A 144,179-nucleotide genomic window follows, 5' to 3' on the forward strand; every position below is an offset into this window, starting at 1 on the left:
GTACTGTGTAAATTCAAGTAACCTAAAGAGCAATTTAATGTAAACAAGAATAGAAAAAATACATATCCGACTTAAGGTCAGATTTGCTCAGTCGCAGCTCAAATTTCTCAAAAATCAAGAAAATATCACATCGCGTCATTTGTAATACCCCATTTTGTTTTCCACATACCGGTTTTAAACAAAAAACTTATAAAAATGTATTTCATGCATGAAAACCTGCAAACTTAGACAAAATCCAGAAATATGTAAACTGAAAGTAGGATTTTCTACATTTTCAAGTGCATGTATACTTTTTACCCAAACTAAAGCAATTTCAGCAAATGAAATTATTAATCTAAATATTTATCAGATTTCTATGCCTACCAGCCATTCACTGTCAACATTTCAGCCATGTATATTGAAAAATAACATAACATAATATTGACAATTTACTTTCTGACATTTTCCATTATATCAGGCCTAATACACAGTTATTTTTACTATATGTTCTAATTTTGCATGCATTCCAACCCCATAAAAATACCTGAACTCAACAGAACTATTCAAGAGAAATAATTCAGCCATGGTAAACATTGGGTTGACCGCTCCTTTTTCACCATTTTGAACCAATATACATGCGTATGAAGAATACTCTCTAGATGGCGCAAACAGGTCAAAGCAGGCCCTATCAAAAAGTCATGTTATGCAAATTCTGACATTCTCATTCTGTCAAATTGTACATGTACCTACTATTTCATATCTCCTCTATTAAATCATGCCATTTATTGCAGGTCTTTCACTCAAAAATTCATCAATATTCGCCATCAAACAGAGGAACTCTTTTCCGCGTAACCACTTCCCAAGGGCAAATAACTGTGGTCTTGTGCCATTCATCATGAAATGTCATGCTGTGAAAGTCACTTGCTAAAACAACTTCCTGCTTTTTCAGCGAAAGTACACTACGTGTTTAGCTACATATGTGCTGAATATGAAGTACTTTAAACCCGAATACATTGATAAGTACTGTTAATACACATAACCACGTTGATTTTTTGTTTGCATAATATACGAGGGATGTTCGAAATGAATTGCTTATTTCTATCTAGAGACTTCAAATTTCAAGTTAGCCCAAAAGGGCTCATTTCATGCCCTCGAAGTACTCCCCGTGGCTAGAAATGCAAAGTTTCAGCCGATGTATCCACTTCTTGAAGGCGTCACGGTACGCTGATTTGGGCACAGTAATAAGGTACTGATGAATGGCAGATCCAAGTGCCTGTCGGGACTGTTATTTCCACCCAGCAAGGAATGATTTCCATTTCGGAAACAAAAAGAAATCACATGGGGCAAGGTCTGGGGAATACGGGGGTGAGGCAAAACAGTTACTTTTTCTTTCTTCAAAAACGCCGTAACTATTGCGGAGGTATGAGCGGGGGCATTGTTATGTAGAAGACGGACATGTTTAAAACCAGTGGCAGGGCGTCGTTTCTGATAATACTTTTTCAGTTTCTTCAGTACTACGTCTTTGTAGTACTTTTCGGTGATGCTTTTGCCCTTTTTCACCGGCACTTTTATTGCGACTCCTTCACCAGAGATGAAGATTGCATACAAAACCTTCTTTGCACTCAAAGAACGTTTGGTAATCATTGGGCGTTTGCTGTGTTTAGTGGCCCAGATCTTATTGCTAACCTTTCTGACGGGCTCAAAATAATGGACCCAGGTTTCATCACCTGTGACGACATTGGCAAACTGCTTTTTGTCATATTTTGGAAACATTTGAAGCAGCTTTTTGGCCACTTTAACCCGTTGCCTCTTTTGCTCATCAGTCAACAGATGTGGCACCCATCTAGCAGAAATCTTTCCGACTTTCAAATGCTTCTTCAAAATAAGGTGAACCGTTGATAGTGATATGCCTACCTTTCGTGCAATATCACGAACTGTAAATCTGGCATCTCCTTCAATGATTTCCTTTATTTTGGAAACGATTTCTTTACGAGATGCAGATTTTGGCCTACCTGATTTCGGTGCATTTTTGATGGACTCTACACCAGACTCAAGTCCTTTTTCCACCGCCGAACTGTGTCATAAGACACACAAGAAGGTCCATAAGCAGTAGAAAGTTCAGTCATCAGCTGCTTCAAAGAACAACCAAGTTTTGAGCGAGGTTTGATGTAAGCCCGTATTTCATCTTTCTTGTCGACGCTTCTACCAACCATTTTTACTACAGTGGTCAATGATTGCGTGTATTCAAATGGCAAATTTTATGTCTTACACTTAGTCTAACATGTACATTTATACACCGTTGTGTAGGTATTGAATAACCCTATACAGGTAGGTATTGGTTTTTATCGTGCCCCACGTGGATATCGAGCTAGAGGACATCGAACACTTCTCGTATATGTAGTAATTGCGCTTATTTTCATATATAGACAAAGGGCCTTGTTGTAAAACCAGATAGTAAGGAACTACAGACATCATACGGTATAGAGTTGAACAAAAAGTTTTTAAAAGTATTCATGAATTTTAAGCTAAGAACTACACGCATATTTTGACAATCTAATAAAAGTAAATATTAAAAGAAAGGGCACAGATCACAGCAAACATGGCCAGGCTTATGACAGATTTTTTTTTCTTAACCAAAGTACTCAGAGAGATTTTCGACGATGTTCGTGGCTTCGTTTTACAAAATCTGGACGCTGCTTTTGCACTTTAATGGTGATATATAACTGAGAGTGTGTAGACAGATCTTTCCAAAGTAAGTGTGCCGTAAGCCATCCCTTTTTAAGAAGTTTTTCCTGATTTATTTGTCCTAAAGTAGCGAAGTAGCGTAAACACCAGACGGAATTAAATTATCCGCTTGCGGTGCCAAGTAATTAATCGTTGGTGAAAAGTGGTCGGCAATGGCGAGTGTGTGGGTCACGCAGACGATTTCCCGATTGTTATCTATTTATGCCGTTGTAATTCTTTATTTACTTTTATAGCTCCACTCATTTTGAGATATTCACAAAATACGAAACTCGTTCACTTTTATCGGTAAATTGGAGTCATTCATAATATAGGCTCAATATAATTTCGGCATGCACATTTTCAATGGCCCTATTAAAAGTAATAAAATATTTCGAAAGAGGGTAAGTTTTACAAAGATAAATAATTAAATGAATATTTGCGTTTGTTTGACAAGTGTTTATAACAGGACCCAACTTTCATTTCAGAGATGCTTTCTGCATCAGACTTTAAGTGTACACATGTATAACAATCTGCTAGAAGTCTTAAATGAACGAAGTTTTATTACACGGACAAATAAGTGAGGGTACAAACTGTTCTTAAACAGTGTTAAATAATTTTACTTTTCGTTCAAGATTTGACCAAACCGATATATTACTGTACATTTTATGACTTGCTTCTGTGTTAAAATGAATTGTTTAAAAACGAAACATGTACATGTATGTGTTTTCTGTGAATTTTTAATAAAATAGGGAGCGATTGTAAAATGAATAAAATAATACAATTTTGAAAACAATGCATGTGCATGTATGTGTTTTGGTTTAATCATATTTTATTGCTTTCTTCTCATGGCAATACAAATCATACAAAAGGCGAACTAAATCTAAGAATTTCATAAATGCATGGCTATACAGATTATATATAAAAGCAAAAGCGTAGGGCCACAAGTTTTAACAGCATTATTATTATTATTATTATTATTATTTAATTATTATTATACCAGATTTATATAGCGCCCTTTTCATGATAAACACGTTCAAAGGCGCTTTACATATAGCAAACGTAGCCACACAGGGCGCGAAATTCATCCTGTATTAGTACAGACACAGAGCGATCTGACCAGAGGGACAGAGTGAGATAAAGCCCTCAGAACAGAGAGAGAGAGAGAGAGAGAGAGAGAGAGAGAGAGATCCTCTTTAAATACAGGCCTGTCCGGCTAACTTAGCCTTAGCCTAGCTCTTTGCGAATAAACAGTCTGGTTCTTTAACGTGCCCGGTGTATAGCACCGATACACGCGAAACCATCTTTCCTGGGAAGAACCAGTATAGGCCTCTTAGTTAGTTGGGAGACACTCAAGACCATCTCAGAAATTTCCAGTGTCTTGACCGAGATTCGAACCCCGGCCCACAAAGATTAGAGGGTTGGTCTTCCCAAGTGTCATACTGAGAGTCACAAAATGAGCACTATATTCTTTGCATTTTCGTAACATTTTGATAACATGAAAATAAGGAACATTTGTTATAATAATGAAGTTCGAAAATAGATAAGCGGGAAAAATTAAAAAAAAAATAGAGAATATTATAAAATGCAGAAGATATATTTGATTTTTTGAAAAAAGAGAAAAGGAAGAATAAAAGACTCTGTATGTATGTGTTTTCTGTGACTTTTTTAAATAGGGAGTGGTCGCTTAATGAATAAAATAACATAAAGGTTTAAATATATTTTACAAAAGTTTCTGTGTGACTGTTTAAACGATTTCAGAAATGAACTTTATGGAACATTTATGCTATTAGCAAAAGTCAAAGCGTCGTGAAGTGTGCAGTCTTACATTAATTTTGTGTACTTTATAGATTGCACATACGTAACATTTTAAGAACATAAAGCAATTTAGAGGCATTAAATACTGTCTTTAAAAGCAAAAAAAAAAAAAAATAAAATAAAAAATAAATCCGAAAATAACCTGCAATAGAGATTTTCGGCGTGTCGGGTTATTGACTTTTAATAAGAAACAGCCAAGGACAATATGTTCGAACATTACCATAAAATTACAATTCAAATGCTACTTTTTTCTAACGGGGCTTCGACTGCTCGACTTGATTACTTCTGTAGCATAGAAACCGTTGTTTTCCTGTCGCAAAGACTAATTTGAATATTCGTAATCTATTTTGAATACCGATAATGGCTATACATTAAGACTTAAGCGTGTGAAGGCTGAATTTGTATGTCTTAAAATAAAATTAGAATAGAGATAGCAGTGTTGTCGACAATTTGGTGGAAAATATCAATGTAGCAAATTGCATTGCAGTTATCCCCTAATTACATACATACCATTAACCGCTATCAAATGGACCGACGGAATTGTTATGTTTCAGATACCATTTCCTTTTAAGAGATGCTAAATGTCAGATAAAGAGATGGTAGATCATTAGTGTAGCTCGCAGTAGAGATGTTTTCTGTTTGCGCTTCATGTTTAAGACTAGCAGTTAATTCTAAATGACGTACTGTAAACCAGAAAAGTAATGTTTTATTCCTGAAGTACTGTGACATTTTATACTTTACTGCCGAGGAATTGCCACACGTTTGCCAAATAGTATATGTTATATTAGTTTCATTTTATTGCCGTAGTTCATAGATGTACATAATTAAATAGCAGGGTTAAAACATGGTGCATGACATGACAGTATGAAATACAAACATAAATACAAACGTTTGTTTCCATTCATGTGATGCACATTAAGTACCAACGGTAGAACAAACAGAAACATATCCCTTTCTGCACGACATAGTGTGTGTATTTTTAGTTGAATCATACTGGTGAATAAAATATGTCTGGTCAACAACAATACGAAATCGAAAATAGATAAGTAGAGCAGCTAAAATAAAAGTCAGATAGCTAAAATCATCAAGATCTGCATGTAATAATAGATACATGTCTTACGGCAGTTCTGCACGTTTGATAAACCGGAAATGATGGCGAACCGTCGTTTGTCCGGAAAACGTTAGAATAAAGCCTGGATTCGAAGTACGGAAATGAAAATCATTTTATGAATTAATGCAACCTGTGGGTGAATTTATTACAATGGCAGTGTTGATATTAAAACATCTGACACGACAAATAATTAAAAGTGCTGTCCAAAAGTTAGCAAGAAATGTGCGGTTCACTTTAATCATGTTCAAATATCTCAAAAATAAGCACACGGACCTATGCATTTTATTTCACCACATTATAGGCCATATATGTATTTACAACATCGCGAAAAAGTTATGAAAGTTATGATTTTTCCATAGACTCCCATTATGAAAAATTGCTTGAGATCCAGATTTTACAAATCAGTTCATATATATAATAAGATCAAAATATATTCCACTCATGAACACCATTTTTACATTTAAACACATATCGATCTGATGCTCATACGTGAAAGATATTTCCATCTTGCATAGAAACAAACAAACAATCCTCTCTCTATTAAACTACGTGAAGGATGTAATATAATTTCATTTCAATTAGCATTTTCAAAGTAATATGTTGACATGAGTTTTCAGTATGAAGACATTTAGTTTCGTTTGAAATGTGTGGATACCTATAATATTCACTGTCACATATAAATGGCCGTCAACAAGACATAAACCCGTAGCCTGCTGGTGACAAGTGATTCTGTCTTTGCGAACAGTGCAGACCAAGATCAGCCTGCACATCCGCGCAGTCTGATCATGGTCTGCACTGTTCGCGATTCAGTCAGTATCTTTTTGGTAAGCACCCCTTTTAACATTAATGGTACTGTACAACCTGAAAGGTAGAGAAGTTCATTATAGAAATTTAGCAGAGTAATGGTTAAGAAGAAAAGTAACCAGTTTAATATATAGAAGGGCATGTTTTTCTTCTAACCGATTTGTCTGAGAAATGACTGCAGTACATTGAATTCTTTACAAATGTACAACTCATATCCCGAGCCAATTTACCAAAGAAAGTTGGCCAAATAAACTGCACATGCTTTCACCTTCCATCAAGAACAAGAACATAAAAAAAACACGCGTAAAATTGGATCATGACTATCGCAAAACGTAATATGTAAATGAGTTTCTTTTGAGTTATATTTACACTACACTCGTTTGCGGTTCAAGAAATGATTGTTGAAAACGTTACTATATTAGAACTGGCCAAAGGACACGCACATTCCTTTGTTACTGACAATAATGCACAACCTATTCTGCTGTTTTTGTGGGGTTTTGTTTTTGGAACGCATGGAGCTGAGTAAATAAACGCATTATATCTTTTAACCGATAAAAAAGGACAAAAGATAATAACTTGATTGCGACGCCTATGGAGAGAAATATTTTGAATAAACAACAGATAGAAATAAGTAAGTAATTATTGGAGTGATTTAGCATAACGTTTTGCCTATTTAAGAAGTGCAAGTAGAGAGTGATCAACAAAGGGCAGTCTATGAAAGCACTACCATAAAAATTGATGGCATCTTGTTGTCTATTTGTCTGTTTAAAGAGGATTGCAGGAAACCAATCATAAAGCATTAAGAAGGATTATGTCTCGCGTTTGAAGCTTCAAGTAATTTTGAAATTTTACATAAAATCGCCTTAAAGAAAAATTTAAATGCTCTGTCAGAGTCTGATAAGGCTACAGTGTAGATCCAGCAACCTACAAAAGAAAAAAAGATAAATTATATGGGATGACGGAATAGATGGAAATGTTGGTACGTATATGAAAGTATACACAAACACAGAAAGTCGTCACATGCATATATTTACACGAATGAATGCAATTTAAAATACAAACAAGAGTAATGAACAGTTTCTAACATATATTAAGATAGGGAACACAACAGGACATCACCTTGGGACGGTCAGGTGCAAAACCACCGATGGGGAGGTTAAACTAGTTACTTGGCACAACCTGTCTAGCCCCTTCTGCATTCCTGTTACAGGCAGTAGAGCTATCTATTTACTCCAAACTAGGTGAATCCTTTACAGATGTAACAATAACTGTAGAGACACATTGTGAAGATCACATATCCTCAGGTCACGATACATAAATATAAAAATCCATCACACTAGTCACAGAAATATTCACGACATTTATGAGGGGTGTTCAATAAATATGTTTCCTGGCTCTACAACTTTGTATGCAATTTAGCATAAACTTATACCTTTAAAACTAGTAACATGTCCGCCATCAGTTGTACTTCCTATGACATTAAGACATACAGTATGAAACTAGAGGGTTTTAGTAACCATTGAAACGTGCAAGCAGTCTAGTCGACGGTGCTGGCCTTTTAAATGTAAAACCTAACAGAGTCAGTATAAATTTATAGAAAATCACTTTAATTCTGTCAATATATTTTATAACGTTTCCATGGCGTCTCCTTAATATTTCATATCAGTCGGGCATTCTAGTCAAAAAAAAAAAAAAAAAAAAAAAAGCAGTTCAAGGAAAGTGTCATGCATGGTATCACTTAAAATGACATCTAATCTGAGTTGTATAAACATACGGCAAACAGCTTAAAATAAAATTATTATTATCATTGTTGTTATAACGAACTCTTTTCACATACAAAATACGTTCAAAATTGCTTTACATAAAAGCATCTACGTCTAAAGTCCTCGGATCAATGCGTCAGTTAAAATACAAACTTTAATCAGATTTATTAATCTTATTTAAGGCTCCAAATAGAATATGCGTTAATTGTCTGGGATACGAAAAAGCCTCGCTGGATAAAATTCAATATGAAACTGCTAGACTAGTTACGGTTATTAAATGAAATCGGCTGGGTGTCACTTTCAGATCTAGAGATAGGCCCTATAATTTTCAATGATAGTATTACATTAAATAAAGTCTAGAAATTAATTTCCAAGTCCTTGAAATAACCAAAAATGATTTTCCAAATGTGAAGTTTATGATAGTTTTGTTAATATCAATAACAGAAGTTTTAATTTTTAATTTAAAGTTGTGATCCACAAAGAATGACAACTCTTGCCTTGGGCTAGTACTTATAAGTAGAGATCTATTAGTTTACTTCCCTTGCAATTACACAATTAAGTGGAAAATGAAAACTGTTTCAGACACAATATCATACTTTTTTGCACAACAAAATCATTAAGGATTTATTCATTTGTGTTTGATTTACCCCTCAAGACATGGTTCCTATGATTCTGTCAACTTACATATGGTAAAAAATTAACTTTTAACAAACCAATAATAAAACGAAGTACCAGTAGGTAAATAATAGTGCAGATAATACAGTTTTGCTTGTATCAAAATGTCACAATAGATCCACTTTTGTAATACAGAACACCTGGTAGGATTAGTAAAGGTGCAATTATATTGATCTCTATTTCCTATGCCTATCAGATTGCAGAAAAATACAAAAACCTACAATAAGTATAACTACGTTTTATTGACTAAATTTTTAAACGATCTTTTCCCCAATTCAGTTGGAGAGACTGCCCCTTATAACTTAAGAAACGACACTAATTTTGTAAGTCTGTCTATAGACGTACAGAAATGTACTCAAGATCTGTTATTTAATCATCTCTTGTGCTATAGAACGAACTTGAGAATAATATTCGCGGAATCATGGAATTTGATAAGGATGATTGCAACGATGAAATCTAGGTCAAGTTCGAATTTGGGTCATCTGGGGTCGAAATTCAGGTCACCTCATATGAAGTAGATGATCACTAATGCTTTTTAGGTCATATGTCAAGGTCACTCGGGTCTAAACATTGAAAACGATTCCCGTAGCATTTGTTGAGAAGCCTTTCACCTACACTCTCCAAACTTGGTAGGGTGATTGGCCACATAGAGAAGATAACCTCTATTGCTTTTAAAATCAGTAGGTTAAAGGTTAAGGCTGCAGCAGCCGAAATGACTCCTCTCTGTTTCGTCTTTTACAAAATACAGAAAAAATAGAGAACAGTTTCTTCGGTCACCCTTTCAACAAGATTTTTCCAGATAGTCCTCAGTTGAGCGACCTAGAACCATTTGGTTCTCTTGTTTATTGTTCTCATACTACCTTTGTTAACAAATTCAAAGATTAATGTCCCAATATTTGAAAATGATTATGTCAAAAGAAATAAGTGTCTCCTTATTTCAAACTTCCGATAATTCAATAATATTCAATTTGAAATCCAAAACATAGACACATAAAAATGATACTGTATAACTAAGCATTTAAATAAAATGTGAATATTGATGATTTGAGAGAGACACAGGATAATTATATATCATTTTGCTTATATTGAAGATATTTTGACATGCAATCAGAATAGTTTAAGGACTGCAATGATATTTACATGACGCGTTTTGATGATGCACTGATTTGAAGTAAGTGATATGTCTGGAACGTACAACTGCACCTCTTCCATGTATATTGAAATTAAGTGATGTATCAGGAACTAAAACTGCTCAACGTTTATACTTAATGTCTCTGCATTTTCTTCTCCCACACGTGGTTTCAAACCCACACTAACGAGATAATAACTTGAATGTGAAGTCCGACAGTAAATTTTGGCAACATAGTGAGAGCAAGCATTGAACTCACAATTACCACTAAGAGCGAACAGGGAAAAAAATTATAAGTTACAAGAATAAACTTGTCAAACTGCTGACGTTAGGGGCAACATTGACAGATAATTGTTAACCTCAACTATCTTAATATAATCAAACACAAAAGTTATTTCCCGAAGGCAAAGTTCCATTAGAGATCCTGACATATCACCCGTTATTGGCATTGAATTGGTTCACTTTATCGAGAAGAAACAACAGTCGTTTACAAAAAAAATCACTTTTAAAGTTACTCTTTCGTATCTTTAGACAATTTAATGGTTTCAGTAGCCAAATAGTAACGTCGCTGTCTTCGATTCACGTGCCCCTCACGCGGATACGAAACCCCTGATTGGTTGATGAATTCTTCGTATTGCATTCTATGCTTCCATATCAGTTTTCACAGATTTTATGCCGAATAAAAAACTCTCCAGTCTAGTTTACGACAGGTAGGTTTTCCTACCAAGGGGTGATGAAATAATGCTCAGATGCGCACCTGTGTTCTTCCCCAACTATGATCTAAACATAAATAATTACAATTTCATTTAGACGGTCAATAGTGATCGAGTTTATACATTTATGATATAAATCTAACAATACTCGATTTATTCTTCTAATAAACCCATTAAGACTGAATATGTGTGTTACTATACAACAAAATCACAGTTAATACGTCACATTATTACATAGCGTTTAACGTAGCAACGGTGTGCTGGAAAAGAAAACCACAAATTTTTCATTTATAGGTTATGAGGAACACCATATTATATATTTGTTAATTGTGAGAAAGAGAGCAAGAGAAAGTGGGTACTTTTTACACTGTCTTGTGATAAAAAGAACATCGCAGGGCTCGGAGTATTGTAGTTGGCCCTAATAGACAGGTTTTAATTCTCAATAGGTGGTTTAGCTACAAATCTATTTTGATCTTTTTACATGCATGTTCGCCAACGGTGTGATTTATGTTCAGCCAGTGATTACGTGTGTAAGCATATAGCTTCCATTCGGAGTGTTGTATGCGCGGTTGCGTTCTTTGAATATGGCTTCCCCTGCTGGACTTGTATTCTTATTTTTCTTAGATCCACAAATCACAGTAATTGAATGTTTCAAACGCGTAAAGACACTTAATACCAAGGTACTAATTAAGAAACGACGTAAGGTCGCTCACACTAAAAACTGTCAGTGTACCGTTCCGGATTGATGTATTCTTCATTTGTTACCATGGAAGTCAATAACTGTTTCGGCTTGATTTACAGAAATAAATATTTAGAATTGTCAGGGTTGCTATTCAGTAAGTCTACGGTCTGTAACACTATGACTGTACTGTAGTTATTTAGAAGAGATTTGATAAATTCACTTGACTGTAGTAAAGACGAGACTAACACTTAGGGGTCAGCAACTTTAGAAAAAGTATGAGAAAAGCCAAAGTTGTATCTATCTGGCGTACTGATAGTTATCATAATCATAGAATGTTACTGGATAGTTTTCCTTAATTATAATTTGTTAGAATATATCATATACTAATTTCACTAAAATGACACTAGAAATTGTATTCATACATCATACTTCACGGCTTTGCTATTATAACCCTGGTCATTCCTTCAGACTGCAGAGCGCACTGACTTGTACTTTATGTTTTTATGCATAAAATAAAATCAAATATATGATCAACTAATGAAGTTACAAACGGCTGGCAGGGGTACATGTCGCGGCTTACTTTGATACCAGGGGTCGTATTCATAAAGCATCTTAAGTATAAGTTTTGACTTAAGTTGAAGATTTTATTTAAGTTTGAGTAGTGATTTCAACTTAAGTCTAAGTAAAAACTTAAGTCCTATTTATAAAACAGCTTAAACTTAAGATACGTAAGAAATGACTTAAGTCAGAAAACAAAATGGTGTCGTGAGAATGATTAAAGTGTTGTTTTTCAGAAAAAAAGCACTTTAAACATAATTGTGCATGTTGTATCTGTCTGAAATTAATTTTGTTTTTTTAAGTTTTCGTCCACAATAAAAGCCAAGAATTACTTATTAAGTTGTTTTATGAATAACAAATATACTTAAGTAAAATCAATTTTTTACCTAAGTAATACTTAAGCATATAATCAATTTCTTATACTTATACTTAAGATGCTTTATGAATACGGCCCCAGGCCGTTAGCATGATAAGCAAAATATCAATCAACTATGATCGGACAGTAGTTGTAGTGGTTGGATGACAATATTGACATTAATGAATCTATCAATTAGTCTTAATTTTTAAGTCTTTTAGTCGTTTTAAAGCAGGAATCAGTCGATTTAGTTAAATCTGTTCAAACTGCATTTATGAAGGGGAAATGACAAAACACCACAACTGACACAGGGAAATAAACTCTTTCACAATTTTCAAAACAGGGGTCGGTTAAATTATTGTAATCTGTTTCATATTCTTTAAATGGATAAAAAATAAATTAAAAAACAACGATACATAAAAAAACTCAACAACTCTTTAAATTACCACGTAAATGCCATTGCCTTGTAGAAAATATACATCCCTTTACAAAACCCATTTTGTTCTCGCTTGACACGCCTGATCATATGATAAAAATGTTCAATGTCCGATATCACATTTTCACATGTTGGCTTACACTATGAAGCATCAGAATGCACATTTTGTGAAACATCTTACCGTTAAAGCAAACATAGCAGGTATTCTTTCTAGTGACTTTTTTTAAGAAATAATTTACAGCAAAACAGTGTTTTAACACTATACACGATTGGCGGTTATACGTCGAGCGTAATAATTTCACGAGGGCTTAACCACGTTACCACTCGAGGATCTGCACCTACGAACAGTGAAAAAATCTTATATTAATACTGTAACCTTGAATATTGATGATTTTTAATGAATAAAAATTTTAGTGTCTATTCTGTGCCCCAATATTCTGTAAGAAAAATGGTTATTGATTCCCGTTAACGAATCCGGAAATGACAGGTAATAAGTGAGTAGTGTGATCGTATAATATGCATCTTTGTGTACCAGAGTTAAGTTACACTTATTTAAATTTATTCATTAAGTAGTTACATTTACATGAACATGTCCTTCCAGTTATCTAATCCGTACTCCGTGGTCCGTTTTATCTTGTCTATACTCTGTGGGCAATCGGTTATATTGTACACCTTGCTTGTTTTATCACAGCCAGTCATAAATACAATGTAAAACCTGTTTTATGAGTTCTTCAGAAAGAGCAACATTTTATAGTTTAGTTCTGCTTTTAAAATGAAAAGATCTGCCCTGGGAGATCTTAAATTTTCACGGCACCTAATAGATTATTCTTTTCAGTTCATAGTGGACTCAAGTTATTCTATAAATTGTTTTTACCTTTGAACAACTTATTTCATTTATTTATTTCAATAGTGTTTATAGTATACAGTTGCCTGGTAAGATATTTTATTGTAGTGATTATCGCGAGAAGTGTGCCATTTAGTGAAATCTTTGTAGTGTTATATTGCCACTCATAATGTTTCATGATCCAAATTGAAATTGTACTTTTTTCTGTATTTGGCTTTTTCTTCGTACTACAGCAGTATGGTCCAACAAATCATGGTTAGTCTGAACTCCATACTAGACTTTCAATAACATTTATTTCAATATTCGATTAAAAGGTTTTTGGTTAGTGTACACGAGCTGATTGTTATAACATTACATGTTACAACATTAGAAAATGCGATTCATTTTACAGAATAATTTCAGTCAGTCCATGTCTTCAGGGAAAAAGAAAAAACAATCCCTATATTGAGTGGGTGTCCTGATGTATCAGTAACCTTTGTACTTTCTCACTTTTCCCCCCACAACTGTCAGAGTGTAATGAATGAGAATCAATCACATGAAAACTTAATTGTCCCGGTAAATCAACGAAAGTGCCCAGTAAGTTTTCGGTAAAATAATCAACAACGTAGCCTATTTTACGGCATGAAACTGTGAAAAGCGACTATGTTCGAGATGGTGTATATACACTTACGGTCGGTGAACGATAATAAAAAAGGCGCGAAAATGTCAGGCGAGTCTAAGACAGATAATTTAGGTTGGTCAGTTATCACGGTAAATTAGATAGGCATTCTCATGATACTTGTCAAATAAAAATTAACATTTACTTGAATGGCGAAATAGCTCAGGTGGCTAAGCTGTCGGTTTTCAAATGCAGTGCGAGAAATAGTACGAGTTCGAAACTCTCAAGAGGTTTAATTTCTAAGGAAATGCTTTATGTAGCCCTGCTTTATTTTTGTTTTATTTCAGCTTTTCATTTTTTAGTTCAGAGAAAAATTATCATCATTTCAAAATTACAATAAACCTTTAGAACTTGTCAAATGATCTTCCTAGAATCCTCAGAATAATGAAATCGCTCATTAGAATTATTCAACCGGTAAAATGGATCTTCACGAAAACCGTGTATGCTGTATGACCTTATTATTTTCAAAGCCAGTGGAAAAACCGTTATTGTATCGATGCTGAAAAAAAACTTTAAAAAGTAAAAAGCTTACATCAACCCAGTATCGAACTCCGGACTTCGGGTGTCATACCTAGCGGCCTAACACATTGCGCTTCGTTCGTCGAGTCTCAGTTTGAGATACTAATCCATATCGTCTATGCGTGATTTACCTAAACTGGTAAATAATACGGTCGACTGCGTTTGTTAACAAATGTCAAATTATCGTTCGATTACTGTATATCTACAATTTTTTTTTAATATTGTCCGTAAGTATTGACCTGGCACTCTTGAATATTTCGTATATTTCCGTAAATTAATGTTCGGTGTCCGAACATAAAGAGCGATATAACTACATGTATTACATAATTATATAATTCTTAACTGATATACTTAGCTGTGCGGACGAAGCGTTTAGCTGCCAATATCAGTGTTGTGGATTCGAGTCCTACGTCTGACCATATCTTTTTTCTCCAAAGGATGTTGTATGCAAATTTACCACTTATTTTATCAAACGTATCGTGATATTTATGGTTCAATTATTAAAAGTTATTATATTTACCCGTTTAAAAGAAGTAGAATAAAATTGTTTTAAAAGTATCTTAGATAAAAAGACAAATTACCTTTCGCCAGCGTTCCAGAAAATAAATACTAAAAGAGAATACAATTAACATTCATGAAATATGAAACATAAAATAATGTAAAATTGATACAGGTATCGATAATATTATATTATATTAAAAATGATCTAAGTGATTTCGAACCCGTGGTAACGTACTTATCAGTAAGCCACCGTGTCATTGTATAATTGTATATGTAACTTTAGTGATATAGATATTTTCAGGATACAAATATTGCGTAAATCAAGGAAAACGCCCGAAAATATTGGCGAATATTAATGAGTGCCAGGTCAATACTTACAGACAATACTATAGAGCGTTTTATTTGACCTGGCGGGGCGGAGTTAATCTCTGGCTTGCAAATAACGGTAATCTTAAACAACGAGCAAAAAAGGTAGAGCTACAGTGGTAACAGTGTAAGGTAACACGAATTCTTGATAATTCCAATAGATATAGAAGAAAATTAGTGCAAAAATCGACAGCCCTGCATTTTATGTAACTATTACCGTGAAATTATAAGTAGCACATGTTATCAGCAGACAATCAATATGCAGTTTAATTATTTCTTCCCCACTTGATACCTCGGCAAGTGTAAACTATTGCGCATGCGCAATGCTATCTTCATGCCCCGTTAAGGCAGAAAGTTGTTTTGTAAACACAAGCGAGGTATCATCATAAAACCTAACATTATACAGCCTTTTAATATAGTGGCTTGTCGTAGACATGGAGATCAAACATCTAAATGGTCTAGATGAAACAATTACGTGAATAACAACGGAATAAAGCGGATATTACATGTATCCGGAAATTGGTCCTGTCCGGAAACAATGTCCCAACCAGTATACTAAATATAACATTTTACATACCGATTGTGGATCGAATCAGCACACACACTGTCTTTACAACTGCTCTGTTGTCTGTCAAACACACTCTTTCGTGAAGGTTCTCTTTCGCTGCAAATTAGAGTAAATAACAAGTGCAACTAAGTACCATAGACTGTGATCCTTTATTGTTACTGTATAGGTATTAATTAGGTTTAAGAATAAGATTATAGAAAGTAAGAAAGTTAAAAATGCCACCATCTTGACAACTATATACATGTACAATTACATGTATTCCAAATATTTGATTACTTATAAACACCAGAAATAAGCTTGCAGTTTATATTTAAACAAATTATTCCTAACTTGCAACAATGACCATTACAGCACGAAACAATCAAACAGTGGAACCAATTCAACATGTCCGTCCTCTTCTACAGCTGACTAGGAACTGATCTCACGTGACGCTTACAACAATGATAAAAGGCGGGAGAATTGCCCATGATAGTCCAAGGGAGATAACTTGTACTGGATAAAGTAAATAATCCAACCTGGTTACACATATATGTCTTGTTTACGTTACATAACGATTTGATACACTTAATACCAGAACAAATTTGGTATGACAGATTACGTTCTGTTCATAATCAATAACACTATGTCAGTAAATTCTATCAAACAAGAGTAGTTCCACAAAAATTAGCCTCTTTCAACACTGCAGTGGAACATTCACAGTTACTAATATCATACACCGAATAAACATAATTTTAATTACTGAAATTCCAATTAATTAATCTGTCCGGAACTGTTCCACGCTCTCCTGTCAAAGGTCTATCTTATTTAGTCTCTCTAAATTCCTGAGCAAAGCACGCTTCTTTCTCGCTTTTTTAACATGAAAACTTAGTTATGATACTCATCCTGTAAAAGAGAGCTTAATCGATTATAAACATGTTTTGGTTAACAGAAACATACTGCAAGACATATTTGCTAACCTATTTGAAACAGGACACAATAGAAAATCATAATGAGTTGGAAATTGATCATTCATATTTGCAGCTCACGTGACCGCCGTACTCCGAAGCGTTCGTTTATTAATAAACCGGCGGGCCGCTCACGTGACTGGCATGTCTCAGGAAACGAACTGGCCCATTTTAGTGAGATCATAACTTACTCTTAATATGGAGAGCATGTGCGGGCAATGGACGGTCGGTATACACAAGTCCGAATTAATTTAACTTAAGGCATCTTTAGCTCGGACTGGACATCTATAACTTGGGTCATCTATAACTGCGGGCATCTGTAACCCTAAACCTATTGAGATATGCGACATTAACTGTAATTCACAAGAACGAGATAGATGAAATATGCCAGCTTAGTTTGAGGAATTTGCCGAATTAAAAAGTCAAACTTATCCAACTTCTACATGCCACAACCTTCAACGATCCTGCTATATTAATATTCATAGACATTTCTCCAATTCCACTCATTGAGTGCACTCAATTTAAATGCCTAACGGCCACGTCTTTGGGCCATATTTATAGTCGTCACTCAAACTCACACTTGACTCAAACTTGGGTAAGTATCACTCAAGTGAACCTGGAGTAGACCTTGCGGGAGTGTGAGTGGAGTTCGATAGTCATGTTCATAAATCCCACTCAATCTTAACTTTCGGAAGGACAGCTCGAGTAATGGTTTCATTGTACACAATGGATTTAGCGGATTATAACGGTTTATATGACAATAGCATCTAAGGTATGCAAAAGTGCTGATCATCATTTTTGTAATCGGAAGTTGTCATCTTATTGCTGGTCTGTATGTTTGTCCGTCTGCCCGTCTATTTGTTTTAAAATACGTCCTTCAGTCCGTTCGCTCGTCCGTTAGTCAGTCTACTCATCAGCATTATAGAATGAAATTTATACTTAAAGATACACGAGTTTAATTTTCGCTGAAATTGAAATTTATTTTAAAAACTGAATTTTAACTGCCATTAATTGTTGTGTTTCCCGAATGCCAGGCCGTAATAAAATAAATTTCAATTATTAAAAACATATTTTTTTTTATAAAATAAATGTTTTCATTGTCATTTAAACAATGAGATTTAATAAATATAGGTTTTCTTCATGGCATTAAATTTAAGGGAATGTATGAATTAACCAATATCTAGGTTTGTGAAATTTAAATATTTGTTACTACGATGTGTTTTTCTGGGAGTTACTGATGAGCCCCGTTAGATTAGGTTTCGTAAATGTTTATTTGATTTTCTATATCTATTTTAACCGTTTTTGCATCAATTTACACTCTTTAATTTGTTGGGTCTTTCTGCGTTTTTGTCGCCCTCAGCAACATGTATTAAAAAAGAACATAATATATTTTTCCAAAATAATAGCACAAATTTGAACTTTCGGTTTAAATACATACATGACACTGTTATCATCTTACCTTCTAATTAATTAAATATTGTAAAATGTATCATCTTAACTTACATTATGAGACCTTGAGAAACACTCAAGTGTCCCCAGGACCTCCCTCAACATTCACTCACTCTTGGGAGTTGACTCGACTGTCACTCACCTTTATGAATACAAATCGAATCTTTGCTGAGTAAAGACGTGACCGTTAGGCAATTTATTTGAGTGTACTCAATGAGTGGTGTTGGAGTATTGTCTATGAATATAGCCCTTTACTACGGAAAGCTTCGATTTGTATGCTCTCCACTATTGGAGGAAACAAAGAAATCTATTTATTCATAAGCGAGACGGACAGTAGAGTCAACTCCCAAGAGGTTGAGGGAGGTCCTGGGGACACATGAGTGTTTCTCAAATATCATGTATATTAATGAAAGTAGTCCGGCAACAAAGGTACATCTGCCTGCTCATATTTACTTGTGAAATACAAGCCGATTTTTTTACAGAATTTATATAGATATATAATGAAAAAATCTAACACGACCAGCAAATAACCTATATACACATAGGAGAAAATCAATCAACGGTTATTTTGCGATAACCCATGCACGTGCAAAGTAGTGACGTCATCCTCTGTGATCCAGTTGCGTAGCACGAAGTGTAGTTCATGTCGTTAAAAAGTAGTTACCATTTTTTTCTAACACTGTTGATACATATAATTTTCTTCGTTTAAGGAACGAATTAGAAGGAAATTATTTTCCCTTAAGTGTAAAGTAGTCACCGGTAGGTGACGTCGTGAAGCATGAAACGGTTTGCACGATATTTGCGGTGATTGTATTGTGTAAAGTCATTCAGCTTTGGGTAACCGACCGGTTAACATAGATAATTTTTACATTAAAAATGGAGAGTAAATAATACACAGTAGTATTCGTGTTTGATATAGCTGGTACATTGCGAAATCATGATTTTAAATGTATCAGGCTGATGATGTGAACCATGGTTATTAATTTCATGATGATAAATATTGATGTTTTACTTAACATGATTTTTCAGCCATGTGTATTCATACGGTAACCCAAGTGCTATACTTACAAATTACAAATTGAATTTGAAATGTGAGTTGTGTTGTGTTTTAATTGCATATAGTTAGGTGACGAAGTTGAATTAAGGGAACAGTACGTAGTTTTAGAATCGCAATACCAAGTTCCCAAGTGTGGTTTATCGTAGAATAACCGCGTTTTGAGTTCGGCCAGTATTAAATAATACAGTAATTCTGTGGCGCGTCTTAAAGCCCTGCTCCGCGGCTATTCAAAATCTATTGTGTGTATGCAACCCATGATTACAATAGGTAACTGTTAACGGCCACGCGCCACACTTTAGCACGTAAAACCACAGGTATTTTATATAGAATTTTATATAAGATAAACTCTATTTTGACAGGCGTCACTGTTCATAGTCAGGATTTTCATGCTTTTTCAGTGACAATTTAAGGTTAAAAGGTAGGACTGGCGCAGGTCTTTAACGACTCACCACGACCTAGTGACCTACGTTTTCCTCCCAAATGAACTTCGTGCAAATCATTCTGAAAATTCTGGTGTAAATACAGCTATTCTACAAGATGACAGGTGGACAATTTAGGCCCTCCCTGAATTAATGTGTTTTCACAACTACATCTGCAAACTGATTCAGTCATTCTCTTTTCAGTATAGTTTTATCAACATAGAATGATAATTGTCTTACACTGTAGAAACAAAGTGTGGTCTAAACTCGCTTTAATACATCAAGTACTGTGCATACTATTACATGAATTTGATAATATATTTAGATATCAAACACATTGTCTTGGCCTCATATATGCCCCTATTAACTTGTAACTAGACACTTGTTATTTCTCATTTTCTTCATGCAAAGCATGTATAATTACCATCTAGGAAATACAAAAGAATACAGTTATTTTGTGGCGCGTCTTTAATACTGTATACACTCATCCGCCCCGCCCGTGAATAACGTGCGCAATCATCCATCGCGACACATGAATATCGTGCAAAACCATCCGTCCCGCCCTAAGCATATTGTGCACATATTGGTGTTTTGACAACATTGAATAATCATTTCCTATAGTTTTCTTTCATTGTCGATTACACACTTAAAGAGGCACCACAAAATAACTGTATTCTTTTGTATTTCCATGATGGTAATTATACATGATTTGCATAAAAAAATGAGATATACAAGTATTTAGTTACAAATTGACAGTGATATATATTAGGCCAAGACAATGTGTTTTATGTCTTAATATTTCATTGCCTTAATGTAGCAATATGTACAGAAATCGGTGTATTTAGTTAAATTTCAATCACATTTGTTTCTACAGTGTAAGATAGTTATTCATCTATATTCTTAAAACCATGCTGAAAAGAGATTGACAGAAAAAAAATGCACATGAAGTTGTGAAAGCACATTTATTCAGGAAGGACCTAAATTGTCCACCTGAAAACTTGTAGTATAGCTGTATATTACCTGTATTATAAGAATGGTTGCTATGAAGTTTCTGTGGGTGAAAAAAGTAGGTCACGAACTCGTGACGGGTCTTTAAGCAATTATGGTTTCTTTCGCTCTTCATTTTTCATATATATTTTTAGTTTTTCTATATAGACTGAAAAAAAACCATTATATTTAAAAATGCATTGAAAGTTTAGCAGTGTGTCTTTTTTCGTTTAACACACAACCGAAAACAATCACTTTTCTCCGGCAACAATTGAGGTTTCTGCAAATTTATTTCGTTTAATATGTTCCTTATATTGATAGTTCTTATGTTCCTTATATTGATAGTTCTTCCTGTCTAACAGACTCTACTTCATGGCTTGTTGAATGCCACGGTATAATAGAGCTATTTACTAATGGAAATGGTTAAGATAGCTGCGTTTTATATTATCGATGTTGCTCAGTGCAGACCTGGAACGGTCTTCTGCGCACGTCCGGAAGTGATTATCAATTGGAGCGCACGGCGAAAACATGCTAATTATTGCATGTCCACACGCATATACTGTATAATATGTATAATATACTGACTAAAGGTAAGGGTTAGTATTACGGTAACCATGGTTACAAAATGTATACATTATAGAAACTTATCATTCAATTTGTTTGAATCCAGTATATACCGGAGTCTGTAATTTATAACAGGCGCTCCCTGAGTGGTCTGCAGTGAGTCACAGTCTTGTATTATAAAGATCTGATAAATGTAATTTGACATACAAGATAAAAGAAATTACAGAGTATTAGATATATATGATAAGAATTTGGGATTTTCAGTCACGAATGTAGACAACATTAGAAGATTTGGGTCAAAATACTTTGGACTACTTTCGCACAGAACTTAGACAAATATGAAAATTTAATTACGATTTTCATACTGATATTTAATTTTTGGCAAATGTCCACGTAAATAGTCATAAAGTCATTTTGATAAATTTGGAATGTGCAATAGAATCTATAAGAAGATCCGTTGGAAGCATAGAATGCAAATAATAACAGAATCAATTAGATCGAGGCTGTTCCTGAGAGAAAATGGAAAGTGCAACACCTCCCATATCCCTTAACACCAGCTTAATGAAGTGGAATTCTAGATATTGAATGGACACAAACTATAACAACACTGAAACTAGCATCGGCCTACAGATCCTCAAAAAGAGTCAATGCATTTAACGTTAGTTACGCATTTCGATAAGTATGCGGAAAATTATGCTTAACTAAAAATAACATAAAAACATAGTGGAGGTTGGTCCTTGAATAAAGAAACATAGTATGGGTCGGTCCTTGAATAAAGAAACATAGTGTAGGTCGGTCCTTGAATAAAGAAACATATTGTGGATCGGTCCATGAATAAAGAAACATAGTAAGGGTAGGTCCTTGAATAAAGAAACATGGCAGGGTTAGGTCCTTGAATAAAGAAACATGGTAAGGATAGGTCATTGAATAAAGAAACAAAGTGGGGGCCGGCCTTTGAATAAAGAAACATATTGGGTCGATCCTTGAATAAAGAAGCATAGTAGGAGTCCGTCCTTGAATACAGAAACATGTTGGGGTCGGTACTTAAATACAGGAACAGGTTGGGGTCGGTCCTTGAATAAGCAAACAAGACTCTGTAACAGAGTTACCAACGTCCCCCGCCTAGGGACATATTATACGAACATATTGCAACATACTAACAATGTAAGTAAATCATAACTATATATCATATAATTAATAAATTATGAAATTTTGAAAATCGTGCAGACTGATCATGATCTGCACTGTTAGCTCTTCAGTCAGTATCCTTTAGGTAAGCACCCCTTTTAACTGTTTATGGTACTGTCCAAATTGAAAGATGGACTAGTTCATCAAAGAAATTTAGCTGGGTAAGGATTAATGTCGGTTGTTGGTCTGGCCCCGTGTTCACAAAACAGTTTCAGTCTCGGCTGAGTTTGATAATGAAACTTTATTTGTCATTTATATCTAAATAGCATGTTTAAAACTAAATTTTAAGTTAATAACTCTTTTCAAGTGGCTTTCAGTATTGATGGCCAGTCTCAGTTGGAATTTAACCTTGAAGTTTTAAAAAAATTGATATTAAAATTTCCATCTTAAACTTAGCTGAGTCCGAAAAATGTTTTGTGAACACGGGGCTAGATTAGCCTTTGTGAGTCATACTATTACATAAAGTACACTTTTTTATGGCGCTCTGTTTTAGATAAACACGTACAAAGATGTTTTTATACAAGAATGCAGCCTCTCAGGTGCAAGATTCATCCTCTACCGGTACAAATAGAGGATGGCGTGACCTGAGGGTCAGAGCACCGAGAGAAAGCCCTAAGAACTGAGAGAGGGAGAAGTTATAGATACAAACATGTTCAACTAACATAGCCTAGCTCTTTTGAATAGACAGTCTGGGTTTTTAACAGGCCCGGTGTAGAGCACCGATACACAACCTTTTGGCCCTAAGTAGTTATAACCAGTAATGTATAAGTAGTAAGTGCGGAAATCTAGGTGTCATCGAACATGGGTCCTCTACTGACAGTCCAATTGTTTAGCACCTGTCCACATATGAGAATAATCTGAACGTAAAGAAGTTTTTTATACTGATTAATATACACCGTATAAGCTACTGTTTACGGAAAATGGGATGTCCCAAATGCGTATTGGTATGTAAAGGACAAATACTGTTATTACAAGAATTTTATTTTTTGTCGAAAATTTCATATTCGTGTTTTTTTACTGTTGATATGTAGTTTTCATAGGCGCCATTGTTGTTGTCATTTTCAGTGCAGTCACTAGGTTTTAATTAGTTTGTAGACATTTTAACTGAAGTTGCTGGAAAGGAAGCGGCTGTATTCATTGGTGTTGACGTCATCATTGTTTTCATTGGTGTTGACGTCATCATTGTTTTCATTAGTGTTGACGTCATCATCGTTGCCATTGGTGTTGACGTCATCACTGTTTTCACTGGTGTGGACGTCATCATTGTTTTCATTGGTGTTGACATCATCGTAGTTTTCATCGGTATTGACGTCATCATTGTTTTCATTAATGTTGACGTCATCATCGTCGCCATTGGTGTTGACGTCATCATTGTTTTCACTGGTGTGGACGTCATCATTGTTTTCACTGGTGTGGACGTCATCATTGTTTCTATTGGTGTTGACGTCATCATTGTTTTCATTGGTGTTGATGTCATCGCTGTTTCTACTGGTGTTGATGACATCATTGCTGTTGATAGTGTCATCGTTTCCTTTGTGTTCATAGTCGATGTTGCAGGGACTGTTGTTGGCATCATTGTCGATTGCATTTTTGTTGTCAGAGGAACTTCAGCTGCAGAAGAAGACATATTCTATAGCACACATCATACATATATTCAGAAAATATGCGAATGGAGATTTTGATTATCACTATAAGCAATCATGGCAAGTTACCACCGATTTTAAGCTTCTGCTTGATTGTAACTTTACTTTATGATATTGTCTTGGCCAGTTCATCCAGGAACTGAGTAAGCTATGTGAGTATTCTTGATATATTATAACAATCTGTCTTTTATTATATTTCGAGTATATATATATATATATATATATATATATATATATAATATATATATATATATATATATATATATATATATATATATATATTCTAGACTTTTCCGAGGTAAAAACAGACAATATGGAAGAAAAACGTTCGCACCTGGGCTTGCAACTCGTACTGTTCGCTTTGGTCTTGATCAATCTTCTTTGAATTCAACTACTTGTTGCTTTTGAACTTTTTAGTTTTTAATTTGGCCATGCATGTCTATATCGGATGACTTAACGAATAAAACATAATAATTTTAAATTTACCAAATTTGCAAACCCATCCGTGTCTTTGTTTAACAAACAAAATTCCTTCACATGGGTAGTCACCCCATTTCCCGTCACTGCTAGCTTCTAGTAGGGCGCAGTCCTCACTGCCACCAAATAAACCTGGCTGACCTTTATCCCAATTTCTAAAGTTCACATTGGTTCCTTAAACGATATTAGAGATTGCCCACGTTATAATATTCCCGTCGCTTAAAAATTGCTCACATATTTTTTTTTTTTTTTTTTTTTTTTTGGCTTAAAGAATGTTTACACATAAAATTCCAGCGCTAAATAGAGTTGTTACATATAATATTCCAGTGCCTAAAAATTATTCGCATATAATATCTAAGTGCATAAAAGATTGCAAACAAAATATAAGTGTCTTACAGATTGCTAGTATGAAATATTAAAGTGCCTTAAAGATTGCTCATAAGTAATATACCAGCGCCTCAAGTATTGCACACATAAAAATTCCAGTGCCCAAAATATTGCTCACATATGATTTTCAAGTGTTTTACACATTGCTCGCATTAGACATCCCAGTGCCTAAACAACTGCTTACATGACATATTCGAGTGCCAAAAAAAAAAATGCTAAGGTATAAAATTCCACTTCCTTAATGTTTGCTCACATATAAAATTCCATTGCCTTACATATTGCTCACATATAATAATCCGGTACATTAATGACTGCTAACATATATATTAAAGTGCCTTATAGACTGCTCGCATTTGACATTTAATGGCTTTATAGATTGATTGCATATGATAAGTAAGTGCGTTAAAGATTTCTCACAGATGATATTCCAGTTGATAAAAACATGCTCACATATAATATTTCAACACCTTAAAATTACTCAAAAATTATCTGAAATATCTGAGTGCCTTTATGATAGCACATATAGTATTGCAATGTTATAGAATTTGCTCGATTATAAAATTGGAATAAAGTTTTTCAAATATAATGTTCAAGTGCTTGAAATACTGCTCACGCAAGACTTCCAGTGCCTTTAAGACTTTTCTCATATCATTTTATTTCGTTGGTTTTAAGATTGCTGGCGAATTATATCCCAGTTCCTTAAAGAATGCTGACATATGATGTTCAAGTGCCTTACAGATTGTCAACCAATAAAATTTCTATGCCTTCAGTGCAAACCTTTACAGCTAGGCAGATTGCCAGTCCAGGTAAATAAATGATTTCAGAGTGGAAACTTCACAAATTAAACACAATCGAAATTTAATCAGAGGAAAGCATGTACAACATGTATAATTACTGCATTTGATTATACGGTCACAATACCTGTAGTTTAAGTCATATATTTTGAAACTGAAAGGAAAGACACGGAATCATTTGAAACTAGTAGCTTTTGCAAGTTATTTCTACAAAGAGTTATAATGAAAAGCAGTGGTATTATTATAAAGATAACAGTACTTACCTGAAGTCCATTTCCAAGTACCTTCCCTATCTTTATCTGTTAGTCCAATCCACACACCTTTGTCACCGTGTAAACCCAAAACCTGTAACGCCATATCTTTTAATCATTAAAAAAGAGAAATGACTAAAGAGAATATGTATAACATATCCGCTATTTATCTCATAAAAATGTTATCCATGGTATAGTTTGATTTTGACGTTTGAAAGTTCAATTTATAGATTTGTATAACATATCCACTATCTATCTCATAAAAATGTTATCCATGGTATAGTTTGATTTTGACGTTTGAAAGTTCAAGTTATAGACTTGTATAACATATCCACTATCTATCTCATAAAAATGGTATCCATGGTATAGTTTGATTTTGACGTTTGAAAGTTCAAGTTATAGACTTGTATAACATATCCACTATCTATCTCATAAAAATGTTATCCATGGTATAGTTTGATTTTGACGTTTGAAAGTTCAAGTTATAGACTTGTATAACATATCCACTATCTATCTCATAAAAATGTTATCCATGGTATAGTTTGATTTTGACGTTTGAAAGTTCAAGTTATAGACTTGTATAACATATCCACTATCTATCTCATAAAAATGGTATCCATGGTATAGTTTGATTTTGACGTTTGAAAGTTCAAGTTATAGACTTGTATAACATATCCACTATCTATCTCATAAAAATGTTATCCATGGTATAGTTTGATTTTGACGTTTGAAAGTTCAAGTTATAGACTTGTCTGTCGATTAGGGAAATCAGCATAATTTACCTTCCCTTATTTCCATAAGAACACCTTTCCTGCTGAATAATACTACCTAAATAACGGACCGTTCCATTATTAAAAGTAAAAAGACATTGCTGACCTCAAAACCGAACTATATGCATTGTGTTTTGGCTGGAGAATCGTTTGAATGAAATTGACTCGGAAGAAATACTAACACTACAATAAAGCAGCGCACAATTAACATAATACATAATGCATCATTCAATCAAATCAACTGACAATCCATTTACAGTCAAAAATCGTTTGCTCGAGCTCGGATTATTCAAACACCACCCTTCGCTCGAACTCATCGTCAGGTCCCGACAAAATCCCTATAGAGCATTTCATTTGATGGCTCGAACTAGCGATAAATCAAACAAATTTTGCTGCTGGTCCCGTCGAGATTGAGTGATTGTAAGCTAAATGCGCATCAATCAAGGAAAAATGAAGATCGAAACCTATATTATGCAATTTATTCAATTAATGTTCTGAAACGCATTGATTATAATCATATCTACGAACAAGGGCATAAATAAACAACTGTCTTAATTATTATAGAGATTGTCGTGTACATTCATTTATATTTCATATTCATCGTTTGCTAATCCATATTTTAAGATATGTAATGACTACCTGCAGACTGCTTTTATTAATGACTGTTCTAAAGATGAGTGATGCTTTCCTGCAGATTTCTTTATATACATACTAGTTCTAAAGGTAAATGATTTATACAACTGCAGACTGCTTTACATGAATGCCTGCTCTGAGGGATGATTTATATATACCTGCAGACAGCCTTATATAATTTTTTTGTTCTTTTTATGAGTTCACTATACATGCAAACTGTTATATATAAGTGTTTTTCCTAGAAGTAAGTAAATTGTACATGCAGAATGTAATGTATAAATGCTATTTCTGAACATAAGTGATATATACCTGTAGAATGTACTAGTATTACATAACATGTTTCGAGTATGAGTGATACATACATGCTTATTGTTTTATATTTAAATGGGTATTCTTAATACGAGTGATATATACCTGCAGACTGTTATATATAAATGCTTGCTCCGAAGTTGAATGTATATCCACGAGGTAACCTCCCTTTGCCCGGCAGTCAGAGTCTGCGTGGAACCAGTCCCCAGGATGGTTAAGGATAAACTCATAACAGTGTGTTCCAAAGTGACGTAAATACCGGCTACTCTTCAGGTTAGCAGGACACCCCAATGTCACTGCACTCGCAGATGTTACTAAAAATAAAAATTATCTTTTGAATGCATCCATGGTGATAATACGTAGATCTACACATAGTTTCTAAAAGTCATGAAACTAGATTGCTCAATAATAATAAAATAAAAACTTGTAACAACGATATCTGTTGATCGTATTTTATCTCTTACATATTATTTTTGTCGAAAACTGGCACACATCACTAGCGGATTCAGGTGGGCGCGGGCACCCCCTAAAATCGCCGGAGCATAGGTAGTTTGTGTTATGTTCTGGGTAAAATAAGTGCAAAATATACATATTTTCTCGCTCGCTACGATCGCGTACATAATTTGTCTTTTGTTCTGACTGAAGAATATAAAACATGCATTTTTTTTCTCGCTCGATACACTCGCATTGATAATTTGTCTTTTGCTCTGGGTGAAAAATATGCATTTTTTTTTTCACTCGCTACGCTCGAGTATGTAATTTGTCTTCTGTTCTGGGTGAAAAATATAAAATATGCATTTTTTTCTCTATCGCACATGTAATTTTACTTTTGTTTTCGGTGAAAAATATGCATTTTTTCCTCGCTCGCTATGCTCGCACATTTAAAATCTGACTAAGTTTGCATGAGCTCCTATAAAGCTCTTTACAATTGTTATCTGAAATAGTCCTAGGTAAATCCTCCCCATAAAACTCCTCAGAAATCGGGGTAAGAAATTCAGAGGCTACTTGCGCAAGAATAAGTCTGACAATTCATAAAAGGTGACTATAATTAGCGCGTTATTTGTGTTGATTTTGTCACAAAACCTGTCCTTTGTCAACAGCAAATAAAGTACCCCAGAACGCCCAGATTGCACCAGACGGATCCATTGTTTTTCAAAATTTTCAGGGGGAACATGCCGCCGGACCCCGCTACTTGCTCTACACTACAAATATTTTACGTCCCCTCTAACACCAAATCCTGTATCCGCCCCTGCACATTAGATTCATGTTCTGTACTTAACAATATGTGTTAGAATTGTTTGAGGTTTTAACGCAGGCAATTAGATGAACAATCAGGGTATAACTATTTACTTAAGTACAATGTTTAAAAGGTGGAAAAGAAACTCAAAAACAGGAATCGAAAAACATCAAACACTACCTGTGAGCAGAAGAAAAATAAACTTTAAAATAACAATCATCTTTGTTCCCTGTACAACTGTTTAATGGCCATCAAGTGTCGCAGAGTTCACTAGTCTTCTTATCGGTTATTAAAGTCTTGTAATCTTTAACCTTTTTGTGATATAACCGTATGTACTCTATCAGTGTATCAATAATTGACTTCCTTTTATTTCTGAATTTCTTTTTATACATATTTAGCTTTAAATCATCAAAAGTGGCATCTGAACTTCATCACATTGCAAGACTGCTATTGCAGCCCAGTAGGAATGTTACTGCAGCCAAGAATGCCAGTTATTGCCGCTCAGTATAAATGTTATAGCATCTCACTATGAATGCTATTACAGCCAAACAGGAATGCTATTGCAGCTCAGAATGAATGCTATTGCAGCTCAGAATGAATGCCTATTGCAGCCAAGTATGAGTATGAATGCTATTAATTCCTATTATGAACACTACTGCAGCTCAGTATGAATGCTATTGCAGCCAGATATAAACTCCATAGCAGTTCATAATGAATGATATAGTAGCCATGTATGAATGTTGTTGCAGCCAAGTATGAATGTTATCGCAGTCATGTATGAATGTTATCACAGCCCAGAATGAATACTATTGAGGCCCATTGTGAATGATATTGCAGCCTTAAATGAATGCTATTGTAGACAAGTATGAATGCTATTGCAGCCAAGTATGAATGTTATTGCAGCCAAGTATGAATGTTATTGCAGCCAAGTATGAATGCTATTGCAGTCAGGTATACATTCTATAGCAGCTCAAAATGAATGCTATAGTAGCCATGTATGAATGTTATTGCAGCCAAGTATGAAAGCTATTTCAGCCAAGAAGGAACGCTATTCGAGTCAAGAAGGAACATTATCGTTGCAAAGGAAAAATGCTTTGCAGCCCCGTATGAATGCTCTTACAGTATGGCATGAGTGATATTGCAGCTCAGTATAAATGCTTTTGCAGCCCTGTGTGAATGCAATTGCAGCCAGGTACTAATTCTTCAGCAGCCCAAAATGAATGCTACAGCAGCCCAGCAAGTTTGGAATACATGTTGTAGGTATTGTTAGATCGGGTTTTTGTGACGGGTGCATGGTGAGGTCATGGTTAAAATGGGTGAATGTGATGAAATCATGGTAAAGCCATGGTTAGAGCGTATGAATATGATGGGTTCATGTTGATGTTATGGTTAAAGAGGATGTATGTGGTGAGTGCACGTTGAAGGTATGATAAGAGCGGGTGTATGCCGTAGGAGCTTGGTGAGGTAACGGTTATAGCGGTTGTATGTGATCGGGTGTATGTGATAGGTGTAAAGCGAGGGCATGGTTAGAACGGGTGTATGTAGGGGTTGCATGATTAGGCTATGATGAGGGCTTGGTTAGAGCGCGTGTATGTGGTGAGTTCTTGGCGAGCGAACGGGAAGCTCAAATATATACCGTGGTAACAGGGTGATGGGGAGGGTTATGTTATTATGGGTCAGGATAGATGTGTAAAATATAACCATAAGAGCTGATTTGATTCTTTGATGGTTGTGATGTTTGAAACACTCACATTTAGGTATGACATAATGTTTGAAACACTCACATTAAAATAAATTACTGACATAATGTTTGAAACACTCACATTAATGTGAATTACTGACATAATGTTTGAAACACTGGCATTAAGGTAAACTACTGACATAATGTTTGAAACACTCACATTAAAATAAATTACTGACATAATGTTTGAAACATTCACAATAATCTGAATTACTGACATTATGTTTGAAACACTGACATTAAGGTAAATATTTGAAACACTGACATTAAGGTAAATTAGTGATGTTATGTTTTAAACACTGGCTTTAAGGTAAATAACTGACGTAATGTTTGAAACACTGGCATTAAGGTGAATAACTGACTTAATGTTTTTTTTAAACACACTCACATTAAGATAAATAACTTACAAAATGTTTGAAACACTGACCTTAAGGTAAATAACTTACAAAATGTTTGAAACACTCACATTAAGGTAAATAACTTACAAAATGTTTGAAACACTGACCTTAAGGTAAATAACTTACAAAATGTCTGAAACACTCACATAAAGATAAATAACTTACAAAATGCCTGAAACACTCACATAAGGTAAATAACTTACAAAATGTTTGAAACACTCACATTAAGGTAAATAACTTACAAAATGTTTGAAACACTCACATAAAGATAAATAACTTACAAAATGTTTGAAACACTCACATAAAGATAAATAACTTACAAAATGTTTGAAACACTGACATTAAGGTAAATAACTTACAAAATGTTTGAAACAATCACATTAAGGTAAATAACTTACAAAATGTTTGAAACAATCACATTAAGGTAAATAACTTACAAAATGTTTGAAACAATCACATTAATGTGAATAACTGTCTTTAAGCTTGAGACATTCACATTAAGGTGAATAACTGACATATATTCAAATCGAAACTTTTAATATTTAGAATATATTGCTACACGTTTATAACGTCAAAAGGGATACAATGTATTATCACCTCAGCGCTAAACTCGGCTAAATGTATTGACATGAAAAAAGCTAAAAGTATAATCTGAAGTTTTGAAAATATCCTAGTTTAATCAATTTCTATATAGAAGAATAGAAAAAATGATCCGAACATGTAGAACTATCTTAAGTAATGATATGTGGTAGCTGGTCTCGTAATGGAAAATTCATTTATGGAGTAAAAACACGGGGACAGGATTTGAGGCGGTCGTTTAATAATAAGGTCACTTAATACAGGCGGTCACTTAATACAGGCGGTCATATGTACAATGTAGACTCGATGTTTTTAATACAGTCATTATGAAAACCTTCCCGTCAAATGATGAAGGAAGCTGCATATGTGTCTTGCTTACACGGAAGATGTAAACCCTGGCAACAGTAAATAAGCAGAGGCGAATAGAATGTGTGAGCAAAATTAACTCCTCTCACACAGTGATTTCCTACTAGAAGTCATTTGGTTTATTCACTTTACCACGTTTACTATATTGTTCATTTTATACATTGCTTTGACACATACGATTAAAGATAAGGTTTCCATATCGGTAAGTTATGACCGCACGAGATTTTTCATTTATCTTGAAGGGCCTGTTTGAGTTTAAGCAGTTAAAGACTCTTCGGATTAATAGGCAATATGGAGTTATATGTATTATTTTTCACGTCAATGATTTCATATGGTGAGTCAGTGTTCAGTTCGGCGGACTTTGATTTAAATTATGGAACTTTTTTTGTTGTTCCTTCTCATCTATCTGATGATATTTATGTTTTTGTTGGTTTTAACGTAGCACCGACACAATTATAGGTCATATGGCGACTTGTCAGCTTTAATGGTGGAGGAAGACCCCAGTGCCCCTCCGTGCGTTATTTCATCACGGGCGGACACCTGGGTAAAACCACTGACCTTCCCTAAGCCAGCTGGATTGCTTCCTCACATGAAGCATTCAACGCCCCGTGAGGCTCGAACACACACCAGGGAAGGGCAAGTGATATGAAGTCAGATACCTTTACCACTTGGTCACATAGAGGCCCCTTGATATACAATATGTATGAAGACGTCAAGTATTTAAACAGATACAATGCATGCTTAATGGAATCAAGAGTGACTGAGAACAAAACGTATGTAACATAAGTATATCCATGAAACCAAAACTTAGTTCAGTATGTTTGATAGTTTTGAGAAACGGGTATCTTGTAAAAAGAGGAAATATATTCATATGCACTCTGTGTCTCAATAATAGTAATATCTGGTAGAACCTGTACCTAACTCGTTCGTATATGTAGGTGTTTGCTTTAACAGGTGCGGCGATAAACAGCAGGTGCCCTGCACATTTGCCAAAAAATGAGTTTTTACGGGAGTTTGGAAACAGTTGCTACGAGTTTATTCTTGATCACCCTGGGGACTGGCATCATGCTGACGCAGATTGTAGAATTAAGAATGGATACCTGCAGCCAATTGTATAAAACTTTTAACCGCGCGGTAACCACTAAGTGCCAGTAACCAACATGGTTACATCGTGGTAAGCGATTGTATAGATAACGTCATACGTGGTAACCGCGATATAACCACGGTTAGTTTTAACCTACCTACAGGAGCTTGGTAACCACAAAGTAACCACTCAAACATGGCCGCCATTCATTTTGTAAGACATAGACGACCTCGACAGTTTCGACGTATTGACAGACAATTGACGGACTTGACGGATGAAGAATTACGCCAAAGGTACAGGTTTTCAGCTGACAACATAGACAGACTTGTTGAACTTGTTGGACCAACTTTGGAGCGACGGACGCGACGTAACCAAGCCCTGACACCACGGCAACAAATTTTGATAACATTGAGATTTCTTGCTACAGGTAATTTCATGCAGGTTATCGGCGACACCTTTGGCGTAGACATTTCTACCGTCTCCCGGGTCGTGAGAGACGTTACCGACGTACTATTTGGACTGAAAGACCAATTTATCAAGTTTCCTGTGACGGACCACGACCGAAGACGGATCATGAGTGGATTTTACGCCATTCGTGGGTTCCCATCTGTAATTGGTTGTATTGACGGGACCCATGTTAAAATAATTTCGCCTGGTTATCCAGATGAGGCTGCATTTGTTAACAGAAAACACCAACACAGTATAAATGTCCAGGCGACCTGCGATCACAAAGGTATGTTTCCTTTGTTTGTAATTTAAGTATGGTATTGCACCCTTGTGCACTAGCTCTACATTTACATCGATATGTGAAATATAGAAGCAAACATCTTACTTGTTAACTTGATAATCCATATTCAGCAGTACATCTACAGAAGCTTCGCAGGCATTTCATGCAGCATTTCATTTTACAGACCTACTGTCACTTTAAACACAGGTAATTCCTAATTCCATATGTATACTTAAATTTACAGATTCTCAAGAGATAGTTAATACAATGTCTCGCCTTTACACTGTTTATTAACCTTGAAATTGGTAAACATAATATGTGTACACACAAGTGTATTGATGACATCACTTTACTGATGACATCATACAAGTACCTTGCTAAAGTAACTGTATGAAAGGCCGGTGTGGTGTTTTTACAGTATACATGCAGGGCAGAGCAAAGACAAATTCTCTGTAAGAAAAAAAAAGTTGGAAACCCATATTCACAGATTTCCTTTATACCGATTTTTCCTGAGGAGGATGCAAAATTCAGAAACTCCTGTTCAATATATGTCCCGGTTACCATAGAAACGAAGATGCATACATGGATTTTGTAAATTTTTTGTAAATTAACAAAATGACAGTCAGAGATTTTATGCTAAATAGGCATGTGAAGCTTGGATGTGTATCAATGAAAATAACAAGGACTGCTAAAATTAACTGCAGTCTGTGACTTAACTGCTTGATCCAGGTAGTTAAAGTGTTGACAAGATGACATTTTATCTCTAAGGTAGAGATGCAGTGTGTCACCGTGAAGGCAAAATGTTTAGAAATGGTGTTTTTGTTGTTGTTTTCCAAATAGAGAGGCTGAAAGTGGGGAATCAACAATCAGTGTTTTTATAATAAGTTATGGACATCTGAACAGTGAAGATCTGCCTTTATTTTTGATTGCCACAGACCAAAAGAGTGATTGGTGTCTTTGACAGTGAATAGAAGTACTAGCACTGGACACCCTCCTGAAAATAGAATTATGTTTTTTGCATGAATGTTTCTTTTTCAGATTTATGGAAAAAATTGAGAAAGTCATTTCTTAAAAAATTTCATAATGTTTTAACCAAAGACCCTTTAATGGAAAAATAACTCAATTCTTGACCTTGAATTAAATTTAAAAAATTCTATTATTGCTTGATTAATCTTGCATGTATAACATTAAAATTGTTATATCTAAATTTTAATAAAAATTAATGTATTTTGAAAAGATGCATTTTAACATATTTAAAAGAAAAAGACACATGACAGTCTTTAAATATTTGTAAAAAAAGAACATGTTTTGCAGTTCCCATTAGATTTGGTTACCAGTTTACAGCATAATTATACATGAAGTCTTATTACCCACAATCACAAACAGATCTAATTGGTTATTTTCTACCAAAGATAAACTTATTGTGGTTGGGTTTTTTCAATCTTTAAAAAATACTTAGAAAATATAGCAAAATAATGGTTGAATTAGTATACTTGATTTTGTGAGACTGTTATAACATTACAACTCTTTTTCACTCAAGACTGTATCATAAAATCATATTTTCTGAGGAAATTCATTTTTCAAAAATAAAAATTTAAGACCTCATTCATGTAACAATAATACTGTCATCTGTAAAACAGCATTCATTCTAAGATATACAATGTATATAACATTCTATTTTACCTGCATGTATTTATTTAAAAAAAAAATAAAGTAGATTTATTTGTGTATTTTGATTAATTTCAGAAAGAATTGGGAAATATGTCTGCAACTTCAGTTTGTATTTACTGAGTATTTACTGGCACTGGAATGTGCATGATCAGGGTTTTTTTTTTCTAAATAAACTAAGCCAAGTCTTAAATCTACATTAACTAAAGCTATCCTTGAAAAGTCTGGTCATTGTCTTGATAGTTTGAAAGAATTATATACATCTAAATTTGTATCTAGCAAAATAATAACTAAACTGTAATGTAGATCATCTAATTTACTTAATTTGATTGTTAAAATATCAATTTTTAAAATATTCACTAAAAACAATATGCTGGATGAAAATGGCTGGGATATTTGTATTTCAAATCCCAGAAATTAAGTTTGTTACATGCTTAAGTTAATGTAAATTGATAACAGAAACGTTCATTTTACCACTGAAAGTATTTATACCTTATAAGTAGAAGTGTTTTTTTTTTTATTTTATCAAAAAAAAATGTCATTTAATAAATATTACAGAGAATTGGTCTTAAGTTGTTAGAGCTTGTGGCTAGACCCCTTTGCTGATATGTCATTAATTCGGGCTATAACATGTGTTTAAAACTACAGTGTATGCGAAACACCGTTTGCTTAATACAATTTGCAAAATTGATACTGCTCATTATGCCAATTGTTATTTGTTTAAGTGAATGTCACACATACACATTATATACACAGGGATGTTCACAAGCATCAATGCCTGTTGGCCTGGAAGCTGCCATGACAGCCACATCTTACGAGTTTCTAATGTAGGCCGGTACCTTGAAGCTCATCACCAAGGTATGTTCCATTGATTGTAGTATCAAAGTGGTCATTCTTAAAGGTTAGTTGAAATAGTTAACAGTACAGTCAATATGTTGCATTTAATTTTAATATGCAGTTAATATAAAAAGGAATATGAATATGCCGTTTAATGCTAAAATCAAATCTACCACAGTTTTACTTTTCAATACTGTTACATTACTGGTATTTTACTTTATCACATTATAATTTCAGATCCAGAGCGCGGATATTTGTTGGGGGATAGTGGCTACCCTGTCGGCCATTTCTGCTAACACCTTTCTTGCAGCCTGGTATGTATTTGGCTTATTCTGTGTATTGAACAATTATGTTACAATATTGGGAGTTTTCACTGTACAAGTACTTTTGTTTTAATGGTATTGCACTTTAATCAACTGAAATGATTGATACTTGCGACAAATTAAATATCAAATTTATAATTGATGCAATTAATAAATAACTTTTTAGGGAATGAAACAGAGGAGAGGTACAACCGGGCGCACATCTCCACACGGAATTTGGTTGAAAGGACATTTGGTGTATGGAAGAGGACATTCCATGTTTTACATGGGGAAGTAAGTTAGTTTCCGATATATAAGGACAATGAGTATAAACTACAGTTTTTATGTCTATCCAAAAAAAAGTGCAATCACTAGAAAACAATATCATTGTTATATGGAAGAAGTTCAGTCGCTATGAAGTATTGATATGTCTAGCTGAAAAAATTCAATTCTCCATTCATAGTTATGCATATGGTTCAAACTTCGCTGAGCACTGCAAGTTTGAAAAACTTGAAAAATGTCAAATGTTAAAGTCTAGATAAGTCAATGTCAGTGTTGAAATATGCATTGAAATCAGTATAATATGGTTCCAATTTCAATGCTGTACTTTCAAAAACAGGAAAGGATGCCAAAAGGTCAAGGTCACTCAAGGTCAAAGTCCAAATATGCATGTAAAACTGAATTCATAATTGAAATTTCAATGTTGTAATTTCCAAAAAGCAAGTAAAGAAGGTCAGTACGTCAAGTAGGTTAGCCAAGGTCGAAGTTGAAATTTAAATGCAAAACTGTCAAAAAACATGATTAAAATTTGATTGCTGTAGCTTCAAAAAGAAAAAAGTAGGTCAGTAGGTCAAGTTAGATACTAGCATATTCTGCATAAATTGGTAATACGCAGTTCATATTTACACTGTTATATTTTATCATTGTAGATACGCATGAAGCCTCAGAGGGTGACACGTGTAATCGTGGCGTGTGCTGTCCTCCATAATCTGAGGCTGCAGTGGGGTGAACCAGAGGTGGAAGAAGCCGGTGATCTGGATCAGCCTCCGCCGACATCTTTAATGGCCGAATGGATGGGCGAGGAGTTCGAGACCATGTGGCTCGTGCTTATTTTCAGAATCAGTAAATAACAGAAGAAACCGATGATTAAATCACACCATACATTGACGTTTTATGGAAAGTGAAGACTTGACACTTTTAACACCAATTTATTTTGGTTTCATAATTTATTTTCATATTTCAGCTTTTATATATATTCAGAAGTCTGGAATGACATATAATGTACATGTATCAACTATCAAGAATTACTGAGATAATAATTTCAAAAGTTATTTGAATTTCTCGATTAAAACATCGGCTAGCTTTGAAATCTTGTTGAAGCATTCCATCTGTGCCTCGGCTAGATCAATCTGTTTTTCAAAGTACACCGTTTGGAGGTCCTTCAGTGTTCTACAACATAAGAAAATCATCAGTTAGCTACCATGGTGTGTATGTAAACTATTGTTGTATTAGTGTTGTTTTTCTTGTTGTTTTCGGCAAAAGTATAGCAAGTGTAATATATTTAATTTATAGAAAGTAACATTTCACTATTACAGAATATCAATGTTTTAAAAATACATACATCATTATGTTACAGCTTATTTTCATTCAAGAAAAATGCATTCCTTTAGAACTTTCGAAGCAACGAGGAACGAACAAAATATAGAAAACAACCACAGTGTTATTAAATTATACAAGTTATTTTACAATTAGGTGTTAACCTTTTGTGATTACTGCTTTTCTTTTGCTGATAACTTGTGCTCGATGATTGCTTCTGTGTGGTGACAGCTGTAAAAGAAAAAATCAAATTATATGCTTTATGTACGAGAACTCAACTTTTTATAGCGTTGTTATTTGCAAAACTCGGTGGTATATTTTTAAACAAGAGAAGAAATCGGGTTTAAATGTATGTAAGTATGGTTTTATGATATTGGTCTTCCACAGCCAAATAATAATTTAAGAAATAATGTATCTCATCCAGTGATTTGTCGTTGAATAAAATCATTGTTTGGAGTTCAGATGCGAAGGAATAATGCCACGATGGTGAATCCCGAGTAAAATAATAATACGCATCTGAATGACAAACAATTTATTCAAGAGCAAATTACAAAATAGGATCTATTACTTCGATTTTAACACGTTACCAAGCACGTTTAGGTACATCATTTACGACGTCCGCCAAATATTTGCCTTTTTGTGGTTTCTTTTTCAACGCGCCGCTTTGCCGTTTGACGCAATTAAGTAATAATTGTGACGCCTGAACAGTGAATTGTTGTAAAATAACATTACAGTAGGTCAGACCAAAGAATAAAATAAATGAGCCGCGCCATGAGAAAACCAACATAGTGGGTTTGCGACCAGCATGGATCCCAGACCAGCCTGCGCATCCGCGCAGTCTGGTCAGGATCCATGCTGTTCGCTTTCAAAGTCTATTGCAATTAAAGAAACTGTTAGCGAACAGCATGGATCCTGACCAGACTGCGCGGATGCACAGGCTGGTCTGGATCCATGCTGGTCGCCAACCCACTATGTTGGTTTTCTCGTGGCACGGCTCAATGTACTTTTACCTCTAACGCTTCTACGGCCATCTATACATAGCCGGAATTATGCAGAACATATTTAAAACAAAACGTCAACTCCTTCACCAGTGATGATACAACCGTAAAATGTATTAAACTTACTAGAACGGTTTGCGCATGGTACACAAGAATCCTCTGGATAGTCAGGTTGGATACTGACCCCCTCTGGCACAGTATCCGCCTGCCTCGCTGCTTCTGTCCCTGTTGGCTGGTTGATGTTGCACAAAGCAGCTGCGTAAGAAACAGTAAATGATAAATATCATATTTTGTTCATTCAATAATTCACATTGAAGTTAATGGACGCATTTGGCATTTACTAAGTATCAAGAATTCCAACACTTTTTTTTTAAAGATTTTCTTTTTAAAACACTTTTCGCAAATTGACCTACTTTTGGCTATTCCGCCTGAATTAGACTTTAAATAAGTATCCTTTCCAGGTGTAATTCGAACGTGTTAGAATGGGATTAGAACACGCACAACCAAGCAATTTACAACAGTGCACAACCGGCCTTCCATAGAACAGGACATGTTTATGTTTATACAGTGTCTTAAAGTAAAAACATAGGTACTAGAAATTGATAAAATGATAAACAACCATTGTTTAAATATATATTTTAAAATGTATTATATTAAGTATTGCAAAATTCTCCTTCTATTAGCGTGACATAAGATAAAATTCATATATTCTATCGACTGATTGTTTGTTTAAAGGGTACTGTTTCCCTTGTGCGCCCCGTATAAATTTACATAATTGAGCAGCACCATGGGAAAACCAACATAGTGGCTTTGCGACCAGCATGGATCCAGATCAGGCTCCATGATGTTCACCAACAGTTTCTCTAATTCCAATAGGCTTTGAAAGCGAACAGTATGGATCCTGACCAGACTGCACGGATGCGTAGGCTAGTCAGGATCCATGCTGGTCGCAAAGTCACTATGTTGGTTTTATCATGGCGCTGCTCAATTATGGCCATTGCATTCTTACGTCATTCGTGCCCTACGTCACGAATTGGTTTCGGAGAAAAGAATTTAAATTTTCTTGCATTTCGTAAACGGGACTAGATGAGATGAGATGAATAATTTTATTGAAAACTGATATTGTAGATCTATAAGGAACTAGATATGTTGCGGACTGGAAATATTCCACAAAGGATGCTAAAATACAGGTTATCTTTGAACCATGCGTTTGGAAATTGTTTAATTTCACACATTGTTTCAAGGGCATGGTGCGATTGGTGCCTGAATTTCATCGATGTTTGAAAAGCTTGTTTGTTTATAACTGATTCGTCTAGGATTGGATACAGCTACTGGGGAATTGGAAGAAGTTTGTAGGAATTACAACTTTGATAGTACAAATGTATTAACAGTGAGTCAATTTACATTTTTATTGTTTAATTTGCTTATTGTTATTTTTATCTAAAATGAAACAGATTTTAGGATAAAAAAAGACAACATTTATTAGAGTTAAACTTAATAAATCACCAGCTACGGAGAATATATTCCTGGTAGTTGTATCCGCACTCTCGCTGGTCTCTGTCTCTGTGTCCTGCTGGTCCCAGCTGAGCAGATCTAGATGGTCTACAACCTGCTGTCCTATATCGACATCTGTGCAGCCTGCATCAACAACAATGACGAAATGATTTCAATTGTCGTTTTATATGAAAATGAAATTATTCATTGTTTTGTAATTTTCTAAGAGGATTGCGTCGGTGTTCGGTACATTGCAAATCGTTGTGTATTCATGTGGAAAGTTATATCCTTTAACTATTTATATTATAATTTTACGTTCTTACCAGAAACATTGATGAGTGTGTCAGCATCTGAACACACACCATGAAAAGATGCTGAGCTCTCGTACAGGCTCGCCACAGTCTGAGAAGTCTGTGACATCTCCGGCCGTGGCGGGCCTCCTCCAGTCTTCCTCATACTGGTCCTCTCTGCTGACACATCTGTTTTCGCCATCTTTACCTGAATTTTAGCAATATTTCACTTGTCTGTAAAAGTTAAAACTAAGAATGTAATCAGTAAAAGAAATATTTCTATGTGATGACCACTTGCTATACTGTAATGCCAAATATTTTAAAATTCCTCTGAGGTGAAGTAACTTTCTTGATCCCTACAGCTCAGTAAATAATACTAAATATGTACATGTAGTAGAGGTAAAATATAGCACTTATATAAATACCCCCTACTATCGCTACTGTATATTTTATAAAATGGCGACGCGGTAGAGTGCTTCTTAGAGAACTCAAGTTCTCGGGTTTGAATCCAGATCAGTAGATCTACAAAAATTACAAATATCACTTGGTGAAAAGACAATAAACAAACCATATTCCTCCACTTTTCTTTTACTTGTTTCACGGTCCGAGGACCGTTACCACAAGCATTTATCTCGGCGGTCACTTTTTCCCACAACTTGGCCTGTCGTTGTGCCGCCCCTGGTCCTCCTTGCGTGTGACTTGCTCGCAGGGTGCTGAGATGAGTTTTCATAAACTCCGTAATAACATCTATTTCTCGTATAGAGAACATTTTTGCCCTTTGTTTTGGTACAATAACTGTAACGGCGGCCATGTTTGTTGACAAACAGTCGTCTGACATTTGTCCGCGAAAATTACGTCATGCACGCAGTGCATTATCGGAAAATTTACCGTGGTTAAATTGATATTTTACGTGGTTAGGTTACCGCGCGGTTAAACTGGTTTATACAAGAGAAAATAACCAGTGGTTACCTTACCACGGTATATACCGCGGTTATAGTTTAACCGTGGTATATTTTAACCATTGTTTATACAATTGGCTGCTGGTTGACATTCAGACCTACAGTGAGCAAGGCTTTCTCTTCAATGCTTGCCAGGTTTGTCACTTCTTATAGAAGTGTTTTCAGATCAATACCATGAGCCTGTTTTTTTTTGTTGTCTAAATTATAACAATCTATCATCATAATTTAAAAAAAAATGTCATCCTCTCTCTCTCTCACACACACACACACACGCACGCACGCACACACATTATACACTGCTTCATGTAAAGCTTAAATTTGCACTGACGTTTAATACCGTTTCAATAGAGCACATTTATTTGTAAATGCTATAAACTTGCAGGAACTTGGTTTCCATGACGACAAGGGACTATGGATTGGTCTAACAGACGGAGATGATTATTCGCAAGAAGGAACATGGCACTGGGTCTCAAGTAAAAATAAATGAATATTTTAATTCTTTTTTAAGTATTTCAAGTATTCTTTTTATTTTAAATTTCTAACATATTCTACTGTTTATTAATATCCCGTGTTGTAGAAATGAGCGTCAATAATTTGATTTCACCAAGACGGAATTATGTTACGGAGGAGGGAAGTATTTAGATATGCCCTATGGTATTTTCGGCTTATGTCAATGGCATTGTATTAACTGTAATTTAGTACAGTGCCACCTCTCTAAAGCGAATACCACAGATAAGACTAATTTGTGTTCGTTGTACAGAGATTGTTGTTATATAGAGGTTTTACTATGACATGATAGGAAAGAAAATTGTCGTCTTTAGAGAGAGTGGGAGACGTTAAACGATGTTTCAAAAACAACGTTCCGGGTATTCTCATTTAAACATTGAGGTATTCTTCGGCAGCTCAACGTAAAACAAATGTAAAATGCCAAAGATCGCATGAATCACTACTGGTCCACTCCGTTAACCCTTACCCTCCTAAATCTATATAAACTTTTCCATTTTCCAATTTGGACAGTACCATAAACTGTTTAAAGGGTAGTTTACACATAAAGATACCGGCTGAAAAGCGAACAGTGCAGATCATGATCAGACTGCTTCTTTATATGACTGCTGTGTATGATTTCCTATACATATTTTACATGTTATAATGAGAGTTTCATCTTATTTTGACAGATAACGGAATTAGTTTCGCGAACTGGGGTGATGGTCAACCAGGTATGGTAGGAGGACTGGAGGATTGTGTTCTGATGCAGTTTTCTGACCATGGACAATGGCATGATTATCCTTGTCAGGGATTCCTATTTTTAACAGAAAACCATGGCTGGATTTGTGAATACCGTGAGTGAATATGTGTCTCCTTAATAGAGTACAAATTTGTTTTTGTGTAAGATTAAAATACTTGTAACAGAGTGAAAACCGAATAGCATTCTCTTTTGTGTCTCAGTGGCTAAGACCTGTTTGAACTGTCCGTCCGTCTGCCCGTTCTTTTTTTGATCAATTTCTTTTCATTCAGTTAAAATGTAACTTGGTATACCTTAGCAAAATGAGATGGACATGCTTATACTGTCATGAATGTCATGTTTGAATATTATTTTGGGGAGTTTTGGTCCTTTTCTGGGCTTTGAAATATTGCAACTGCATCACAAAATTGTATACTCAACGTCTCCTTCAGTTCTCATCGTTTTGAAATGAAACTTTATATGTATCATCTACATGGACAGGATATGTACATATCAGCAGGACTTTCATATCCAAATATTTTTTTCTGGAATTAAGGGAATATGATCGCAACTCCTCGGGTATTTTATGCTCGATTATTTTTTCTGACACATTCATGATGTAGATCTAGAATTAATTTATTATTCAATCAAATAGTTTAGGCGACATGTGTCATACGATGTTGTCACAATTCTTGTTAAGGCTGAAATTAAATTCAAGTTCAAACAACATGACGTGAAACAGATTAAAACAACAACAAAAACAATGTGTATGGAAATTATTGATTGCAGAGGAAGAATATTCGTTAACCATTGGCCTGTGAACAAGACTCTATGAATTAATTACGTTATTTACAAATCCCCTGTTCACACACTCCTGCTTATTGTTTAGTGGACTGCGTTCATCGGTTGTCCCTGTTCTTACTGTAGCTTTATTCTTACTTTATGTTATTCCCTTACCAAGCTCCCGTAAGAGTCTGACCGTACGACTGAAGTAAACTGCATGTTACTTTGATTTAATATCATTGTACTTGGTCATAAAAACAACATATTTTAATCAAGAAATGATTTCAACCTAATGTTAATTATTTCAACTGTGTTATCGCCCTCTTTTTCAGCACTCCCAACACAGAATATGACGCTGACAGGTAAGACTTTCACTCCGATATGCTTGTTTCTGTTAACACACGCTTACGCTGAAATTATGTCAATGTTTTGATGCGACCTAGAAAGAGCGCTACTATAGTTTATCAACTGTTTTAGATTATTGAAATAATGTATGGCAAAATTGTGTTTTACCTAAATCACACGGGGTACGCCCTCGTGAAATTATTCCGCGAATTTATAACCTCTTTCCGTGCATTAATAACGTTACGGGTTTTCCATACATTATTTCTTAAGTAACGATATGTTGAAGTGGCTCCATAAAATTAAAAAGAATGTACCGTATTACGTTATGCAAGTTTAAATGATCAAGTAATTTGGATATGTTCGTAACTTGAGCAACTGGTCATTTATACATCACTGATTGCTTAATACATTGCTGACTGTCTCTGGAGATATTTTTGTAATTTGATTTTCTTAACCTGGTTGCTCGGTCAAAAGTTATCTTTGCAAAAGTGAGAATTTAATAAAATTCATTAAAATTCTTTGCCAAAGTCATGATATTAATACAAGAACTATTGTCTTATATTTGACATTGATTTGCATTCACTGTTGTATTTTTCACCGAAATCTATTGCAAAATTACTTGTTACCTCCCTTTGCCTGAATGAAAAGTTTGGATTTTATAACTTGTCTTTCAATCTATATTTTTGGAACATTCATATATCTATCAAATGTAAGTTCAAAAATAGAAATACATATTACAAGTATTAAGTCTAATGTAGTTGTTTCAAAGTATGCATAGTCCCGCACAAAATTTTTGCGGTCGTTGGATATAAAATATACCAACGATTCAGGAGATCCTGTCAGTTCAGCAGTTTCATATAAGGACGTTTATTATTTGATATCAGTGTACTAATTACTACGAGGATATGTTCAGTTCTTCTCCTGACAGGTAAAAGTTTAAACGATATATATGTTCTTAGATATTAGATATAAATAATAGGTCTTTTAAATTGTCCCTTTTTCCTCTATAATAAAATCATTGCTCAGCTACAGGGTCGTCCATGTAGATATATAGATTTCTGTTTACGACATTTTTTTCATGATCAGTTTAACTCGGTTTCAAACTATTAAGATATACAACATAACATTGTCTGCCCTGTCGCCCGCTTAGCTTATGGAGAGTGCAGGTCTTTGGACCGCGGGGTGAAGAGATGGAAGGCGTATGCTCTCTGTGACGATTTGATATAAGACATTGTGTATGAGGTCATTCGTCCTCCACTTCTGACTAAAGTGGAGAAGTTGGCAGTTTCTTTAAGAAAAACAGAATAAATCTTACAGGTTTAAAACATTACTCTTGAAAATTATTGGCGTATCGCTTCTTATCAAGATAACAAAGGTATGCCAAATGCAATTTATTATAACTGTTTGTCACGTGTACAATATCTGCTTTCATAACTCTTTATCATTTCAATGCCGAGTTGATGTAAAGTTAACAAGAGATGTCACTTCAACCTTGTGAAAGGGATTTTAGAGTCATGGTGATTTTCTATTGAATATGTTGCTGAATTTGATGTAGTTGCATTTTAGTTTGTAGCGGAATAGGTTACTTGTTATAATTAAATCCACATTTGCTTTACCATATGAAATGTGAACGATTGTTCTAGAGCCAGTCTACATATTTCTTGAACATAGTGACACGGAATATTAAATTCGGAAATATATTCATTAAAATATTTGATTTTTATTGCATAACTTTTATAGACGATAAAAGGAACATTTCTTTTTTTCGTTTGACACTGTTTAGATAGATTTATTACGGTATATCACAATGTACATGGTTAAAACAAACATAATGCATACATAATACAGATTGTTTAATGTATACACAAGTGTTGAACATGTTATGCACATCAATACCCCGGATAACACAAACATGGGAAAAGTGATTCTTCCTTTTCTGCTTTGTGGTCTTTGACATTGATGGCACAACATAGAAAGGATTAAATAGATTATTTAAATGGAAAGACTCAATGGTATCACACTTATATAATATCACAGACCTAGCTTACAACAATAAAATTATTAAAAAAACGATGAGCAGCACATAGTAACCACATTATAAAAAGACTAAAAATTAAAAGTAATATACTGAGTTAACCTATCTGAGCATTTAGCATTTAAAAAAGCAGTTAGATCTTAGTAAACGTGTAAAAACTAAAAAAAAAATAATAATAAGCCAACAAGTGATTTTTTGACAGCAGTCTACTGTTTAAAAGCTGCAATGCTGCGTATTTGGTGGAACAACTTATTTTAAAGTGTACAACCCTGATATGCAAAGACAATGTAAAAAGACTTTGATTGTCCTTTTGAATGTTCAATGATACTTGGTGGATTATACTGGTACATTAGCTGCTTTGGTATTTCCCGTAATGTTTGATTTGTATCTGTTTCAGGTAGAGGACTTTAATACACAGGTAACTTAAATACCAACCGACATGCAAGTATTTGGACTAAAAAGCAACAAAGAATGGAATATATGGACTTGTTATGTTGATATTTTTTAGAAAGGCTCTGTTCTCTGTTTCAATAAATAAAGCATTATTACACTCTGCCAAGTTTAATATTCCCTTCGCTATACGGTACGTCCGGTATCTGCTCTGGGAAAACAGTTGTACATGTACAATGTACCGAAGTAGCAAATCTCCTAACAGTTGAACAAAATGAATATAGCTTTGATTAATCACGGAATATACACACACGCACGCACGCATGCACACTTACTAACCAGTCGTTAAAACTATTCCTAAGATAAGAACAGACAAATCGGAATAAATCGCAAACTTATCTGTTTGACAAAGATTATTTCTAGAGCATATTTTAGCACGAAATCTTAAAAATGATATTTCAGATATACCCGATTATCATTGTCAAAGGAGGAAGACTTGATAGTGTACTGTTCCGTATCCAGCAGCATTCACGTGACCCCAGATAAATATAGCAAATTAATGTTAACATTTCTAACATATAGGGTTAGCTTAAAAAAGCTTCTCAGCGAACATTTTATCATTAAAGCTCAGCATAACTGTGACTGGAGTTTTACAGCCTTGTTTACGGCGCTTGTTTACATTATCGACGGGGATAAACCAACATTTCTACACAAGTAGTGTAATTTCTTCATACAAATTAAAATATTTTGGTCAAACATTTAACATATGTTTATTTCGCTACGATGTTTTCTTGACATTGAAGCTTTACCTTCTCAATACGCCATATTGTTTTCGCATTGTTCGCGGGTTTCTCGATTAGGAGCTGGTGTGAAATTTTGACCCGAGAACAACGTTCTTGGGCCTTGTTTGCGTCATTAGGGCGATTCTATCTCCGGTCGGACACAGAACAATAAGAATGAATCGCCCAAGGACACCTCGGTGTACAAACAAATTATTCCCAGTATTATATTTCAAGCCTGCTCGAAATTGCAAAGCAATCGAAACAAAATTTTGAAACAGCTGAATTTCGACATTGCCATGAATTAATGTGCGAGCGAGCTCGACGTTTCGCAAATCTAGCTCTGCATGTTGAACCAGTTCGAAAATAAGTCAAACTTTCATTTTGAATATCGAGCAGATATTGAATCAAGAGCCAGTTTGAAGATCGCAATTTAAATTTTAAAAAACGCCGATTGACCAGAATTTCATGTAGCTCAAAATATTTGAAATTCGATCCTTAATCTGGCTCTTATTTTAATTCTTCCTCGAAATTGGATGTTTTCTTTTGATTTTAATGTCAGCGAAATTCAACATCATACGTCCCAAAATTTGATTTTCAAATTTCTACTTCTAACTCACCTCAAATTTCTACGTTTTGAAACTTTTAAGTATGTTTTTCTTCTTACACGCTCAAAAAATTCAAGCTCGTAATCAGTTCCTAAGATTTTAATTTTCAACACACTTAAAGTTCAACCCTAGATCGAATTAAACACTGAACATTTCACTAATTAAATTTATTTTACTATGTATCTAATTGCAGGCAGACGAACATAAAGTATACGCAAAAAGACCATTTTCTTTTGAATTCTTTTCAAAAATAAAATACTCACAAGAATGACAATACATTGAATATTCTAACATTGTTTGTAAAGCTAAATACCTATAATACTTTTTCTATAAATTTAAATATAGTAAAGGACACTTTCTTTGCACTATATAAAATATTTTCACCCATGCGAAAATTCGATGAGTCTAATTCTTCCATATGCAAATTAAGCAACGAGTTCTTTTTCCAAACTTAGTTGTTGTATAGAAAATTTGCATTCACTATACATTTTACATGGAAAGAAAAAAGCATTAATCTTTTGTATAAACAACATTGGAATAATAATATCAATGACGGCCCTTTCCGCGAACTTGCACGCGCAATCTGACCAAAAGCATTAACAAAATGGCCTCGTTCCAAAATGTCTTTCAAAATTGGACGCCAAATCTTTCAAAAAAGAACATTCAATTATAACTTTAACTATTTTTTTCTGACGTCAAAGATCACAATTGTATCGACACGATTGTATTAATTTTCAATGGAGTTAAAAAAGTTTAGATAAAAACCATGAACTATATTTTTATTGGACGGTGAATTATAGTTGAACGTTGACGGGTCTTTCTGACTGTTCTGTTATACTATGAAGAAAGAATCGACATATTAGAATTTATTTTGACTTTCTAATACTCCTGGAATTATCTATTTTATTTTGTTGGGTTTCACGTCGCACCGACACAATTATAGGTCATAGATTTGTTGGTGGAGAAAGACCCCAGGTGCCCCTCATTGCATTATTTCATCACGAGCGGGCACCTGGGTAGAACAACCAACCTTCTGTAAGCTAGCTGGTTGGCTTCCTCACATGAAGAATTCAACGCCCCGAGTAAGGTTCGAACCCACATCAATGAGGGGCAAGTGATTTGAAGTCAGTAACCTTAACCATTCGGCCACGGAGGCCCCCTTCATTCCTCAAGTAAACTTACGGTAAATTTTCTTTTAAATATTGCAGTTATAGGAAAATGCTGTAAGCATTATATTGATTTGTAGACCAAGGCCATCACTATAATTTATTGTTTGCCATCTGTTGCATGTTTGTAACATCACAATCGTCCTTGCCATGATTATTGATATTAAAAACCTACAACTTCCGTGAAATTCAACATCTTTTACATTCTTGGAAACAATCAAGTAAATAATGACACAGACTGTAACAGAGACAAAAGTATTGTGACAAATGTTTAAGCTGAATTATAAAATCTAAATTTACGAAACAATAATAAAGGAAATGTGTTATCGACATTAGTAATTAAATATTTGCTGATTACGAGTATTCATTTACGTACATGAATCCTTGATTTAAAGAAATCGAGGTATTATCGTACTTTAAATGTATTAAGGTGTAGGGTGTATTACTATTCCATGCATAAAATAATTTTGATTGATACATTTTTCGGCAATAAATTTTAGGAAAATGGTGTTAGAGCATACGAAGAAGGTGGCTGATGTTGAAATTTGGCTTCTTTATTCTACCCCCTCCCACGACGAAGTGAAGTAGTGTTGAGTAGGTGCCTCGCAGCATAATGACCCGGAAAGATATTCATAACGTTATGTTTTCCATATAGAAATTAATTAATTGATAGTTTATATGACTTAAGTTGTCTGTTATACTATGGCTACGCGGATAACAAAGCCTAAAAAGCGGTGGTTCTCTGTGATTATGGGATAGATAATTTGAGCCGCGCAATGAGAAAACCAACATAGTGGCTTTGCGACGAGCATGGATCCAGACCAGCCTGCGCAGTCTGGTCAGGATCCATGCTGTTCGCTAACAGTTTTTCTAATTGCAATAGGCTTTGAAAGCGAACAAAATGGATCCTGACCAGACTGCGCGGATGGGCAGGCTGGTCTGGATCCATACTGGTTGCAAAGCCACTATGTTGGTTTTGCCATGGCACGGCTCATTTATTTTTGTTATAGTGTAGCGAATTGGAAATTATAGTTGTTACAGACACCATTGTTTTTACCCTCCAAATTTTACTAGACTAAGTGATGGACAATTGCCCTTAAGAAAATTGTTCTTATGGTCAATAGCAGCTATAGTATATATGCCCCTGAAATTGTATATGTATTTAGACCTTTAAATGTATTTAGATTTAAATATGTATTCACAACAAAAAATGCAAGTGGAGCAAGTAAAAACAAAAACAGAATTTAGAAACTTTGACAGAAATTTTGATAAAAGAGCAACATCAGTCTGCCCTCATAAAAAATGTTACAAAGTCAAGGACTAAGGCAACAGCATACTCATATGCTATGACATTGTCCATACCCACATAACATAATTATATGTATGAAACTCAATGTATGGTACGGCGTTCCTGCAAAAGTTTATATTTAAACTGTTGAAATACCTCCGTCGTAGTATGATATTCAGTGGGGAATAATCGTCTCTAAGTCTGTCCGGATTGCCATTGTTTTATCTGATGCTGCTGCTGCTAATGTCTCTATTAGTACATAATAATTTATTGCATTTTATTGTTTATTTTGTGCACTTAGATATTTGTCCCTGCAACCGTTTGTGAAGTAAAGAGAAATAAAATAATAAACTGTAGCCATGTTGTAGTTCATATATGTCATATATGTTGTTATGTTAGAAGTTAAAGAACCCAGGGTAACACTATGGATAGAATTTCAGGTTCCTGGGACTGTATGTAATAATATATGCAAATACGACATCTAGCCTAGTATACATTTTAAGGTCCTAACAATAATGCATATCATACACAATTGAGCTAGGGATTCTAGAGCTTGAAACAAGTGTACAATGCGAATACCGAAAGAAGCAAAAGAACAAGAAAGAATATAAAAAATGCAGACATTTAACCGCAACTCAGTTCTTTATTCGCGTCGAAAGCTGAGAGTCAATTCCTGGAGGATGAAAATATAACAATATTGAATTTAAGGGGAGACTTTTTACAAAAAGCATGTGGCACAAGCACATTTAACAATAATGACTATCCAACATGGAAAAGGCGCGTTCCAAGTCAGATACAATAATGGAATGATCACGAAATGATATCAAACCAGAAACTGAACATACGTTCTTTACACACAGTCTTGTACTTATGTTTGGAATCAAAAGTTTGCTATATTACCAAATATGCACAACATTAGTACTCAAGCTGCTTAAACTTATTGATGAAGTTCTTGTTCCATATCGTTGTGAGCTTCAGTTGTACTATGTATATGATACGTTCCTGCAGAAATGATAAATGCACACATGGACAAAACAGTAAAGAATTCATTTTTCCTGCAATCAGGTAAACAGTATATTTTATTACATGTGTTTTTATCATATGAAACAGAAAAGGTAAACTACATGTAACGTATTTGTATTCGAAATCATACTTTATATTTATATATATATACTAAGACAACACAGTCTTTAGTAGTTTCGACTTTATGTCTTCGTAATCCATGCAACACTGCCAGCAAGCAAATATGTCAACACACATGCGTTTTAACGGTCACCAAAAACTGCTGGAAATGAGAAGCCTAATGTGTCGAATACTGCAAAAGAACTTGAAATATTTCTGTTGCATTAAAATAACTAAAGCAAACAACTGATGTTGTACATTTCAGGATTACACACAACATAACACATCATTTAATATGATAAATAATGACTGATACTAGTGTCAGTTGGGTTAAATTCGTTTCTAGGATAAATTTAGCTATCTATTATTTAAAAAAAAAATTCTCACTCATTCTAGCAAAATGAGGAAACAAAATGCTGTAAGAGCCCGTTCATTTAGACTGTAATGATGGGAGAAAGATATAAAATCAACAGTTGAACAGTATTTGCTTGTTTTAACAGTTTAGTATGTTAAAGCAAATTAATGATATCGGATAGAAATGTTTGATACAAATAACATGTCACCATATGCACAACTTAAAACGACTGACACATGTTTTAATTATTGAAAAACTTTGATCTCTTCTATTTATTAATGTAAAACGGAATAATACTGTATAATTAGACCATATGATACTAAGATATTAGGGCGTAAAACTTACAAGGTAACTACAAACAAGTGTGACGGAAACTTCGGTGATTGTTTTTCTGTTTATGTGACATATTGTTTTAGTCATGGGGTATCAAGCGAGTTTTGCCAAATCAGTTATAGTTAGAATTACTCGAGTTTTGGTTATTCCTCGCCTACTTATGTAGTTTGAGTATAAAAGTAAGAATATAACATCTGACACATGTTTTAATTATTGATATACTTTGATCTCTTCTGTTTATTAATGTAAAACTGAATAATACTGTATAATTAGACCATATGATACTAAGATATTACAACGTAAAACTCACAAGGTAACTACAAACAAGTGTGAAGGAAACTTCGGTTTTTTGTTTTTCTGTTTATGTGACATGTGGTATCTCTTAGAAAGTCGTGTTTGGCAAAATTATGGTGATGTCGTAACAGAATTAAATTGGATTACTTGAAACAAATATACAGCTATTTAAACTCTTATAGTGATGTTTTGTCCATTGGGCTAGACAAAATGATTAACAGAGACTCCAAATACATTCACTTGAAACCAAGTACAGCTTTATAAAGTATTATTTAGTCCTAAAACGGAAACTTTGGCAGCAAGAAGTTCGGGACCACCTTTACATTTTTACCTTGAATCTGCCCAGGTCCATTTATCAGGCATTAAATGTATAGCAGTCGTTTAAGGGATTCGTCTATTTTAATGCTCTAACTGTCGAAAAGAATTGTAAAAGGTTATTCTTGCACACCGGACTGGCGTTTCCGGTGATTTTACCCATGCCGGCAAAACCCATCTGGCACCCCCATGCCAGATGGCCCTCGTGCTGTTAATGACAACTTGTGGTTCATGCACTGATAATATATTGTTTATGTAAATACGAAAAAAGCAGGTACCTTGATAGTTTCTCTCCGCTCCTTATAGTATATTTCTCGATTAAAAATACGTTAGTTTACCGTAAAAACATAACGTTACGCTTCAAACGATAAAGTGGAACTTTGTTATTGTGCGAAACGCAAAACATCATGACGTCACTTCTGCTTACGGACGTTAATTTCCCGCGCTTTGTGTTCATTCTCTACTATAAGAAAGAGTGCTACCTAAGTATTTCTACCTGTTATTTGTAAAATACTGTATGCAATAAAAATAATCTGCCCGAATTAAATGCTTGCATGTATACGATATGCAAGAAAAAATATCAGTCATGTGTTTACGAATCGGATAGAAATATCCGTCCCTCGGCCACTCATTACGGCCCAATGCGGAGGTGCCCTCGGGACGGATATTTCTATCTGATTCGTAAACACATGACAGATATTATTAATCTAATATTGTTACAAGAAAAGAATTCATTGGCGGAATGTTCATTCTAAACTCTATCATATCCCCAAAAGGCATGAGCGGGCTCCTAGGCAGAATCACCTCCCTTCCTTATACCAGCTGAATGACTTGTACTTGAATGAATCTACAACTCAACCGAAAGATTTTAACCAATAACGCTTTCGGATAGACTATTGAAATCTTATTTAACATCATCTAACTAAATAGTTAAAAAAGGTTTTTCTTAGATTATGCACTTGAAAAATACTGTGATTAAAGTTATAGTTTCATATGCATTGTTCAGTTGTTTACCCGAAATCCTTCACTGGAAACACTGGATTCTGGTGATGGATTTGAAACGTGTGCATTGAAATGGACGTCGATTTGAAGGAGTTGGATTAAATGAATTATGGTTTAACTTCTAGTTAATGGCAGAATTCTTTCGCGCAAAGTAACAAACAGTTACCTGAATCAGTGGGGCACCAGAATCAGTGTGTTTTGTTAAGAATGCGCTTTGTTTGAATAGGGAGTCGTATGACATTATTGCACTTGTTATGTAAACTTATTTATACATCACAGCTGTCAAACTTTGCAAAATATGTATTAAATATCAAGGCAATAATGATGTAAAATAGATCTAACCATTTTTAAATTTTCATGAATGTCTTATTACTTTTAACCATTGTAGCAAAGTCTCCTCCTCTTTCCACATATTTTAACCAATGGAAGTAACAATTTCTTTGATATAGTTTCAACATCTGCCAAATTTATATAAAATACAAAAATATATAAGTGAAATAATTGATCTCTGCATTAGCTAGAATTAGCATACATCATCATTATTTATTTTCCTTGTAGAAAATACTGTTATACCTCTATATGGGTTATATGTGGATGTAAATAAATCTTGTTTATAGGCCTGAGGTAGAAAGATTGCATCTGAAAAGTTGTGTTTCATCTGTATTCACTCTATTCGGACATTGTAGCTACAAAGGATGTCACCATCCGCACATTATACTGCTGCATGCAAATGGTAGTTAGACCGCAAGATGGGTTCTACTGCCTGTGCTATAATGAACTACTTGACATAAATATTACATATACCAGTAAATATATTCATTTTCATGATGTAAACGTATTTTTATGATAATTGTATTTTTTATTTGGACCTGCCTGCTTCTTCATTTTCATATCAACTAACCAACTTGACTATCAGAACACTGAATTTGATAACAGCATATAGACATACTATTTATGGGGGTCATATTAGTAAAAAGGGCCCGAGTTGAAAGCTTATGGCGACCAGAACAACAGTCAATTTCCGTAGAAAAAATAAAATTCAGTCGCACAGAAAAACCAGACGATTATTCCAACAATTCTTGAAACTCTCGAAGGCGACTTCATTTTTATTCATAAAAATATTTTATATTCTTTGATCCCGTTTCATTGCTTCATATCAGCCCAAAGTTGAGGTCCGAAATAGGGTAAGACAGTTTGATGCCAATGCTCGGAACAATTATAAAATTAAGTCTTGTAATGACTTGTTGTCGACAAATTATTCAATTTATACACATTGTGTCTTGTGACATCAAAAGCAGTAAAATTGTACATTATATATTTGCGCCTCAAAGATTAGCTGAATGCAAAAATGTAAACTACCCCAGTCTGCGGGCCTTGTCTGAATTCTACGTGAGATATTCTAATTAATATTGATTTTATTTAAATTTGATCAGGACAAAATTTGGACTATTTTTTAATATTAAAAACGGACTTAACAGCTAGTTAAGATTTTCAAGGTGTCTGAATATTACCTTTTTTAACGAATTGTTATTATTGTTGATTTTGATTTAGGAATGTCTGCTGAAATCCTCAATGGACGTTTATAACCTCATGATGCGTTTGAAATTTTGACAATATGTAGTATGATGCAGTTGATGGTTACTAAGATTTTCTGGCTATCTATATTTTAAAAAGAACTATTGGTTTGTTACACATCGTGTCCTTAGTGTTCAATCTTTTTACAATTAGACGGTACGCTTCTTACGGAAAACGAGGATGATTCTATAATAAACAGTTCTTACAACCCTACGGGACTGAACTGTTTTGATTTCTGTCACGTTTCTCTTGATGCTTTGTCCTCTGCAAAGGCATTGAGTATATACTTTGTTGAATCCGATGATTTCCTTTTTATATAAATGTCTTTAACATGCCATGCCTTCTGTTGCCATTTCGAGTTTTGTTGATTCATTTGACAAATTTATATATACACTGTCCCATGACTATGAAACACGGTGTGGGTAGGTGAGAAAAGAAATAACAAATTTTGATTCATTCAGTAAGTCGCTCTCTGTCTCTTTTCAATTACCAGATAAAACACAAGGTAATTGACAAACAACCATGTCAACGGCTCGCACAATAATAATGGCCGCGGCGCACTTTAATCTGTAATAACCATGACGTTAATTACGTTATTAATAAATAACCTTAAATGGCACCCTTATCATTTCTACAAAATCAAACTTTATCTAACCCCTATAGACCACTATCACCTCATTCTAACTTGGAATTTACACTAGTATATGCAGCAATAATATACACAGAACTAGAACTCCTTTTATTCCTTTCTTCGGAGAACAGTAGGCATCTGGAATAGTCTACAATCCATTTGTAGTTTATTAAGTCGGGCCTTGCTACTGTACCCCAAATAAAGCTACATATTAGCTTTTAACTACAGTTCTGCAGACCGTGTTGTCGATCTTGCGGTTAGTATCTGTGACCAAATTGTCAGTCTAATCTATAGCTGTAGTTTAGTTAAACAAATAATGCAAACCATTGCTGCGAGGAAAGCAGTATTACATAATGCATTTAATCTTCAAAATGTTGACAAATATTGATCTGGTTTTACCGCGGCATCTTTAGTAGCAGCTCAATAGATATTGTAGACGATTTGTTATTTCTATTTAACTGCGTCTTAATTGATAAATTGTAGTTGTTTGCTTATAAAGTGAATCAGTTTTTTATTAAAGTTGGACTTAGTATAAACGAAATCAACTTTTCAACGAACAAGTGAGTTTTCTGTAGCTTTTATTACTTAAACATGCTATTTCAATAATAAGTTAAAATTATTTTGGCTTTTAATTTCTCTCCCTCGAATCCATAGCCTCAAATAATTTTTAAAAGTGTAATACACCATTTTGAAGCAATCAGACAGAATGCTAGAACCGAGAGAAACGTAAACAATTAACAAATGAATATTTCATCTCAAAATATTTCATTTCTCTCTACTATTTTCATTTTCAAAATAGCATGAAAGAAGGGAAAAACTCTTATGTCTTCTCTGTGCAATGTTTGAATTACATTTGAAATAGTAAAATTCCTGTAGCTAACAAAGTGGGAATGAACCAATCTATGCACTAATAATTTAGTTGACTTTTTTGTGAGATTTTTCCATACAGCTTTAATGTTTCGTAACTGACATGAGCTATCTGACACTTATTTCTGCATGTGATGGTCAAAGTTGAGTGCATTGATTATGGTTACACCCAGGTCTCTGACATGATTGACATATTTTACGTCACACCCATCAAACGCTTACACTTGTGATGTTCAATTTCGCTAAATGTTGTATGGTGTCATACATAATTATTTCAGTTTTAGACTGATTCATTTTCAGTTTGAAGGTTGTCATCCATTTGATGGTTTCCATGAGACCACTGTCAAGTTGTCGAAGAACAGTTGTCTCATTTTCCTGCTTAAATTTTTAACGCAATTTTTTGTTCATTTGCGTTGCCATAGAGATCGGCTGGATATTTTTGCACCACTCAGTTGAGAGCCGATATATATATATATATATATATATATAGGTTACAAATCACCGGTCCGGCACAAGCCCCCTATGGGCCACCAAACCTCAGTGGCTCCGTGTCAGATGCTGCCTGTTCGACTATGACTTTCATTGTTCTGTTCGTGGCATAATGTTCTATCCATTTCAAGCGAGTGCTATGTATAACAAATTCTTCTTGAAAGATTTGAATCAGTATCGGGATATCGATGGTATCAAACGCTGCACTCAAGTCGATCATGACCACGATTATTTCTTTTTTTTTCTATGGTTTCCAAAAGATCATTTTTCATTTTGACCATTGCTGTTTCAACCCCGTAATATTTTCTATAGGCACTTTGGTAAGCTGGAGGGAGATTGTTAGTTCCAATATATTTTTTGATTTGGTTAAGTGCAGCTTGTTTCAAGAATTTAGGAGAGGAAAGCTTTTGACAACGGGCAATTCAAGTAGGAGACCTTTCTTTGTTCTTCGATAAAGGTTTTATCACAGCCCTTTTTCTAAACTTCAGGGAACACACAAGATGGCAGTAATCGATTTACAATTTCAGTCACAACGGGAGCAAGTTGTAAAAAAATTCGCTTTAAGTTTTTAGTTGGAATCCCATCAAGTTCACTTGTTGTAGATTAAGTTGCATAAACAAGTTTCAAAATATCAATTTCGGAAAGTTGTTTGAACACGGTAAATGCATTTATAATCAGAGGTTGATTCGTGTAGGAAGAATTACCATTGCTGGGTATTTCAGTTGGTATATTACTTCTTTGGGGTACAGTAAATTACATACGATGTACACTCGTTTACCCTTTATAAATAATTTTGGAAATAATAGTTCATAAATCTGGTCTGACATGCAGAAATCCAAAACAAAACCCCAGGTGCATAGTATCATATACTGAATATGATTCCTGTTATGTTTTATAATCGTAGGTTACATACTTTATAAGGTGCATACGATACAGTCATTTATGTCCTCTTATGCATATTTATGACTTAGTCAAGGGATATAACTATGATCTGGCTATGTGATCTCCAAATAAAACTGCAAATTCACAACTTCACATGCCGAAAAAACAATCCTGTGAGGTTTGATGACCCTAGCTCAAATGCCTAATGAGATATACACAATCTCTACGTGCTCCTCCCGATGTTTTTCAAAGAAAATGTAAAATGAAGTAATTAATCTTTTCCCATAATCTTACGTTGTGAAATGGCGTGAAGTGCATACTAAGACGGCATGTATTTTTTCAGTTAGCAGTGTCTGTTTTACTTCACGTCTTTGCTAAAATACACTCGAAAAAAAAAACCACATTAACTTCGAGATAAATTGTATGATTTACTTGCATGGTTAGGGCCGTAATTACTTCGGGTGAACTTTTTCAACGCATTTTACCTAATCGTAATAGATAGTGTTATAGATGTCAATCAAATAATGCAAGTTAAACTTGTAAAGTTTCCACTCTTCTCTATTGTATTATTGTTTCAGTCATATACGTGCGCACAATAGTCTCAGTAGAGCATTTGAATATTTTCATTTATTTGCAGTTAGAGAGTTTATTGCTGTTTATTGTCAAATTCATGAAAGTTAGGATGTTACCTGGTTTTAGAACGATTACAGTGTTTGTTCCGTATTGAGCGTAGATTGTTCGTAAGTGCTAGCTTAAAGAGTGAGATTTGGCGCCAGTAACCTAGTTTAATCTCTGCAGTTGTGTTTTTGTTAATGACCGGTCTGAGGCGGTGAACTAATGTGTTCCTTCTTTATGAATGTTTTGTGTATGTTTGCCACTTCTTTGTTATTAGTGCTGTGTGGACGGCTGCTTTCTTTGAATGTAGCTGTTCCTGTTGGATTTGTGTCCTTGCCTTTTCTTTAGCTTGCACTCATGAATATTCCGTATATAACCATAAGTTATGAGATTACAATTAAAATATTTATACAAGTTATACATTTCTTGTGCAGATATAGCGGTGTGAACGAAACGTTCAGCTACCAATCTCGGGGTGGAGGGTATGAGTCCTCTTTCTGACCATATAATTTCTTATTTCATCTGTAAACTTAATAGGCGGGAAAAGTGTAACACATATCACGATTTACCGTTCATTTATTTAAAGAAATACTTTCCCACATTCTGCTACGTACATGATAGCAAACTGTCCTATAAATCTAAATCTCCCCATCCAGACAATTTGTAAATTTATAGCTGTAGTAACAAATCTATGTTTAATTACTTTAGAAACTAATACATGTCTGCCATTTAGCAATGTTACGTGTGTATCACACACGTGCAGTTTTCCCTCCCAAAGTACGGAACAAAAATCGTTCCTGTTCCCATCACATGAAACTGAAATTGAAAACTGAAACTGCTTTATTTGATTGAACGCCTAATTTTACACATAGTATATTCACTGGCGTTGTACATTAAATTAAAAAAGAAAAAAATCATGATAAATTATATACATAATGGTATCAAACAATGAAACACGACATATTTGACAAAATTACTGTACAGTGCAAATTACAACATTGCGTATAAAGCATACGTCGACCACATGCAATGATTGCAGTAGTAATAAGGAAGAGTTAAATTGACAATTCCGCAAATCAGCGAAAAAAGTCACAAAATAACAAAGCAAAACAAAACAGTATTCCCCTAAAAGTAATTTGCGCCTATAAAAATACTTTATACAGAGCTCTACCTTCAAAAACATAAGAATTGCAACAAATGTTACCACATATTGAATATAAACGGATATAAAGCGGATATAGGTACTCATTTCGTCGAAAATTAAACTCTGGCCAAAATGATGAAACTACTACTAAAGTCCTGTCGCAATGTGAGGAAGATCTATGATATAAATAATGCCTGGCTTGGTACCTGGAGTCTTCCACCATTTAAAGCTAGAAAAGTTGACTGGCATATAGGCCGAGATCTACAGGTATTAAAAACGGATTTTCATTCAATACAACTGGAAGCATGTGCTGCTTGGAACAATTTTGTTAACGCTTTTAACGGCGATACGATGCATTTTGTAAATAGGACATACATTTGTCCACATATACCCGTAGATCTGAATATAAACATAAAGTGAATGCAACACAATTTGTTCTTTTGATGGTATCTCCTATAAAAGTGGCATTCGACAGTCATCTAAAATAGCACTTTTGTACCCGAACATTGTCACACTTTACCTGCAAAACACAGTTCGTTAGTCAAACATCTTACACACCTTGCACTGGTTCTTTTCATTAACAAGACCCTCGTTTGATTTTGTATTATTTACATTGTATTATTATTATGATTATCATATATATATTATTTTAAACTGAAGAGTATTATACATTTATAATTGCTTAATGGTAATAAAAAGTATCAGTAACGGATAGGCCGACACGCCTTTAAAAGCAATCTGCGTCATCCCCACATAAAACCTAAACATTAAACACGCATGCGCAGTCAGACCCAAACCTTGGATTTATCATTATTATGAAACCGTGTGCTTTAATAAATACAATAATGCCATTTGGGGAGCACACAGATCTTCCGCCTGTGGTCTTATTCTTTATTGCTCAAGATATGTTAGTGACATAATATATGTGTAATGACATAATTAAAATAAGATATGATAACTTAGGCGTCATGATATTGATGGATAAGAAAGTAGATATTTTCTCACAAGCCCGTAGGAGTGTTGTTGCTGGGCCGCATGGTCGTTTTGAAATCATGTTTTTGGAACATTTTTATTAAAGATAATAATCTATATGCATAATTCAGTTATCCGCCTGAAATTCTTCGAAACACTGTGGAAAATTGTGTGGATTAATAATTGGATAATGGATGTCTCTGAAATTCTTACTTGGAAAATATGCATTGAAAACAACATAAGTCTGTATTTAAGGAGTAATGCTTCAAGGAATTTACAACAATGAAAATGAGAGGATTTGTTCTTTCTGATTTTTTTATTTCTAAATTTTCTCAATATTTTTTGTTTGTATTAAAAGCCTCCATTTGCGGAAAAAAGTTATTATTGTAATGAAAGTATGAAACGTCCTCAATGACTGAATATGACTTTTTTTTTAAAAAAAAATAACGCGTTAAAATTTTCTGTAATTATACAGTCTCTTTGGTAATGGCGACAGCGAGATGCCAAAGAGAAAATAGAGAGTTTGAAATTTCAACCTTCGCCTTTCCCTTCAGCGTCTCTCATATATATATATACAATATATCAGATGTTGCTACTAAAGTTATCCATGTAATATCAAGCAAGCCTAAGACTTCTCTATTACTATGTGAAATAAAAAGCTTTGTTTCAGGATTTCTGCTTATTAAGTTATTCGATTATCCGTATGTATAATTAGACTAAATTTGATTCGAAACACTATCAATAAGTATTAGAATAATGAAGGTTTGTATGGCTAATAGGTTTAAGTAAATACATTGAACTGAACCTGGAAGTATGAAGTTATCAACTGATTTTGAGAAGAACTGAGATTTTTTACGGCATAATTGTGTCCCCAGGCGGTATCGATTATACCAGTTGGGCTTTTTTGTCGTATGAAGTGATTTTTGAACATCCGAAGATGTGATGTCACGAAAGTCAAAACTTCAGTCTTTTTTCATCTACTCTGTCCACATACTCGGCATCAATGACTGAAATATGAATGGAGGCACATGGCAGGACAGTCATTTTACTTGCAAAATAAATAATCACGCGCCGGATATCATTGGTGGAACATTCTATATTCACTTCCAGATAAAAACAGTTCGTTTCTGTCTGACACTTTATACGACAGTTGCGTTTTAATTATAAACATAAAATGGTACTAGTAAGACGGAAAACTCTTCTGAAGTATCAGACAATTTGAGATTTATGATATCATGATGCGAGAAGTTTCCTATTAGCAGATAAGTCCATTCTTTACATGCATGGTCCCAGAGCCTGGCAGAGGGGCATTGTGGGTCAATCCTCCCTTTGATTCTTACATTTTACAAAGAAAATCGGTCTTGAAACTCGGTGAGACCCCCTCCCCCCACCCCATGAAATGGGTGACCCCCTCTTAAAAGTTGGTGTCCCCTGACCGAAATTCCTGGATCTCCACATGCTTTACTTATAACATAGTATACTCAAACAAATACATTTACATGCCCACATGTTATTTTGTGTGACGATTGCCGTCTCCTAACGTTTCTTGACTGTTTCGCTAGACACATGGTGACTTGGCACGATTATATTGTGCTGTCTGAGAGTTTGGCATTATACAGAGTCATGCAGAGTGTCATGATGCCAAAACGTATGATATCTTTCAAACCGCTTAGTTCAATGGGAAAAAATCGATCACTGAGCGTGGCATATGTTCTCCTTACGATTTGATGAAAAACATTGTGTCAGAAATCACTCGTCCTCCATCTCTAATTCATTCGGTGAAGTTGGCAGTTACTTGCGGAGAACGGATTTGTACTGGTACATGAACAATAAAAGAGCTGTCCGCCGTTACACAACTGAAAATCTGTTGAAAAAGGGAGTTAAACCCAAAACAAACCAGTCCGAATCTGGAATAGTCTCCCAAGCCTTTCTATTTGTAGTTTATTTGCCTTGCGGCTTGCAATCTATAGTTTAACATTTGTAACCAGATGTTCACGTACAAAGCGGAATTAGTTTTCATTGTTCTGGGCGTTCTGTAGATGTAAATGGTGATGTATACAGAAAAGCATTGTATCAGGTTGTTCTGGTTTTATAAATGAAGTAAATCTCAAGCATATTGATTTCATTTCCTTGCGCGAGTTTTGTTTGCAGCTGGATATATGATCATTTCTCTTTTGGAGAATTCATTATATTTGTTAAATCTAAGTTGTTTGTTCATTTAGTGAAACAAGTGATTGATCAGAGTAAGTGTTGTAAAAGACATTTTGCTTAAAAACCGATGAGTTTACTTAAATTCCATAGTTTTAAAACATCATTCAGAGACAAGTTAAAGATATTTAAGCTGTTTATGGTTTTGGCGTCCTCTCTACAGACACGTTGAACTCAGTTTAAGTAATTTTAAGACTTTTTGAGGTGGAATATATCATTGTACAGCATTTGTAACAGTTACTGGAGCCTAGAAAAAGACGCAAACAATTATCAAATGAATCATTACTACTTTGAATATAAAAATAGCACGGAAGATCAAAGTACTCTTTTAATCAAAGTAATTCTACAAAAAAATAAATAATTTCTCTTTGCAGGAGGCGGGATGGGGAGAAGGGGCTGGACATATTTTGTTTGCTGCTCTCTTTAGTCGAGAAAAAATGTTAGTTCAATACAAATAATGCATTATTTTCTAATTTACAGAGAAAACTTGAAAAAAAGAAATGAATGTGTGGAAAATAGATATATTTCAACTGATAGTAATATAATTTTCTGCTAACAAACATCCACTGGTCTGCCTGGTAAAACTTTGGAATCTATAAAACATATAACTTACCCTATTTTCAACAAGTTATACAACACAATGTACATAAGATACCCGCTGAAAAAGGCTCAAACATTAGCGCAAAAATAACAGATTAATTAAGTAAAACATAAAATCAAGGTAAATCTAAGGTATAATTACACCAATGTACTAAACAACTTGTCTGAAGTCAGAGCACCAAGAGCCTAACTTTTAAGGGCACGACTAAGAAATCTGCAAGATAAAAATCAACTCCTTCCGTCCATTGTTTGTAGGATTAAGGAGGAAAGGAGTCAATCACTAAACACGCACTGTGCTTAACACATAAGGCGAATACCACCTGCATTCCAAATCAAGAAAAAAAAGATGACCACGTCGGGAATCGAACCCCGGACCGCCGCGCTAATATAGACATTTTCCCGTCGTCGTAACTTATAGCGCTATAGCTGAAGTAGTGAATAATGACTGCAAAATATGGATATTTATAATCGAGACAGTTTACCTGGAGTAAAAGCGTGACAAACGCTTTTCGATTTTAATCGTAAAAACAGCAAAGTCTCATGTGTTTCCGTAACATAAAGTTTGTCAGTTATTAAGTTTTAAAGCCTTCTTATGAAATATAGCATCTGTTTCAAGATATCTAAAACATTTTTTTGTTGTCCAACAATCTGGAAGCATTCCGCTTTAAAAGTTAACATGGTCCATTTCTTTTCCGGTTCTTAAACGCAGTCTTTCATCAAAGGGTTTTAAAATCACTTAGCACGAATATTCCCAATTGTGTGACGAAGTATAATATGCAAGAGCAGACTCCTAGCTCCGGGACAAAGGTCACATTGGGAGATTGTTTTTGCTTCTTTTGTCACTATTTTTACGTATTGATGTATAGCCGAATAACTTGGCATAAATATTCACCGTGTCCAGGCAACGTGTCATATGCAAAGGTAAAGGTCTCGGGCACACTGGTTAACTTTTTTGTTTGTTTGTACATGACTTACCTCTCTTTTATATCATTTAGTACAATACATGCGTTTCATAACAGTTTTGCACTTATTTAAATCATATGTATATAAATCTATTAACGATTGTAGACTTGTAAAAATAAGCTTCTTCAACAGGGCTACGGTTATCACAAATCACGTAAATACTTTTCCAAATTTTACTATCGTGATTCAGATTTGGTTTCAAAATACAATCGCAATTTAAAGACACTTCTGTGAGAAGGTATATCAAACCCCGTTTTTATGGGGATGTGGTTTACAAACTTCGTAAGGTTGTGGGTCATGGCAATTTTCAAATTTTATTTAGTAATAAATACAAAGACAAATATCAAACAGGGAATGCCACGTACCAAAAACGCAGCCTTCCCAAAACGAAACCCATAGCACGCAGACGTGCAAACCACAAACACACACGCACTCGCACACAAAGCCAACACACGATGACAAAACGAACAAATAAAGGAACACAGTGGGGCACCGCCTTGGAACGGTCAGTGGCAAAAACACCATTGGGGAGCTTAAACCGGTTTATGGTGCGCACCCAACCTCACTCTTACCCCCACCATGTTCCAAAGACACGGGACTGTGTAAACAAGTGAATGAAGTATTGCCATGCAATACAAAGTCCCCTTCTGGAAGGCACCTAATTTTCTCTACTGCAGTATAGCATATAGAACTGATATCTGTCAATGATGTATAAATAATATTGTACTATATATACAGTATGCTATAAACAAAAGACTTGGATTAAAATTTGTATATATAAAACACTATAGTTGTTTTCATATAGCATTTTTGGCCGATAATCAAAAAGGTAACGTTATTTATAGTAAAAAGAAATTAAAAAAAAAATCAATATAAGTCCACACAAAACTCTTTACCAGGTAGAGATAGGTCAAAATACACCTAACAATTGGATGTAACATGCATGTTGTACCGCAGAAAACTGGTCTTGATTTTTCCCTACGGCATGTAATAAGTAAGTTACAATATAAGCTATTTATAGTAATAACAAAGGGAAATAACTCTAAAAAACAAGAGTGCATTATGGTGGTGAACATTTGTGCCAAGTTACATCAACATCCCTCCATGCATAAAGAAGAAATGCTCCGGAAAGAGTCATTCTTGAGTCTGGCATTTGACCTCTAAGCGTGACCTTGACCTTAGACCTAGGGACCTGGTTCTTGCCCACGACAATCTGTCTCATGATAGTGAACATTAATGCCAAGTTACATCAAAATCCCTCCATGCATGAAGAAGTGTTCCGGACAAAGTCATTCTTGTATCTGACTTTTGGCATCTGTGTGTGACCTTGACCTTCGACCTAGGGACACTCCCTCTCATATTGGTGAACATTTGTGCCAAGTAAAATTCAAATCCTGTTTAGCATGACAAAGTTATACACCGGACAGGAAAAATGTCCCATTAACATTTGATCTCCAAGTGTGACCTCGACCTTTAAGCTAGGGTTCTGGGTGTTGCGCATGACACGTCGTTTCATCATGGGGAATATTTATGCCAAGTAATATTAAAATCCCTTGATGGATGTCAGAGTTCTGGACCGGACAGGTAAAAAAACCTATTGACGTTTGACCTCCATTTGTGACCTTGACCTTTGAGCTAGGGGTCAGGGTTTTGCGCACGACACGCCATCTCATCATGGGGAACATTTTTGCCAAGTAATATTAAAATACCTTAATGGATGGCAGAGTTATGGACCGGAAACGAAACAGACCCTGTTCATGCCATGTTAACATCTGACTGCTAAGTGTGACATTGACCTTTGAGCTAGGGGTCTGAAAGTTATGCAAGACACATTGTCTTATTATGAGGTACATTTGTGCCAAGTAATATTAAAATCCCTTCATGAATGACAGAATTATGAATCGGACAGGAAAAAAGCTTTGTTGATATTTGACCTCAAATTGTGACTTTGACCTTTTAGCTAGGAATTCGGGTTTTGCGCATGACACAGCGTCTCATCATGGGAAACATTTGTGCCAAGTAATATTAAAATCCCTTCATGGATGACAGAGTTATGGACAGGACAGGAAACAGACCGTTCATGCCATGTTAACATTTGACTGCCAAGTGTGACCTTGAACTTTGATGTAGGGGTCTGAAAGGTATGCATGACACATCGTCTTATTATGAGGTACATGTGTGCCAAGTAATATTAAAATCCCTTCATAGATGGCAGCGTTATGGACCGGAAACGAAACAGACCCTATTCATGCCATGTTAACATTTGACTGCCAAGTGTGACATTGACCTTTGAGCTAGGGGTCTGAAAGTTATGCAAGACACATTGTCTTATTATGAGGTACATTTGTGCAAAGTAATATTTAAATCCCTTCATGGATGACAGAATTATGAATCGGACAGGAAAAAAGCCCTGTTGACATTTGACCTCAAATTGTGACCTTGACCTTTAAGCTAGGGGTCCGAGTTTTGCGCATGACACGTCGTCTTATCATGGGGAACATTTGTGCCAAGTAATATTAAAATCCCTTCATGGATGATAGAGTTATGGACCGGACACGAAATTGCGGAAGGACGGAAGGACGGACGGACGGAATGACGGACGGAAGGGAAAGCGCATTCCTATAGTCCCCGAAACTGGTTTTCAACCAGTCGGGGACTAATAAACGTAATCTCCTCCAGGTGAATCTCTAACACACGTAATGGAAACAGAAGGCATGGCATGTAAAACACAAAAATGCTCGTGTATAAATATATAAAAAGCAAACCTTAAGAACCAAAAACGTATGTACTCAATGCCTTTGCAGAAGACAGAGCAACAAGAGAAACACCCTTAAGGGCCCGACGAAACAGACCAGAAGACAGATATCAAAACAGTTCAGTCCTGGTGGGGTTTAAAAACTGCTTATCATAGAGTCCTCCCCCTCTTCCGTCAGACACAATCAAAGAGGGAAGCGTAGTGTCCAACTGTAAACGGGTTGAACACTGAACATGCGGTATGTCTCAAAACAGTTGGGTCGCAACCTCTTTTGATAAAACGTTTTATAATTTTACCAAATACAGTTGGAAAATCTTATGAAGTTTGTTAACCACATCCCCATAAAAAACGGGTTTTGAAATACCTTCTCGCAGAAGTGTCTTTAAATTACTATTTAACTTTAAAACCAAATCAGAACTACGATAGTAAAAGTTAGCAAAATATATACGCAGTTTGTAATAACGGTAGCCTTGCTGAAGAAGTTTACTTGTAATATATTGATTACGTTCTTTGAAATCCTTGACATAACTACACGCTCTGGCAAACCGAATTAATTGAGAAATATTTACCCCATAAGATGTAGCCTGAGGTACATCCTCATCCAAATGGGGAAAATTTACAATACTAAAATCATTAAACGTTTTATTAAAAACTGTTTTGAGACACAACTTTAGCCCTTTTATAGTTGGACGCTACGCTTTCTCTTTGACTGTGTCTAACGGAACAGGTGGAGGACTCTATGATAATTAGTTCTTAAATCCAACCAGTATATATATTATAATTATACTAAGGTCTGTCCTATTATGATACACATATAATCATGAGATGTTAAGAACTTGGCATTTACTTGGGTTGAAGTGCATTTCCCATTTACTTTTCCATTTCTGTAGGGTGTCAAGACCATGAGATCATGTTGTAACTTATTGCAATCAGTTGTATTAAGTAAGCTGTGCCATCAGCAAAGAATTGAATCTGGGATTTTACATGATCAGATAAGTCATTAATTTATTAATATATATAAGACAAGTGAAAAGTGAAGAGGCCCCAAATTATACCCATTTGGGCACTCAAAATTTCAGAGAAACTTCGACAGATTTCACGCCCTCGAGAACAACCATTTGGGTTCTGCCTATTAAGAGCGGACAAATCCAGTGAAGAGTGCAGCCTCTTATACCGTGCTCATGAAGTTTGTAATTTAGCAGTTTAGTGTGAGTAATATTATCAAAAGCCTTGCTAAAATCAAGCAATATAAGGATTGAGTGCTGGCCTGCATCAAGGGTTCTTGTTAGGTCATAAACTACAAGTTGCGTTTCACTTCAGCGGCGCTCCCTGAATCCATTTTGCAGTTCATATAGAATGTTGTACCTAGTAAAATGGGAGGAAATATTTGATGCAGTAATGTGTTCTGTCAGTTTAAAAAAGATACAAGTTACTGTGATAGGACGATAGTTGAATTGATCATTCTGGCGTCCTTCCTTGTATAGTGGAAAACATTTCGTTTTTCCAAAATGATGGCAAAGAACGAGAGTCAATAGATTTTCAAATACGTATTTTAAGAACAGAACAGAACAGAAGTTTTATTTTGACTTAAGCATACAGCTCATCGTAATATAGCATAACATTACATTACAGTCACAGTTTTAAAATACATCAGTGTCACATCATATATACTTATAGCATTCACATACATTTGGTAATTTAAAGATTTGAGAGTGATCACCTTTTACAGTCGTTACATATTTAGAAAAACATAAACATAAAATAAAATATAAAATACAATATAATGATCTGTTATTTAAATATTTTAAGGAAAGGTGCAATTTGACAACGAGGTTCAATAAGCACAATTGGTTTGATGTCAGGACTAGCATCTTTATTTGTTTTAAGATTTGCCAACAGTTTGAAGATACCATTTAGACTCACAGAAATATCAGACATGCTGGGACATTTACTTTTGAGATAAATGGTGAGTTTTGAATCGAACAGCTTGTCCCTTATAGTATGCAGACAGGACTGTCCGAGATAGAGGGGATTTAATGGAGTAAAGACAAACTGAAATTCGTTTATAAGGACGTTTGCTTTGTTATTGTTACCATATTTCAGTGAGCCACTGGAATTATGTAATAGTGGGTGCAATACCATGTGTGTCTTTTTATGTTTAACATTTAATGCATTCTATTGCTATTACACATTTGCGAATTAAGACGAAATGGATTGTTAATACCTATGACGATCAATTCTTCACGGGGACCATTTCAACATTACTTTATTAAATTATGTATGGTAGGGAACATGCGTAAACAGTGAAATGCCTGGTTCATTATGCCAACACTTTGCGATGGGGATGTAAATTTGGCTTCGTCTGTTCGTCCGTCCGTTTGTCTGTCAGAGAAAATTTGTAATACAAATATTTCATGAAGTATTGCACGACCGTCTAGAAATTGTGTGGGAATGTTATTCAACATTAAGAATTGTGCATCAAAGATTTTAGCAAATTTGAGCACAAAGTGAGCTATGTGTTCATCGTCCGTCTTCGTCCGTCGTCGTTCACAATTTCACTGGTAACACTCTAGAGCTTGCAAGTCTTGTTCAATCGTAATCAAACTTAAGCAGAATTTTTTGTAGAAAATTTCAACAGAGTTTGACACTGGGTCATTATGTGATTAGGTCATATCAAAGAAAAAAATGTTTACACCCTATATTCCATTTTTGAGTCGGCTAAAGGCTGAAGGCCTTTTGACGAGTCCTTGCTATCCAACGATTCTCTAAATGGACCAAATAACACAGTGAAGGGATGTAGTTCCATTAGATTTCTCAAACTTCAAACAGTTCACTGCATGAATGAAGTTAAGTTGTGTCAATTCCCTTTGCTATGACCAATATACGATGTCATCTGTCATATTTGTGACTTGTAATTGTGCAATTCTCGAATGTAACTCATTAAGCATAAATGTGCATTTTAAGAATTGCGCAGGCTTACAAAGCTTGGGTAACATCCAGCGAAAGACAAAAAATAGTTCCAGCAGGGCTCCAGATAAGATGCGTATTAGCGTAAATTACGTATAGAAATAATGCAAATACGCATGTCTAATAATTTCTAAGCGTATAAAACGTATATAAAATTACAGAAACGCACACAATGCTTCTTTAAAAACAAAATCTGAAACGTCTGGATGCGTTAGGTAACATAGCCGATCAGCCTTAATTCTCCCACATTGAACGTAAACACGCATCGTATGATTTCTATAAACTTTGTATGGGTTGAATTTTGCAGTCAGTAAACGGATAAATTATCGAAAGAAGAAGCTCTCACTGGTTTGTTTAGTTACTATTGATATTAAAAATGATTTTAATTCTTATTTTTCAAGAAATAAACAAATCGGCGAAACATTAAATTGTATTTTCTTGTAGTTTTTGAAATCGAAAGTAGATCGTCTATGTTTGGCGAAACGAAACAACTTTTTTATGAAAAGATTTAAATAAGAGGTAATTTAACCGTAAACTTCAATGTCAGATACTGCCAATTGCTGCTAAATGTCTTCGTATCATCACAATTTGTAAAATATATTGTTCAAACTGGAGAAAAGTGTAATCGTATCCGGATATAATATTTTGGGTAAATATCGAGCTGTGTTATGAAATTTTAAGAAAACAACTAAAAACAAACTGAAACTGGTAGACTATACTGTCAGTACATCAATCATTAGCCGACTCAGGCCATTCAGACCTTTGATTTTCTACTGGATCTATATACGACCTGGTTGGAATATTTGTCTTAATAAAATCTTCATCAAATTTGAAGCTAGTTTAATATATCATAGAAATAAATGTCCAAAATTATGTTAAGACAATGGTTCTGACCAAGTCGTCAAAGATTGGGCCATAATTGTTATCTCTGGAGTGTTCAAAACGAAAACTGTTTACGTCGGACGACGAGCCTGGATGATACACTGGGCGGCCACACTAGCACCCTAACAACTTTGTCTCAGATGCACGCTTTGTAATGTTGAAGGACATTTCAATAAAATGTAAAAATGTTAGACCAGAAACTGTTGGTGCTGTATATTTAACGAAAGTCATTTGCTGACAGACGGACATACAAACAAAGCCAAATCTATATCCCGATCAAAATTGCGGCATAACAAGCAAATTCAGTGAATTCATATCCGCGCCAAATAAGTTGTTTTGTGAATGAGGTTGGGATATTTTAAAAGATATTTTATTTGCAGATACACACAAGTTATGCACAAAACTATTATTTTTAAGAATCAATGGAAACGATTACTCTGTAGTGATCTGTAAGTTTCATGAAGATCCATCAATGAATGATTTTGGTCAGTGGAAATTTATGAATTTAAACTATTTAAGGACACTAACTAGTAATTTCTGAAGAGATTCTGATGAAAGAAATGCTTGCATCACCGCAGTACAGTGATATATATTTGTGTAACATTTCATTAAGATCCAGCTATAAGTTACTTTGTTATGTTGGAATATATGGATTGTAAAATAATTAGAGGGTAATAACTCTGGTTGATGAAGAGATCCTGACAAAATTGTGTGTGCACCACTGCCCTTAAGTGATCTGTACTTTTGAAAAGTTTCATGAATATCTATTATTAGGTTACTTTAATACCGTCCAAAAATCACTATTGTCCAAAATCAAGGGATAATATTCTACCACTACAGTGTAAAGGGGAATAATACTATATGTGAGCAAAGATCATATGCCAGTTAGTTATCATATAAGGTGTATTGATTCTAGTCAAAATACTTATTGAATTATTATTATTTTCACTTTTTAACCAAATCAAGAGGGAAAACTCTGCTTTTTACCAAGTAAAAAAGTATAATACTATGTGTGAGCAAAGGTCTTATACTAGTCAATAGTTGTGTGAGGTTTGATGATTCTAACTGAAATCTTTTGGAATCATAAGCATTTTCAGTTTTTTTCCAAACACATCAAGGGAAATATGTTCTTTAACTCGATCAGGTAGGATGATATTACGCATGAGCATCAGTCATTTGCTAATAAATAATTATTTTAGGTTTGGTAATTCTAGTTTGAATACTTTTTTGAATTATAAGCGCTTTCATTTTCTTTTTTCTTTTCATGCAAATCAAGGAGGAAATCTGTTTTACAGAGTAAAGGGGGGCAAATTTTAAAAATGAGCAAACGTCGTGCGCTTATTTATAAACATTGAGGTTTGGTAATTCAACGCTTTCTGAATCATAACTGTTTTCAATTTCTCACGGACGGTCGGACGCACAATCGAACCGCACAGACGGACGAACATCCGAAACAATGTTCCTTCGCCTTCGGCAGGGGGTAATAAGACAGGCTTTATCATTATATATGGGCATTTATTTTCATCTTCCCATAATATTAGTTAAATGTTGAGATCCCCTCCGCCCCCTAAAAGTATCGATCGTCCTAGGTGTCCACAGTCCACTTCGTCTTTATTCGCAAATGTGTATTACAAGTGTTAGGAATTAACCTGGCGGTTGCTTTTAATTCACACTGTCCCGTGATATTTCGGTGGGGCTAAGATTTAAACCAACCAACAATTTTTGATGCATTCAGCTAGTCGCTCTCTATCTATTTGAAACTACCAAAAGAAAAATAAACACAAGGTTACTGACCAACAAACACGACACGCAGATCGGCCGCATCACATGACTACACGAATTGATTGCCTTATTAATAAACAACCTTTACTGCCAGTCGTCACCCTTAATATATTCTACAAAATCAAACTTTATCAAACTCGTGTAGACCACTAGCATCTCACCCCAACCTGGATTCTACACTAATATATTCAGCAATAATATACACAAAATTAGAACTCCTTAAATCCCTTTCATCCGAGAAACGCCGCCATCTGGAATAGTCTCCCAAACCATGTACAATCCATTTGTAGCTTATTTGCTAACGGCTTAGTTTTGTACTATCAAATAAAATTATATATTCAGCTTTTAACTACAGCTCTGCAGACCGTGTTATCGATCTTGCTTTTAACATCTTTGACCAAATTTTTACTTTTATGTTAAGTTTTCATCTGTAGCTGTACATATAGATATTGGTGAATACAAATAATGCAAAACATTGCTGATAGGCATGCAGTATTTCACAATGCATTAAATCTTCATCATCTTGACAAATATTGATCTGGTTTTCCCGCGAGAACTTTTCTTGCATCTCAATATATGTATTGTAGATTATTTATTATTTCTACTTAACTGCGTCGTTATTGTAAGATTGTAGTTGTTTACTTATAAAGTAAATCTTATATTACTTAAACATATCATTTCAGTATTAGGTTAAATTATTTTAGCTTTTAAATTTTCTCCGTCGCCTCCATAGCCTCTAATACTTATTAAAAGCGTACGTAATATACCATTTTGAAGCAATAAAAGCAGAATGCTAGAGCCGAGAAAGACGTAATCATTTAACAAATGTATAATTCGTCGTGCACGTTTTTCCCCTCAAATTATTCATTTCTCTCTACTTCTTTCATTTTCAAAATACCATGAAAGAAGGTAAAACATTAGGCATTAAAGTAATTTAGTATACCTCTAATGGCCTCTGTGCAGAGCTTAAATTACGTTTGAAATAGCCAAATTCCTGTAGGTAAGTCTGAAAACAAACATCAATCAGCCCAAGTCCAGATAAATCGAAGGTTAAGTTTAGATTAATAGTGAACATATGTTTGAAATGACAAATTCCTCCTAATGTTTGCATTTAAATATGCTGCTTTAAGTACAGCTCATTTAAATGGGTCAGCCGTGTTGATGTACTTATAAAATAGACTTGCCCGGTTTATAGATTGGTCAGGGCTACGGATATGTATTGTATTTTGCCATCGGAATATTTCTATAAAATGCTTCTTCCCCTTCCGTTTGGATCCGTCCATGTTTAAAAAGTTAACACGTTTGTTTATTTTATGGACTGTATAAGTACTGCACAATATTATGGCTTTTCTATTTGTAGCAATATGTAAATAAACAAACAGTAGGCTAAACAGCCTCGTTTAAAACTCGAATTATGATTACAAAAACTTGAATCAATAGCTGCCTTGTTGGCACAGGGGATGAGTGGATGGAACAATGATCATCTTGTAATGATAATTTTGACGGTTCGAATCATGCATCAGTCCAAAGATTTTATTTTTGTTTTGCATTACATACTTTACGTAAGTTTGTTTTTCTACGGTTTCTCATTCTTTATTTTGTTCTCGTTTTCGTATAAATTCGGCCGCAGAGTCTTCAATTAATCTTCACCGAAATAAAAGGCCGGGCAAAGCTATTTAACAAAAGTATTAGATTGTTATAAAATTTATAAAACCATCCTGTTGTGCTTTGAAATATCACAGGTGATTTTCAAAAAACAAATCATTTGATCATTATCATATTATTTAAAGCGTAGTGTATTTAAACATGATTACGTGTTAATAATGGCATATTTCAGTTAACCAAATTTCCTAACTAGTGAGGTCTTCGTTGAATCGTATTGAACAATAAGAAGTTATACACACTTTTCAAATTAAAAGTCTGAGAATCGAACTCACGACGTAAAAGTACGAGACGGAGCGCATTACTGTGCAATACCTATAACATACAGTATTGTGGCGTTTTTATTTTTAGCAACATGTAAATAAACAATCAGTACTTAGCACTCTCTTTAAAAACAAAAAAAATATATAGAAAGTAAGTTCAATAGTCGGCTTGATGGCGCAGTAGGTTGAGTGGATAGATCTGTAATCATTTTGTAATGACAGTTTTGTTGATGTGTTCCTTGCATTGTTTTCATTTTGCATTTGTTTTACATAATATGTGCAAGTTTGTTTTCCTCTTGTTTCTAATTCATTCACTAAAGCTTCAAAAACATTAGATCATATTAAAGACGAAAGATATTTAAACATAATTACGTGTTAACAGTGACATATATAAGTTGGTGAATAAGTTAGTACTAGATTAACCAACGTCTTGTTTTCGTTGAATCGTAGTGAAAAAAAAAGTTATACATACAGTTTTAAAAACAATATTTTTATGGGTCTGGGAATCGAACTCGCGACGAAAAGGTTACCGTTACCACTCGGCCAACGATGAATTACATTTTGCATCGTAATCGTAGTGTATTGACATAGGCTATGGTTGTGTTTGTTTACATTTCATAGCGCCTTTTTACTTTGCTATACCTAAAGTCGATTTTATAAACATTCTTCAACACTGCTGATGTAAGCAACTGACTCCTCGCTAGATTTTAAAAAAAAGCTAAAAGAGAAAGAAACCAAGTACTGCGCAAATGTTATTGCCCTTGAATGATGGCTACCGTGACATAATAATTCATCTGTCATTAACCACACAGTGGGTTAGTCTTGTATCTAATTAAAATATTCCTTGTAATTACTTTGCCTACATGTGTAGTTATTGAAACATAAATACAACCGTTGCTTTTTTTGCAGGAAATCTACCGATTGCTACATGGAAACGATAAGATGGAGACTTTTGTGGTGATTTTAGTTCTAGCCGTCTCAATTTGTAAGTCTTCCGATTAAAATCTATATAGTGAATTGTTTACTAAACTCGAAAATGTAGGCATTAAGTATGTATGATTTTGTTCTCAATGTTTGCTTTTTATATGAATTTACGACAGAATTGTTGTTTTCTTTACATAACTTGCCTTCTGTTGCGTGTACTAGAGATTGACCTGACGGGAATTACATATTTACACTGTCCTGTGTCTTATGAATATGGCGTGGGTGTAAAAGTCCTTCATCTGTATGGTTTGTCCTCACGTGCTAGGTTTGTCTTTGCCTGTGCGCTTGTTTGTCTATGTGTGCAAGTCTTATGCACGTGCGTGTGCGTTTTCGGGAAGCTGCGTTTTAGGAACGTTGCTTCGTCCGTGTTTTTCTATGTTACTTTTCTCTGTTTAATATCTGTCAACTTAACTCTTTCAGCTTAGAACCTAAGCTTACATATATTTGTTAATTATCGCAGCGTAAGAAAACATATCAGATCACGTATACATACTTAAAAAGACATAAAAAGGACATATCCATGTGTTTGTTTTAATAATGATATTAAAATATCATTCCTCCAGTCAATATAGGCTTCAACAGAAATCGTATTTTGTGAAACATATATGTCCGTCACATTTGTCAGCTATTAATTTGAGTCCGTACATTTCTTCTTATCTTTATGATATTAGTTGTAATAAACAAATACCCTAAAAAGACAGCAGCGCTGACTGTTAAACATAAAATAAACGGTGCATGAGGTATAATAGCTTCCCGACAACATTTACGCTATTCGTGTGACGACCACGAGGTGTTATGCTACATTTTCCGAATAAATGACATTACGCCACCATTACTGGTTACTCAACGATAGATAGTAACTTAAATGGCGCAGTGTGTCAGCAAGAAGAGACATGGTGAACTAGGTATGTGTCCGTAAGGCACTAGTGCACCTACAACCTGTAACTCAACTTCACATGTTCTATAACACTGTTGTAATATTTTATGATTCTAGGTCAAGAACATGTTTAAGATACAATAGAAATATTTATGGCTTTAATGAATATTTTGAGAAAGGCAAGGGTTATACCTCTTTTCTTGCAGAGTGAAATCCAAAAGCAATAGTCAGGTGCATTAATTATTATGCTAAATAATATTCCTACATGGTTTCATTACTCCAACTGAAATAATTTTATTATATATGCAACACAAGATTTAAGCACTCAATGTGTATGTCTCACTAAGTCAAGAATGGTATGTCTGGTCTGGCTGAGTGATATCTAAACCAGAATACCAGTTGCGAAATTTCCCACGCTATATAACAAACTTCTAAAGTTTTATGACTGTAAGTCGAATTCTTTTTGAGATGCATGCGTTGCAAAGTCGTATGCCCTTTATACATAATTTTGAAAATCATGTACTATAACTCTGTTCCCAAACAAAACCTCAGATACATAGCTTCACATACTGAATAAGACTCCTGTTATGTTTTATAATCCTAGGTCACATATTGTGCATGTGACACAGTCATTTATGCCCCTTTATGCAAAGCTTTGCTAAGTCAAGGGAAATAACTCTGACCAGGCTATGTGATTTCCAAATTAAAGCTGCAAGTTCACAAATCCACATGCTGAATAACAATCATGTGAGGATTGATGACACTTAGGGCTATATTCATAGTCGTCACTCAAACTCATACTTGACTCAAACTTGGGTAAGTACTCAGTCTTAACTTTCGGAAGGACAGCTCGAGTAATGGTTTCATTGTACACAATGGATTTAGAGGATTATAACGGTTTATATGACAATAACATCAAAGATATGCGAAAGCGCTGACTATTATTTTTGTAGTTGGAACTTGTCATCTTATTGCTCGTCTGTATGTTTATCCTTCCGTTCGTTCGTCTATTTGTTTTATAATATCTCTTTCTGTCCGGTTGTCGTCCATCAGCCAACCTACTGATCTGCATTAGTAGAATTTAATTAATACTTAGAAATATATAGTTTAACTTTCGTTGAAATTGAAATTTATTTAAACAATTGATTTTTCAACTCTGCCATTAATTGTTGGTGTTTCCCGAATGCCAGCCCGCGTATCTTTTTAAAGTGCAATTACTAACAACAGAATTGAGCTGCACCATGAGAAAACCTACAGAGTGCGTTTGCGATCAGCATGTATCCAGCTCAACCTGCGCATCGGCGCACTCTGCTCATGAACCATACTGTTCGCTAACGGGCTTTAAAAGCGAATAACATGGATTCTGACCAGACTGCAAACGCACTATGTTGGTTTTCTCATTGCGCGGCTCATATCGTTTTGTATGAATAAGTGTTAAATAATGAGATTTAATAATGATAGGTTCTTCATGACATTTAATTTGACGGATTGTATATATTTCAGTACGAATAAACGGATCTCTAGGTTGTGAAATGTAAATATTTGTTACTACGTCGTGTGTTTCTGGGAGTGACTGATGAGCCCCTGTTAGGCTAGGTTTCGTACATATATATTTGATATTTGATTGATGTCTTTTTTTAACCATTTATTTTAATCAAACAGTATTTTAATTTGAGATTTTATTCAAACTTTAACTTCTACGGCATACTTGTGTCCCCAGGCGGTATCGATTATACCAGAGGGGCCTTTTTGTCGTATGAAGGGAAGTTTTGAATGTCCGGAGATGTGATATCACGAAAGTCAAAATTTCAGGGGTTTTTTGCATCTACTCTGTCTACATACTCTGCATCAAAGACTGAAATCTGGGTGTAGGGCACATGGCTTGACAGTCATTTTACTTGAAAAATGAATAATAACGCGCGATTCATTTTATTTTCACTTCCAAATAAAATCAGTCCGTTTCTGTCTGACACTTAATACGACAATTGCGTTTTAATTTATAAACAAAAAAAGGTACTAGTAAGACGGAAAATTCTTCTGAAGTATCAGACAATTTTAGATCTATGAAATCATGATGCAAGAAGTTTCCTATTATCCGTATGGGATAACTCCATTCTTTACATGCACGGACACAGAGCCTGGCAAAGGGGCATTATGGGCATTATGGGTCAATCCCCACTTTGATTCTTACATTTTACAAAGAAAATCGATTTTTAAACTCGGTGTGATCACCCCCACCCAACCCCATCCCTGAAATGGGCGTCCTCTCTTTAAAGTTGGTGTCCCTCTAACCAAAATTCCTTTATCTGTACATGCTTTACTTATAAAATAGTGTATTCAAACAAATACGTGTATATGCCCACATGTTATTTATGCGACAATTTTCTTCGCCACCTAACATTTCTTGACTGTTTCGATAGACAATTGGTGACTTCGCACGATTAAATTGTGCTGTCTGAGAGTTTGGCATTATACAGAGTCATACAAAGTGCCATGATGCCAAAATGTATGATATCACGAGAGACTCTAGAGTATCTTACATTTGTTTCAAATTGCTTGTTAAATGTATTCATAAATTGTGTATATTGGCTCATGTTATCAACGCGTCTTTCGAAGGAATTCGATGTACAAAATACAAATTCAAAGTAAAAATAACCTTTAAGAAAAAATATGAAATACTAGTCAACAGCATGACAGATGAATCTGTCTTTTATTCTCTCATGTATGATTTACAAATTACAATCGTGCATTGTATACTGACATCATTATGTGTCCCACCACACAGGAGTGTGGGAGACATATTGATTTACTCCAGTCTGTGTGTCTGTGTCTGTCTGTGTGTCTGTCTGTCACAAAGCTTGTCCGCACTCTAAGTCAAACATTTCTCGTCCGATTTTCACCAAACTTAAACATAATGTGTTTGACCATAAGACCTCGGCCAAGTTTGATAACTAGTCAAATCGGTCCAGGCGTATTGGAGTTATGGCCCTTGAATTACCAAAAGTCGGCCTTTTTACTATTGTCAGCACTTTAAGTCAAACATTTCTCATTCGATCTTCACCAAACTTGAACAAAATATGTTTGACCATGAGACCTCAGCAAAGTTTGATAACTAGCTAAATCGGTCTAGGCATTTTGGAGTTACTGCCCTTGAATTACCGAAAAATCGACCCTTTTACTCTTGTCCGCACTCTAAGTCAAACAATTCTCATCCGATCTTCACTAAACTTGAACAAAATGTGTTTGACTATGAGACCTCGGCCAAGTTCGATAACTAGCCAGATCAGTCAACGCATTTTGGAGTTACGGCCCTTAAATTACCAAAAAATTGGCCTTTTTACCCTTGTCCGTTCTCTACGTCGAACATTTCTCATCCGATCTTCACCAAACTTGAACAAAATGTGTTTGGCCATAAGACCTCAGCCAAGTTCAATAACTAGCCAAAACCGCCCAGGCACGTTTGAATTATGGCCCTTGAATTTCTGATTGGATCCACTCGTCAAGACCATCTAATTGGATCCACTCGACTAAACCATCTAGAGAAACTAGACATTTTACCTAGGGGCAGTTGTGGGAGACATGCGCTTTTCTCAAAAGCATCTCTAGTTTCATATAAAACCTAAATGTTCGGAGCAACACCAACGAGTTTTTACATTGTTTCGAATATGTCGTTTTTTTGTTGTTGTTGTTTGTTTTATCGTAATCGCACTGACATTCTTGCGATGGTTATATTAACTAAAATTTTTTTATTAATTTTTCATTTTTAAAACCTCTTGTAAAAATCCTGCCCTTTCGGACAATTGATATCAAAATGCACGAACAAAACGATCATAATTATGGATAAATTGAAATAAAAGAAGTAAGGTTCATTCTAAAGTTTGAAATCTCAAGGAATTTTAATCGAACTTCAGCTTTATACGTTCACTTCGCAAGAGACGTTGAAGGGAAAAGCGAAGATTGATATCTCAAACTTTCTACTCTTTTCCCATAAACTTACGTTCTGCAATTTCATTTTTGAGTTTGTTCACAGTTAGTGGTGTTTGTTTTACTTTACGTCTTGGGCAAAATACACTCGAAAGGAAATAATTAACTTCGAGCAAAATTTCAGGATTTACTTGCATGGCCAGGTCCGTAATTATTTAGGCATTATTTACTTTAAGCATGTATTATAGATGTCAATCAAATAAATGCACGTAAATTTTATTATTGTTTCAGTCATAAATATATAGACAGTAGTCTCGGTAGAGATTATTTTTGTTGGATTTAACGTCGCACCGACACATGATAGGTCATATGGCGACTTTCCAGCTTTAATGGTTTAGGAAGACTCCAGGTGCCCCTCCGTACATTATTTCATTACGAGCGGGCATCTGGGTAGAACCGCCGACCTTCCGTAAGCCAGCTGGATGGCTTCCTCACATGAGGAATTCAACGCTCCGAGTGAGGCTCGAACCCACATCGATGAGTGTCTCAGTAGAGATATACTCATACTATTTTACTATTTTCATTTATTTGCAACTACACGGTTAACCGTTCTTCATCGTCAAATTCATTAAGATTTAGATGGTAACTGGTTTTTAGCCTGATTACAATGTTTGTTCCGTATTACGCGCATATTGATAGTAAGTATTGGCTTAAAGAGTAAGGTTTTGGCGCGAGTAAACAAATGTAGACTCCCCTGTAGTGTCTTTTTTCATTGACTTTCCGAGGCGGTGTACTAGTGTGTTTCTTCTTTATTTATGTTTTTGTGTATGTTTGTCGCCGCTTTGTTATTAATGCTTGTGTGTATGTATACAGTTGCACATACAAAAGTTTCCACGTGGAGTGCTGTATGGACGACTGCGTTCTTTGAATGTAGCTGTTCCTGATGGACCTTTGTTATCATAAGCTATTTTCTGGTGCCCAGACTAAAAACAGACAATACTGTTCTATACAAGGTATGCATTCTTTGTGAGGAATTAGCGTTGCGGATGTAACGTTCAGCTACCAATCTCGGGGAGGAGGGTACGAGTCCTATGTCTGACCATATCATTAATATACCATCTTTAAACTTAACAGGCGTGAAAAGTGTAACACCAATCATGATGTACCGTTCTTTTTTAAAGAAATACTATTCAACATTCTTCTACGTACATGATAGTAAACTGTTCTATAAATCTAAAACCTCCTGACAATCTATATGTTTCATTACTTTAGAATTTAAAACATTTCTGCCAAATAGCATTGTTACGTGCGCCTGGACAGAGTGGCGTGAAAACGCATGTGCAGTTTTCAATGTATGGATAAAAACGTTTCTGTTTCCATTACATACAATGAATGCAGTAGTAACAAGGGAGAGTTAACAACAAAGAAAACAACAACAACAACAACAAAACTACAGTCTTGCTCTTCAAGTAATTTGCACCCTTAAAAATACATTTTACAGAGCTCTACCTTCAAAATCTTCAAAACTGCAACAAACGTTACCATATATGAAATTGAAACGGATATAAAGAGTATTAACTCATTTCTTTTAAAAGATAATAGGTAAGGGTAGATTTTCCAGAAGCACAGAATACCAAAAACACAGCCCCAGAGCCGCGAATTTACATAGTAGTCCCACAACAAAAAGAAACTGTAATGGAAAAATATTTCAGACGGGTTGCTTCAAACATCCAACAAGTACATATTAAATTATGCTAAATATTGATGGAGGGGAAGGAAACGACAAGGGGCGAAATAGGGTCGGGGTGGGGAGGGGGAGGAATCCGAAGGGGAAAGTCGAACGAGGACGAACACAAGAAAACGCCATGTACCCTAAAAACGGTCGCTCCACAACGTAAACCACAACACCACAGACACTCATGTACCAAAGATAAACACACAACTACGATAAACTAAACAACATAGAAAAACGAACAAGCAACACATAAGAAAACAGCAGGGCACCACCATAGACTCACAAGCATACAAACGCACACACACACGCAGGAATAACATTCAAGCACCGTCCTGGGATCGGCTTCCAAAACAAAGGGAACCACGAAAACTTACAAAAAGGAAAGGGGGAGGAAAGACAGAAAGAAGCGCAAATCAAAGGGAAAAGAGAGGGCAACAGGGGGAGTGGGGCGGAGGAAAAACGCTTACAACAAACAAAAAAACATACGCAACAGACAATACAAGACAGATAAAACAACCAGTTGAAAATAGGGGCACCGCCTTGGAACGGTCAGTAACCTAAATAAAGGAAACTGGGGTGTTAAAACGCGTTTGGGACATGCCAACCTCACTCTTACTCTATTCTCAACAAGTCAGACAAGACAATACTAGTAATTGTAAACAGAAAACAAGACTACGTAACACAAAATACGAGATGGACAATTAATAAAATGTCACCAACAAATACTAGATATGCAATATCAAAAAGAAAGGACAGGAAGCAAGTTGAAAACAGGGACACCGCCTTAGAACGGTCAGTAGCCTATATAAAGAAAACAGGGGTTTAAACGCGTTTAGGGCATGCCAATCTCGCACTTACCCTATTATCAACAAGTTAAAGAACACAATGTAAATAAAATCCCCGCTGAGAAAGGCTCTAATATTAGTGCAAAAGTAACAGATAAATAAAGCAAACAAAAAATAAAATTAAGGTATTTAAGGTACAATTACACAAATGTACTCAACAACTTGTCTGAAGTCAAACCTTGAACTCCTGGCGAAAAAGGATAAAATGCTACTAAAGATAATAGGTAGGTAAATCTTACTAAAGTCTTGTTGCAATATGAGAGATCAATGACAAGGCACCTGGGGGTCCTGCTCCATCATTAAAGCTAGAAAAGATGCCCCACTGTGTTCCTTTGTTTGTTCGTTTTGTCCTCATGTGTTGGCTTTGTGTGTGTGCGTGCGTGTGTGTGTGTGTCAGTGTGTGTGTGTGTGTGTGTGTGTGTGTGTGTTGTGTGCACGTTTGCGTGCTGTGGGTTTCGTTTTGGGGAGGCTGCGTTTCTGGTGCGTGGCATTCCCTATTTGATACTTGTCTTTGTTTTTTATGTACAGGCCGAGATATACCCGTATTGTAAACGGATGTTCATTCAGTATAACAACTAGAACCATGTGCAGCCAGAAACATTTATTTTAACACATTTAACGGCGATACAATGGATTTTGAAAATAGGACATACATTTTTCCACAACAGTCGTAGGTCCAGATGTAAATATGGATCGAATGCGAAATAAGTTGTTCTTTTGGTGGTAGCTCCTAAAAGTCTTTTATAAGAGCAGGCGTTTGTACCCGGACATTGAAATACTTTACCTGTAAAGGACATGTAGTTGAAAATGATACACAGCTGGTACTAATTTTCTTCATTCTTCATCTTTTTCTTCTTCTTTTTATTATGACAGAATTTCTTCATGGAGCTATTTCATAAACTTTAAGTTGTTATCGCTATAAATTTATAATTGCTTAATGTAAAAGCAGTATCAATAGCGGACCGGTCTGTGTTACCGACAAGCCTTTAAAAGCATCCCCCGCCATCCTTACATTAAACTTAAACATTAAACATGCATGCGCAGTTAGACCCAAACCTTTAACTGCCAAATTACTATGCCTCATTATATGTTGTACAGAAAGATCACACTCCTGACTTGGAATTATAATTCACTGTACTTCAATAAATACTAAATAGCCATTGGGGAGATCACACTTGTTCCGCCCATGGCCTTACACTTTATTGCTCGAGATATGCAAGTGACGTCATGTATGTGTAATGACAAAATATAAACTTAGGGTTCGTGATATGGACAGATTAAAAAATAAAGTGTTTTCTCGCAAGCTCGAAGGATTGCTGATTTTGGTCGTTTTTAAATCATGCATTTGGAAAATATTGTGAGTAAAGATAATGTTTCATATGTATAATTCAGTTATCTGGCTGAAATTCTTCAACACACTGCCGCTGATTGACTGGATCAAAAATCGGATAATGGATGTCTCTGAAAATTCTTAATGGTAAAACATGCATAAAAAGCCATAAGTCTGCAGGATTTTAGGATTTAAAGGGTAATGATTAAAGGAATTAACAACTACTTAAATGAGAAGATTTTTTTGTGCAATCTAAGTTCTTATTTTTCTATTTTTAGATTTTCTCCAGATTTGTTGTTTGTATTTAAAAGAACCTCCCTTTGCGGAAAAAGGTAATAGTACAATGAACGAGCGAAACGTCCTCGAGCACTTTATATGATTTTGTGATACATAATCGTGAAATTCCTAGTAACTCTGCAGTATAGAGACTCCTGCAATGGCGACAGACATTCGGGAAAATCAGATTATTGTTACAAATTTCTGGAGACTTTTTGTTCACAAAAAATAAGTTTCTTGTCCTACGATCCCGTCTCACTATGACATGTTAGATGAAATTTGAGGTCCAATATGAGATAAAACAGACATTATAGTGCGATAGAAGATATATATTATCCACTCTTTAATATATGCAAAGTACCCATGTGTAGGACTAGGTGAGAAATGCCAGATTGAAAAAAGGCATTTTCTCCATTTATGATACTATACCTAAGGGTAGGATATCATAAACAATGTGATCAAGGTTTGCATTTGTGTGCTTCTGAATATTGAATATATATATCGGGAAAAAAGATTGAAGGAAATGCATTTTTTGATATTACATAGTTTAATTCAGTAAAGTTACAAGTTAACAATCTCAACCGGTTTCACCATTAATATGGATCTTCAGGAGAAAATTAATAACGTCGTCGTCAGGCAACGACGTTATCAATAATGACGTCGCATATGTAAATGATAAATATTGCTAAACTGACGTTCTCGTCATTGAAAAATATATAAAATATGAAATAATGCATACATTCCGTAATATTAAATTGTGCAAATATTTATATAAATAGTAATTATTATTTCGCATTCAAAGACGGTTTAAATAGATTGATGAAATATGTTTCTTTCATCTTCCGAAGTGTATTTTCATTTTCATTCGGCTTATAAAAGTAGAATATGTTGAATTTAGGTGTACAGTTTTTTACACAGTTTGCTATATGTCTACTTACTGGAAGTATTGCCGCGTCTGCCTGTCTTATATGTTGATTATATAGTGTTACTCTGTTTCTTAGATTGATGGCTTCTCCTGTATAATCATCTTTACAACTAGAGCCGCGTATAACATATATCATATTCTTTATTTCGCAGGTTGCTGAAAATTTTATTTTGAAATATTTACCGTTCCAAAATGTATATGTGTTCCCTTCTAGAAGATGAGGGCATAATCCACAGTTTCCCCTGTCACATTTCGTAATACTATATTCTTGTTTTTCGTCAGCGAATGTAGCGCGTGTTAATAATTTTTTAAGATTAGCTGGTTGTCATTTACTCTTTATTAAATTGTGTTTGTCTATAATTTCTTTCATTTTCTCATCCGCTTTTGATATCGGTATATTATTTTTGATGATGATAAACATCTCTGCATTTTTCGGATTGTGTGTCGATACAAATGGAACTGTTGGAGAATGATCTTTTTCTTTTACTTGTCTTAATTCACTTTTCCCGATTCTTAGCGCCATATTAATGCAATTTTCAACAAGTGGCAAAGGGTAACTGCGAGCTAAAAATATCTTCTTAGTTCTGAAAGTCGATAATCACTTTGGTATGTATTTGAAACTATAGCACATATCCTTCTTGCAAGACAAAACGGAATATTTTCTTTTGTGTGTTTCGGGTGACAAGAATTAAGATGGTTCACAGTGTGAAATTTAAGACTGATATTAGGTCTGTATTTACTAAAATCTCCTGTCTTTCATTTGGAGAAAAAATAAAATCGTTCCGAGTCCAAATTTACTTTAAGAAGCGCCACCTGGCGGCAAAAGTATATTTGCAACGGAAATCGCCGTTTTTCAATCATAATTGCATTAAAATTAATGTTATAACATTTTTTCAAACTCAGGAATGTAGCTAAATTCAATGTTATTGTTTACATCTTGCGTTTTGTTAATTATTTCTTTTGGAAAATACTTAAATAAAGAGAGATTTCGATCTTCTCAGATCGTTCAGCACGACTTTTATGTCGTGTTCTTGGTACTGTTTAGTTTCTCAGCATGACCATTTCGGCCTGGGTGGTTCCAATACTCCCGCTTTCATAGCCTTGGGTATTGTATAATCACCCCTTTGATATGGTGCCTGCTTTTTAATTTTGTCTTTTGACAGTTCCTGTGATATGGAAGCTCCATAACCTCAGATCCCCTTTTTAAATTCCAGTTTGTTTAGTTCGGCCCATTGTTTTCTCGTTTGGGGCAAACCCATTACTTTATCTGGGGACCAAACGCCGCTTTTAATGGAATAACACGCCACAACCCATGTATCATTGAAGGTTCCATGTTCGGATGTCTCTAAATTGCTTTTTGTACTTTTAGCATGTGTAAATGTTGAGTTCTGCTCAACCCGGGGCTAGAGGGCGTGGACGGTAGCATGCATTTCCACTACCGTCCATGAACAGGCTCAATCAAACCGAGCCTGCACCATTTTCGTTTTTGTCGTAATGAGCGACCTGTGAAGTTTCCACTTTTTCTATTTTTTTAATCTTGTCCATAACGTATCCATAAAATGAAGATGCCATCCAAAAATCGTTTCCCATGATCTTTGAAATAGTCTTTGAATTCCTCACCAAATTCAGAAGAAACGTCATTATATAATTTGTTTTAAAGATAACCAATACTAGACTTGTGCAAATTTTGTCCCAATTGCAGTACCTTTTATTTACCTATAGTATTTTTTCATTTAAGTAGAATGTATCATTCATAAGTATTAATTTTGCTGCTTCCGTGATAAATTCCTTATCAAAATGTTTAGGTATTTCTTCTGGATATAGATTTAACCGGTATTGTAATGCCTCCAGTCCTAACACATGCGGTATATTAGGATACAGAGATTCAACATAAAAGACACAAGAATTGTTCTTGATGTAATCCTTCTGGAATAGAGTTAAGAAAGTATGTACTATCGCGTAAATAGCTAGGAACAAATTTTGTAAGTGGCCTTAGTAAAATATCTAAAACATTACTGAGTCTGTGTGTTTGGCACGCTAAACCAGCAACAACTGGTCTTAATTTCAAGTTTGTAACATTTGTGACTTCAGCTTATTCTGTTGCGGCTTTTTCACTTAACTCACTTATTTGTTTGCTTTTATGGACCTTTGGTAGACCATAAAAATAACTTGTCTTTACTTCAAAGTTTTGGAGATAATCTACTTCCTTATCTGTATGGCAGTATTGAAACTTAACGATCAGTTTGTTGTCTTTCATTTTGTCAGATTTTGAAGGGTCACATTTACGTTTCTCATAATATGCTGGATCATGGATCATTTAGTATTGTTATAACCATTTGTTTATAATGTTCTTTGTTCATAATTACAGGAGCATCTCCTTTATCAGCCTCCTTTATTATAGCATTTCTCTCAAGTTTTGATATATATGATTTAGCATTTTGTTGATTCCCGGACCTGAGAAATTTATCAAGATAACTTTTATTTGCAATGTCCTGTGACTTTGGAACATGGTGGGTAAGAGTGACGTTAGGTGCACCATAAACCGGTTTTAGCTCCCCAGTGGTGGTTTTGCCGCTAACTGTTCCACTATGTTCCCTTAATTTTTTTACTCCCACCAAACATGTCAGTGAGTCAGTTTTATTACGTCACCCTCAATATCTCTGTTATTACTAAATGAATTTGATGCAAACTTAAAATAGTTGTTCCATCTTACCACCCATATAATGTGACGCAAGGTGCATAATTCTGACATTAATTTTTCATGAAAGGTAATTTTGATGCATTTTCACTATATCTCAATTACCACAAAATGGATTTGATTCAAATTTAAGATAGATGTTCCACCTTATCGCCCGCATCATTTGACACAAGATGCATAACTCTGACACCAATTTTCATAAATAATGCCCTTCTTTTGCTTAGAATCTCAGGTTAATTTGATGCAGTTTTACTATATCATTCTGATTGGCTTAGAGCCAAAGGGAAGTAACCATTTCCAAACTATTGAACTAAGTAACTTCCCCTTAAAATCCAAGAATTAGTCTAGTGTTAGAAATTCTATTTTTGAGATTTTGGGCTTTTCCAAATAATGAGCCATCATAACGCGTGCAATACCTTTTTTTCAACCAGTTATTTTTACCCGGTGCTGATGTAAATATCTCCTTTTGTCAATTTTCAACATTTTTATAGATCAAAACCCAATATATTTTTGGCCCTTTATGACCCATTTTTGACTCTATATTTTTATTTATTGTGTAGTGTCATTTGGCCTGATATAGCGAAAGGATTTTTCATTGCGCATGCGCAACTCTTTTTAGGGGATTTTCAATATTCTAGGTATTTTTCTAACTTTCTTATTATTATTACTCCTAAGTAAAAAGTAAATACAGTTTTCTGTGGTAACATGTGTGGAAAGATACTTTTTTTATTCATTTTAAGTATATCTCTAATATTACAGATTTTCATATTTACCTTATCCCTCATCCTGGGCACATGTACTAGTATTACTAGTACTTATATGTACCGCGGAAGCCCAGGATGGTGTACTCCGAAGACGAGTAAAAAATAATATTAAGTATTAAAGTTTTTTTTGTTTAAGATTATTCTAAGCATTTTCAAATATTAAATTTCTATTGGTTGCCATTCTTCTGTGACAAGGCCGTACTGTGGGGGTAAAAGTCATTCCTGTGACAGTTCTAGTTTGTTTTGACCTTGTGTGATTGTTTTGTTTGTGTGTGTGTGTGATGTGAGTGTGTTGATCGTGTGCTCGTTTGGGTAGGCTGTGTTTTAAGAAAGTGGATTTCCCTCTTGAATATTCTTCCTTGTATTTGCTGCCCAGGCTCAAGTTATAACTAAATGGTTCATATAGGTAAATGCAGCATTACTAAGTTTGCAACACATTACGTTGATATGTAGTGTATATAGTGCAGCTATGCATTGATGAACAGTAGAATTTACGTTTTCGGGTGTGTAATTTAAAACAAATTTCTTGTAGTACCATGTACGTGTAATGTATTCAATTTGTTCATCAGTTGCCTCCATTGAATATGATTAAAACATTTCATGATATTTTTATTTATTTAAAACAGTGAAAACAAAAGTAACATAAAATATTTTAAGTACATAATTATAAGCATTTGAAAGCATTAACCACTTATAGATTCCGAGAAATTTTCAAAATTCATCATGTCTTCGTGAATGATATGATACTACGGGGATCTTGCATGAAGTTTTCTCATTGGGTTCAGATTACTGAAGTGTTCCGTTTCATCAAAATAATTTAAAAAAAAAAAACCTTCAAAGAATTTCCCTTTTACTGAAACACATTTCTGTAAGATTTTTAACCCAATCGTGGAAAGCAGAGAAAAGAGCAATCTTTTAGTATCTGCTTAAGACACGGATAAATAGCGCTGCCAAAAGAACTCTAGAGTTAAATTTCTTCCAAGGAAGGATTTAGAAGGTGATTTATATTTTGTAACCGCACAAAATTTGATCACGAATAGACTGTCTGACAGCTTTTTCGTATTTGTCCGCTGTACAATGTAGTTCAATGCGGAATAATTTGCCACCTCTGACATCATTATCGTTACAGACCAGAAAATTTGGCCTACTCCACCACCACCTTTGAACCGCTGGTGCCAGTTTTTGGAATGGATTCTTTTCATATACGTCTTTACATAAATCACCTTCCATCAGTGCTGTACTCAGTACTTTGATTTAAGCCTAAATAAAAATGTCATAGAAATTCAGGTCAGGTAAATAAGGTGCATGAAAAAAAAACTTAACGGACTAAGGGAGTGGAATTTTGTCCTCCAGCTTTCTTAGCAGTACCCTTAAAAGTTAGAATGTTAGTATTAGTTGAATTTAGAAGCCACCGGTCTTGAATATCTTGCGGTTACAGTTGTTTTTTGTTGTAGACCTAGTTTGCAAAAGCGTGGCTCTTAGGCTTTCTTTTAGTGTTTCCGAGAAATCTACTCTTACCAATATCTCGTTTTCAACATCGCATTTGTTTGAGGAGGCATTGTCGCGTATAAGACGAAGACGTGACTTTCCTTTGCTTGGACGTTTCTCTTTGTAAAATATTTTCACTTTATTCATGCAGAGTTCTTGTAGAATCATCTAGTGACTATTAGACCAGATGGGCAAGGCACTTGAACGACGGGCAAAGTGGTATCTAAAATGCGTAGAACATCTTTTTCGAATGGCAATACAGGGCCGTTTTTTATCTTTTCGCTTCCATGGCTTATTATCAGCTCTTTTCTGTGGCTCAGGCATGTGCACCCCGGTTTTGTCACCTGTTTGCAAGTTAGACTTAAACCGACTATCACAGCTTTGTATGTTTTCAAATGTTCGCGGGTACATTCAAGGCGTTGTTTCTTTTGCACCTTAGTGACAAAGTGAGGTACCCACCTAGCGCAAACCTTACTCAGGTCCAAACGCTTTTTCAGACTGCCTTCTGATTTGGCTACAACTGGTTATATTTTTCATCGACAAAAGCAAGTCCTGCTCGACCACAGCTTTACAGCAGCGATGTTTGCCTTTGAAACAGAGGTTTTAGGTCTACCAGATCGGGTACCATCTTCAACAGATAATTTCAAAGCCTTTAAAGCCTTAAACCCTGCTATCTACTTTGAATCTATATTATGCCTAATGCGGTATTTAATATAGATATAAAAAGTCTTTTCGTCATTTCTACAAAGTGATTTGATATATACGTTAATTGGTCAGTGAATATAACTGCATGCATTTCAATTTGAAATAACTCATTCATTGGAAAAGCATTTTGCACGATTAAATCGGATATCGTTAGCTATGGAGTCATGGACCACATATTCAGCACAGGAAAAAAGCTACAAGTATTCCACATGCGTTTCCTCCGAAGAATCCTTGGAATTATATGGCAAGAAAAGATCACGGACAACGATGTTCTCATAAAAGCCGGTATTCTATCTATGTTCACCCTCCTGCAACAACGACGTCTACGCTGGTAAGGTCATTTACACAGGGTGAAGGATGGAAGAATTCCCAAGGACCTGTAATATGGGGAACTGGCAACTGGCAAACGGAACAAGGGTCATCTACACCTGAGATACAGCGATGTCTGCAAACGAGACATGAAGGCTTGTAGCATTGACCCAACCACATTGTAGTGCTTTGCTGAAGATAGAGCAGTATTGAAGTTTCTTACCACCAAGGGCTTAGCACAGGGCGAACAAAATATCAGGACCCTGTTGTAAGATAGAAGGAAGTCCCGCAAAGCAAGTGAAAAACGTCCAAGACGTCCCAGATGATGATGTACCGATCTTCACATGTCAGGGCTGTAGCAGAGTGTGCAGATCCAGGATAGGCATCTACAGTCACTCAAGACGGTGCTCATCAACAACCTAAACTGGCGCAACTCCATAGTCTTCAGACTAAGGGATGCCAACAACGTTAGCTATTACACACACCGTTGATGCGCGATGAGGCATTTTAAAACAAATACATTGGATAAACTATGGAAGCACATCAGTGACAGAACGTTTTGCCGGACCCTCATAGTAAATAGTTCTGATTTATATACATTGTCAGTATGTTGTCCATTTTTTGGAAGTTGTTGTAATGGTACGCAGTATGTTCTGTGTGATATTTGTCGTTTATTGGTTTTAGAATTCGAAAGTACAGGATAAATGTAGGATTTCATGTTTTGCTATGTTGATAAAATGAAGCAAAAATTTTAAACAAATTTAAGGTTCAAGTTTAAAATACCGTATTTTCCATTTGGTTATAAGACATATTTTCATGTTTTGCTATTTTGATAAAATGAAGCAAAAATTTTAAACAAATTTAAGGTTCAAGTTTAAAATACCGTTTTTCCCATTTGGTTATAAGACATAATTTCATCCAGTGCGCTGACGACATGCTGCGCTGCGACAAAAATAATAATAAACTGAAGAATGGAGTGAATGAAATTATAGGCTCGATCCTCGTGTTCACTTTAAAGATTCTCCGACAATAAACTATGGCTTAAATGCATTTTCAAATTTCGCTAATGCAAAAACTCTCGCAACCTTTGAGAAGTTTTGGTACATTATTATATGTACAAACCTTCCTTTGAAATTAACCCATAGCCATACCATTAATTTTGATGGTCAAACTAGAGTGTTCGAAATAATCGTACCGCACTCCAACGGCTCATTAGCCAGGGTTAGATAGACGTGTATTGTTTTATAGCACTGATGCCGTGTTTATTCGAGCAGACATATAATTATCTTTCAAGTGCAAGAGACGGACAATAGAGAGGAAGATAAGGGTACATGTGTAGCAGCTATGTCTCTACCTGGCCATAACCGTATTGAACATTAAAACTAGTAAAAGATAAATATTATGCAATATTACGCAATAAACGTTAGATTTATATAAGACAATTTAAAAGTTTTTCGTTGTATTTTTTAAGCTAGGTTTAAGCAGGCATTATCAATTTGCTTTATGCTAAAAAGTATGTAAGTACCAGTCATGTGCAAAGTTAGGACTTACATTTGAAGTGTGCAAGCACATGTTTTGACTTGCATTTGTGTGCCTTCTATTATAATAGTAAGTTATTCATTTGAAGTGTCAAGCACATGTATTGACTTGCCTTTGTGTGCCTACTATTATAATAGTAAGTTATTCAGTTCATTCTATTTCAATAATCAAAAGTGAGATTGTGTGTGTGTGTGTGCGCGCGTGTGTGTGCGCGCGCGCGCGCGCGCGTGTGTGTGTGTGTGTGTGTGTGTGATTTGACTTGTTCGGAGGCTGCATTCTTACATCCTGACATTACCTTTTGGATACTCATTTTTGTTGTTTCTTGTTTCTCTTATATACGCTGTAATAAATTTCTTTACATGATATGTCTCAATATGTTGGGTATAAAACTAAACCTTGCGTGAATATAATTCTTTTAATTTGACAGGCGCTGCCAATATTGGAAACTGTCCTGTTCACCTACCTAGAAACCACCATTTGTACGAGTTTGACACAAGTTGTTATCAGTTTAATTTGGGGTTCGTAGACTGGTCCGACGCTCTCGTAAAATGTCAAGCAAAGAAAGGCAAACTTATAAAAATCCACTCAAAGGCTCTGCAAGATTTTATCTACAGCACCTGGAAGGTTGGTCTTATTTATGTATACTCCGTAGCCAGCTTTCTTTTTAGTAACATTATATATTTCATTGTTTCTTTCCTGTTTTATTAATTGCCATCTCTACATAAGTTCACTTTGAACTAAATAAAGTTGATACTGTAAATTCAGCTTAGGTTGAATTGATGCTTTTACAGGTACGATAAGAATTTATAAATAAATTGTTTTTTGTAGGGCATAATGCACACATCAAGCCAATCCAAGATATGGATTGCCCTGAACTACTTATCATCAGGGATGTGGGCGTGGTATCCAGGTGTGTTTGATATATACTTACTAAGAAAATAAAAGGGCATAATAATCTTGCTGTTCTCAATGTTTGACCTATTGTCTCATTTAAGTTCTGTCTAAATTATAACTGTTTGTTTTGCATTTATTTTTGCTTATGCAAACATATGTAAAACCCCTGTTGCCTTAAAGCAAATCCCTACAACAGTGCTCGTAAAGTTCTTTACATTTCTTTACACAAAAAATGCGAAGTAACAAAAATAGAAACTGAGGACTGAACAAACAAAGCACACATACCTTATACTAAACAATAAAAGGCAAGTGTAGATTTTCCGGAAGATACACCCACGTTAAGAGACATTATGAAAGCTGTTTCCCTGCCGATCAATCCTACAATCCAGATACTACAGTTTTCCAACGCAGATAAATCCATAATACGCAAAAGTCACACTTAACCGACATTGAATGACATTGCAAAACAGTCCAACCAGTAAGATAAATCCTATAACAAAATCTCTCACACAACCCCTTAACCTAACGTAACAGTCGTTATATGACCTATAATTGTGTCGGTGCGACGTTAAACCCAACAAAAACTAGAGCTATCACTAAAGGTGATGAATGTACCCCCCGCATGCACTGACACAGTATATTGCAATTGACGCACACAAGATTGCATAATTATGTGGACTGTATGTATATAGACTGTATGTATACAGTATAGTAACAAAAAACAAAAGTCCCATAACTATGCAGAATATTTATCTAAAAGAAAGTAACATGCACCATGCACAACTAGGTTTGGTACTGATCACTTGTGTGAAGTTTCATTAAATTGTGTGCAAGGGTTTGGTAGATTAGGCACGCACAAGATTGCATATGCAGACTGTATGTACATAGTATGTTAACAAGAAACAAAGTCCCATAACTCTGCAATTTTTGTCGCTGAAAGAACCTAACATACCCCATGCACAACTACTGTTGTTACTGATCACTTGTGTGAAGTTTCATTAAATTGTGTCAAGGGGATGAGGAGAGATGGTGCGCACAAGATTGTGTCTATGTATATAGTATAGTAACAAAAAACAAAGTCCCATAACTCTGCAAAAAAATTTCTGAAAGAACCTAACATGCCCCATGCACAACTACTTTTGTTACTGATCACTTGTGTGAAGTTTCATTAAATTGTGTCAAGGGGATGAGGAGAGATGGTGCGCACAAGATTGTGTCTATGTATGTAGTATAGTAACAAAAAAAAAAAAAAGTCCCAAAACTCTGCAATTTTTTTTCTAAAAGAACCTAACATGCCCCATGCACAACTACTGTTGTTACTGATCACTTGTGTGAAGTTTCATTAAATTGTGTCAAGGGGATGAGGAGAGATGGTGCGCACAAGATTGTGTCTATGTATACAGTATAGTAACAAAAAAAAACAAAGTCCCATAACTCTGCAAAAAAATTTTCTAAAAGAACCTAACATGCCCCATGCACAACTACTGTTGGTACTGATCACTTGTGTGAAGTTTCATTAAATTATGTCAAGGGGATAAGGAGAGATTGTGCGCACAAGATTGCGTCTATGGACAGACGGACAGACAGACAACCTGAAACCAGTATACCCCCTCCCCCCCCCCTCCCCCTTTACAACTTTGTTGTCGGGGGATACAATAAAAACATAAAAAACAACCTTGCGTAAACAATGTTACAGGACAAGACAGTTATACCCATCAGAGAACTCCCTATCACAGCAACGTAAAAGGACTTTGTAAAGACAGATATCCCCGCCAGGTCAACCCCTATCAAAGGAACCCTCACAATTAATCAACGTTAGAGGACATAACTCCGCTAGATAAATTCCTGTTAAACAAACCCTCACATTTAATTGACGTCACATGATAACGAAATGACTGATAACCCCACCAAGTAAATCCCAAACCATCAAACTAAATCTAAGTGGCAGAACCACGCCTTTCCCCAGGAAATTTTTAAGGCGCTGGGGTAAATTGTTGCGTGGCTGGATAAGGGGTGGGTGCGGGAGGAGTGTCCCCTCCCTTGATCGATTTTTTTTTTTTAAATTTGAACCCAAATGGTGCTTATTTAAGTAGATCATATGTAAAAAACACAACAACATGTCAATACTTTTATTTTTTAAATTTCATTTTTACAAACACATATACACTTTTTTCACATATTTTTGTTTTGTAATAACAAGACTTTTTTCACTTAAGACATTTCTTTTGTATTAACAGATATTAGACATAATCATAGTTCAGATTGTCTGCACACATCACATTCTTTAAATTAAGACACCATTATTATAGTTCTGATCGTCTGTCCTTAGCATTGTGCCATTCTTTTACTGCATTGTGGAAATCAAAGTCCTGTAATTGTGGTCCATGCATGGACAATTTGAGCAAAGCATTCAAAACATTCATGCTGAGTGATGCACGGTGTGTTGTTTTCACTCGATTCAATGTGCTGAAACCTCTTTCACAATCTAAAAATACAAAAAAAGGACAATGTATTTGTTGTTTTTTCCAAAGCAAGGACAAGTAAGGATGGATTTATATTGTACAAGTTTCTAAGATTTTACATGTATCTTCTGTTCTTCTGCACGATTAATTGCAACAATATTTCTGTTAAATATTAGAGTGTGAATTAAAAACAGCATCGCAGGTTTTTTCCACACAGAAGCAGGCTTTGTATTTTACTTCAAGCAGCAAATTTCAGAAACAACCTGTATACATACCAGCTGTGGAGGTTGGTAAAAGAAGTCCTACTGTAGCTACTTTGCTCAGGTTTGGATAGGACTCCACACGACTACCAGCAATCCGCTCCATGGTACTCACAGCATTCATACTGGCCATTTCTGGTGTGGTAAGGGTGGCTTTCACCTGTGTCCATTCAATTACTGCACGGTCTTCATCAAGTGAGAAGTGTGTTGAAAGAGCCTGAAAAGAAACAGAAGTTTCCATGACTTGACAAAATGAATCAAAACATTTTTATTTTTGATAAGTTTTTTTTTCTTTTGAATACTTTGGACCATACATGATGCTGTAATTATATTAAGTAAATAAATAATCAGCTGTTTATCTTGCATAAAAATACTGACTTCCTTGAAGATAATTCATTCATCCCTTCTACTGACTAGGATTCTTTATGCGAGTAAGTAGGCTCTTGCTTACAGACTGTGGGGTCTTTAGAAGTTTTCTTTCCTTGGAACAATGGTTAGGTCACCTTCCCTTAATAATGTTGAAAATAGATGTAAAGCTCTTAAAAAAAGAAAAGAAATCATATATACCTAGATCTTATCATTGCCGTATGTTGCATCGTCACAAGGAATATCTCTTGCTGTCAGGATATCACACTTCTCAATTATGGGCAGGTCTGGAAACCGACTCTCTAGGTTGTCAATGAGTTTCTCAAGTAAGGGACGATTTATCTGAAATATTTTGAATTTTTAGTCAATTTTCAATCAATATTAGTTTCATTCTCAGTAGAACAGTTTTAAAAATATAATGCATATTGAAGGAAAATATGTTAAAAGCTTTTTTAATAATAAATATTAAACATCTATTCTAATTACATAACTTCTGATGTTTGTTGTCTTTGGTTTCTAATACAGGCATAAAAACTAAACAAAAAATATATTTATCAGTTATCTGCTCAGAGAAATCATCTAACTGCTTTTCTGTTGGCTGTCTGACAGTAAGGTTCTGCTCACTGAGTGATGTAATCAGAGCTGGGGCCTTTTTTCATGTTTTCACCTGGTTCTTCTTGGAGCTGTCTGAGTACCGATAGGGTACCATGGACCAATGGTTTCACAGTGGTGAAGATTGCATCATTTGCCTGTTAAAAAAATGAATATAATTTCATAAAATTTGCATTTCTAAGTGCCTTAAAATTTACAATTACGGTAAGTATTACGTAAGTTTATACGGATTTATTTTAGCTCAATTGTGAAGATAATAATGGAATACCATGGTGAAGCTCGAAGATCATTCAGTAACGGCCGCTTGACCAGATTACCCATTGTCAGGACGGCTTCCTGTATGAATCGCTCAGACTCTCTTTTGTCGTTGTCACCTTTGTGCAGATTATTCAAAACAGATACGCCTTGTTCTTTACCTAAAATTTACAAAACATGTAACTTGATGTTTCTTGGTGCTCTTAATTCAGCTAATATACAGCTATACTAAGAGTTTTAAGGTGAAAAATTCAGGCCCTTCTTGAATAAACATGTTTTCACAACCGTTACAACTTTATCTGCAGACTTATTCAGTTGGTCTTTTTTTCAGCATAGTTTTAAGAATATAAAATAATAACTGTCTTATGCGTAGAAACAAAATGTGATTGAAAGTTACCTAAATACACTGATTTATGTACATATTGCTACATTAATTCAATAAAATTTTAATACATTAAACACATTATCTTGGCCTAATATTTGTGTGGCCTGTTTGAAATTAAAATTCTTGTAATGTAAATTTCATATATTTCATGCAAACATACAACATCAACACAATTTAAGTTCAAAATGACTACTTACACAGATCTATTATGGACGGCTTGTAGTTGGTAGTGTGTGGTACACCTGAAAGCAGCTACCCTAGCTTGCTGGTTTAAAGTGACGCCTTTTTCAGTTGAAGAATGGATCGACTGCGTAGGTTTGGTCCGACTCGCCTCAAATGCCATGGCTTCGTTGTGGGATTCACTCTTGCTGTGTCTTTTTACGGAATCTTTCGTAAGCCATGTACAAGGAACGACTACCCAGGCAGTCTTCCCAATCTTGACTTTTTTCGGTCGTCGCTGATGCCGGATGCAGAGCTTACATTTCATACCTGGAATCATAAAAATTTTAAAAAGAACATTTAATAAACATGCATTGTCATTTTAATTAAAACAGAAGCTTAAAATGCAATATCAGTAGATCTACATTATTAGAATCTTTGTTTTTTATTGGGCTCGAACCCAAGACCCTTCATTCATGTTTAACAAACCAAGTTTTTATGTAACCATCAACTTACCATTCCTCCCTGTTCAATCCAAGGGAATTCTTTGATTGTTCATGTTGATTGAATCCGGAAAGCCTGTGTTTTGTGCGAGCAGACATAGTTTCAACAGGTCAAGACAGATATCCACGATAGATGAACTTCATTTACACAAATTCTCACACTCACTAATATTTGAAGATAGTGTTATCAAAGTGTCTATCGCCAAAAAAATCCCTATTACATTTAAAAAAATCACATTAAACAAACTTTTAGGACATTTTGAAGACAGCTTTTTCGTTAGGTGAATCCTTATCACAAACTTAATTTTATTTAGGTTATCGCCTTCTTTAAGGATTAATGTTTTCCGTCAATTTCAAACTTCAAGAGAAAAAGAATCAAAGAAACTTTTAGTGCGTAAAAGCAAAAAAGGTAGAGAAGAACAGATATATCTATAATCAGGTTTGCTTCGTCTGTTTTATATGCTCTATCGTTTATACAATGCACAGGTCCGAACAATTACTAAGGGAAAGTACATATCACTTCTCTGTGATTGTTGCTCGAGTTATTGTTGCATTATCTCACTTTAATACTTACTTCGTACTTTTTGTGAAGATTATAAATTGTTAAAAGGATGTAAAGGGCATATGTACTTTTAATAAAAAAGGTTAAGTGCCGATTTTAAAATAAAAATTACTTATACATGTAATATTTTGGCTGCATATCTAGTTTGACGCATGACGTGTTTGACTTGTTGAAGCGTGTTTAACGCATAGCTTGTCATATTGATATTTACATGACAAACAGTCATATACTTTCTTGTTTTATAGGAAGGGAAGAAGCTGATTACCAGAATTGGGCTTCAGGACTGCCAGACAATGAAGGCGAGAAATACTGTGCTGCAGTGACGTTAACCGGTGAATGGAAAAATTATGATTGTGATGATGATAGCATTGGCTATATATGTGAATTCCGTAAGTGATATACGGAAAATCGTCTCTCAATATTGAATAAGTGAAAGATGCAATTGTTTTCTGAAAAAAAGTTAAAAAGTTTTCATTTCAAAACAAATTTTGAAAATTATAAAATATAACTGCGTAATGCATAGCTGGGGTCGATTGTTACATGTGATTTTTTTTTTCAAAATTGACCAAAATTGGTAGGACATAAATTTATATTTTATGAGAAACAAATAACAAGAGCTGTCCTTAAGACGGTGCGCTTCACTTTTTGGCGATTTGATAGTAAAATAAATGTATGTCTCAATAAGAGAGCTCTACTTAACAAGGATGATACATCGAAATATAAGATGACTCTACTACTCTGAGAGGTAAAAGGTCAAGTATGGAATGGGTACTATCGATGATTGTAAAAATATACTTTGAGTTTCAAGTCATTATCTTAAAACGTACCAAAATTATGCCCAGAATACCAAGTTTGTCAAACAATTAAAGAATAAAGGGGCGTAATTGGCATAATTGGTTAAAAAGATATATTTCAAGTTTACTCATAAACTTGTAATGTACTACTACAAAAAGCGAATATTGCGAAAAAAGTATAAAGGGGGCATTATTCTGTCAAAAATACAATTAGAGTTATGAGGATTGTTACCACACACGCAGATAAGATTATAAAAAAAAAAATATTTTTAATTTCAAGTCATTATTTTTAAAGTACTGAAGATATGTCTATAAACGAAGCCTTCGAAAAAGATCAACATTAAAATAATTCCAAGAATTAAACCTTGGTTACCTTGACCTTGGGCATAATTGGCCCATCCCCTGCACATACACTCAGTTCCAAAAGAAAGTGTGCACTTAGTTTTCTGTTATTTTTTCCCGGTTATTTTCATGAAAACTTATAATGTTTGGTACCAAAATTTAAATCAGTTCGTAAACAAATTGGTGTGCATTTTAGATTTTGAGCTATACCTGAGAGTTAGTGAAAAAATGAAACAAAAACGTCGGGGAATTTTTTGAAATATTTAAACTTAAAAAGTGCACACTTTCTTTTGGAACTGAGTATACTTTGTTTGTATGCTGAACGATGCATGCATATGTTGAACGATGCATGCGTATGTTGAACGATGCATGCATATACTGAACGATGCATGTGTATGCTGAACGATGCATGCATATGTTGAACGATGCATGCGTATGTTGAACGATGCATGCATATGTTGAACGATGCATGCGTATACTGAACGATGCATGCGTATGTGAAGTTACAGTAAGATATCAGCAATGGTAACAAGATATGAAAGAGAAACGAAAGTTGCTGAAAAACTTTCGGTATAAAATCTTGGGTGACCTTAATAACTGATGGACAGATACCCGAAATTCAGAGAGATCTAATGATTTTTTGCCTGTTTAACTTTGTCTGCTTTAGAGATATTTCTCGCGCCCAAATGTATGCTTGAAAAGACAGTATGACTGTAAACGCAGGGAATTATTTATGTCAGAATACCACGACTGAAAATCAAAAAGTCTTTATTTGATCAGCATCAAAGTATTTGTGTCAATCAATTGATCTCTCAATATGTACGCAAAACCGTGCTCTTTTTTCAGTATATTTTTAACATGGAAAGCCCACTTTTTCCTACGTATGTTAAATTATATTCAGCACAATCGTTCAAAAGAGTGTACACTTTAAACGTCAGCGAAGAATTTTTTTTCAATATTTAAGGATATTTATTTTACGGAGTAAATGGCGGATAATTTGAAGCCTAATATACGTATTATGTTTCGGACGGAACCGACTAATATATAGAATAACTGAATTGTTCTATATATGGGTAATTTAATCTGTTGAAATATAGAAAACAGGCTGTGCAATTAAAAGGAGGCATGTTGGGCTATTTGTTTTCGTGTGCATAGCCAGTTTCGGTTTTTATAGTTTAGTTTAGTTTATTATATTTCATTTTAATATGACGAACAGTGGTATTAACAAACAATATTCGAAGCTTAATGACAAATGATCTAAATAGCCAGAGAAGGTTACATGTAATTTTGCTAAATATAAATTTCTAACAGCAAAAGTAACATTTACATAGACACATAATTTTACATAACCATACTACAATAAAACATTCTGCCATATTCATAAACAATGTCGCACCAAGAGAAATAAATACATGTACATAGACATAATTATACATACCTCAAAAACAAGTTCACCGTAAACCTTTCACGAAAGCAAAAAGAAAGGTCCAGCTGATAATAACCTTACATAAACTGATACCCAAGTATTTAAACGAGCTTACGTTCTCTAGTGTTGTACCATTAATGTATAGGTCAATTGATGTAGGTCGACCATTTTCAAAAAAATCATAACTTTGGTTTTGTTTACATTAATTTTCAAACCCCAGAATTTCACAATAGGTCTCTACGTCGTTAAGCATTGACTGTACAGATTCAGGCGAACGTGCAAACAAGACTGTATCATCGGCATACAATATGGGGAATAGTTTCAAGTCATCAATGTATATAACATCGAAATCCTAATTGATATTTTGAATAATATCATACGCGAAAAACATGAACAATACAGGGGTACTCGAGTCTCCCTTTTTAAATCCTATTTCAGAATTGAAAAGAAAATTGAGACGTTTGATTTATACTTTACACATGACTTAACTGTATTATACATAGCACGCAATGCCTTTACAAATTAGTAGTCAGTAAATGGACAGTATACCCTTTGAAAGTTTGTAGTACACTGTTGACCATTTGTCCAACATATTTGATAATATTTGTGAATATATTTTAGTTAGTAAATTTATTGAAGTATCACTTCGGTATTTACTTGCCACATTTGGATTATATTTCTTATATATTGGTGCAATAATACCTTGACCCCAGGAGACTGGGTATTCGTTGCTAGTAAATTTTCTATGAAACAAGTTGTTCAATACTGGTGATAATATATCAAAAGCGGACTTAAAGGAGTTCATCACAATATTTTATGCGCAACTCAATCACGCAGCAAGCGATAACTACTGTTACGGCAAGCAAAATTCACGATTCGCCGCTGAAAGTGCATAATTCTCTGATATGCCGCGCACTTGTGCAAAAAAAAAACCGTATAAACTGATAATATAGATAACGCATATTTAACCTTTCAAAGTGATTGTTTTTATGGGAGGAGTAGTCGTAGGAAATTCGTGTCCAAGAAATCATCCAAAGTTATTTCTCTTGGTAGTCAAAATGTACATAAATGGCCTAAAGATTTGTGCCGCATGTATCTAAAAAGTATATGGCCTAGAGTCATGAAACGACACAAGAATTTAATTCAGCATGCGAGGTTGTGCACCAGGGTTTTATTTTAAGTTTCACTCAGTAAAACCGGATTTATATCCCTTGACTTAGTAAAAAATATACGTAAATGGCATTAAAGCTTCTGTAGCACGTATATCAAAAAGTAATTGATCTAGAAACACCAAAGGAGTTGTATTAAGCATGTGAGTAAGAGAAACTGTTTATATGTCTAACATTATCCAAATTATTGTTTAAGAAAAATATGTAATTTTTAGGCGGTTGGGGTAATGAAAAAATGCTTTGTTGGTGGGTGAACATTTTTAAATATTTACATGAAAACAAGCACGAGTTAATATTATTTTTTAGGGTTTCATATTATTTTTTTGTCCTAGTTCTAGCTTACATAATCTAAAACTTGGTGTAATTCTGTCTGCTAGATTTTTCATATCTTTAGTAAATACATTTTATTTTTCTTAGTTTCAGATACTTTCGACATCTCTCAAGGGAACTTTTTCTGTGTTTATATATCTATATGTTGACATTTTATGCAAAGTTATAGCCGTTTCATTAATTGTGATGCAAAAACAGTAACATCAGAGTGAATTTCTATGAAAATAGATGTTTGCACTTGTTTTATTTTTATTACATGTATGTATTATCTCTTCGGACAAAAATACCAGTTTGGTGCTCGTAATAAACCTTGAATATTGAAAAAGAAGCACGGGTACCTATCATTTTTATTTTAACTTATCTTAACTTGCAATACACTGATCTATTCCAGGTTTATGGTCACTGAAATAGTAAAAGAAATGCACATGTTCACCTTGTTACGCGCCTACCCTTCTGTAAATTTGCCACCGTTTTCCACTGAAAAAACATTGGAAAACAGTGGAGTACTGGAACAAGCCTCTTTAAGTGGAAACTGATGGAAAACATTGAAAAAATAGAGGAAGCCAGTCAAAATTTTCCACCATTTTCCATCAAATGCCAGTATCAGTGGAGTATTGGAACATTTTTCACTATTTGCTATTAAAGTTTTTCACTGTTTGCCACTGTCACATATTGATGTAAAAACTGCCATCGATTTCCATTGAATGCCACTATCATTGGTGTATTTGAACGAATTTCACCATTTGCCACTAAAATTTTCCACCATAACTGTTGTGGCAATCAGTGTAGAATATGCCACTGTTTTTCTCTAAATGTCACTGTTTGCCATTGATATTTCTCCACCATTGTCCACTAACAAGCATGGAGAATGCCACTGTTTACCACCATTTGCCATCAAGTCCATGAGGTCTATACCATCACTGCATGTGTTTGAAACATTATATGAAATAAATAATGAAAGAAAAGAATATAATCATTAGAGAAGATTATTTAATTTTACCTTTTTAAACTGTCAATTAATTTCACATCATTTTCATAATATTATTAAAGCACTTAATTCAACTTTGCTCATTAGACTTAAAAATTCTTGAAGTTAATATGCTTAGATAAAAGAAAATTGTTTTGTATTAAGGTAGAAGTTTACTAGAACTGTTAAGTAAAAAGATGTTACAAGAACATTCCTTACAATAAACACTGTTCATTGAGTTTAGTGCTGGATCAAAGTACCTGCAGACATACTTACAAAAGTTTACACATCAATAGGGTTTCTCTGTGAGCACCTTTCATTCTTCAGTGTGTAAATCGCTGAAGCCTGAAAATGTCTCAGGCCTCATAATTTTATCCATGTGTGTTTTGGCATATGCCAGGTACTGCATATACACACCTGATACTTTTTCTGAAAAGTAATTATGATAAAAGAATTTAAACCTTTTTATGTTTATTACTAATTTAGTTTGTGTATAAACTGACAAGAGATGAATTACTGAAGAATAAATGGTCATTTGAAAAGATTGAATCAGCATTTAATTTACTCAAGTTTATTCTGAAGCTTCCTGAATGTTATAAAGCATGTTTAAATAGAAAATAAGTAAATAAATGTACTTACCTAGTGTCCATTTAAAAGTTATTTTAGCAACATAAACTGTTTAAATTCCAGCTGTATGTGTACAGCAATATCTCCAACAAAGAAGTTCCTGTTTACTTTTAAACTTTTGATATTCTTGAGCAGCTTTCTATTTTGCTATCTATTGTTGAAGGAATCTCCACTAGAATGTTTTAACAAATACTTGTATCTACTAAAGAGAGAACATGTTTCATTTGTCTATTTTTAAATATTTAAAAGGCCTTTGAAATAAAACAGGACTGTTGGGATTACTTTGTGTGTTTTTGCTCCACTACATATCTTTATTTTCATTGGTTGAGAGTTCTATTTATAACACAGCAGCATTCCAGAGTTAACCCTTTATCTCTGCAGTGTGTTTACACTGTATTTTATACAATGTACAGGTATCAAGGCCATGCTGTGAGAGAACAGCCCCTATAATAAATAGTGCCAGTCAACAAAAAGATTCTCAGTAACTTGAGTAAGATACGAATGACGAAACAATATTATCTATCTATAAGTTTGATGTTTATTTCAATTGAGGCTTGTTACACAGTTGAAACAGCAAATTTAAACAATAAACTACATGCTTAAGAGTGACTCAAACAATAGTTCACCTTCATTATAATTATAAGCAAAATTTATGATTATGATTAAAATAATTATGTTTTGCAAGAGGAACTCAATGTGACAAGTCTTTACTTAAATCTAATGTTTCAGCTTTATCACTACACAAATGAATTCAGCACAGAAATTTCCAGTCTCAGAATAAGAGAAAAATGCTAAGTGTTTTCCACTGATTTACACTCATAAAAATGGCAAAGTTCAATTTTCCACTGATTTCCACTTCAGTTTCGTGGCATTTGGTGGAACTTGTGTTGTCATTTGGTGGCAATGTAAGGAAAAGGCAACAATTTTCGATCAAATGCCAGTATTGTCCATCATATTTTCCATCAGATGCCACTGAATGCCATACAATGCCATGAAAAATAATGGAAAAATGATGGAAATTGGTGGCATATTTACAGAAGGGTAGCTCAAAAAGTGTTTAATATAAATTGATTAAACCTTGAATGAATGTTTATCATGATAGGCCCCTGAAATAGTTAGAAATGCATATGTTTACCTTGTGACGCGTCTTACCCAAAATTCATACAAATAGATGAATCCTTGCATGAGTATTTACCTTGATTTGAACTTGCGGCCTTCTATATTTTGTCTGCCTCCAGCCCCTATTTCTAGAGTCATTGTCTCTGAAATACTTACAAAATGCTCATTTTCACCTTTACTTGTGACGCACCTATCTCACAAAGTATATGATAAAACTGTATTAAAACTTGCATGAGTCTTTATCATGAACTTGCGCACCTTTTATTTTTTGGCTGTCCCTGAAATAGCCAAAAATGCATATTTTTACCTAATAATGTGCCTAGCCCAAGAAGTAGTTGATGTAGTTCATGAAACCTTGCTCGAGTCTTTATCCTGATGTGGTCTTCAACACATGCATTCTTCTTGAGAATTTTAGCGCTTATACCAGAGTTATGGTCCTTGAAATAGCGCGGATTATTTTTTTTTTTGTGATGCTCATAGGTCAAAAAGTATATGGCCTAGAATAATGAATCCATTACATAAAATGTTTTTGAGACTATATTACCCTCTTAAGACTGCAAACATTTGCATTATTACCTCTTATGTTTGACAAATGTACGAGTGGGGGTACACACTTTGTCATCCAGACACATTCTTGTTCCATTTTGACTTAAAGTACACAGATATTCCACCACTAAATCGTCCTCCACTATTTTCCTTAAACTTAGCTCCGTATATATGATCAGACAGATAACCATGTACATCTAAATTAAAAGTTTCTTTTGATGAAATCCAGGTTTCATTGAAAAAGAATAAATCGTACTGTTGCAGGTATTCTTTAAAATCACCATCTACCAATTTCTGTTTAAGACCATTAATATTCCAAAATGCAACCATAAATGCATGTTCTTCGTGACATCCTTCTTTGATACCCCAGTTGGTGGGTGATATTCCTTTCCATCAATATACAATTTTGTTCCAACATATTTTTGGCGTCCTTGGCGTCCCTCCTAGCTCCATATAGCGGTGTTCTGGCGTCTCGTATCCCTTTCCGGAGTTTGGTTCCAATCCCACAGCCTGCTGTCTTCAGCTCATTACTTTTATCGAATGATGCTAGTATTACCCTTTCCCCTTCACGGAAATAGTGAAACTTCACTACTATTTTACATGCTTTGCTTGATTTGTTTCAAACCCTATATGCAAACGGTCGAAAAGTATATCGTCGGAAATGCCCAGATGCGTACTAATTACGTTTTTAGTGAAAGTTTCTCAAATTTTCTGTTTCTCCTACTGCAACTTCCGGAATTTCATAAAAAATAAGGTTTTCTCTGATATCCCTTGATTCCACATCTAGTAACTTCTCGTTGAATAACTCTTTTTGTTATGTGAGTTCTTCCCCTTGTTCTTAATCTCCCGCCATGGTTATGAGAATAGTCTCCGTCCGTCCGTTCATCTGTTCCTCTGTAACACTTCGGTGTCCGGTCTATATCTCTTAAACCTCTTAAAGGATTTTCATGAAACTTGGTTCAAATGACTACCTCACCAAGGCAATGTGCAGAACTCATGAGTCAGCCATTACGGCCCGCTCAAGATCAAGGTCACAATTCAAGGTCAAAGGTTTTAGTCTTCAATTCCGTGTCCGCTCTGTATCTTCTAAACCCCTTGAAGATTTTTTTTTAAAATATGGGTCAAATGATCACCTCAGTCACAACTCTATTTTGTGTCCTCTCTGTATCTCCTAAACCCCTTAAAGGATGTTCATGAAACCTGGGTCAAATTATCATCTCATCAAGACTTGGTGCAGAACTCATGTGTTAGCCATGCCGGCTCAAGGTCAACATCACAAAGGTTTGAGCCTTCCATTTTGTGTACACTCTGTATCCCTTAAACACCTTAAAGGATGTTCATTAAACGTAGGTCAAATCATCACCTCATCAAGAGAATGTGCAGAATTTATGAGTCAATCTTGTCAGTTTAAGGTCAAGGTCACAGCTTAAGGACAAAGGTTTACTCTTTCACTATCCATATTAGTGGTGGGGGATTAAGCTGTCTGTCAGACTGCCTTGTCAAATTTGTCACTCGATGTTTTCGAATTCCTAACTTCGTTTATGGTTGTTTAATTCATACCGATTTTTGTCTACTTCCGCTGACATGAACTCACATGATTTTTCAGATTCTTCAACCTGCAGCTCGAGTTTATTTCATTTTTCATATTCGTTCCCGAATATGAAAATTTGTAATTTATGACGTTTACAGTTTTATCAATTTTGTGAACTATTTTCATTTCCTATTTTATGTTTTGTATATCATGTTATTAACTAGCCCATGACAAGGGGGCTGAGACGGAGCACCCATCCCAAATGGTAATCCTGGTGTTGGGGATGGGGAGCCTTGGACATATCCGGTCTGACCAACCATGACAATGCTGGCGTCTGGGTAAATTGCAAAAATTGTGCAAGAGATATGATGTTGATCGTTCGAGATAAGATGTTGATCACTCAAGATAAGATGTCATGCGCACGAGATAACATGTTGATCACTCAAGATAAGATGTTGATCGCTCGAAATAAGATGTCGTGCGCACGAAATAAGATGTTGATCGCTCAAGATAGGATGTCGTGCGCACGAAATAAGATGTTGATCGCTCGAGAGAAAAAGTTGATCGCTCAAGATAAGATGTCGTGCGCACGAGATAAGATATTGATCGCTCAAGATAAGATGTAGTGAGCACGAGATAGGATGTTGATCGCTCGAGATAAGATGTTGATCGCACGAGATAAGATATTGATTGCTCAAGATAAGATGTTGATCGCCCGAGATAAGATGTCGTGCGCACGAGATGAGATATTGATCGGTTCAGATAAGATGTTGTGCGCACGCGATAAGATGTTGATCGCTCAAGAAAAGATGTTGATCGATCGAGATAAGATGTCGTGCGCCCGAGATGTGATGTAGATCGCTCCAGATAAGATGTGCGCACGAGATAAGATGTTGATCGCTCGAGATAAGATGTTGATCGCTTAAGATAATATTCTTTCGCACAAGATAAGATGTTGATCGCTCGAGATAAGACGTCGTGCGCACGAAATAAGATGTTGATCGCTCAGGATAAGACGTCGTGCGCACTAGATAATTTAATCCAGAAAGAAGTAATTGCATGTCCTAAACATACCATCGTATTTCTGACTCTTGTCATTGTATTTTTAATGTTTTGCATATTTGGCCAAGAACAATCATATTTTAGCAAATAATTAAGTTTCATGTCACTGTGTAGTAGATGTTAATGTAAGAAAGAATATTCGTTCTAAATGACATTCATGTCTCACTCTATACACTACCAATATTACGATATTTGCCTTCTTTTTTTTTTACTAAATTATGAATGAATATGTATATCTACCTAAAGCTCTACGATAATTCACATTGTTTAAAAAATTAATTTATTTCTTGTCAGAGAATTCTACTTAAACATACAATATACGTATCTAATTTTGTCATGTTATAAACATCTTTGTACCACAGTTGAATATATTGATCTTAAAGTCTTTGTGTTAAAACCCTCCCCCACTCCACTAGGGATTTTTGTAGACCCCATTAATTTTGAAGCCCCTTGTATGTAGATCATATTTCTTAATTCTGCCATCTGGAAAGCGGGTTCTCTATGAGTTACAGCCTGATTTTTACGTTACCTTAACAGTTATTTTAATGAATGATAAAACTGGAAAGTGGTGATTCATATGGTAGAAACAACCAACATCGTTAGCAAATGGGTTAAGTAATATGCAGAATATGCATTTGTCAATATTCCCGCTTAGTTTTGTTCTATAAATCAATCAATTCATTTTGTAATTTACGTTAACATTATGTTTTATAAAATACTCATATTAGTTAATTCAAAAGGTTTCATTGGTAGATAATATCAGGTATGTCTAAAGTATAGTATTTTCAGATAAACATTACATTAGTATTCAAGAATTTATCGGTCAACAGCTTTAAAAACAAGTACGTTACCATTATTATATACGTTACTGAAATTCACGATATAATATTTTCATTTCTCAGTGCATAGATTGTTTATGTAATTCTTATAATGATGTTCCAACTTAGATAATGCGAGCATCTTATCAATTTCGAACTAGTGTGAAATAAAAATGCGTATGGCATACCTGGCTCTGTAATGACGGGTCATGCACCAGTGGAAATATGCAGCATAGTTTCTACTGAAACCAAGTATGCCATCCTCAGACTTTATTAATCTGTGTTGCTTTGATGAGCAACAATATCACGTGAAATATGTCTACATACATTAACCATAATTGAGAAGTTTTGCCACTTTCATCTTTTCTGATTTTTGATTTGGACTGCTCATATCTGTTGAAATACTCTTTAAAGTCAGGAGAGTTCTTATTTCAAACACCTTTTCTTTTCATGGACTTTCAGTCCGTTTCTGTAATATAAGTGTCTTCTGAAATGTTTTCTTGCTGTTTCTTTAAACTTGCATAGAAGCAACCGCTCAAGAGCTTTCATTACAGTCGTATGTACATTTAGGGTATGGTTGTATGGTTGTAGCGTTTACCTGGTAATACTTTATCAAGTGAACCACTAGAACAAAGTCCTGATTCTATTACAAGTACTGCAAGACCATTGCCCTTCATTAATTTTCCTACAGGCCCAAATATAGAGCAGATTGTGTTAAACACACCCATTCTAACAAATTATGTTACAAAGTCCATCTCTAGACTGCAGAACCAAAGAATATGTCTTCTTAGCAATAGCCAAGTCACATGTCACTATAGTGTTTTTCTGGCCAACCTCATTACTTGCATCTATTGACGTTTGTAACATATGCTGGCATTATCATTGATCATGTTGACTGAATAATTCAAAGGTGCCATATATATGTAACAAGTTTGAGCACTCAGTTTGCAAATCATTTCACCCATTTGTAATTTATTTATTTATTCATTTATTTATTTATTTATTTATTTATTTATTTATTTATTTATTTATTTACATATTTATTTATTTATCCATTTCATTTCATTTTCCACTCAATAAAATCAGTTTCATTTCACATGAAAGAGGATTTTTTGTTAATCTTGATTGTAAATTCAGTTTGAAGAAAACTATAAATAATGTAGGTAATTAGTAACTTTCATTTCATAGATATATAATTTGTGATATATTTATAAGTTTTAAAATATATGATACATATGTATGGAATTTGTACATGTTACATATCCGTTCAAACAAAATATTTTACCATATTATCACAAATATTTTCCGGCTTTTAAAAAAAATAATCATTATAAATTTGAAACTCATATTGTCAACATTATATTATTTTATTTTATTTACTATACATTAACGCTTATTTTTAATAATAATTAGAAATATTATACACCACATATAATTATGTCAAGCCCTTATCTCTTATAACTACAACTCCCATTTTTATAAAACTTTAGACATAGACACTTCAAATAAAATATAAAATCACATGATTATATTTTCTATCTTCGTTACAATTTTTGGTAAAATTCATTTGATAACGCAAATCACATGCCTATCAGTGTCAATTTTTTCTGCAAAATATAAATCTGTATATCCTGTCTTTATATATTGACATATTGTGCAGCTAGTAAACTATTTATGGCTAACTGTAGTGCCAGGCGGTAATTTCTAGAAATTATTAATGGTAACGTATAAAGTAGGCTGTAACGTAAAAAGAACCCGACTGCCAGATGGCAGAATTCCAGGAATGTTAGCTCATATTATATGTTTTAAGAAAATCATAGCGTAGAAATATTCCTAGAGGGGATGTGGGGTTAATTATAAGCTCAACGTCTATTAACTGCTGCAGCGCACATTTGTTATATCTTCATCGTTCCATATATAGTCTAGACCAAGATTATCTAATAATTGTCTAACTTCAAAACACTATATGTTTAAAATATTAGCATTTTTATCAATCATATTAAAATTTCTATACATTATGTCCTGCGAATTTTCTTTCAGTCTTTGCCAATATTTCAGAATTCTAGTTTTCCGATAGACATAAAGGGAAAACCAACATTGTTCCCCATAAAAAAATTACAGTTTGCTGTCTAACATTCCGTACTTGCTTCAAAAACTTAATATGTACACGCTCGATATCCGGAGCTTCGTGAAATCCCCAAATTTCTGAGTAATATATCGGGATATAGTACCATAGCATCGTACAATTTCATCTTTTCTTAGTCATCCATAGAAACTTTATCAAATAATGCATTTAAAGAGTATAATGCTGTGCTTGTTTTGACAAAGCTTTCTGAGTCTGCTGACATTTACCATTCTGTGATAATTTTACAAGAAGACAAGTAAATGTTTGTCTATTTAAATCTTCTCCGTTTTTATAACTATCAAGGCTCTGTTCTCTACAGACATGAATGTTCGATAATATTTATTTGCCAATATTATGTCTCTTGTTGCAGTTTCGCAGTCATTATTTGACAATTGACTTTTATATTTATAATCATTATTTCTACTAACACTAAGAACATTTCACATGTTTCCAAAAACCAGACTGAGCTTCATCGTTAAAACAAGAAGCAATACTACTACACCGGTATCAAAATCCACATCAGACGAAATGATAATATTTACATTGCCATCAATACTATTATACTCACCAAACAAAGCATCTTTAAATTCATGTGCTCTCTGCACTTCAAATTTCAGTTTATCATTTGAAACATTAACCTGTGTTTCATATTGTTCTAGCACATGTTTTGCTTCAAAAATGATTTGTTATGGTACATGCGTCGAAAATGTATATAAATCGTGAACAATGGAATCATTTAAATTCATATTAAATTGAGCCGTGCCATGGGAAAACCAACATAGTGGGTGTGCGACCAGCATGGATCCAGACCAGCCTGCGCATCCGCGCAGTCTGGTCAGGCTCCATGCTGTTCGCTAACAGTTTCTCCAATTCCAATAGGCTTTAAAAGCGAACAGCATGGATCCTGACCAGACTGCGCGGATGCGCAGGCTGGTCTGGATCCATGCTGGTCGCACACCCACTATGTTGGTTTTCCCATGGCACGGCTCAATTTTATATTTAAATCGTACGAACATAAAAAGTGAACTAAGCTATAACATTTAAAGTTTAAATTAGTTAAACTTAAAATGCCTGCGTAGTCTCTGAAACGCCCATTGACAATTTTCAATTAACCACTTGTAAGCTTAAATGGTTCTAGAACTTTAAACCGGGCATGTTTACACAATCATCCGTAAATATATGTGGTAAATCAAATACTGCATCTTCTCTGTCTTTATTTATTACATCTATATAAATGACCTATTCAAATCTCCAATTACTGACACCGAATCCATTTCAGTGTACTTTCGAACATTTATGACCCTTATTACAAACGAAATTAAAAAATCTTCATTTTTAGTTCGTTTATAATCATTCAACGTTCCATGATAAAATGCTTAGATTACACTTTTTTCCGAGTCCTACCCTTTTAACGTTAAATGCTGATGTTTGGCTTATGCAGTTTATTGTTAGTGAACAGCTTGTCCCGAGCCAAGTGAACATCATTTTGACATACACCCTGTGATTGTCAAATAATAAAACATATTAATTAGTTAATAGTTCATGACGTGATAATTATTTGAAATTCTCTTCAAACCCGTCAAATATTCATAAAGTATGTCAGAAATAATTCTTTAATTTAAATTTGTGAAGCCGTGACTAGAATCACAAGTTTTCGTATAAATGCATATGTTCGTATGTTGTTTCAGCATGCATATGGATAAAACATGATGATCTATGGCAAAATTTGCGCGACAAAATGTTCATTTTTGAATATATCTGTGTTATTTTACAGCATTGACCCAAAACCAAGACTGTCCTTCAAATCTGGCTCGAACTTACGATTTACTGTCATGGCGGGACCATTGTTACCTACTAGCTCTGGATTCACGCCGTGACTGGACTACCGCGAGTCACAGTTGTCAACATTTAGGTGGCTACCTGGTTGATATTCATTCGCAGGAAGAGCAAGATTTTATATCTAATTCCTACAGGGTGCGTATATATTCAGTATCAGATATTATCTTAAGCGTCTATTTGGTGACATTAACCGATGCATTAACTTCTTTTCTATTTTGTTGAACGCATATACATCATTTTTATGTAGCCTTCTAAATCTGGACTTATCTGCATGAACTGCATAAAAAAAACCCTCTTTTTATGCTCCCGAAGGGAGGCATATTAGTTTTCAACTGTCCGTTCGTTCGTTAGTTCGTTCGTCAAAACGTTAACTTTTTGCATGAAGGTACTTTACTCGCGAACCACTGCACCAAGGACCTTCAATCTTCACATGCTGATAGTACGTATTGAGTACATGACCCCTACTGACTTTGGGATCACCAGATCAAAGGTCAAGGTCACCAGGTCAAAGGTCAAGGCGCTGCGGGGGGGATTTGTCACCATTAGTGACAGCTCTTGTTAAATGTTATAACACATAAATGCATAGTTTGTTCTTGTAGAAAATACGAAAGGACACAGCAGCTGTAGGTATAGGAGCATGGATTGGTTTGTCAGACGGACAAAACTATTATGAGGAGGGAAGATGGAACTGGATATCAAGTAATTTTGACTACACTCATAGACTTCTATAATTGGCAACTATTGATACTATTCCAATTACTCGACATTTTCTCGATCACCTTTGATCCAATTTGCTATTTACTCGTGTGGATACTTTTCAGTTAAAATGACTGAAATCAACCATGCGTGGTATACTTTATTGTTTTATTTTTCAGCGTAGTCTTAACGAAATATATGAAACTCATAGGTGACCGACTGCAAATGTCTTTGAGTGTATATAATTATATCGCATTACAAAACTGCTTTTAAATGGTGTTTTTTGTTGTTGTTTCAACTTTTGAAGATATTAGCCCGCCATGGTGGTGTCGGCTCGTTTTGCAATGTTTTGATTGGTTTGTGCAGTTTTTCTACAGAAATGGTACAAACTATTTTAAATTACACAGTATAAACAATTGAGAAACCAGACTATCAAGGAAACACTTTTATCCCTCATTTTAAACAGCTCTTGCAAATTCTTCCTTGTGTGAAACTGTATCAAGTATTTCCGGATATGTATTACTTTAAACACTTCTAGACAGAACCGCTGGCATATTTTCAAAAACAGTTTAATATATATTTTTCTTGGAAGACAAATTATCAGACGAGTAGAATTCATCTGGATTTATCAAAAAAAATATCGTCTAAAGGGGGCCGTCTTTTTTCTTTATTTTTATATTGAATTATGTTATAATGAAACATTTGAAAATGATGTCCTCTCCATATGCAGGCTCGCTTTATAGATAATTTGGCAGATCATTTCCCTGTATGATTGCTATTAAAGAGATTTGAAACTCAAGTGAGTTTTCAAGAACGATAATGACTCTCTTTGTGCAACTAATAGGTGCTTGAAATTTTTACAATCTAGACAATGTGCTTCTCCAAGGAATGACAAAGATATAATATTCCCAGCATACAATCGTAAAATTTGTATACTTTCCTTGTTAAACTGAGACAAACGCTTCTCGGTGGTGTCGTTATATAGCTTAAACTTTATTGTCCTTTCATAACTATATCTCTGTAAATGTTTGCTTTGAGCGGATATATGATATCATGTGAAAGTATTTATATATCCATCTTATAACAATAACATTATTTCCCTTTATTCAAGTAGAAACTGCAATTTGCGTCACTCATTTTCTAAATCTAGTTGTTGTACGTGAATATTTGTATATATATACTATACGGTTATTGACTTATGAGGTCAATATTTGTTTGTACGAACCTACAGGTTTCAGGTCCGTAAAAACACACATTAACCGAATCATAAGTCTATAGTTGTTATATTATATGCCCGTCTCAAATTCATTCATTTGACCGACACATATTTCATACATATAAGAAAAAATGTATATCATAAGTGTCATTATCACTTTTGCAGGTCAATATCGCTTTTGGCGGACCTATGCGTGCACTTATTTCGACCAATCAAATGAGCGCATTTGAGAAGGGTATATAATATAAATGTATAAATCATATCAGATATCTACTCATTACACCTACTTATATGACAATAATAGCCCATGCATTTGTTATAAAAAAAAAGAAAGATATGTGAGGAAATCGATTTTATAGGCCACTTTTACTTCACGTTCAAACAATGCTTCAAGTATTTTCTTAGGAAGCTTTAAACTATAATAGCAAAAGAAACCAAAACTGCCATTTTGTTCGTACGTGTTTACAGATGTTAAAGAACTTGACTATCAAAATTGGAGTCCTGGTCAGCCAAATAATCTAAGTGATCTGGAAGACTGCGCACTTATGCGTTGGTCTGCTGAACAGTATGCTAATGGTAAATGGCATGATTACCCTTGTGCCGAGGGTCATGACTGGATATGTAAATTCCGTAAGTACAGTAAGGGACATTTGTCCTAAATACAAGTTAAAAAAGAAAAAAAATATATTCTAAGATACAGTAAAACAAAAAATGCACTCATGAACTATTTCCTTACAAACTACAGTATATCAAAAATTACCAAGAATGAGTCGCTACATTGTAACAAGTTCAATAAGCATGCGACTGGGCACATTAATAATTTAAGATACAAGAATAAAGAGCAATAGAAACTTAATATGGCTAGTTAAATGAAAATGCCAACTTACATAAGCTGTAACACATATCACATTTGTTTAAAGAGAAAAGTATAGGTCATACTAAGATGAAATTCAGCAAATTACAAAACAAAAATTATATACATTTTATTTTAAAACGGAAAAAAGCAATTAATAAGTCAGCAGATTATCATATGAGTCAAATAATAATGAAGTTGTCTTATAACTTAAATAATGATTTTACCAGTTAATCATTGGCTTTCATTTTAGGAAAAGAACTTCATTAACTGTATAATTACAAAACTTAATTTATTTGAATTTCGGACAAATCTTCTTCTGTTGTATACCAGGTGATATATTATACCTAATATTTCTGCTTAATCGTATACAATACGTTGTTCTGTTTTAATTAAGTAAAATAATTTGTCTACTGATAATTCATAATTATCCTACCATATATTTCTGAAATTTGATTGTTTCATTGTTTATTTTACATGACTGGCAATGATACATTAAATTCTTCCTGTGTGCTTTCAATTTGAAATGGAATATATATCTAGACTGAATACATTTGATGAGTGTACAAGCATGTCAAGTATTGCTTATTTCTTGACATTTTGACAATATCTATTTCAGGGAAAAGTGTTTAATACAAAGAAGATATAAGCCTACCAACAGGACAAAATAATCAATTCCTATGACATAGATAGTAATGAATGATAAATATGATATTTATATGTTTTTGTTTCGTTTCAAATACAACTTAAAATTTGCCAAAAATAAATTATGCACCCTATTCTGCTTTGTCTTTGCAACGATTTCACGTACATTCCGTGTTTTATACAATATACCCTACAGCTCTTTCTTGTACGTTATACCAGGAAAGGGTAGATTTCCCGGAAGCGCAGAACACCCCAAACACAGACATAGAAACATGCATTGCAAAGTTGGTCCACAACAAAATAGCTGGGCAGATACTGCAATCAATACTGCATTTAATGATGCAAGCATGAAATGTGGCATGCGTACTCGTCTGAGCTTACTTGTTTTCAAGAAGCCCGTTAGCCACTTAAAATTCAAAATAACGGCCATTTTTCAAGATGGCCGCCCCAGGAAGTTGATTTATTTTACTTGAATAGACCTATACCGAGCATTTTCTTGTCAGTTTTGAAGAAAAATATCTGTTAAAATTTTATGAGTGTGCAAACCTTATTTTTGATACCCAAAAGACTGGTTTCAAAATCTAATATGGCGTCTTTTTTCAAGATGACCGCCGTTTCATGTAAAAATAACTTAGGTTTCTAGTTAAATCAATTTTAATGTTATGGTCAAATAACACATTTAGAGTAGTGTTGAATGACAGTTTTTGCCTCGCCTGCGACTTTAGGAACTGATGGCGGACTAAGGCGTAGCTCTTCAAACGGCGACGGCGATGACGACGGCGGCGGTGGCGCCAACGTTTAGCTTATATATCAAGTCTTTTTCTCAGAAACTACTGTGTTCAATAGGTTGAAACATATGCCTTTGTGGTTATTAGGCGCTGTACCAAGCCATGTTCCATAATTCTGACTTACATTTTAAGAAATTATCCTCCTTTTTAACAAGAAATGTCTATGTTTCGTCTTTGTATTAAGTCTTTTTCACAGAAACTGCTAAGTTTATTGGGCTGAATCTTCACACATGCCTTTATGATTATTAGGAAATGTACCAAGCAAAGTTTCATAACTCTGACATGAACCCAAAATTATTCCCCTTTTAAAATTAGAAATTTTAAGGTTAAGTTTTCATGTCTCTACATTGAATATATTTTTTTAATTGTGCTCCTTTATGGCCGTCACTGCTTGATTAGAACTTATGGTCAAACTGTCTATAAGACGGACGTAAAATTAAAGTGTATGAAGCAATACACGTAGACACATCAATTTTGATGAATAAAAGACCTGCTTTGTGTCATCGGTAAAACAATGTAGATCTACTGTACTTGTTTCCTTTGGAAAGCATTTCTAAAGACTTTATATTTTGGCCAATTAACTGTCACATTTGAAGCTGTATAGAACTGTACACGGGAGTCCAAAACGATAGCATTTACATCTACCACAACATCCTGTTTTACAGACATATTTTGTCAGTTCTTTACAGCTATCTGCAACTGGTGGAATCGTTGGCCAGTGTATCTGCCAAGGTCACCTTGTTTCTCCCATCTCCATTCAGCAGGATTCTCGACTTCGAATAAACCCTGGTGGGGGTAAAAGTGAGGTTGAGCGCGCACCATAAACCGGTTTAAGCTCCCCAGTGGTGTTTGTGCCACTGACCGTTCCAAGGCGGTGCCCCACTGTGTTCCTTTGTTTGTTCGTTTTGTCCTCTTGTGTAGACTTGGTGTGTATGTGTGTGTGTTCCTTTGTTTGTTCGTTTTGTCCTCGTGTGTTGGCTTTGTGTGTTTGTGTTTGTGGTGTGTACGTCTGCGTGCTGTAGATTTCGTTTTGGGGAGGCTGCGATTTTGGTGCGTGGCATTCCCTGTTTGATATTTTGTCTTTGTTTTTTTCCGTTTGGCAAAACATTAACTGTCCCAATATGCAACAAGCATGGTATGCAGCACGCTTTGTTTGTTCGGCAAGGGCTGCTTGAGTTGGGGAAAAGTATTATATGACCTCTGTTTTCGGATAAATATCTATTATCTATATGTTATTGACCTTAACCTGTCGTACATGAAGATGACAAACTTTGCAAGACCCCCTTGTCCTCATTAGACATCATTGGCCGATTTACACCTAGGTTCTTAAAGACATCTGTCACTTCCTGGCAAACATTCCATGTTTGCCAAGCAGCCATTTTACCTTTTCCCCGGAAATTTTACACAATATCACAACCTGTAAACGCATGGAAGAACGCAATATCTTTTGTTGTCCCATGGCCGATTGATAAAAATGGCATCTTGTATGGGAATTCTTCTCAAATTTGTTTCCTGTCCGAAGGCTACCCAAAGAGACTTTCAAGACTGATTTCCTGACTGTATACAGCCTTTTCCTCTCTGGTCACAATTACAGTAGTTCGGCAATTTAGTCTGAAGTGTGAACGAAATGAGGTCATGGCGCTAGACGAGGGATTACTAACAACAGAAAAATTCGACCTAACTGGTGCGGTTTCTTGGGGGTAATGATAACAAGACTGATCTTTTCATTTTTTGGCCGAAATGTTGAAATGCACAAAAAGTACTATAATTGAGAGGAAAAAGCTGTATGAAATCTGGAAATCAGTCTTGATGGTCTGACACCATGTTATCATGAGGTAACTGATACACGATGTTATGCACCAATACAATGCTATTGTGGAGGTCATAAACAGCTTGTAATGAAAGCTTCAGACACAGATTTAGTTGCCATCCCTGTTCATGGCCAAATATGTTGTTTTTTTAGCTTAAAGATCTTGGCCTTGAGCAGCTGTTGGTAGTCTTCAGACAGGGAACAAAATTTAGCCGGATTCCCATACATGATGTCATTCAATCAATCGGCCGTGAGAAAGCAAAATTTATTGCTTTCTTCCATGCGTTTACAGGTTGTGATGTAGTGTCAGGTTTCTGGGAAAAGGATAAAAAGGCTGTTTGGCAAGTATTTGTCCGGAAGTAACAGATGTCTATAAGAACCTAGATTTATATCTGCAAGTGATATCTAATGAGGACAAGAGGGGTCTTGAAAAGTTTGTCATCTTTATGTATGACAGGTTAAGCTCAATAGCAGATATTTATGATGTCAGACTGCCCGAAAACAGAGGTCATATGTTGCTCTTCCCCTATGTTGCCGAACACACAAAGCATGCTGCATTCCCAGGTTGTTGCATATGGGGACAGACACTGTTTTGCCAAAGGAATCCTGCTAAATGAAGATGGGAAAAACAATGCGACCTTTGGAAGAAACACTGGACGACGATTCCATCAGTTGCAGATAGCTGTAAAGAACTGACAAAATCTGCATGTAAAACAGAATATTGTGGCGGATGTACATGCTATCGTTTTGGACTCCCGTATACAGATCTATGCAACTGCAAATGTGACAATAAATTGGCCAAAATATAGTCTTGAAACATGCCTTCCAGAGGAAACAAGTACAATAGAACTGCACTGTTTTACCTATAACACAAAGAAAGTATTTTGTTTATCAAAATTGATATGTCTGTGTTGATTGCTGCATACACTTTAATTTTAAAAATGTCCACGTTATATCAATAAAATCTGAAAAGATCACTTGGAAGCATCGAGAACAAGGCAAACAGTAATTATTTCAGACTAGGTTTGATTGAGTCTGATATGAGCAGTAATGGAAAGCACAACACCTAGCACCGGCATAAGCATTATTCAGTTTTAAAATCTAAATTAGTTGAAATCGATTATCCGGAAGGACCAGATAATAACAACACTGAGAGGAAGTTGGGGCGACCTTTTACGGCCGCCACACAGCACTTAACATCAGCTGTTGTGAAGTAAATAAAATCTGAAAAGTAGATCCCTCGGAAGCACAGAGAACAAGGCAAACAGTAAAAATTGCAGACTCGGTTTGTTTGTTCATGAGCAGTAATGTAAAGTTGGACCACAAAGTTCCAATCAAGAAGTGACGGCCATGAAGTGACATAATTCAATAATATTCCATTTAGAGACATGAAAACTTAACGTTAAAATTTCTAATTTAAAAAGGGGATAATATAATTTTATTAGCATTCATTTCAGAGATACGGAACTTGGCTTGGTACATTGCCTGATGACCATAAAGGCTTGTGTGAAATTTCCGCCCAATAAACCTAGTAGTTTCTGAGAAAAAGGACTTAATATGAAGACCTAATGCTGAAATTTCTAAGTTAATAATGGAAATAATTTTGCTACAATGTATGTAAGAGCTATGGAACTTGAACTGGTATAGCGCCTAATGACCACAAAGACATATATGAAGTTTCAACCCAATAAACGTAGTAGTTCCTGAGAAAAAGACAAGAAAAAAACTAAACGTTGATGCTTTAGTCCGCCGTCAATTCTATGAGTCGCAGGCAAGGCAAAAACTGTCATTCAACTCTCTAAATAAGTTATTAGACTCTAACAATAAAATTCATTCAGCTGGGAACGTCAGTGTTAATGCAAAATAGTTCTTTTCCATGAAACGGCTGCCATCTTGAATGAAAAACGGCATATTGGATCTTTTGTGTATCAAGTAAATAGGCTTTGCACACTCAAAACATCTTTAAAGGTATCTTTTTCTCAAAATTGACGAAAAAGAACTCTGTATATGTTTATTCAAATAAAAAATCAACTACCTGTGGCGGCCATCTTCAAAAATTGCTGCAATTTTGCATTTTCAAGTGGGTAACGGGCTTTTTAGAGAAAGTAGGCTCGGACGGGTACACATGCAAATTTCATGCTTGCATCACTAAATTTTCCCGAATAAAAGGCTTAATCTGCCCAGCTAAAATGATGCTGTAACAAAAACATTGTAGACGGGTTGCTTCAAATATCCATTTTAGTTATATGCAAATATAGATAAGAAAGGGTGGGAAGGGGTAAAGGGTAGTTAAAATAGACGGATGTTTTGGGAAAAGTAGAGCAAGGATGAATATTCCTTAAACCCTTCAACCTAAACCACAGCAGCGCAGACATCCACGTACAAAAGACTCTCTCTTACACACACACACGCACACGCGTACAATGCAAACACGAGGACTAAACGAACAAATATAGGAACACAGTCGGGCACCGCCTCGGAACGGTCAGTGGAGCTTAAACCGGTTTATCGTGCGCACTTAATCTCACTCTTACCCCCATCATGTTCCAAAGACACCGGACAGTGTGAATAAAAGTAATCCAGACTGGCTGGATTAAGGTTCTTGCAAATAAACCGCGGATGCGGCGGCTGTAGTGCAATTTTGCATTGCCCAGCACGGGTAGGGAAAAAGTCCTTTCGAATTATAGTACATTAAACTACTATAGTTTTTGATCGTTTGATATTTACTAAACCACGTGTTTCCACAGTAGCTCAGTAACGTAACTCCGTGTTTCAGTAGTTGCTCAAGAATTTAACTCTGTGTTTCAACAGAACGATTATCAGTTAACAAACCCGGTGTACATTGATTGTCTTGTAGTATTCACGTGTCCCCCGCCAAATAATGTATTCTCAACCTCTAATCCCACTACGATCAAAAGCAGAGCAGAAAATGTTAGAACATTTATTCACTGTGTGCTATTTTAAACACAATCCACGGTAGTGTTATAAAACATAAATGTTAACATAAACTATATCACAGGAACCTGAAATTATATCCATATATATTAAATGTGTACTATTTTAAACATAATCCATAGTAGTGTTGTAAAACATTAATGTTAACATAAACTGTATCACAGGAGCCTGAAATTCTATCCATAAGCATAAAAAAGAACCCCTCTATATAAAAATATTTAAAAATAACAGGAATACAACGCATTCACAACTCGCCCACCACATGTAAACAATAATTTTGTTGAAAAGTATGAGTTTGATCGGGTGGTGTAATTATCTAAAGGCAACACAAATATATCTGGAACAGTGGCCTTACTTGTCGCTGTCACCGTATTGACTAACACAATAGCGTGATGTCCCAGGTTATTGTAGGGATAATACAAGTTTTTGTTGGTATTAACGTCTGCAGAAGCCCGCGGATAAACATGTTTTAAATATGTATGCCCAGGGCCCAGGAATCAACAAAACTACTAAAAGCACATACTGAAGGTTTTCAACACGACACCAAACGTTTTATATAGATTCTTCGAGAAATTAGATAAAAACATACCGACTAATACTCACCAAAATATGATTCCTTAAAAAACAATTGCACAAGTTAACACGCGATTCTTAAACATCCACGGTTATCTACATAGACTGAATTGGTGCCGTCTTCTGAAACGAACATTGCTGGGGTCAGTGCATTTGGCGTTGGTAACTAATACAACCAAACATTCTATGGTTTGTTTAGTTTTCTCTTTATGCCACAAGAAGTGGTTATTATGAAAGAAGCAAGACGTAGATACCAGATGTCAATCTGTGTAGAAATACATATACGTCCTGGGAAAGCATTTCAAATATAGAAATCGTTTATTAATAGCACGTGAATTGCCTTGTTTGCACTCGATTTTTCTCCCATTAATACATGGGCGCATCCAGCGAAAAAAGTAGTTTTTATGCAAGAATGTAGATTTCTGCCATTGAGTTAATAAACTTATTGTGTAAATGCCTGTATCCGGTAAAACGGTAAGGACCGTATACGGGATAAAGTAGAATATTATGAACGTGTAACCATGTATTTTGTCAAAGCAGGATAGTTACTTACAACACAATTTACGTTTAATATCAGAAAACTTATACCGTATCGCTAGACTTAGCTGACTGGCCATGATAACAAAAACATCATTTACTCTCTGCCTGCGTCAATGGTCGAGTTATTTCCCAGCGTTTGGGAATGCTGGAGTTAGTTCCCATCTTTGAGGTTTTCCAAAATGATTTGGGTAAATAGCTTTTTTCTTAAATTGGTAAATAAATTCAAGATGGAATATTTATCAAAAGAAATATTAATAATAAAAATAACGTATAGAGATATTTCTTATATGGCTCTTGAAACTATTTTTTTATTATCTCTGAAACTAAACCTGTGACGTCACGCAATGGCTTCGAAGATGAACGAAATGATTTTAAAACTGTTGATTTTATATTAGTCAATACAGTGACAGCGATAAATAGGGTGTATTTTCATTGCTTTTAGATAATTACACCACCCGATCACACGCGCACTGATGTTTGTTCTTTTTTATTTTATTGCTTTGGGATGGGGTGTGAATGCGTTGAATTCCTGGTGTTTAAATTAGAGGGTGCTCTATTTTATGTAGACTTGTGTTGGCATATTGTAACCAGGTTGGATTATCTACTTAATCCAGTACGAGTTGTCTCCCTTTGACTATTTTGGGCATTTCTCATGCTTTTGACCCACGTGAGGCCAGTTCCTAGTCAGTTGTAGAAGAGGACGGATATGTTGGTTTGGCTCTTCTATCTTATGCAATATTTGATTGATTTTTGCTGTAATGGTCATTTTGCAAGTTAGAAATGGTGTCAGGATACGAGTTATATGACCCAGGGAAGTGTCTACGTCTTTAGTATCTTGAACAATGGTTTGGGTCCAATCGCTAAGGTGACTATGTCTTAGACTAGCTGACAAACGATGTAGAATATCCTTTGTTAAAACGTAGAGTTGGTGAGACCAAATATCTCATATACAGAATTTTCCTCTGGCTACCTTGCCTAAATGATTCCTGTACCAATGATTCATAAATGTATTTCTATTATGAGCTAGACAATTTCAGGGATCAGGCAAATCACTAAATGTTTCAAACTAACAATCTTCAATTAAAATGATTAGCTCAAACTCCTAAAGGCTCGAGACTCTTGACTGGTCTTTTTGTTGAAGTTCCCGTCAGACAATGTCTTTGAATCAACAACATACGAGTCCTATCGCATAGATGCTCGGCCTCTGTCCTCTCACACTTTATAAGATTGCCCTGACTCCTGGATGCTCAGCGCCTATATGCTATCATATGTAGCATTCAACTACCATATAGGTATTATCCCCGATGCCTTGGCTGTACTTCGCCAATAGTGCTGAACCGTCTATAAGCTGGAACTCTCCTACTATCTCAGTAGATTACCAAACTCTTGGTCTCTGTCTTAGCTTCCCGATGCTCAGCCTATATATGCTATCATCTATAGCATTCAATTACCTTTAAGGTAAAATTCCTATGCGCTTGCCCTATAGCTCGAAACCTTATCGAAATTCTGCTACTCTTCTTTAGTCTACGAACTTCCGAAGTCTTCTTTTTAATAATTTATCCGCCCTGACAGGGTAACTGCAATAGTCTCCTTCTTAAGGTACTGGGATAAATTATTAGTTGAATCCTCGATGTGTCTTCTTCAACCGCTGGATACCGAATGAGCTCTCTGTCATTCATCTACCTATTTATACCCCAGCAGATGTGCTATTTTTAGAACTTGTTTCTGATTGGTCCAAATTTAAACATAGCGTTTTACATCGAGTACTTGCTCTATCAAATATCTGGTTCCCTTTAACTTTTGAATATGACATAATGTGTGATGCTGGGACCCAGCCATTCACATAATGAACCCAAATCAGCCACAAATGACCCAAAGTCTATTATTAACAGCAATTCAACAATAAGTATAGCAATGACAACATAAAAAGGGAGTCAAGCACTATCTGTGCTTATGTATTACGTTATTAATATATTAAATATACAAATTATTCTGACAAATGGTTTGTTCTAAATATTAGACTGCAAGTTTTATTCTGGTGTTTTGTAAGTATTTAAATATTTGGAATACATGTAATTGTACCTGTATATAGTTTTAAGTTGGAGGCAATACTGTAGGCTTACTTATTTTAGCGGTGCACTAATAACAGCGCTTTTAGCGCTATCGTACGTGCGCTATTTCCTGTCCACGCATTAATTTATCCAAGCATTTTCATGTACATTTTCATTTGATGATGTTTTCTTCGAACTTTTGCAAATAAATACTCTTGAGAGTTTGCACTAGTTACACTGCTTGCTAATATTTTAAGGTTCGTATGATATTCCTGTTTATTGTTCATATTATTATTTTAAATATATGATCATGCAAAATAAAATATTTAAGCTTGTAGCTTGTGTATTTTTTTCTCATTTTATCGAGTTGTCACGTTCGGGCATGTCCGTTGTTGCAGTCGCTCGTTTACGGAAAGGTGTGAGCGTTTGTATTAAGACACAATGAATGTAGGACAAAGGGGATTCAATGATTAAAATGTGTGACAATCTCGTTTTATTTAGGCAATTATAAGTATTATAAGTATTACACAGAATATAAAACGCGCAGATTATTATAACCAGATTATTATAATTAAATACAAGAAGACAATACAGTTACGTAGGCAATATTATACTTTATATACCGTACGTAAACATAAAGCTACATCACAGTGAAGAGTATCATTGGAAAAATACAAGTATCATCACGGCACACTATCTTAAAATCATACTTGGTACTTGTTTTTAAGTTTTTAGCTAACGGAGTTTTTCGACCAGCAGCCACAAAACGGAATCGTATGTTTGCATCCTGTAAATAATACATAGATAGATGGTTTTTAATCAAACACTTTCAATATAATTGTATCTGCTGCTGGTACTGGAGGAACAGTCACCAGCGTTTTCATTTCCACTTAACAGCCACTTTTGCAACATTACGATTGGAATGTCAAATGAAAACTAAATTTTATTAGACCTTAATCAGTCATCAGATATTTACTAGTAGTAATTAGTATTCACAATACGTTCACTGACCAATTATCGCATTTTCGAGAGATTTACAGTATAACACTTAAGTAAATAATTTCAAATAAATCGTACTTTCTTTAGCCCGATAACAGTGAAGAATGTTGATTTCATAATTAGTATGACGTATAATTACAGCAGAAACACATTACATAAAAATTGCCGACGGTTAAGTTTATTTTCGAAAATCTTCGTGAATCTACGTAAATCTCCGAGAGCCTCAACTCGGACAGTGCTAAAATTTGAAATAAGCGATCTCGCGAGAGAGCGTTAATCCACGTCCATGCATTAATTAGATATTTCACCAAAAATTGCTTTTGCGCTAAATTTTTGCCGCGCTAATAAATGTACGCTTACAGTATTAACTTTCTTACTTTCTACAATCTAACCTAATTAATACCTATACAGTAACATTAAATGATCACAGTCTATGGTACTTAGTTGCACTTGTTGTTAACTCTAATTTGCAGCATAAGAGAACTTAGATGTTACTCAAGGGGAGAGTGTGGGAGGGTCCGTGGAGCCTCCCCCGTAAAAATTTTAGAACAGACAAATAGAAAGTGGAGCTTCTGGTGAATTTTCTAATCAAAACTATGCTTTTTCAGTTTAGAACACAAACATGAACTAAACAAGCCTCGTTGCAAAAATTCGTTCAAAATTCTGTCTTTCATTTCGCATGAACACTGAAAAATATCATTTCATTTCTTATATCTACGTTATATTTCTTTTTCATTTGTAAACTATATAATATTATGAGTTGCATATAATTTGTAGCATTTAGCATTAAAATCAGCTTCCCGGCCATTCTGTTCGCTAGGCGAAACAACTGCTACGTCATCTAAGGAACGTTCTCCCTGACTATACGCGGACGTTGTCAAAACAGCGGTCGGTTATCACTAAGCAGCGATGACGTAACTTTGGCACTTTTCCATTTGCTGTTCATACGAAATGAACGTCAAAAACAAAATTTCAATGGAAAAGAATAGGGCGAATGTAAATAAATGTATATGAACCACCGTGACAGGAAGGCTTCTTGCTAATCATCCATGAATTTGCAGGAAGCCTCAATGTGGTTTATACCCATATAAACGCACGGAAAATACCAGTTAAATACTTTTGTTTCCATTACGTGTGTTAGAGATTCACCTGGCGGGGATTACTTTTATTTAGACTGTCCCGTATCTTTGGAACATGGTGGGGGTAATAGTGAGGTTGGGTGCGCACCATAAACCGGTTTAAGCTCCCCAGTGGTGTTTTTGCCACTGACCGTTCCAAAGCGAAGCCCCACTGTGTTCTTTTGTTTGTTTTGTCCTGCGTATATGTGTGCGTGTTTGTGAGTGGTGTGCACGTCTACGTGCTGTGGGTTTCGTTTTGTGGAGGCTGTGTTTTTGGTGCGTGGCATTCCCTGTTTGATATTTGTCTTTGTTTTTTAAGTAAAGCACACGTGTGCATACGTGTTACAACGGAATATATGCAATTTGCCTTGCAGTAAATACTCTAAAATGCATAGGAAACGATTATTCTGCTGAGGACAAACTTTGACTTGATTTCAAAACAAACAAAACGATGAAACTATTTAAATAGATTCTTATTTCATTCATTCAGGAAATTTACGGTAAATTTTCTTTTTTTGAAGAAATAGGAAAATTTTGTATGCATTATATTGATTTCTAGACCAAGGTCATTACTATAAATTATTGTTTGCCATCTGTTGCATCGTAATATCACAATCGTCCTTGTCGTGATTATTGAAACTTGGGTGTTTTATACTATCCATCCAACGACGGAGTAAAGTAGGGTTGAGTAGGTGCCTCGCAGCATAATGAATCGGAAAGTATATTAATAACATTATGTTTTCCATATAGAACTTAATGAATTTATATGACTACAGTTGATTGTTATACTATGGCTATGCGAATTTATTTTTGTTTGAGTGTAGCGAATGTTACATACACAGTTGTTTGTCCTTCCAAATTTTACTAGTGATGAACATTTGCCATTAAGAAGATTGTTTTTATGGTAAAAAAAATCACTATAGTATATATCTGAAACTGGATATGTATTTAGAACTTAAAATGTATTTAGATTTAAATATGTATACAGAAGAACAAATACATGTGGAGCCTTTCATTAGCATGGGAAATTTATAAGAATTTGAACATTACAGATTTAGAAAAACAAAACTGGTCAATTGTAAGATTATTCATCAGATAAATGATTGTAATTAGATATTATTACAATTATACTTCGTAATACTAATCCGCAGTCTGTGCAAGCTCGCACAGCATCATTATATATCATACATGTATAGCCACTTTTTCTTTTTCGCCTTTTTGATATGGTTTTGTTAAAAAGAATGTTCCTTGGGTACCCGTTTATGACTTTTTATATCATACTTGTTATACGTATGTAATAGTATTGTAATATGAAAATATTGATTGAATAAGTACAATATTATAATATGTTGTAATATGTTGTGTGTAAGGTTAATTAGGGATGGTTCTCCGGCCCTAGTTATACCTATGACGGAGAAAATAAACGGGGTTACCGATTTAGGGCCTAAAATAAAACAAAAAAAAACAAATACAAGTGGAGTAAAGAAAAACAGAATTTAGAAACTTTGATAGAAATTTTGATAAAAGAGTGAGTGAGTGAGTGAGTTAGATTTTACGGCGAACCGACACAAAAAGGCCATATATCGCCGAAAACAAGGGCTTTGAAAATGTAAATTGTAAAGCATCACTAAAAAACAATTATGTAAAAATGTATAAACATATAAAATGTAAAGTAAATTGTAAAGCACGTCAAAACATGTATGCAAAAACGTATATAAAGGGTTAAAATATTAGTGACAAAGAACAATATTGCAAAATATGTAAAGAATAGTATATGATTTTAGATTTTGTGATAAATGGCAATCTGCTTTAAAAAGGACAAGTTATTGTTGACTGAAATGTTTTCAAACAACTCTTTCAAAGATTGAACGTCATAGTATGTACTGCGCTGTGGAACAAAGTCCACACAGTCGACTAAAATATGTTTATTAGTAAGCGGTGTCTGCCATGGTACTCATTCAGGTTGTTCTTCTTTGTTCAGAAAATAAGAATGAGTCAGACGGGTATGACCTATTCGACAACGAGAAAGAACAACTTCCTCCCTGCGAACAGATCTGTTCCCTTGGTGCCATTCACCTAAAGTAGGTTTAACGTCATGAAGTTTATTGAACGAAGCATTGTTCCATGACGATTGCCATTTAGATAAAATGTATTTCTTGACACTTGGCCTAAAATCAGTATATGTTTTTTCATATTAGATTGTGATAATGAAAGGGATTTTTTTGCTGCAGTATCAGCATCCTCGTTTCCATCAATACCAACGTGACTAGGAATCCAGTAGAATATGAAAGATAATGCATGAACCCTGAGAAGAATATTTTGAATGAAAGGATTTTCCATGTTTCGGTTGTGAATTGACTGTAAAACGAAAAAGCGAGTCGGAAAAAATAATAAACTTTTCTACACTATATTTTGATATAAAATTTAGGGCCAAATCAATAGCTTTTGCCTCGGCTGAAAATATTGTTGCGTTATTTGGTAAACGTCATTTTGACTAATGACGGTGGCTGATGGCCGCAAGCAATGACCAAGAAAACAGCGTACTCATATGCTATGACATTGTCCCTACCCCCATACCAAACAACTCCTGATCAGTGTTTTATTGATTCTAAGTAGGTTTTAGCCTTTTAAAGTAACCGAATATGCCACGCTACGCACACGGATCCACAATCTATCTATCTATCTATCTATCTTTGTATACGGCTGGACTCCCCTCACTGGTATAATAGCCGGGTTGCGCGTCACAACCAGATAAAAGTTGGTTTAAAAGCAGTGAAAGGAAGGCTTCAAAAATGAAGATAGTGAGAAAGAAGATAAAAGTGTCAAAGTGTTAAGTTACTAGATGAAATATTCACAAGTTAAAAGGTGTTAAAAACATCCGCTTTGTGAGTTCAGGGGCGGTAAGAGAGGACCGAGGGGTCAAGACATCGTTTGAACCCCTCAAGGTCAGGCTGGAGTACAGTTTGAGAAGGCAGGTGGTTCCACAACACGACAGTATAAGGGAAGAAGGAGTATTTGAAATAATGTGCTTCAGTATTGACTTGACGGAGGGAGAGTTCATGCATATGCCGCGACATTCTTACAGGCCTTTCTAAGTCAGATGGAACTGGTACCGCAACTAAACCATACATGATCTTATAAAACATGGTCAGTCGGGCTAGGTCGCGTCTGTCCTGTAAACTCTGCCAACCCAACTCGTTCCGCATGCTGGTGACACTGTCATAGGTAAAATAATTATTTTAACCCATCTAAGTGATCTTTTTTGAACTTTTTCTTTACCATTGTTGGTATCTGTGTAGGGGCTCCAGACTGTAGAGGCATATTCTAATTGCGATCTTACCATGTCTTATAGGCTGTTTCCTTAATATGTTGGTTTGTAGTCTGGATATTTCTACGTATAAATCCTAATGTTTTGTTTGCATTGGATGTTATTTGCTCCATGTGTTGATTCCATGAAGTCTTCAGATATATTGACTCCAAGATATTTTGCACTAGGTACTGATTCTAATGTTTGGCCATGTAAGGTGTAATTGAATTGAATTTTGTATTTGGTACTTTTAGATATATGAATGACGACACACTTGCTTGGATTGAACTCCATCTCCCAGGCATCCTCCCACAACACAAGTTTATCTAGATCCTGTTGGAGAATGGAACAGTCTTGCTTGTTGTTGATCACAAGGTAAACGGCAGTATCATCAGCAAAAAGACGGACCTGTGAAGAAAGAGATTCAGGAAGATCATTAATATAAAGAAGAAAGATACGAGGACGAAGTACTGAACCTTGGGGGACCCCTGATGTAACCGGGATTTGGTTTGATAATTCTCCACCCAAGACGACTTGCTGAGTTCTGCCTATGAGAAAAGAATGAATCCAGTTGCTGGTGACGGTGTTAACACCATGTTCCTGAAGTTTAAAGAGAAGTTTTAGGTGAGAAACTTTATCGAATGCTTTACTAAAGTCAAGGAGAATCAAGTCGGTTTGTTGTCCAAAGATGAGGTTTCTGGCTAGATGGTCCACAAGCTGCAGAAGCTGAGTCTCACAAGTGCGGCGTTCTTGAAAACCGTGCTGCAAGTCGTATAAGATGTTATGTTTATTAAAATGAACTGAAAGGTTTGATGCTGAAGTTTACAAGAGATACACGTTAGTGAAAAGGGACGATAGTTAGCAGAGTCCTCTTTATTTCCATTCTTGAAGATTGGAACAAAGTTGGCTGATATCCAGATATCTGGGAGTTTACCGGAGTCTAAGGATTTCTGAAATATTAGCTGCAAAATAGGAGAAATTTCATGTTTTAGAGTTCTGAGAACGAGGGGCTTGATGTTGTCCGGGCCTGCTGCTTTGTCAGGAGAGAAGTTGGAGAGTAGCTTCTGCACCCCGTTAACACTGATAGAAATCTCTGGCATATCTGGGAATCGGAATGTAAAAATGTAGATTTTATGATATATAAATGTAAAAGGCTTATTTAAGGTAATACTTAGATTTGCCACATAATATTACGGTATTTGTACGCATGTGCGTACAAAAATGCTGTATTTTCTGTATTTGGACGCCCGCGCGTACAAAATATCCTGTATTTTCTGTATTTGGACGGTTCAACAGTCCCATGTTATACATACGATAAAGCCTGAAACATGTGAAAATGTTTCGAATGTAAATCGGGTGATGTAGGTGCTCTATCTACAGAGTTCGATTATGCGTCTTGAAATCAGGATTTAATTTTTGTTGTTGTTGTTGTTTTTTTGTGTGTGTTTTTTATCCTTTTGTTTACAACACACAAAAACGATTCATGTGATGACAATGCTATCTGTATAGATATTAACACGTTCGTTAATAATCAAAAACCTAAAAATACAGTAAAAACTTCATCAGATGTTGGAATATTTGAAAAGTGGCTAACAGAAGCCGTTCCGGGCGAAACTAAGAAATTGGAAGACATCAGCCCTAACTGTCTGAATAGCTATCTCAGACTTTTTTATTCAACGTTTAAGAAACAAAATGGAGAATATTATGAATGGCAGCGGACGGGCGGTCTGCATCCAAAGCATGTCCGCTCTCTAATTCATTTGTTATCGGATCTTCACCAACCTTGCTGACAATGTTTGTGGGCATAACATCTCGGCATATTTCGATAACTAGCCAAATTGTACCAGGCAATCTTGGATTATGGTCCTTGAATTACTCGAAAAACGGTGAATTTCGCCTTGTCCGCTCTCTTAAGTCGAACAGTTTACATCCGATCTTCACCAAACTTGCTGACAGTGTTTGTTGGCATAATATCTCAGTCAAGTATTATAGCCACCCAAATCGCCAAATGGCTATTGTAGGGAGGTTGCACCATATAACTGATTTCGTACTGATACGCAGAAAAACAACATTCAATGATTTACATATATTAAGTAAGAAGTGAAATAAATATAGAATAAAAAGCTTATTTAACGCCTAATATTGTTCTGTATAATATATACTTGCATTCATACCAAGCTGTGAAAATACAGAAAAGGCAGGAATACAATATTCAGAGAAACATTTTTAATATAAACTAAGACAAAATAGCTATAGAATAAAAAGGTTATTCAACATTGTACTGTACAATACGAGATATATTTGGACTCGTGCCTAGCGGCTCGTCCAATATGTTTTTTTCAGCTGAGTACTCGTCCAAATATATCTCCGTATTGTATAGAACAATGTTAAATAACCTAATAGTATTACAATGTTGTAAACATATGTATGAAACTGGATGTATGGTACGGAGTTCCTGCGAAAGTTTATATTTAAACTGGTGAATAACCCCATGTTGTAGTACGATATTGACTGGGGAATAATCGTCTCTAAGTCTGTCCGGATTGCCATTGTTTTATCACATGCTGCTGCTCCTGTATCGATAGGTACATAATAATCTATTAGCAGTTTATTTTTTATTTTTTTAATTTTACACACTTCGATACTTGTCCCTGCAACCATTTATACTAATTTGTTTTAGTTAGATTGTGATGAAAGTTTCAAGCTAATTTGAGCCACTCTCGAGTCTTCTTCCTGGAAAAACCAGTACTGGTGTCATATGAGAAGTCATGGTCGTGACAAAAGTAGGGCTCGAACACATTGCCCTTGGATTGAGCGGCCAACACCTTATACACTAGACTATCGCTCCCTGCAACCATTTGTGAAGTAAAAAGAAATAAAATGATGAACTGTAGCAGTGTTATCCATACATGCTGTTATTTTAGAAGTTACGTTCTTAACATGATATAAAATTGAAAGAGATATTTTAGTGCTTAAAATTAGTGTGCTATGCGAGTACTTACTGAGAGAAGCAAAAGAACAAGAAATATTATAAAAAAAGCAGACTCTCCAAAACCTCGATTCACTTCTTTATTCGCGTCGAAAGCCTGGAGTTGCAAACTTGATCAATTCCTGGAGGATGGAAATATATAACATTATTGAATGTAAGAGGAGATTTTACAACCACCATGTGGCACAAACAGCATATTTTGAACAATGATGAATATCTAACCAGGAAAGGTGCGTTCTAAGTCAAATACAATAATGGAATAACATTTCCTTAACAACATAAAATTATATCAAACCAAATACTGGAAATTGCAAGCGTTTTCTACACACAGTTTTGTACTTATATTTGGAATCAACAACTGATTATATTAACAAATACACACAACATTAGTACTCAGATTGAAGTACATGCTTAAACTTATTGAATTTTTATTCCGATGTACCTTGTATCTGGTATAGTGTACCCTGCATCTGGTATAGTGTACCCTGTATCTGGTATAGTTCTGTGCTTCATTTGTACTATGTGTATGAAATGGGAAATGCACAAATGAGCAAAAAAAGTAAAAAGTGCATTTTCGCTGCTATCAGGTAAACAGTATGTTTTATTACATGTCATGTAAAGCAGAAAAGGTAAACTTCATGTAACGTATTTGTTCTCAAAATCGTACCTTTTTATATAGATATAAAATACTAAGACAACACAGTCTTTACTAGTTTCGAATTTTCACTGTTTGCATTGTTCTCGGTGCTTCCTAGGGATCTACTTTCCAGATTTTATTGATGTCTCCGTATAATGCAACCTGGCATGATATTTATTTCTCCAATTGTATTACGTGAATCGGACTGAATTATGTTGTAAACATGAATTAAATGTGAACCACATATATCCTTTGATGTCCTTGGACAGTCCTTAACAATTCCAGGTAATCTAATCAACATTCATCTACACGTCAAACTTTTGAATCTATAATAAATATAACGCACCTTCCGTAACAAGGTTGTTTGTTTTTGACGGTGACTGAAAAGAAAACCTTTGTTTACACATTTTTTTTCTCAAAGTTGCGGTGTCGATATATATATATATTCAGATATAAAATTACAACATTTTTGTTTCAGAAATAGGTCTGGGCACAAACTTTAAATATAAAAGCTTCTTTTTTTGTTGTGGGCCTACAATGCGATACATGGCTCTATGTTTGTGTTAAGGGTGCTCTGTTAATTTAGTAATTACTGAATCTCACTGAGTTCCGAATATAAAGTAAATTAGCGGTAAACGCTGCGATTCTGCTTACATGAATCAAATTTAAGTCATAGACGAGGATGGTACGAGTTGCTTTAAAAGATAAAAGGTAAGGGTAGATTTTTGGAAAGCACAGAGCACCCTTAACATTATTTTTGACTTTTAGTTTTGCCGCTTTATATACATTTTTTTCAAGCACTGAGTTTCATTTTGCCTTTGTAGTCTGCTTACTGCTATTGTGTCTACTGTAGATGTGTGTAGTGTGGTTTTTGTCTTCCTGAATTTGCTGTAGCTAAATGTTTGTTTTGTATGTAATTGAGACCTATTTGTGTTTGTTTCTCAAATGTTGTATTTCTGCTTTAGTTCATGTTGTATTCATTTTGTGTTTATTTAATTACATCCCTTTGATAGAACTAAAATAACATGTCTGTGTACCTATTATAACTTCTATGTGAAGTACCTTGCTACTTGCAACCCTGCCCGTCTATTGATAATCTAATGATAGAGCTTATATGTCATGTCTGTATGCAAATTCTTAATTTAACAAAGTTAATTTTTAACCGTAACACAAATCTATATTCCTATGTTATTTAATCATGTTCATTTTAATGATTACTGATTTACCCTATGAAAAAGATGCTAACCAGGTCACTTTCAAATCTGATTTGAGTGATATTCTGATTTTTTAAGATATTTCTTAACTATGGCACCTTTGCCCCATATTTTTGGTCAACTTGTAACTAATTTCATCTTTTTAAGCGGTTTTCAACCAAATTTAGTAAGATTGGCATGTTTCTCATAAATTTTATGTTGTAAATTATCCTTCTTACTTGTAGCTTATTTACTTTTGTTAACATACACTTATTATATAGTCGGTTAAAAAAGCTCTTCAGAGCTTATGTTATTTGTAAATGTCTTGCCGACTCAAAATAAATCTTATCTTATCTTATCTTAATGCGTAGACGGGTCAGGCGTGACGGCCCACCAGACGCGAGACAGCCATGTTGGTGGGCAGCGAGAGCTAATGCCAGGCAGAGGGAAGTGCAGCATGCGCTACAGACCGCTATGCAGAATGACGATGGACGTAACGGCCATAGGGTTACGCCCCTTCTACCCTCATTAAATGACGGCGCAGTGGTTGGAATGAACAGGCAGGTGGCCCAGCCTCCTCCGCCCCCAATAGACTACGGCGCAGCTGGAGTTTTCGTCCCCAGGGTCTGCCACCAGTGCTTCCAGTACAAGATCTGTTGGTCGGTGGTAGTAACGGTCAGGGGACTCCGCCCCCTCTGTCCCAACAACAACTTGCTACAGGCCAGGATCTTGAACATCCTCTGCAGCAACCAGAAAGACCACATGATGAGTCAAATATTTTAGACGCATTCGCTTTAAATTCAGAATAAAATAACGTAGTACAATCGCAACAGATTAAGGTCTGTGGCCGGGGTCCTTCAGAAACTCGCTTAGTACCAGGCTTAAATACTGGCCTAATCGGTGTTACTAGTCCTTCTCACCCAAAGTTAGTTCTGACATAGCAATGATCTATCGGATAAATGACAGTTCGTGCGCCCAAATCTCAATGCAAATACATGAAAAAAATGGGCTGGAAAGTATATAAATTTGGCATTATCGTTTAAACCAGCATCAGATTTGAATAATATTTGCCAAGGTTCTCAATTAAAGGTCCAATACTAAGGAAAGTGAACATTTTAATTTCTTTTAAAAAGCACAGAAACTATTTCATTTTATTGGAAAATGAAAGTTGGTATGTAGAAATTCGAAATAAATCGCAGTTTATGTACAATTATTTTTCTATGAAGTATGAAGAAAGTTAAAAAGACCTGGGGGGTCATTCTGTCGATTCATAGAAATTTCAACATAATACACATACATTTCTTTGAGTTCCAAAGACCTTCTGTAAATTTTGACCTGCCAATCTTCATTATTTAGTGTCTTGCAGAAGTCTATGCACTGGCTATGAAAAAAATTGCCAACTTACTTTCCCTTAGTAATGGACCTTTAATTTTATCTCAGAAGGATTTTCCTTGAAACAAAGCAAAAAATCTCAAATGCAAAGGTCCATTCTATTGAGCAATAGACCGATGCTTTAATTAGTTTCATGGATATCTACTTAATCCACAGTCCTCAAGTTGCAGCCGAGTTGTTGGCGTACATGTCTACAGTTCGTCAGACAGCATCACGTAGAATTGATTATGCTTGGCAAAATTATGACGAAAAATTTCGTATGCTTCAAGAAAACATGTTGCAACCATGGTCCAAACTAAATTATGATTTATGGCTGAAAGTTATGTCATCAGTTCAAAGTACAGCGTATCCTCAGAGTAGAAATGCAGTTCAAAAGAAATCTACCCGAACTTAAAATGAATCACCATGTGTCTTCTTTAATAAGGGCATTATAGCATTAACACTTGCAGGTTTAGACATGTGTGCTCGTTATGTTGCAATCCGCACCCAAGCACCTAATGTAGCAACAGTACGAATGCCAACAACTTTTTTTTCGTACGAAAGGGAAAATTAACAAGTTCTCGGGAAAATTTAGAAACTAGTCTGTCACTTGGTCAATCCCATATAAAGGTTGATGTTTATGAGTTTATGTTTAGAAAAATATCCTGATTGGTAAGCCCGGTGTCAGTATAATGTGGCTTTTTTTTCAATTTAACGTCGCACCGACACATGATAGGTCATATGGCGACTTTCAAGCTTTAATGGTGGAGGAAGACCCCAGGTGCCCCTCCGTGCATTATTTCATCACGAGCGGGCACCTGGGTAGAACCACCGACCTTCCGTAAGCCAGCTGGATGGCTTCCTCACATGAAGAATTCAACGCACCGAGTGAGGCTTGAACCCACATCGATGAGGGGCAAGTGATTTGAAGTCAGCGACGTATAATGTGACTGGGTGGGGTATCATGCCACGTGTCTACGGCGTAATATTCCAGTGCAGGGCAGCACTATAAAGTAGGGCATTGTGTTCACTGCTACAAGTAGACACCGTCGTTTACTTGTATATGACTGAAAAATTGTTGAAAAAGACGTTAAACCCAAACACACACACACACTTACAGAGCTGGTGAACGGCTTTTTCTCCGGTTTTCGCCTTCATTGTAAAGGCCTACGCGTGTCAAGCCACGCAAAAAATCTACAGTCGGCATATGAAATCCCGGAAATAGTATTTGACAAGTTACAGAAAAAATACTTGCCGGTAGTGTTGCCGGCCCATTTGAAAACCCACCTTTAAAGAATTTCAGAGTTTCTCTGGTGGGTTTAGTGTAATGTGACTGGGTGGGGTATCATGCCACGTGTCTACTGCATGATATACCGGTGGAGCAGCGCTATAAAATTGGGCATTGTGCTCACTGCTACAAGTAGTCTAAATAATGAGACCTCGGGCAGACCGATTTTACATTTTGATATTTTACGTTGTCTACCTGGATATCGACAAGTCAAAATAATATAACGATATTCAACTCTCGAGTACAATTATTTGGACTATGCTACAAGTAGACATCTTCGTTTATATGACTGAAAAATTGTTGAAGAAGACGTTAAACCCGAACACACACACAAATTCACTTACAAGTAAATCAAAAGACATTATGGTTCTTGTCAGACTTTTTGAATTCCGATGCTTGAAATACAATATATGCTTTAAGGTTCTTGTCAAGTCTTGAAACCACCCCTCGGGAGAATTTTTGTTTTAGTTCTTTTTTTTACGCCATATATACCTTGGTTTATCATATGCAATATACCAAACTGTTCAACCTATTTATAGGTGGGCCGATGGTCTAGTGGTAACACGCTTGATTGTCAATCCAGAGGTCCGGGGTTTGAATTTCTGAGATGCTCTTTAGTGTCTCCCACCTAACTAGAGGCCTGTACTGGTTTCCCAGGAAAGACGGCTTCACGTGTATCGGTGCTATACACCGGGCACGTTAAAGAACCAGACTGTCTATTTAAAAAGAGTTAGGCTAAGTTAGCCGGACACGTCTGTTTCTGAAAAGTTCTCTTTGTCTGTTCTGGGGGCTTTATCTCACTCTGTCCCTCTGGTCAGATCGCTCTGTGTCTGTACTAGTAGAGGATGATTTCGCGCCCTCTGTAGCTGCAGTATATGTAAAGTGCCTTTGAACGTGTTTATCATGAAAAGGGCGCTATATAAATCTGGTATAATAATAATAATAATATATGAAAATGTTGCAGGCTCGGTTTGATTGAGCCTGTTCATGGACGGGAGTGGAAATGCATGCTACCTACCGTCCACGCCCACTAGCCCCGGGTTGAGCAGAAGTCGACATTTACACATGCTACAAGTACAAAAAAAAAATAAGAGACATCCGCAGATGTGTTCATACGGCGGTGCACATGGAACCTTCAATGATACACTTGCATGTAATTCCATGAGAAGCGGCGTATGGTCCCCAAATAATATAATGGTTTTACCAGCCTAAACGAGAAAACAATGAAGGCGCAGTGGGTCACTAAAAGATTCTCGCATTCTGACAGCAATTGACGTTTTACTAAGTCTGGTTTTAGCTTGCACAAGATATTACTTGGCTTTTAAAGGCAACATTTCCAAATGTCTTTTTTGGTTTATTTAGAATATTAAGTGAACTTGTTTTTACTTCGTCCGCATTATCGATTGCGAACAAGAGACATAAAATTGACCCAGAATGACAGTAAATCTTTTATTATATGAATAACCAAAGTGGAGCTAGCGAATTATTTAGAAAAGGAGCTACAGCTAATTAAACTTTGTGTTTATTTTCAGCCGCAACAATGCTTTTGGATATCCACCCTGCTAGTGAATATTTATTTTGTCATTCAGATGGTAAACCAGTCACAAGGTATCAATTTAGTGTTGTATTGAAACGTTGTTTGGTTCGTACTGGTTTTCCAACAAGTAGAATACTAAGACATAGTTTCAAAATAGGGGCAGCTACTTACATTGAGTCACAGGAAATTCCGCATAAAGTTATCATGAAGAAAGGTAAATGGGCTTCAGATGTTTATATCAGCTATATTCGCTAATTTTGAACGGTAATTTGTTCTTAATGAAAATTTCAGTTGCTTGGGTTGTGGGTTCGTCCATCCCAATCTGGACAAGGAAACGGGACATAAGACGCTCTTCAAACGACATGGATGGGAGAAACATCAAACTCAGATGGTTGACTAGAAGAGGGATGCAGTAGAAGAAAGTTTTACCTCTTGTATAATCAAACCTTCGCAAAGCAGCAGACTGCCAAGACGTTGTTGTGATACATTGTGGTGGGAACTCATTTGTTAGAACACCGAGGGCAAGGCTTTTTTCAAAAAAATATTTTTGATATTCAAAAAAATTGGAAGTTAACTAAAGAGTCGGTGCCAGTTGTATGGTCGAACACTTCGTCCCGTCTTTGCAGGGGTTCACCCCGGTCGGTCTGTGGTGTGGAAAGGAAAATAAAGGCCATAAACCGCGCAGCGGCTTGCGCAACCCTTTACTGCGATGGCGCCTGGCTCAAAGTTATTGAGCTCGCCATGGACTGCCCGGGACTGTTACGGCGCGACGGGGTCCATCTTTCTGATATTCTATTATTATCTTTTAAAGGAGTAGTCGAGTCATGCGTTTTTCTTTATGACGATAATGACAAATTCATTTTTGACTAGGAAACTAAGTAAGAGTTCCTTGCAACATTTAAATAGATGAAACAAATTAATTTAATGGTATCTGTACGTAAATAAATTTTAGTGGCTCTTCTTTTGGGATTCAAAGTTTTTGCCATTAATTTTTACCTTTACAATTGACGTTAGGGCAAATTGTTATCATCAATTTTTGTTCTCTGTTTTTATGTGAAACTTGATAACTCCATAATATTTTGATATGATTATAGGATATTATGACATAATGATAATTTCCACTCTTGACATATGCCATGATTTATAGTACATGTAAATATAAGGTCGCGGCTTTAGCATAGTTACCAGTGCATATTAAGAATTAAGCTGCCTAAAGTTGGCGGTAGCGATGCGTTTGCGGGAAGTTTATTCATTAGCTACTATTATAAGTCCAGGAAATTTACTAATTAAGTTTTGCTAAGTAATGGCTCATGCACTGACTATCCGCTTACAGCTTCGCTAATTCTTACCTGCTGTCCGGTTAACGATTACTATTGCGAGGACGATGTCAGCTACTTCCGGTGAATCGGCTGGTACTGGTATGGAATCCAGGAACAGTTAGGTTGTCTGAATGCAGCTTGCAGTAAGAAACAATATACTTACTGGTCCTTGATAAAATAACTATTTTTTCACTAAGCAGTTACTTCCCAATCATAACCGTCTTTGTTTTAGATTCTTACACATTTTTAATACTAAAAAATCAAATTCTTAAGAGTATTATTTTGGAGCGTAGAACATGGTCAACAAGTTTTAAGTAAGCTCAATTTAATTGGGTGCGTTCTCTAGAGTGCAATATGAAACAGGTATCTCAACCTTTGTACCGGAACTCGTTTTAAGTAATGTTGAGTCCACTGAAAAATGACCAGTTTTCATAACATCCATGTACGAGGTAGATTATTATACAACACTAAAATAAAGTTAAAACTTTACAGTTTATCTAAAGACTCTGGATATCTCGTATACATTTTCAAGCCCTGCCACATAATATCATTTTAAGCCGAACCTTAGTTATCTCAGTGAAACTCTCGATCCCTTGGGATTCGAGATACCGGCTTATGCGGAACGATGTTCTTAATTTACCGTCGGAATATTTCGTGTAGCGACCTATTCAACCTTCACATATAACTTTAAGGCTGCGTTTGGAACAATCAAACAAAACCAAAAATCGGCTTGATTAAGGCAATAAGAGGTACCGTGCATCGGTGTAATATTAGGCCTAGAGATCCCAAATTTTAAGAGAAGTATGTCATGACCATAAGATGACATCTGTATCTATTGGGTATGGTACGGATGAGAAAATCAACATAGTGCATTTGCGCCCATCATGGATCCAGACCAGCCTGCGCATCCATGCTGTTCGCTAACGGTTTCTCTAATTGCAATAGGGTTTGAAAGCGAACATCATGGATCCTGACCGGACTGTGCGGATGCGCAGGCTGGTCTAGATCCATGCTGGTTGCAAACGCATCATGTTGGTTTTCTCATGGTGCGGCTCATTTGATGTCTTTTCAGTTGGTCTATTATCGCTAAAAAGACGAAC

The 144,179-nt window shown here is 35.2% G+C and overlaps 5 protein-coding genes and 1 long non-coding RNA gene across 7 annotated transcripts; 3 read left to right on the plus strand and 3 right to left on the minus strand.

The window, feature by feature from the left end:
- Window positions 1–22,774: 22,774 nt before the first annotated feature.
- On the minus strand, window positions 22,775–28,390 carry LOC123526936 (uncharacterized; the record flags this gene model as incomplete). Its single annotated transcript, XM_053522717.1, has 4 exons — window positions 22,775–24,419; window positions 24,938–25,102; window positions 26,373–26,454; window positions 28,178–28,390. Coding segments are annotated over 4 exons (987 nt in total), but the record flags the coding sequence as incomplete, so codon positions are not given.
- A 4,204-nt stretch (window positions 28,391–32,594) lies between these two features.
- On the plus strand, window positions 32,595–47,286 carry LOC123528318 (C-type lectin domain family 4 member G-like). Its single transcript, XM_053523908.1, has 7 exons — window positions 32,595–32,727; window positions 33,348–33,493; window positions 42,430–42,483; window positions 42,731–42,821; window positions 43,524–43,688; window positions 44,686–44,715; window positions 47,131–47,286. Exons 1-7 carry the CDS (start codon window positions 32,685–32,687, stop codon window positions 47,142–47,144), a joined length of 543 nt encoding a protein of 180 aa, XP_053379883.1. The 5' UTR covers window positions 32,595–32,684; the 3' UTR covers window positions 47,145–47,286.
- LOC128548595 (putative nuclease HARBI1) lies at window positions 33,500–34,300 on the plus strand. The gene has a single exon (XM_053523907.1). It carries the CDS (start codon window positions 33,673–33,675, stop codon window positions 34,234–34,236), a length of 564 nt encoding a protein of 187 aa, XP_053379882.1. The 5' UTR covers window positions 33,500–33,672; the 3' UTR covers window positions 34,237–34,300.
- Window positions 38,219–42,421, minus strand: LOC123563870 (uncharacterized). Its single transcript, XM_053523906.1, has 6 exons — window positions 41,958–42,421; window positions 41,423–41,597; window positions 41,112–41,243; window positions 39,732–39,860; window positions 38,772–38,838; window positions 38,219–38,460 (listed from the first exon to the last, which is right to left on the minus strand). Exons 1-6 carry the CDS (start codon window positions 42,225–42,227, stop codon window positions 38,340–38,342), a joined length of 894 nt encoding a protein of 297 aa, XP_053379881.1. The 5' UTR covers window positions 42,228–42,421; the 3' UTR covers window positions 38,219–38,339.
- Window positions 47,287–57,000: 9,714 nt separating the features above from the next.
- LOC128548596 (C-type mannose receptor 2-like) lies at window positions 57,001–118,738 on the plus strand. 2 transcript variants are annotated; one of them, XM_053523909.1, is made up of 9 exons: window positions 57,001–57,151; window positions 76,552–76,627; window positions 94,469–94,665; window positions 94,870–94,951; window positions 100,745–100,888; window positions 115,130–115,329; window positions 115,794–115,893; window positions 117,575–117,736; window positions 118,579–118,738. In XM_053523909.1, the coding sequence occupies exons 2-9, from the start codon at window positions 76,585–76,587 to the stop codon at window positions 118,590–118,592; spliced, it is 942 nt and encodes a 313-aa protein (XP_053379884.1). In that variant the 5' UTR covers window positions 57,001–57,151; window positions 76,552–76,584; the 3' UTR covers window positions 118,593–118,738. The 2 variants fall into 2 exon arrangements, with proteins under 2 accessions (XP_053379884.1, XP_053379885.1); XM_053523910.1 differs by lacking the exon at window positions 57,001–57,151 and adding an exon at window positions 63,699–63,803.
- Window positions 96,969–99,759, minus strand: LOC128548597 (uncharacterized). The gene is made up of 4 exons (XR_008367184.1): window positions 99,473–99,759; window positions 98,225–99,051; window positions 97,673–97,874; window positions 96,969–97,420 (listed from the first exon to the last, which is right to left on the minus strand). It is a non-coding gene; the product is annotated as an uncharacterized LOC128548597 (long non-coding RNA).
- Window positions 118,739–144,179: the final 25,441 nt, after the last annotated feature.

The sequence above is a fragment of the Mercenaria mercenaria genome, chromosome 14, assembly GCF_021730395.1.
Source record: "Mercenaria mercenaria strain notata chromosome 14, MADL_Memer_1, whole genome shotgun sequence".
NCBI classification, from domain to species: Eukaryota; Metazoa; Mollusca; class Bivalvia; order Venerida; family Veneridae; genus Mercenaria; species Mercenaria mercenaria.

Excerpts from the sequence above, each read along its gene's own strand:
- LOC128548595 (XM_053523907.1), top strand. The coding sequence starts at position 33,673 with ATGGCCGCCATTCATTTTGTAAGACATAGACGACCTCGACAGTTTCGA.
- LOC123563870 (XM_053523906.1), bottom strand. The coding sequence starts at position 42,227 with ATGTCAGACGACTGTTTGTCAACAAACATGGCCGCCGTTACAGTTATT. Across the intron at positions 41,598-41,957 it reads AAGAAAAGTGGAGGAATATG|GTAAAGATGGCGAAAACAGA; the intron begins GTTTGTTTATTG and ends GCTAAAATTCAG. Across the intron at positions 41,244-41,422 it reads CACACTCATCAATGTTTCTG|GCTGCACAGATGTCGATATA; the intron begins GTAAGAACGTAA and ends TTGTTGATGCAG.
- LOC123528318 (XM_053523908.1), top strand. The coding sequence starts at position 32,685 with ATGGAGTTATATGTATTATTTTTCACGTCAATGATTTCATATG. Across the intron at positions 32,728-33,347 it reads CACGTCAATGATTTCATATG|GTGCGGCGATAAACAGCAGG; the intron begins GTGAGTCAGTGT and ends TTGCTTTAACAG. Across the intron at positions 42,822-43,523 it reads AACATGGCACTGGGTCTCAA|ATAACGGAATTAGTTTCGCG; the intron begins GTAAAAATAAAT and ends TTATTTTGACAG.
- LOC128548596 (XM_053523909.1), top strand. The coding sequence starts at position 76,585 with ATGGAGACTTTTGTGGTGATTTTAGTTCTAGCCGTCTCAATTT. Across the intron at positions 94,666-94,869 it reads TTATCTACAGCACCTGGAAG|GGCATAATGCACACATCAAG; the intron begins GTTGGTCTTATT and ends TGTTTTTTGTAG. Across the intron at positions 115,330-115,793 it reads TTATATCTAATTCCTACAGG|AAAATACGAAAGGACACAGC; the intron begins GTGCGTATATAT and ends TTGTTCTTGTAG.